The sequence below is a fragment of the Lagopus leucura genome, unplaced genomic scaffold, assembly GCF_019238085.1.
Source record: "Lagopus leucura isolate 7727_CA_CO unplaced genomic scaffold, USGS_WTPT01 Super-Scaffold_100001, whole genome shotgun sequence".
Taxonomy (NCBI): domain Eukaryota; kingdom Metazoa; phylum Chordata; class Aves; order Galliformes; family Phasianidae; genus Lagopus; species Lagopus leucura.
In genome coordinates this window covers 86,522,118-86,664,094 of record NW_024962262.1, presented here as the reverse complement: position 1 = coordinate 86,664,094, position 141,977 = coordinate 86,522,118, and the positions used below count along the sequence as shown (strand labels likewise).

Here is a 141,977-nt window from a genome sequence, read left to right as displayed (position 1 = left end):
GAAGGAGATCAAAACGCTTGGAAGTCCTCAGGCCTAGTCATGACAGGGAGTCGGGATCCCTGATGGTTATGGCTTATGGACTGAGAGAATCGAAGGAGAGCTCTGGCTGTGCTGCTTGCATGACTAGAAGGGCTGTCTAGCTGGGTGTGTGCTAACTGTTTTCAAGAGTCATCTGTGTTTACACCTGTTATTTTTTGAACAATAATATATATGTGTGTGTGTGTATATTGCTGCATTTCTGCACTTATTTTTAGCCCTTTCTAAAAAACCCCGACAGGTTTGAAAGATGTTGTGGATTCTAAGTGGTGCCTGGCGGCATTGCTTGCATTGACGGTTGTCAGAATTTTCCATGATAAATCTCTGCTTTGAAAGGCTTATAACTCATCCTTCTATTCTTGGTCCTGCAGCAATCATATCCTGGGAAAATAATCCTTTTTTTAAACTGTGTTTTTTCCCACAGGTTTGTGAAAATCATTCTTGTTAGCTTAAAATGGACCTCTGTCACTTGCTTTTTCAGTGTCTCAATTGCAAATGTATGGTAGGCCTCTTAAATACATTTCGTAAGATCAAATGGAAAAACTATTTTGCGTATCAGACTGACACTTGGTATAAATCAGTAGTAAGCCAGCAGCAGTTGGCTCCCCATTCCAGCTCCAAGGAAAAGATAAAACCTGCTGAATTAGGAAGAGGATGGGCAGTCCCTAAATCTGGTGTAATGCCAGTTGCAGAACTATAGGGTGAATGCTCCTGGTATCAAGAACTAGCAGAGAGATGAGAGATACCGTGGTTTTTACGTTCATAAATAAAGGAGATGCATACTGCTTATTCTTGGAAGAGAAATCCATTACAAATCCGCAACTGATGACTTTAATGAAGAAATACAGTTGTCCATTATTACCTTTATGGTTCACATGTCCACAGTGTCTTCCACCCACACAATGCAAAGCAGCTCACAGTTGTTAGTCTGCACCATTCCCCAGTGGAGACCTATAGCCATAAATATGATTTCTGGTGCAAACATAGGAAATACAGTGTTGTGAGGCATTTTAATGATTTGCTCTGGTGATGCAGTGAATGCATGGCAGAACAGAGAATAGTACACAAGAACCTGAGTCGTGCAACAGTGCTGGAAGGAATTAACTGCATTTCTTCTAAGAGTTTTCATTGTTTTTCAAAGCTGTTGAAGCGTTGATGCAAGTTGTGCAGTTGCATGCAGGTGGTAGGTGATAATTCAAAACGTGAAGGTAATGAACATAAAATGGTGCTGACACGCCAGGAGAACTGGTGAGGGAGCACTGGGAACTTTAGCTGAGTAGAAGTTGGTGCAATTTCACATGGAGTGTTCAGTAGGCCACTGAAAAATTGATCTTTTCACAAATAGGAGCAATGCTTATTCCCTGCCTCACCAGGAAGGCTCTGAGGTAGCAAAGAACACGCAGAAGGGCTTGTACATGTGAGAGCTCATTTGTTTTTCCACCTATGTTAGTAGCTATTTGAATTAAGGATCTGATCTTTCTCTGAGTCTTGCCTTACATCCCTTGCCTATCATGGCTGCAAAAACATTGCTGTTACAAAAAGGAAATAGCCCTGCGTTGCTTTTGTGCATGGTACACGTGTACGTGCACAGTGCCATAGCTGTGTTTCACTGCAGTTCCAGACATGGAGCTTTAACTTTTTGTTTTGATTTTTTCTTCCAACTGATTTTGCTTCGGATATACTTTTATTTGTTCTGGTTCCCATGTCCATCTCTTGCCCTTCTCAGGACATTTGATTCCTGTAAGATCTCAGCAATAGCCAAGGACAACTGTAGTCATTTTTCAGACGGATTTCAGGTGAAGAAAGGACTTTCCCACTGTCACACACACAGCTTCCTGCAGGAGGGACCTGAGGGTGCTCTCCGAAGTTTTAGATGGGTATTGGAGCCTCTCCTCTGGGCTCAGTGTTATCTTTTGTTGCCATCCTGGTGCCATGTGGCTGTCAGCTGTACCAGTCACTGCTTCATGGGTATTTGCGCCGCTACCAGTTCTCATGTCTCAGTTAGGAGTCATTTAATGCGAGTGACTGAGATTCCCTGAGAAGAAGAATTTGAAGTATCCCAGACAATGGTATGGCTAACAGCAGCTTTGTCGTAAGACTGCTTTTTAGTATTTATTTTAAGGATTGTTGACAGGCATGAGTTTTTCTAGGGCTTTGGTATCCGTGGTTTCGGCCATGAGATTGGGTCAGAGGCAAAACCATCTCAGCATTGGAGTTTAATGTCTTTTTCTGTGTAAGACGGTAGAATAAATGTGAGAAGAAGCTTACAGCTTAAAACCGTCGGTGATAATGAGATGGTAAGAAAGGGTTGTTGTGATTTTTCTCAAGTATCATTTGGCAAATCTGAAGAAAGATAGCTGGGAAAGCTTGACTGCAAGTTGATAGAGTCAACAAATGAGTCAGTGAAGGGAATGTGGCAGGTCTCCCTTAGTAAAAGACTTTATTACACGATCTCTTACTCTCAATTACCCTAATTTGAAGTAGGGAGCTAATGAATATTGCTAAATGGATTGAAACAAACAGCAGCGCCGTGGACAGAAAATAATCATTATGAACTGCGGCGCATCGACTGCGGCAAATTTCTCACAGATGTGTAGATTTTAATGCCGGGGTGCCTAACCTAACTCCTGATAGTGCAGGGCAGAAGACCATGACCAGCAATTTCTGGTGGCAGCAGTAACTTCTATCAGTAGCAGCGCGTACCTTTTAGATCACATTGCAGTAGTTACAAATTATCCCATCCCCAGGCTGTTCTTTCTCTTTGTTAATTACACTCACTGTTCTGATAGGCCTGCCTGCACTGCAGAGGGACAGGGAGGTATCACAGAATCAGAGAATACCCAGAGCTTAAAGGCACCACCAAGCCTAGCTGCCGGTTCCACACGTGACCACCCAAAAATCAGACCCTATGTCTGAGAGCGATGTCCTGAACTCTGGCACTCCTGGCCGTGCCCACTGCCCTGGGCAGGCTGTTCCATGCCCACCCTGTCCCTAACCCCCAGCTGCCCTCCCCTGACGCAGCTCCAAGCCGTTCCCTCGGGCCCTGTCTCTGTCACACAGAGCAGAGCTCAGCGCTGCCCCTCCGCTCCCTTTGAGGGGCTGCAGCTGCCATCAGGCCTCCCCTCAGCTCCTCTGCTCTGCGCTGAACCAACCAGGGGACTTCAGCTGCTCCTCATACACCTTGCCCTCCAGACTGTCCCATCTTTGTGGCCTTCCTTTGGATGCCCTGTTAATGTCCTTCTTACACTGTGACACCCAAACCCACACCCAATGCAGGAGGTGAGGCTGCACAGGGCAGAGCAGAGCAGGACAAGCCCTCCCCCTGCCCGGTGGCTGATGTTCCCCAGGGTATAGTTGTCTCTTGGGGCTGCCAGGGCATGCTGCTGGCTATGTGAATGTGTGGTGCTGCTTGCTCAGAATTACACACAGGGGCAGTGGCAGCCCTCATTTGACTTGTGGGGAGGATGCTTTGGACTTTCTATGTGCTGTAGACTTTCTATGCATGATGGTAAGCGTGCTGTTCTTGCTCCATGTATGCTCAGGGAGAGGAAAAGGGTTGAAGAGTGCGTGAGCTTTTGAGGTCCTTATCACTCTGCCAGGTACCTCCCTGTGCTGGGAACCTGTGATGTGCTTGTTTGGTCAGAGAGAGCAGTCAGGGACCAGTGAGGATTATTCTGAGCCTCTTTAATGAAGTGAATGTCTTTATCGATGACTTAGAACTGGGGATGTTGATGAGCTTTTCAGAAAATCCTTGAATTTGATGCATTGGAATTGCCAGAGTCAAAAGGAAATTTGGAAAAGCTAGAAATATGGAAAGGAATATGAAGCTGTATCCTAACAAAGTGGAAGACTAGGGAGGAAGAAAGAATAATCCAATGTCTCATTTCAGAGGGGAAAAAAAGGATGAGAAAAGAGCTCCAGTGATCTGAATGGGAAAATGCGTTGGAAAAAAAGCCCAGTTTTCAGTGGAGTATCAGTTACAAAGCACATGTGTCTTGGGTCGTTATTTCATGTGATGCAGGGAAGGTGATAGTAATTTCTGCTCTACGTGCGTGCCTAACGCTTTCCTGGATGTTGGATGAAGTGGAAGAAAAGCTAGCTGGAAACTGAGCATTTTGTAATGATGGCTAAATTTAAATAGTTGCTTCCAAGACTTCTTGCTTGTAGCCCAGCACCGATCAAACCAGTTCTGTTAAGAGCCCTTTTCAACCTCAAACTTTGTTCCCAGGCTGAACAGCTGGCATGACATTCACTTCAAAACACACCCAAACAAATAGCAAGTTTCTGACCCCAAGCTTGCCTCTCCCTGCTAATCTGATTCCTTTTAAGGGTAGGAGCTGGTGGGTAATGTAAGTTTTTTGTGAAAGCCTGTGTGTAGCTGAGTATGAGAGTGTCGGGTTTTACTGGGGGCGGGCTGTTAAAAATGGCATGTCCTAGCAGCCTGTATCCAGTTTCTGGAAAAATTGCTGGAGATGACTTTTGCTCTCTTAATATTGTATAGCTGACCATTGCTGACATGCCTTTTTAAGGTTAGGCTCACGTCCAACATGAACAAGAAAATTTAACTCTCTCATGGGTCCTTCACAGTTCATTTCAATGTTTGGCATGGCCATATCTGCCTTACACTTGCATCTAAATTAATCTTACGGTGAAGAGAAGCTACTACGTGTGAACAGTCACAGAACTCCATTCAGAGTAATCCAAGAGTGCTTTCTCGTTGTGGTCCAGCCCTGCCAGATGTTGATGTCCTCATAAAATCCAGCAGTGGTCCACAGAGAACTCATCAAAGAGCATGTCGGTCACCAACAAACACATCAGAGGAGGGGGACAATGAAGGCATTGATACAAGGGATGTCACCTCCGGCAGCAGGAAGTGGCAGCTTGTCATCCAAGTCCACTGTTGCCCCTAGCCTGCTCCTGCAGACGTCAAAGTGGGGCCATGGCCTCGTGGCAACTCATCACGTGCCAGCTGAGCAGGGGTTGAGGTTGGAGCAATATGGAAATGGAAAAAAGGAAAGGATTTCCTAATCCATTAGTAAAATGTAGCCACCTTGAGTGAGAAACACGACTTAATGTAGCCATCTTACAGGCGTTGGTTCAGAAATCAGTTTACAGGAATAAGTAAATATTGCAGGTTTTCAGAGCTTTGCTTCCCAACTTGCTCTGGGGGAATACTTTTTTGCCGAGAAACACAACATGATGGACTACTTTTATTCATCCAGAGCCCGGTGCCTTTGTGCAAATAGGTAGGATATGAAGCCCTGTGTTAGCGTGGCAAATTGTGTTAGAGTTTGGGGAGGGTGGTTTATGCCTGAGTGGCTGTGCTTTTACAACACTTCTGCTATGTAGTGTGCTTGTGAAGTGTAGGGGCTTGCCGGGGTGTTTTGAAGCCCTGTGTGAAGGAGCACAAAATAATGAAAAGTGCTTGCCTTAAGCAGCTGATGGAAGATCAGACTTTTCCCATGGAGAGTTTGAGAGCTGCCAAGAAAGTGAGGTCATCTACACCCCTTATCCACACATCTCCTTTTGTAGGTGCAGGGGACTCCCAGCAGCATCTCAGGTAGTGCCTAGAGATGTGTGAAAGGCAACTAAATGTGTAATCACTACTTCTTCCCACAGAATGCTAGTGGATCACAGTTCTCTGTGATGTTTAACTCTGATAGATCTATTCCATGTCTGTCCTTAAAACATGTTTTGGTGTAGGTTTGTGGCATGCACAGTGAAGGTGTGTTGTTAGGCTTCTGGTTGGGAGGATCAGCTACACAATATTGTTCGTGGTTCCTGATGGCTCAGGGGATGCACAACTGTCTCTGGGGTGAATATTTGTACATATGAACTTAAAACACGGTTTCCATGACTGTCATTCACTTTCTCAGAGCTCTATTGCCCATCAAACTCAATTGCTGAAGTATCTGTGGGAAGCCAGTGATGTTATGTGAATGTAGTCTCAAAAAATTCATTTAAAAAATTGTAAAACAATGCTCACTGGAGGAAAAATGAAGTATTTCTGAATTACTTGACTACAGTGGGCATTATAAACTCATTTGATCCTCTTCCTGTCATCATATTTTCATGACTATGTTTTATATATGTATGTATGTGATATTACCATTCCTGTGATCCCCAGAAAGAGTCTTAATCATCCAGACCGTAAAAGCAACAAACTCTTAGGGCAAAAGCAGAGCTATTAATTTTGCACTTTGAAGTCACATTTTTTTCCTCCAGAGGGTGATCAGGCCATGGAACAGGCTTTCCGGGGCAGTGGGCTTGGCCTCAAGCTGCCAGAGTTCAAGATTCGGACAATGCCCTCAGACATAGGGTTTGAAATTTGGGTACTCTTGTGTGGAGCCAGGAGTTGGACTCAGTGATGTAGGTTGGACAGGGCTCTGAGCAGCCTTATCTAGTAGGTGGCAATCATTTCCACTGTAGGGTGTTTGAACCAGCTGGTCTTTAGGTTCTCTTCCAACCCAAGCCATTCTATCCCACTCTATGGTTCTATGATTTTATCCTTGTGAGTCCCTTCTGATGTGAGATATTCAGTAACTATGAAAAATATGTAAGGAGAGATTATGTAGTCTGGCATCTTTTCATCAGTTGCATTTTAGCAATCTGAAAGATCAGCTTTGAGTTTCCATGAGTATTGCCTCACTCACATATTCTGAAAGAGGAAATGACTTGCTTATCCTTCAAGCTCCAGATCAGCCATTAATTTTCAGTACTGCCCTCACTATCTCCCACATCTGTCTCTTACCCCATTCAGCTGTCCCACTGTGCTTTTGGGAGAAAGGGAAGGACTACAGGCATGACTTTGCCTTGATTTGTTACTTTGTTAGTCTTGGCATTCTTTATATTTTTAAATATAACTTTTCCTTTTATAGGATTAAGTACTTCTCTTTTAAAAGCTTGGTGAAACACATTTTCTGCTGCAGATTAGCAAGCAACCACAATACAGAATTGACTTCTGACACCATTAAGACACCATTAAGAGAAGAAAGTGCTGGAATGATTTGAGGTGTGAATTTGATGGAGGTGAAGACGAGAGTGAGTATTTCTGTTAAATGGCAGTTCCATCTCTCACTGGAAAATACAGTTTTCAGAGATTGTGCTAGACCCAGCAGGTGAGGCTCTTGAGAGGGAAAAATGCAGAATAAAAAGTTCTCAGCTGTTTTCTTTTTCCCCTCAGAGCACTTTGGAGTGCTGCCATTTAAATACTGAGTGCCTATCGAAGGGTTGAATGTAATATGTAATGTTGATTTAGGCCACAGCTGTAAGATAGTCCATCCATGCATCCATCTGCTGCAAAGCAATGAACACAAACTCTAGAATGACAGGCCAGCCTCTCTGCTTACTGGCTGAAGTAAATATCCTCCCGTTGTGATATGATAGCTTGTCTGCCCTTGACTATGGATTCTACGAGTTATAAGTTTATAGTCTGTCAGCCAGTGCAAACATCCATCCATCGACTATTCCCTGCTTGTTCTACCTAGAAGAACTAGGAACGCAGTAAGGTAAGAGTGGCACAGAGAGCTTGTTGGCTTTGATGCATGTGTTTATGCAGCAGAGAGCTGGAATGGAATGGTCATGGTCTCAAAGATCATCAAAACCCAATCCATGAATGTGTTTAGATTGTAGAGAAGTAGCATAAAGAAAATCCTTATTCTCATTTTTTTGACTGTGTCTTGCTCTCCAGACACTACCTCTCTTAAGTGCCTGCAACACAGTTTTTCAAGTTTGGACCACCACTTGTCAGCAATATCACTTAACAGCCAAATTATTTGAAGGAAGTGATTTGTGAATATGCTTTCCATGAGCTCCTGGCTTTCTCACTGCATACCTCTTTGGCCAAGGTGGCACCTTAAGAGATGGGCATGCTCAAGTCTGTACAAACGTCAGTAAAAGTTTGTACCAAGACTTAATACTTTCCCCTTGCTGCATTGTGTTGGCAGTGGGTTGGCCCACGTGACATCCTCATATCTGTGCTGAAAATCCCCAAACCGAAACTCTTTTGATCCCTGCAGATTCTAACAGCTGAAGGTCCTTGCTCCAGTGCCCTCATCAAATTCCACTTTCATTCTCTATGCCTCCTTTCAGGCTCCTCGCTGGAGTGCAGTACCTTACTAGTCTCCAGCTTCCCAGCATAAAGAATCCCTGGGGATGGGAGATTGTGTGGAGAAAGGAAGGAAGGGCACTTCCTTTGGGTGGACAGAGATTTGAGGTCAGCAGAAGGGAGCCTGTGAAAGCCAGCAAGTGGGAACAAGGGATGAAGTTCGGATTGGGTATTGCAAGGGGAGGTATGGGCAGGGAGATAGGCTGGAAAACCACATCTTATGAGAGCTGAGTAGTGATGGGAAAACTCTGCAGGGATTGTTAGCCATGGATTCTCACGGTCTCTTAGGACCTTGCGTCTTAAAAAGCCTTTCAAGGCCGTGGACAAGAAATCAGGTGCTCACGGGACCTTTTTCCTGCTGGATTGGCCTTAGATAGCAAGTGGTCTCTGTGTGTAAAAGTGTGCTTGATAGAGGATGGAACCATACCGGACAGCTGCTCTCTAGACAGCTCCTTCTGTTCTTGGTAGTGCAGGGGAGCTGGAGGGTTTTCTGCTAGCTAGTCAATCAATCATTTCCCAATGTTTACTATTTATCCCCCTGGCCAAGCTGTCCCTTCATCCTTGCCACTCTGGGCAATGGGAATTTGGGTGATCTCTGAGCAGCAGAGGCTGGCAGGCAGCCTGATAGATGCTAGCAGCTCATTCTCCAGCCATGTGAAAGGCAGAACACCAACAAGAAGAGATGGAGTTAGAACTTTATTAGGAGAAACCTAGGCACAATTGACTAAAATCACATGTTAAGAAGAACACACAAGTCTTTCCAAGATTAAAAAATACATGTTTATAAGACACCTTACCAACAAAAAACATGGTTTTGCCCTTTCTGTATATGGGTACGTATGCACATGTACAGGGTACTGAACTATGCAGGAGCAAGGTTCACAAACCTGTAGCAGCTCCTGGGAGAGGGAATGGCTCAGTCCCTGACGATCTGGTCCCAGGCCATTCGCTCACACAGTCCAACACTGGGAAGCTGCAGCCCATGTCTGAAAGGGCAGTGCAGGGTAAACAACAGGCAGCAGCGTGGCTTTGGTTGGTCTCAGTATGTCAGCTCTGCAGTGAGAAAACATGTCCAGGGTGGAAGCTGCCTGCAGACCTCACCCACCAGGCTCACTGCGCAGTGTTGGGCTTCAGTGGCTGCTCTGGGAGGTTACAGTGGTGAAAAGAGGTGGTCTGTGGGTGTTTCTTGTATGCACTAGCAGTACAGATGAAGATGACCTGTTTGCAGAACAGAGATTTGCTGAGAGGACAAATATCACTGCTTGCAGTGGCTGACAGGTTTGAGAGAGCAGCCAGGAGCTCAGTGATGTGCAGGACCTGGGCAGGACTCTTGCTCCTTGCAAAATCTGCTGAAGTATTTTGGTAGGGTGGTGGCAAGAAAATACAGGCTGTGCCTGTTCTGCAGATAAACAGAAGATGTTTTTCTCCCAGGTCGGCAGCTGGTAGCACCCTTTCGGCAGCATTCAGGTTGCTTGGAAGATGAGTTTAAAAGGTGGAAAAATCACTTTGTTTCCATGTGATAATTCCTCTCTCTTAAGCAGTTGGATATCTGTTCTCACAGGACAATCTCTATTTCTGTTAGTGGGTGTCTTGCTTATAATTGATGACAAGTATGTTGGGAACATTCCCTAGTCTTCATCAACCAGTCATCTGAGCGATATCCCAGGGCCATGAGGCCAGCTGCTCTGCTGACTTAGGAATGAGGAAGGGATTCCAAAGTTAGACATGAGGCAGCTGTGCTTGGGGGACCGTGGGCATCCGTATCCACGGGGAAGAGTTTAATGCACAGTGTCAAAAATTCAAGTAGGATTTATTGAATAAGTAAACTGGATTAAAATATCTGGACTTAAGTGGAGAAGGGGAGGGGGTTAAAAAGAGAAAGAGTAAAGAAAAAGAGGAAGTCTTTCTGAAAGTGTGTTTCTGATCCCTGCAGGTGAGAGGAACTATAGCTCAGTGTAACTGCCCACCTGTTTTAGCCCATGTTGAACAGACATCAAAGAAGATACAAGAGGGTTGAGGTCCAGTCAATCTGCTGAACAGAGTGTTGCAGTGACGATTGCCTCACATTTGAAGCATCCAGGCAGCCTCAGGAGTGTGCCAGTCTGTGGCTGAGGTCGGTGAGCCCCCAGTCCCATTGAGTCCCACAGGCTGAGAACTTCACATCTGGAGACTGGTGCCTCTCTTCAACCTCCAGGTATGCGTTGTCCAGGGGCTGCCCCTGCCTTAAGCCGGGGAAGTGCTGTCTGAATTACAACAATGACGTTCGCTGAAAAGGAACAGGAGGACATTGAAATGGAGAGAGGTTTGTGGCAAGAGTCTGCAGTTTACTTTGCAGAAGTTTTCCTAAGTGCCGGGAGACCACTCCTCCTCCCTTCTGGGGAGACAGGTCACACAGACAAATCGTCTGACCTCGCCTTGCTGCTGGCACGGCTGGCCTTGCTGAAGCGGCGTTTCTCATTGAAGTAGCTCTCAGGAAGGGCAGGTGCCGCACATTCATTGGCAACCTCTGGGCTTTCCATGTAGCTGGACTTCATGAAGGGCCCTTCCCCAGCAGCATCCTCCTGGCTGTGGACCCTCTCAGTGGCGAAGTTGGCTGTATTCTGCTGGGAGGCCATCTTGTTGCTGAAGGGGCTGATGAACTTCCCATTGGGACTTGCCAAACACTGATTAAAATCTGGTGGGGGAGTGTACATCTGGGCCCTTTCTACCTGTGGGGCAGACTCCAGCTTTCGAGGAGCTGTGCTAGGGCTGGGCTTGTAGGCACGGGAGCACCTCTCTTTGGCTTTTTTCCAGCCCAAGTGGTATAACTCAGCCAGGCTGAGGAACAGGGAGAGCACGGCCACAGCGAGCATGAAGATGATGAACACATTCTTCTCTGTGGGACGGGAAACGTAGCAGTTGACAGGGTGGGGGCAAGGTGCCCGCTGGCAGATATACAGGGTCTCCAGGAAGATCCCATACAAGATGTATTGTCCCACAATGAAGGCAACTTCCATGGCAGTGCGAATCAAAATACTGTAAACGTAGGTGTTCAGCAGACTGCCTCTGAGTATAATTTTGCCTCCTGATTCATCCCAGCAAGACAACTCAGTCTTCTCTGCCACGGGGCACTTCTGCTGATAGTACGTGTCACCATTGTTTTTCATCTCCTGGGCCTCTCTTTCTGCCTCCTTCATCTTCCTCTTCTCCTCCATCCGCACCGTGTGCATCGCATGGCCCATATACACCAGGGATGGGGTGGACACAAAGATGATCTGAAGGACCCAAAAGCGGACGTGGGAAATGGGGAAGGCCTTGTCGTAGCAGACGTTCTCGCAGCCAGGCTGCTGGGTGTCACACATGAAATCGGACTGCTCATCCCCCCAAGAGGACTCAGCTGCTGTACCAAGTACCAGCATCCGGAAGATGAACAGCACAGTCAACCAGACCTTCCCCACCACTGTGGAGTGCTTGTGGACCTCCTCAAGGAACTCTCCCAGGAAACTCCAGTCTCCCATTTTTGCTCACCAGGAGTGGGTAGAAGTCCTGAAGGCAGAATTGGAGACAGCCTCTGAGGGAGAAAATAGAAGAGAGTGATTCTAAGGTTAGCAAATGTCCAGCTAGGGATGCATGGAGTAAATTGATTTATCTTGTATCAAAAGAAATGTTTTTATTTGACCTGATGTGATGAACAAAGTGTTTATGTTGGCTGTAGACTTTGTTTCACATTCACTGAAGACAATGTGTGTTGGCTGGGTTGTTTTTTTTTTTAAATTCAGTTACTGAAACAGAAAGGGACTTTCTTAGCGTGATCCATCTGCAATCTGTAAATGAGCTACTAAAATTTTGAGGGTGAGCCAGATTTTTTCTTGTTTCAGAAAGTCCTTTCACCACAGACTGCATACTGTGTCCCCTGTGGATTGTGTAGTTAAAGCAGTATTCATCCGTCTGCAAACAGTACTCTGGAGAATCCCTAAATGGATTGATCCTCTGGGATATAAGACTTGAGCATACAGCTTGGTCTCAGCACTGCTTGGGCTCATTCATGTGTCACTTTTACATAATATCTGCACTGACACTTGGAACGTGAAGGCCTCGCAGATCTGGGCTTCGTTTCTGAGCTTGGTGTCACTACTGAAAGAAACGCATAGAAAGTCTTCCTGTTGCCCACCTGCCTTTTGCCCATAGGTTTTGCTTTGGTTTGTCTTGGCAGTATGACTAGTTTCGACTGTTTCATTACAAGTTTGAACTGTTTTGGGATGTGTAGAGACTTCGGATTGCTGTGATAGTGTTGTTATCCTATCCTGCAGCCACACTGCCATACCTGCCCAGGAGGGGATCTGCTGCCTAGTCATAATGGTGGATCTCGTTCCTTCTCCTTAAGCCCTGAGACAGCGTTCACTATTCAAGTTATATAGACAAAGAAAAAAAAGTCTTCCTGTATTGCTTCCCAGCAGACCAGCTGTTCCTGGGAACTAGGATTTAGAATGTGGTTGCTGAGAGGAGGAAAGGTTAGTTGGGCTGGTAGTATGATGGCAGAGTCAGGATGGAGGAGAGCCTACTTCAGTTTTGTTTCTGACTCTGGCAGATTGTTTCTGGCCAAGTGACTTAACTGCCTGGATAAAAGGAGAATGATAGGTTTAATCTGTCTTTTGTGGGGCTCTTATGTAATAATTTGGTCCAGTTAGGCTGACCATATGTATCTTCCGAGGGCACCGAGAAGCTTTTCGTTGTGCATGATTAGGGGCAAGGCTCTAAACAGTGGGCAGAATTACCTTGAAGATAATGCTCTCCCACAGTTCCTCTTTTTGAAAATAAGAGGAACTTATTTCATGTTTTGAATTAAATAGAAAAAGCTTTTTAATTAATATATGCGAACATATATATGCGAATAGTCATGGTAATGAAATACTAAAAACTAGACAAGGTAAACCTCAAAGTTATAGGGACCAAAAGAGTTAATGCTCCTTTGTTTTCCCTTTTCTCATATTTGAGAACCAGTTATTTTTGCCATGCAAAGGCTGTGGAGAGTAGACACTTAAATGCTGAAAATTTACTGCAGTAATATTGTGTAGATTTCCTGTGAGCAAAAGCTGGAGAGGATGGAGATATGATTGCTGAGAGAATGATACCCCTCCTCCAGCTATGTAACTGGTATAATTTAATGTAGCAATGCACACCATGATTTACACCATTACATGTCTGTGCACAGCGTCAGTCTGCAAGAATGGATGGGACGAAGATCAAAAGCTGAATCCTTAACCTGCTGATGCTACTGAGGACTGCCCTGAGGATTTCCCAGCTAAGGAGATGGGAGAGGATCTCCTGCTGCCCCTCTGCCTGTTGGAAGCTGTGGGAGGAGGGAGAAAGTAGGGGCATATAGAGAAGCCAAGGATGGGCTGTGGCTCTTTGCTGGCAGACATACCGCAGTCATATGAATGTAGATCCTGGAGACTTCTGGGGTGTGCTGAAGCTGTTTCATCTGCTGCCAGTCAAGAACCAGAGGAGCAGCAACACAGAAAATCATTGTATCTTGCTAACTCTCTCCCTGCTGGCACTGGTAAACTGAAAAATCTGAGGGCCTGTCTTCTGAGATGACTTTGCACCAAATGACTTTGGTACAGTTACTGCATTGGGGAAATTATCGTATGGCTTTGTTCTGTTAGCCCCATGGAATTCAATACAGACAGATAAATCAGGGATGGGAGATATTTACAGAGAGTTGCATTGAATCCCAGGATTTTTTTTTTCTTTTTTTTTTTTTCAGATTGATGACAAGGCATCCCCTATTGAAGGCTTCTACACCTAGACACTGGCAGATATTAAAATCAATGTGTACAGAACATGAACTTGGCAAACACGAGAGCAAGAGGAATCCAGAGATTAAAAATGACACTGGACATGTGAGTGACAGTCAACTGTTTGCGCAATATGTTTCAAAAGGAGGTCAATCTAGATGACCAATGTTGGCAGCTATGAGGCTTGGACTGGGCAGTAGGACCATTCCTTCTGTCCTTCCCTTCTGCCTGCTCCCCTGCAGGGTGCAGGGGCTGCCCAAAGAGCAGAATGCCTCCTGTTGTTCCTGCTGCAGCCCCAGAGAGCCAGGGGGCTGCTACAAGGGGATAGGTGGACAGGAAGGAATGAGTGTTGGATACCAAGAGAAAGTGATTCCTTCTTAGTGTGGTGCTTTTGGCTTAGCAGTTTTTAGGTATTAGTGAGCTATTCTTGTGGTGCCAGTCAAAGAACCTCTGACAACAACAGACGAAAGCATCTAGTTCTGTGCTGCCAGCAAGCAAAGAATTATTGTCACCTCCTGACAGCCTTACCAGGCTATGCAGGACAGACTCTGACCTAGCCATTTTCCTCAGGGCTTTACTATTCTTGGGAATTTTCCATATAGTTCCCTCTCCTCATTCCCAGACTTTTATCCCCTCATGCTTCGACCTCTCAGCATGTGAGCATCTGTAGATTTTATATTCCTACTTTGGACTTAATTGGTCAAATCTCATCTCTCTCTGGTGTGACTCAGTGAAAAATACCTTTGGGTATCTCTGTGAGGTCTCAGCACCTGATAGCAGAGGCTGCCTGACAGCAGTCATGCATATTCATGCAGTGTCTTGGGCTGTGCCACCGTGCTGTCGTGCACTTGGCTGGCAGCTTTCTGCTGGATCAACAAAGGAGTTGTGTGCAGCCGGGAGATCTTGGCAGCACCAAACGTGTATGTGACAAAGACCAGCATAGCCCAGCATAAACCCAGCGATGTGGCTGTCCTGCCTTAATCATCACCTGGAATGCAATTAAAGCTGGGAAAAAAATAACAAGTATCAAAACTGCAGACCAAGCATGGCATCCACCCAGCTCTGAGCCTTGTGACTGCCAAATTCCAAGATAAAAATACCCCAGCAGGACGGCACCTGCTACTGTGCCAGGCTGGCTTGCCACCAAACTATGGCTCTCCACTATCCTTTCCTTGTGTTACCTTCCTCTGTGAGAGGAGAAGTGTTCGTAGCTCTCAGGGCAGTTTTCCCTCTCGTGTTCCTGATGCCACGTGCTGTGAATGGCAGGCAGGCATTTTGCATCTCTGCTTCTTGCTCTGGCAAGTGAGCTGGGCTGGGCAGACTGAATGGAGCTGTGGAGAACTGCTAAGAAGGCTGTACCAAAGAGGCAAGAAGGGTATTCCTGCGCAGCGTTCTTCTTTATAAGAGTCTGATTCCCCAGGAGTTGTTAGGAATCCACTGTTTCCCCCTCTTTAGAAGACAGGCGAGACTATCAGCAGTGATATAAATAGCTGGGCTCAACACTTCACACTAACTTTTCCCACAAGGAAGGTGGCAGGAGGTCGACATCTCTGCGGGCTGTTTCTAAAATAAAGTGGAGAGCCTGATTATAGTACCATTCTGCTCTCCCTCTCTCAGCCCACCTCTTTCCCTTGGCAAATCCCAGGCAGGCTCAGAGAGGCTGTATAGAAAAGGGCTCCTTTGTGTGAGGGAGGTATGATTCCCAGAAAGGTGAGAAAGTAATGGATTCAAAGTCAGTGCATTTTGTTCAAGGCCGTGCAGCAGGTCCCCCACACTGAGCTAATGAAAGCCTCAGTCCTGTTTAGTGGAGCATCCCGGCCAGCTGTGGCAAGGCCAATGCCTAGGAGTTGCTTGTGGCCTGCCTTCCTCCAGCTGTGCCACTTCCTATCAGGTCCAGGCAATCTGTGGCACAGCAGATAGCTACTGTAGAGGCACGTGGCAGAGGTCTTTTCCCCTGCATTAATAACTGTCAGGTTGCAGCCAGACCTGAGCGCTCCCAGCACTGTAAATTTGGCTGTTCACACCTGTAGACACTTAGAAAGAGGCTTCCAGCTCTACGCTGCCAGGTAGTTAACCCAGATTTGCTTTACAGCTGTACATTTCAGTTAGCAATCTCCAGTCCTCCATTAGCAGCAGTATAGTCTCTCAGCATCCCACTTAGGTGCAGAAATGCTCAAACTACTTGTTCAAGGTCACTGTGTCACTGGAAGCATGGGGATACGGGCTGTGACTTGCAAACCTATGGCCTTTTTTTCTGTATAGCTCTGCTTCTTAGACTTTTTGATAGTGACACAGCACTGCTTCTACAGCACTAGGACATGTGCTTCTGCAGACCAAAGCCACAGGGCAAGTTGATGCCTTTCTTGCTTGTATCTCGAGACAATACTTTCTTGAACACTAGGTTAGTTGGGGCCCTGGACAGCGTAATCTACTGGAGAGCAACTCTGCCCCCAGCAGGGGGGTTGGAACTAGATGATGTTTGAAGTTCCTCCCAACCCAAGCCATTCTATCATTCTGCAATCTGAAATAAATTCCCATCATGCTACTCTTCTGTAGCAGGGACACTTGGCAGAACCAGAGTTGTGGTTTTCCAAGAAGTGACCATCTTGTTATTGCAGCAGAGCCCACAGCCCTGGGTCAGCGTCCCAAAGGAAGCTGACTTTTCAGTGTACAAATACAGTGCTCCTTTGTTGTCAGGACCTGGTCAGGGAGCCTTCTAGGGGCACATGACTTACAACATTAAAAGATGAATAAATTTAGAAATGCTGTCTCCAGTGTGAGAGCGATGCTTTGAATTCCAGAGGCTTTTTAGAGCCATGGGACATAAACAATGCAACGGGATGTAAATCAATGCAGTGCTGAAGCCCATGTCAGTATGCACCTTTTTGTTCAGTTAGCTGGCATTGGCTTTTTCATATGCATATACAAGAGATGAGCAACGCCACATCAGGTATCATCATCCAAAGCTTACCAAAATTTCTTCTCAGGAAGAATGGTGATGCATTGGCACAGGCTGCCCAGGGAGGTGGTGGTGGAGTCACCGTCCCTGGGAGTGTTCCAGATACACACAGATGTGGCACTTGGGGACATTGTTAGTGGACATGGGGGTGGTGGGTTGGTGATCTGACTAGATGAATTTAGTGATCGTTTCCAACCTTTCTGATTCTGTGATTCTATGAAACCCTATCCCTATGGCTTCATATATATGTACATGTGCTTATGACAAATTTCTGCCTGAAATAGGCCAGTTTTTTAGCCTAAGTGGTTACTCTGATCTATGCATGGATCTGAACTGATATGTTCATGTTTCTTTCTGCTTACAAAAATAAAAGGAAGTCTGACATACTTGCTTGGCTTCCTTTCTAGTTCCTTGGGTTTTGAGTCCTGTCCTGAATAAGCAGCAAGGACAGTGACTTTGACTCCTGTGCTCATATCTCACAGGAGAGGCCCTTTGTTTGCACTCCTGTCCCAACAGACAGCCATCCTGTGCTTCTCATTTCTCTGTTCATCCTGAGTTCGCTGCAGATTCTGGAGGGGTCATGCTGATACCCAGACCATTGCCCAACTTGCAGTTGCAGACAGCTTGTTATTCCAAATGAGGTGTGCCTTCCCCCTCCTCTCCACATGTGGAAAATCTCAGAGTTCACAAAAAAGAGAGTGGGTGAGGAGATAAGGGAGCCGAATGACCTGTCACCTCCTGACGCACATGGGCACAAAGGGAGCTCACTCAACACTTCCAAGTGCATACATCAGGGATGCGTTACACACACAGATGATGGTATTATGTGGAATATTTACATCTGAAGTGATGGTGGAAACTGCAGACTCGCCGTTTGCTGAACTGTAATTGCTTGTCTATACAGGATATGTAATGTTTTTGGTTTTGTTTTCTTTTTCCTGTCTGTAGTCAAATTGTGCTCATATGTAACCTAGGCATTAGAGCCCTCTGCCCTATGCACACACAGGAAACTAAAATCAGAGAAGACCTTAAACTCATCTGGGTCCAGCTGAGGAATGAATTTGTCCCTCTGTGTTTGAATGCCTGCTTGAAATAGTTACGTGATAGTGGCATCCAGGCATATACTTAGCATGCAGGGAGCACCCTCTCATTCTCTTGGGATTCTCTCTGTGCCTTGCAAATGTCGGCCCTTAGCCAAACAAATGTAATAGAACGGGACTTGGGATAAGCTAAATAAAGGTGCAGATATGCTTTTTGCCAGAAAACAAACACAGAATTCTCTCTCTGATGTAAACGCTACAAACAGGCTGATGGATATGATTCCTTATTCCTTAACCAATATGTTGAAGAGCATCCATTTTGGAATTACAGAGCTTGGTGTTCTTGACAGTTTATTTATCTCAGTAGGGAGAAGCTAACCTAGATGTATTTGCAACTGATACTAAATTGGGCAGTGCTGTGTACCAGAGAGGGGACTGCCAAACAAGGCAGAGGGAGCTGTGGGAGGCAGAAACATGTTGACAAATGTGGGGATTGCCGTAGTAAAGAAGTTCCTGAGCTCTGCTGACAGAAACTGTTTATGTGCGTTGCATTGTCCGTGGAGGAGGTTGGTGTAAGGAGACATTGAGGTGATGGTAAGCATCACACTGGACCTGATATAGTGGTAAAAAATCAGTCCTGGTGAGCTTAGGCTGTTTCACAGACTGCACAAGGTACAACTCAGAGCAGTGTTGGAGTAAAACAGACTGTAGAGGTAATGGGAAAAGGAAAGGGCTCATGTTCAGACTTAGCGCATCCCTTCTCTTCCTTCTGCCTACCCCTTCCCTCCTCTGGACCCTTGCCTCAGCTGTTTGGCTCTTTTGATTACTTAACTCTCTATGGTACTCGGGTTGCTAATGCTTTCTGCTTCAGAATGAGGAATTTTCCAGCAGTCGTCTTCTGCCCGCTTAGTATTACCTCATCAAATCACATTTCTTCTTTCTGTCCAAAGAACCATAGGATTCTTTTCACACCCCAGCATCATTGCCGTAGCTTTGCCTCCGAGGATTTTGTTTCTCATTCAGAGCAGAGTATGGCTGTAGCTTGCGAGTGGGTTATTTTATATACTCAGGATATGTGCATATATCTACATATATATATCCCTTTAACAAAAACTAATATTAAATTTTCAAAACCAAGCAGCAGAGAGTAATCAAGTAGTTACTTTTCTAAGTAATCTTAATTCAATCTTTTTGTGCCTGTGCCTCATAGCTATGAGCCTTTAACCACATCCTCACATTGTCACCTCATTCTTTGTACAGGATGCCTGCCTCATTCTGTGCCAGCCTGGCTGGGGCTTTCTTGCACAGCAGCTATTCAGTGTTTTGTTTTCTCCTTATTGTTCAGTGGGTGGCCTGTGCCTCATTTACTGTACATTATTCAAGTCCGATTCAAAAGACAGAATTATTCATTTCATCATGGGTTTTCCTACAACTTTCATCCCAACAGTACCTGATTGCTTCACAGTTATTTCTTTACTTATTTTCATTACTACTTGGAGATATGGAGATGGTATTGTATCAATTTTACAGCGGTCAGAGATTAAGATAAAAAATGTTCATTATGTTCAGAAGCTGGTTGGAGATGTTGCTAGTCTGTTTTTTTTTCCCCCTCCATATTCTCAGACCTTTATATCGTATGTTTGACACAGAGCTCTCTTTGGTTAGCAGTGGAGCAGGAGCATTTATCAGTTCCACCTGTTAGACCACATCTAAAAGGCACCACTGGGGGACCATTTGTGAACAAACCCAGATTGAGTGATTTTCCTCATCATGGCATAGGACACTGGAGTAAATAGCAAGAATAAAACCCAGTCTTCTTGGATAGCTTTATGTGTTTTTAAACTGGAGACAGTTTTTCTCCCATGCCACTATTCTCTCCCTTTTCCACCAGACCTTGGGGCTCTGGAACACCCTGGCTGGACTGCTGTTTCTGTGGTCACTCTGTGTCCAGACAAAGGCATCTGCTGGCTTTTCCACTTCTAAGCGAGAAGAGCTTCATACAGAAATTCTCAACTGATCTCAAGATATGTCCATCATGACAAAGGTAATGAAGAAAGAAGGAAATGTAAGTGTAAAACTCTTAGTTCTTAACATTAAAAAACCACTGAGACTTCTTGGAAAATACACTGAAGAGACTTAAGGGGCACCATCTCTGTGTTTGCTTCGTGCTGCATGGCATGAATGTTTCTTTGTTTCAGGAAAGAGCTGGCCTGTTAGTGCACTGCTTAGAGAGATCTCTCTGTTGCTTATCAATAGCCATAAAATTGATTTATTTTTCTCTTTACGAATTCTTAGCTTGAAGATTGAAGTTTCTCTGGTGCCCCCTGGGAGCTATTTCTAATTTTAAGTCTCTGTCCTCGTGCTTCATACAGAAGCACCCGAGGTGCGGAGCAGTCTCTGAAATCTGCTCCCTAATGACCTGGAATAGAGCTGAATTACTCATTCCTTCAATGCTTTGAGATAAGTCAGAAAACAAGGACAAACGTGCAGAACGAGTGAAATCTGTCTGAAGGTCAAAAAGAGAAGAGAGGCTGAGCGGGAAGTTCTGTATCTTCTGGCAAGATTTAAATTTTTCATGTGGAAATCCAAAATACTAAAGAATTGTGATAATATATTCTGTTGAGTGGAAAAACAAAAACAAATCCCAAATACTTACAGTAGCAGGAATACTTAACATAGTTCCCAAGCAACCAGATTCTGATGAGTATTTTAAACCCTGAACCCTCAGGAATTCTCCTAAACTATTGTTTTGCTCTCAAGGAAGGAGGAAAGAAAGTCAGAAAGAATCTGTTTTCTTCTCAGAGTAGATTTTTAAAAGACTAGCTGATGCAGAAATGTTTGGCTTCTAGCACAAACACAGCAAGGATGTGAGAATTCTGAATAACAGTTTAACCCACTCCTAGCTGCACACAGATACACAGACACATATCCCACGTGTTAAGTTCTTTAGCCTTAAGGAGAGGATCATATAAGCAGCAGGAAAAACTTTTCACGTATATTGCTTCACCGAGATTTTAGCATGGAGAAAGACTTCAACAATTAAGGCTGATTTAGCCAGTTAGTTTTGCTTTTTTTTGTGTGTGTGTGTGTCTAAAGTTTATCTGGAGATGCTATTTACATCATCCTCTGATGGGGTTGTGTAGTACTTCTGGGACAGAGGTATTGCCTCAATTTACTCAACCTGTTAAAACCAGAATGGCAAAAAACTCATTCATTAGATGCTACAAATGATGAGTGGCATGATCCTTTGGGAAATGAAAGGGGTTATCGAAGAAATTGTGCTGGATTAGAGGTGGCAATTATCAGATAACCTTTGCATTCAGTCACTGCTTCTTTCCAGATGGATCTATAAAGGTACTGTATTTTCAAGCTGGGCTGTTTGAAACATGCAGCGGATGTTAAATTATAGAAGTGTAATAGGATAATTATTCAAAATGCAAGGGGAAAAAAGTTTGGGAGGCAAACAAAAAGAGAAATCTGCTAGTGGGAGTGTTTGTCCCCTAGGTCTGTGTGCCTCTTTGCTGAGACTGCTCTCAGCAGTGTTGGGATGGAGAAGAAAAGCATTCCACCCGTGGTGTGTGCTGTATATATGACTGGGGGGCACGAGCAAGACACTTTCCTACACTTGACATGCATTCCCAGAGTCCATGTCACAAACTGGCCAGAATAGAATATTCTCAAGGAAAAGAAGCTGCAACATTTCAAACAATTCTGTGTGCTCTGGAACACAGGCAGCTCAAGCAGACGCTTGATAAAGCACTTATGCCCTGGTAGCTTCTCACAGGTAAGATTTCCCTTCATCACGCTCCCATAAGCAGCCTCACCGTGTGCTGAAACAGTATCTAGGATAAACTGCAGTTTGCACATTACAGTGTCTGAGGGTACCTGGAGCTTTTATCCTGCCTTCCTGTACACTGAAATCTGCTGGGATCCACATTCACTGTAAGGAGCTCTTCTGTGAGTGCCTGTGGCAAAAGCAGCATAAGTTTTTAAATGCTCCAAGCCCACCTTGTTACTAGGGAATGTTTTGGAGAGAAATGGGAAGAAAATGCAGAATTTTGAAGTTATTTTTGGCTGTCCTTTTCTGCCTCACCAAGTTCATCTCTCCCCTCTTGCTATTTTACCCTGTAGTCTAACAGCCTGCTCTCCCTATTGATGCTTCTTCAGTTATTTACCCCTCATGATTACTTACCTGATTTCCAGTGTCTTTTCTTCTGCCTCCTTTCCTTGCTTTAGCACTTTTCCTTCCTGTAATTGAGTTGAATCCTTCGTTCTTCTCAGTCGCTTGGTTTTATTCCTTTGGTATGGTTCTCTCTCTCTCTTCCCCTCTTTTTTCTCCACCCCCTTTCCATGTCACTTTCTGTCTTCCCCACCACCTCTCTGCCTTTCCCCTTCTTTCTTCGCCTACTTTTCTTGCCTCTCCCACAACCTCCAACTTAATCTTTCTATTTTCAAACCTAGTTTCCTGTTGTTTTTCCTTTAAAGACCAAGGGTTTTATTCCTCCCTCTCCATTCTCAGCCTCTCCCTGTGCCACCCTCCCCATACTGACTGGATGCACTCACTGCTGCACTCCCTGTCCCTTCCAGTTGCTGCTGCCACTGCTCCTTACACCTCCTCCCCCAGATAACACGCCATGGTCTAAGTCTTCCTTAAATAAAAAGAGACGAGGTTGCCCCACAGCTACCCCAGCTAGAGCCTGAGAAGGCTCTTCTGTGCAGGACATCAATGAAGGATTTTTATTTTTTTTTTGACTCATTCAGGATTAAGCAAAGCAGAATTTATGAGGAGTGGGGTCCTGCACCTTTCCAAGTAAGGAGCTGGAGCATAGCTGCTGCCTTGTCCCACAGGGCACTTAGTGCTTCCCAGGAAGGTGTCCCAAGTCCCCTTACAGATGCGTACAGATCAACCTGCCTGTCAGGTGCGGTGGTTTTTGACAACCTCCCACATTCCTGTACACACACACACACACTCTGACGCATGAGCATTTGGGCCTTCCTTAGAAATGCTTTTGGCACACTGAGGTCTTACATTTTATGTACATGTCAAATTGAGCTTCTGAATCCTGTACATTGGGCCAAGAGATGAGGGTGAATTAGAAATACCTTTTGGGTTTGATAAAGGCTGATCTGAAAGAATCAGTGTCAGGAGAATGTGATTTGCTTAGAAGGCTTTTGCTACACGTAGGCTTTGGCTGGTGTTCCTCTAGCAGCCCTTCCTGAGCTAGGTATCTCTCATCCACACCATAACTCCCCAGTTGTCTCTGTACAGCAGATACTGTAGATCATGAAGCAAAGGTAGCTCTGAGAGTAAGCCACAGGACTGACAACTCTTGTAATCTAATCACTGTTCTCCTGCTAGTTTAGTACCCCTTAATTCAGAAGATTGGAGGCCAGGCTATGCAGGGATAGAGCTGTGCAGAAGTTACTCTGGATTTATGCTCTACATGGGCACTTTCACCCTGAAGCTAGAAATGCACCTCCTTTTCAGAAGGGCAAATCTCCCTCCTGCTATATCCTCACTGATGACTATTGCAGGACGTGCAGTATGTTTCCATAACAGTTCAGTAAACTGATAATGAGAAACCAATAATTGTTTGCCACTGCATTTCTAACTTTATTGAAGGGTCTCCTGTAACTTCAAAGAAAATAAGAATACTTCTGGAGTTCATTTTCTCTCTCCTGCATAACAGTATTATGCCTGTGATTATCCCATTGATTTTATGCCAGTGAAATTGTCAGACATTTCATCATAGAAATGTCCAAAACAGGTATTAGTAATACAGCTCTACTTGTAGGTGGCTTTGGGCTTGTCAGGTATTTCTCACATGCAGTTCCTGTGAGCAAGCTGTCTGAAATGCAGCATATGCTCCCTTCCATGGTGAACCTTTGTTGTGCACTCAGGATAGTCAGATCTGATTTTTCTTCATCATTCCTTTGTATTTCTTACCTGAGCATTGTTCCAGTGTGGAATGCTGTTTCCCCTACAATCAAACAGTTATGCTGTAGTTCTGTTGATGAATACAGGGAGAAGGTCTCTGTCAAATACACACATTGTGCACATGAAGTGACTGCTACAAGCTCTTCTTTTTTCTTTTCTCTCCTTTTTTTTTTTTTGATGATGGTGGGATCTGTTTGAATTTTGATGCACAGAAGGGAAATGAAGGCCATGTAGGATACAAAAGACAGGAGAGTGGAGGTGTTGTATGGATGCCTCTGCCAGACCCTCAGTGTGCCCTTCCTCTTCTATTTCCACCTCTTTTCAGGAAAACACAGGCAGCTTCTCCAGCTCCATCGGTGAGCTGGGAAGAAGGATTTTCCTCCCTCCCCCAAGCAACTGCAATGCAAAACTGTTATGGCTTGAATGAGGAGATCAAGTGGAAGAGAATATTCCCCTAGATAGTGAGAATGAGTTGAACAGGTGACAGTTGCCTTGTGCAGCTTGCGAATCTCAGCAGTTTGTAGTGCTGTAGAACACATTTTGCAGGAAAGGGAAATATAGGAGGTAAGGGAAAAACAGAACAACATGTGCCATCTTTTGATCAAAGGTAAACAGCTTTCTGGGGGTAAGATTTCTGATCTTCTTGGTAAAAGAAACATAGCAGACTGTATCTACCCAGTCTTTAGTGAGGCACAAGATATGCTGTGCCAGAAAAAAACGAATGCAAAAGATTCAGCTGAAGAAGGCAGGGGTTACTAGAGAAATCCTCAAGTGAGTCAGAGACTGATGGGATTGAGACACCAGTTCCCTAACAGTCTGAAGGATGTTACCTGAGAGGCTGATCAAAGGTGGTATTTAGGACTGATCTTTCGAACTGTTTGTGTTAATTACCTTGGCACCAAAAGTAGAAATGCTACTGAAATCTGCTGATGCAGGAAAGCTGGGAGGTATTGTCGGGGCAAAGGTGGATTCCTGCACCAGGAGAACTGAAGGCTCTTTACGACTGGAGTGACTGAGGTGAGGTTTAAATTGGAAAATACAAAGTCACACACACTCCAGGACCTTGCTGCTGAGAGATTAAGGAAAATCAGCATTTGAAGTTCCTAGCTGGCATGACAGAGAAGGGGAAAGTCCTGGGTGAAGGTCGCCAGGGGAGGAACCAGTGACGGGATGTGCAGGTGAAAATGGCAAGTGAGCTCCCAGGACACAGCATTATTTCCACTTGCAGCAGTTAAGATTAATGTCATCCAAGAGGATGTGAGACCCCCCACCAGAGCAGTGTGTGCAGTGCTTGCCCATGTTCAAGAAAGACTTTCAGCTTGGAACAGGTGCAAAGAAATGCATCAGGGTGATCAGAGGAACGGAAAAGTGTCTCTCAGCCAACAGTGTGTTTACTTATCAGTCACAGAAGTGACTGCAAACAGATATTTGAGCTGATTTGAAAATAGATGAGATACAAGTACAAGCTTTACTACATTCATTATTTTGCACCGAACTTCATACTACTGCAGCTACCTGAAGTAATTAAAACACAGCATGACGTGCCTGCAGGGCAAATACTACAAGGGAGCTTAGTTACATAGTCTGGCAGAACAAACGTTAAGAGAGGAGAGATTTGCTGCCTATAAATACTTCTCAGAGATGGGGGTTGGGCGAGTAAGTGCTGGGGAGAGAGCTACATACACTAAAGGACAATGTGGCATAAGAATAAATAGATATAAATTGGCCATGAATGAATTTAGGTTGGAAATCAGAAGGTTTCTAAGCAACAGGGCAGAGAAGGAGGTGCTGGAACAGCATTCTAGTAACAGAAGTGAGGGTGGAAACCTAATGAGATTTAGGATAGAGCTTAGTAAGTTTAGAAAAGGCCATTTGTTTTGTACTTGCCTGTTACTCAAAGGGATTGAAGCTGATAAGCCAAGAGGTCCCTTTTTCATTCTATTTCCCACACTTCCCTTATTGCCTTATCAGAGCTGCTCCTTTTCATGCAGAAGCCAGGTAAATCCTGCACAGAGTTTCAGCGTGATGAGTTTTTCAGCATTGATCCCATGGCTATTTAATGGAGTATTCATTCAGTGTCAGGGATTTAAACAAACAACCAGAGCAAGCCGATACAATGCAGAGAGAAGGTCTGCAAACATGCAGTAATATAGATGAGAGCTCAGATAGAAAACAGCTTCTTCACATAAAGCAGATGCTCTTGCAGCATCTGGCTTTGCTGGGAAGCTGTTTCAAATGTGGGTAAATGTTCTCCTGAGATTTGAGAACTTCAAGAGACTGCCTGAAAGTAAAATATCTTGTTCTGTCCTGCTGTTACGGAGCACTTTGTGCCTGGGGAAATATCAGATTTACTGCCCTGGGAAATTTCGGACACCTCTCTGTCACCACCAATGGTTGAGAGAGAAAATTCTTGTAGGTATGTTATCTCCCATGCCTGGCCAGCATTGCAGTTACTCTGCTTCTTTATATTGTCACATGCTGGACGGACACAGCTAAGTACCCTCTCTCAAGTGCCTGTGGATGCCACCTTCCTGGTGAAGCTTTTTATCCAAAATCCCCTGGCATGGGTATGATTGAAAGAGAAGGAGAGAGAAGGAAGTTCTCGGTTATCGATTAGACCTCTGGAGACATCTTGAAGGCATCTTCCAGCAAAAGGCAAATTCCCAAAGATGGGCCTGCCCCAAGGGAGCAGAAGCAGCATGTAATGATAGGTCTCCAAATGACAGGGGATAGTTTTATAGTCGCTATTCCTCCCTTAGTAAAAAAAATCCCCATTTATGTTATTATATATGGACGTTTTCCCCTCGATTTCTTTCCAGCCTGTATTGGGCTCGTGCGGCAAGCTTTTTGTAGTGAAGAGGCTGCAGAGGTGGCCTCTGTGAGCACAGCACAGTGCTGCCCCACATCAGAGCAAAGCAGCTCCAGCTGCTCCAACAGAGACACGCTGCTGCCAGAGCTGAGCCGTGAGCGATGCTGGGTGTGCTCTGGGGAGAGAGGAGTTAAGGAAGGGAAAATCTGCTGTGCAACAGCAGCTGGGAAACAGGGGTGAGAGATGTGAGAGGAACAGCCCTGCAGGCAACTAAGTCAGTGCAGGAGGAGGGTAGGAAGTACTCCAGGTGCACAGCAGCAGTTCCCTACATCCCAGGGGAGGTCCATGGTGGAGCAGGAGGTCTGGGGAAGCATGAGTGGTGACCACGGAGGAAAAGCAGAGATGAAGGACTATGAACTGACTGCAGCCCCTATTCCCCTATACTGCTCACAAGGAGGAAGTAGACAAGGGTGAATGGGGTCGAAGTGTGATTACAGTTTGCTATTATCTTCTCACTACTCTAGTTTATTATTATTAAGCAATAAATTATATTAATCTCCCTACACTCAGTCTGTTTTGCCCATGATGGCAACTAATGTGCAGTCCCCTTTTTCATTGTATTTTCTTCTGTTTATCTTTTGAGGAAGGGGAAGGAGAGAGAAGTTTGGTGGAGTTGAGCTGCCCATCATCATGAAACCACCACACAGCTCAGAGTACCAGAATGAGAAAAGAGGAAACAAGAACCAACAAGGTGTGAAATGTCACTGTGTGCCAGCATCACCTGCCAATAACACTTTCAGCAGGAAAAATTGGAAAAAGACTTCATCTCCCTGAGTAGAAATGACCATTTATCCCAAAGTAAATGCTTACTTGTCCTCTTTGTGTTACTGGAAATCAAACACTGTTTCCATCTCCTAACTCTGCAGCATATCTCCTAGTTGAGAAGTGCTTTGCAAATAATAATGCAATAATAAACACTCTCCTTGCTCTACAGGTGGAGGAACCAAACCATGGGGATCCTGAAAGATTTGTCCAAGGAATGAACAAGCCATTTTCAAGCAAGAAATCCTCACCTACCCAGCCACCAGACATTCACCTTGTCTTGTAAATTTCCACCTAGATGAACTGCTGCTTCACACAAGTACATACGTGCATATGTCCATAAATATGTTTCACAAAGTGAGAAGAAAAGAAAGAACAGAGAGTTACCTCTTTTTGCAGAGCCTGCACAGGTGGAGGGAGGAGCAGGTGGCTGACTGAAGTGTTTGCTTCAGCACAGCCCCTCTATCTCACTGGAGCCCACCTCTCTGTCCCCGCTTGGCTCCCAGAAGAGATCCGTGTCTGACGGAGGACACTTTGGGCAGGTGAGCACACCCCAGTCAACTCCGTGGAACTCAGCCTCCTGCTGTGGTCTGACACAGGCTTACTGGCCAGATATTCCCTCCAGCCTGAAAGACCAATGCTGGAGGAGACTGGCTCCCGAGCTGTTCCTGACATGCACTGGCAGCTGTCTGCCTGTCGTTCTTTTAAAGAGTCTTCGTGGATCAGGATAAAAATGTGATCTTACGCAGGCGGCATTGTAAGCACAACTTGGCTCAAGTTCAGCTCTTCCTCTGGCTCCCAGCTACTCTATTTTTAATGAAGGAATTTGAGGCTATCAGAAAGGAAGTCAAATTGTTTTAGGAAAACAATAGAAAAGCAACTTAAAGTTTATTAGCTTCCTGCCCAGGGCCTGGGACCAACTTGTCAAACTTATTAGAGTGATGGCAGAGCTATTTGTTTAAAAGGGCCAGCAACAAGACTCACAATTTCATTCCTGTTTAGACCTTGGTGAAAACAAAGGAAAGCCATAAAATAATATCTGAAGGGAGCAGATGGCTAACTGGTAAGTGGTGCAAGCGAGGCTGGCCTCTGGGCCATTCATGGTGTTGACCAGTGCAGTGGCTTTAGTTGGATTTTGTTATCAGGTGAGTGCTTAGGCCTGCATTCACATTTCAGCCCCATCACCCCAAGTTCCTTGTTGTGGTCCAGTTTTCAAATCAAAATCTCTCACCTAAGGTTATTGATATGGCAGGAAAGGATCTTCAGTTAGAGCTACCAAAAAGAGCAAAACAATAGAAGGTCTATAAAAGAGCCAGGAATAGAACCCAGGTGTCTTTGATCATGTTGGACTTGCTCAGCCCCCCAACTATAAGAATATTTATATCCTTCAGAAGCAGCTGCAGTCTGCTTCTCTGTTTAGCTGCTCCAAAGTAGCAGCGCCATTAAGTCATTGAACACATGCAGGCACGTGGCTACAGAGAAGAATAGACAACCAAACTATTAGACTTGCAAGCCAAAAATGTCCATGCTGTCTGACCCTTTTTAAGGAGTTTCATTATTGGCAAAGAAACGAGAATAGAATGAATTACTGAGAAGCACTTACAAGCTCTTCTTAATGAAAAACCATACACCCCTTTTTCAGGGGGCTCTGCGCTGATTGAGATTTTAGCCTGCTTCCCAGAGTCATATAGGAAGAACTCACCTTTCCTTTCAGTGCTGCAGCAGTAGTCTCTAGAAAGTCACACGCTGAGAGGCACTGAGCACACAGAGCTATGCATGCAAGCTTTGAACAACTCAGTAATTGCTTTTCAGATGAAAGGAAGAAGATCCCACCTCAAAAATTCTCTTCCTACTCCTCCTCATTAGCTTAAATAAGACTGGGAATGCGCAACTACAGTGATCTCTGGGGCCTGGGGCAATAGTGCATCTTGCATTGGCAAATGGTAGAAGATTTGGTTTATGTTTTCTTTTAATTTAGCCAGGTTAGATGCTTATTTGAAGGTCAAAGAGAGTGCATCATCTCTGGAAAGGCCTAGAAAGCTGCATCTTAAACTTAGTCATTTTAATGTAAATACAACTGCCTTGCATTTGCATTCAATTTATACTTATCTTGCTTGTAAGGTATTCTTACAGCCTTCAGAAAGTTTCTCTAATTCCTGTCCCTTAGAGATACTTCCTTAGTAAACAAAGCAGCCGAAAATGCTTAGAAAATGCTGTATCCTAGTTTATTTCAGTCCATAGACATTTTCTTGTTTTTCAGTACATTCTTGAGTTGCACTGACTTAAGCAAGACTTTATAGCCTTAATAGCAAAAGTCGACCGCCCTGCAATGCTAACCAGGCCAGCTTTGCTGGGGGAATTCTGAGCAAACATCAGCTAGCCAATATACTTCTCAATTGCCTCTGTTGTAAGGGATGCCACATGTAACTCATGTGATGGTGGTCTGACAAAGGGAAATATTTCATTTGCACTTATTTGGAATCTGTGTCATCTGAACTGGTACCATATAATTCATACTTTGTTCTAATAATCCGGAACTCCATGTGTATGCTGTGAGAATCTTTATGTCACTCGCTCACACTGTTGGACTCAGTAATCCCTGGGGCTGGGATCCTGCAAAGGCTTGGTCATGTAAGTGATTCAGTTACATCTTGTGGCCATTCATGTGCGTAAAAGGCCATCTGTGTACAAATGTCATTGAATGGACAACGCTGTGGATTGTTGAAGCTCCTGTTTTTCCTATCTGGAGCTTCATTCTGGTTTCTCAGAAGGTTCTGGGATGACAAAGGTTACCAGCCAGCTGGAAGTGTGGATGCTGAGGTACATTTCATGTTGGTCAGCTGCTCATGCTGCCATGTGGGGCCAGTGCCAGCAGTTTCAGGTTCCTGGACTGTGCTCTCTCATAGAGGGGTTAGGTAGCTGTGGCACTGCCACATGTCCCAGCTGTAAAGCCTGAGCTTAGAAAAAGGCTGCTGAAGTAGCTTCACCAGTGTAGAAAGAATTGCAGACATGTGTCTTGTTATAAAGAAGCCTAGCTTTGTAGTGCAGTAGAAGGACTTTGGTGTGCACTAGGCGTTGCTGGGGGCCAGAGAAATCAGGACTCAAGCTATCCCTGGAAGTCAGTTTCTAAGGAAGAAGCAGTAAAAGGATATGAGGGAAAAGAGAAGTGCTTGAATGGGGGGTGGGTGAAGCTGAATAGTAGACAGTCTGAGTTACGGAAGAAATCTCAGATGGTGCTTACTGCTCCCAGACAGCTTGTTCTCTTCTGTGATGGTATGAAAGCATTTCAAGACATGATATCCTGTGTAAAATTAAGAGCTTAATTAGTGCACACATTTCTGACTAATAGTTCTCAATAATTCTATGATGTGTGTTGGCTGGATTCTGAAGCCTTCTGTGAACAATGAAAATTACAGCAAATGGAGGAGGCAGGAGTGCACTGCTGGCCCAAGGAGAACAGAAAGATACATTTTACACCAGAAGACCAGATATTTATGTGCTATATGCACACACATGTATACACACACGGAACAAAAGTATATTTCAAAAGAAATATACTTGACAAGAGCTCACAAATGAGCCCAATTCCCAGCAATGCCATGGTGTACAGTGAACTTCTGTTTCCAGAATGTGTCATGAGGTTAATTAGAGCCACGCAAGGGATTCAGGCCACTCTGGTGCTCATGCTGCACCTTCAGTGTGGCTGCGTAAAGGCAAATAAACACAGAGATGGCATTCAGCACCTATGCATTAAGATGGTGTCCTGAATATTTTCTAGAGGAAAGCTTGAAAGAGATTTTGTGTTCAGTTTTCTATTCTGGGAGGGCGAAGGATTTAGTCCATTGAAGTCTCCTTAATTGTATTTCTGGACACCTGGTTTTCCTGGTAAAATGCACAGCCCAGCTGCCCAGGAGAGGTGACAGTGTGCAGAGGAAGCAGGTGTGCATGTTAGTCACCGACAGCCACAAAGGCAAGGAAGTGGCTGCCATCGCCTCTCCGCCATGCTGGAACTGCAGGGCACTACAGATGGCCATGGCAGCACCCATATGTGAAGCTGTGAGGACTGGCTTGGTGCTAGGGAATCCTCTGAACATTGGAGTACTGCTGATGGTCTCAAGTAGGCCGTTCTCCCCTTAGATTCCAACATAATTTCATTGAAATTCTCTCACCTTACTCTTCATGAGCAACCTGATGCAGCCTGCTGTAACCCTCACTACTGACTGAGGTCTATAAATCCAGGCACTGCTTTCTCACCAGACTTTTGCATGCTGTATGTTCTTGCTTTTATTGCTGGTGAAGGTTAAAATGAACAGTGACCAAGGGGCATATAGCAGAAAACCGTATGCAAAATTGCTAGCCTGAACTGAGATGTTTCTTTTGTGGGTTTCATCTCTCTGATTTTGTGAGCTGCTGGTGCATAAATCTGGTGACAACACCTGACAAGTAGGTGGTGTCAGCCAGGAGAGTGCTATATTGCTGGTGTTTGTTATTTTTCATAAAATGATAGAAAAACAAGGGATATTTAAACTTGACTGAAACAAGTGTAGGTAGCTATAAGTTAATTGTTTTTGAGTGAAATCTTGCAGTTTCATAGAGTAGAATCATAGAATCACCATGGTTGGAAATGGCTTCCAAGATCATCTAGTCCAACCATCTACCTACCACCATTATTTCCCCACTAAACCATGTCCCTTAGTATCATATCTAAATGTTTCTTGAACATGTTTGGTACGTTTGGTACTCAAAATACAGATTTGATAAGAAAACACATTTATTTTTCTTGAAAAAAAAAAGCAAAACAAAACGGAGACATGATAAAAATTGTGATAAAAACTGTTACAGTCATGAGTAAAGTTCTTTCTGGTCAGGGATGGTTTCTGTGGCTTTCTGTGCGTGTAAAGAAATGAGATGGCTAAGCAGCACATGCTGGTATGATAGATGGCTTTTGCATGTGATACCCATATGGATGGCATGACACTTTCTGTAATTATCCTATGCCTATCTGAAGGGGAAAAAAATAAATTGGCTCTTTCAGATCAAAAGGAACCCAAGTCTGGTTTTTGGCAATGCTTTCAGTATTTTGGAATGTTGTCACCAAACCGGGGGCACTGCAGGATGTGCCTGCTGAAAGAGCATTTCAGAATGGTAGTGACTAAACCAGGCAGTATTGCTCACAAGAAGCAGAGTAGGAAAATGGGAAGCCTTGAGGTTGTCTGCTGTTCCCGCGCTCTTCCCACTCTCTGACCAACTTTTTGAAGAAACAAGTCTCCATCTCGGGGGGAGAGCAAGCAACAATTTAACACAGCGGGGAAGAAAGAGGTTTTGCGATGTGCTGCATGAAGTGATGCAGTATCGCTCCCCTGACATCTGGTAAAACACTCTTAAATAGCCTTATCTTCTTGAGTCAGCATTTCTAACATCAATAATTTTATTGGTGATAATCGGTAAGGTCTGAGATTTGTTGGAGGACGATGGGTGGCTGCACTGGCACAGGAAATCTAAAGAGCTCTGAAGAATGCTGACAGAAAAATGCTGAGGCAACATTTTAGTTACTGAGTTGAGAAATGTGAATGTCTTTGCAGATTGTTGGGAAGACATGAGGACTGCTGCCTTGAGAGGAGATGCTGGTGTTGTAATGCCGTCAGGCTTTTAAAAGCTGGAGATGTCTACAAATGCCACAATCCAGTGTAAATCTAATACCAGACTTCAGTGTTTCTCTTGAAGCTACTGTGGCTGGCCCGTACTGCTCACATGAGCTGCTTTTTCTGCTTTTTCTTGCACTGCCTACAATCCTGTCCCAAAAACCTTTGAGAGGAGGTCTACTTCCATTGCTGTCTTACAGGTCTGGGCAAACCCAAGCCAGCCTTCCATTCATATCCTTTCTAATCCAGGCCACACAAGTTTCCTTCCACCCAACCATTCCTTCTCATTTTTCCTCCTCTGTTCTGATTCTTGTGATCATCCTTCCACTAAAAATACCATGCAAAATCTCTTCATATGATTAAAAAGTATTATTTTCCACTTTGAAAAGTGGAACCATGTGGACATTCCAGCCCAGGACTGACGCAAGACTGTCTTTCAGCTACTGATGTGATGTGAAATCATAGCCTGCAGCTGTGTAAGCAAATTGACCAGCATTACAGGAATCCACAAAGAGGTTGATGGTGATCTGTGGATTGGTATTGGGCCTGCGTGTGCAGGTGCTGACCTAGATGGGAACTCACATTTTGTTTCCAAGTGCAACAGAGCTGTGAGACAGTTCATCTGAAAGATTATGCTATGGTTGGAACTCCTGTACTTTGTCCCCGAGTTTTTCATAGACTATCCTTACCTCTGGGCTCTGGTTCAAGTTAAGGAATGTTTGCTGGAGTGGTTCACAGACTGGTGTTTTTCATGTAAAGTGTTGAGGGATTTTTCAGGTCAGTTCTGCAGAGCCATCTCTTCTGCACTGTGAGATACCATGTCCCAGGTCCTGGGGGAGTGGTAGCCTGGATTTGTGTGATGGAAATAGATGATCTTTAAAGTCCCCTCCAACCTAAGCCATTCTGTGATTCTGTGAATAAGCTGAAATGATCGGGAGACAAAGCAGCATGGTATGAGGTGAAACTCACAGGAGGAAAACAAGCCTCTGCATTAGCAGAGGAAGCACATCCATCTCTTAGTACTCGAGGCTCCTGAATAAACTTAACCCTTAGTGGAAAAGCTAAAGGAAACATTCTTGTGACCAGCTGCTTGATAAGAGAGCCACAACTGTCCAAACGTGAGGCTTTTCACTGCAGCAAGAGATTGTTGGGTTTGACCAATATGGGATGAAAAAGCAATATCTTAATATTGATGAGAGGCTGTTTCGCTCATTGGCTCTGAGGGCAAATGACACAGAACAGTGTATGTCTTTCCACCCCTCCTCAGACCCCAAATTGCTTTTGTCCACACTGCCTTCTGGGAGCTGCTATTAGTGATGCTAGCACCTGATCCATCCTGGGAGAGCATCATTGGCCTGGAGAAAAAGTGCCACAGAGTGTGCGGATAGTTAAACAGCACTGATGACCATATTGGATCATCATGATCATGATCATATTGGAGCCTGTGCCTTGGTCCTGTTGGCTTGTGAGTCACAGACACACCTACATTGAGGTCAAGCTAGGTTTAGAATGGAAGGAAGGTTGGAAATACGATCATACTACTGAGCTCAAGGAGAGAGAAGCTGTTTCTTAAATTGCAACCTGCTGCATTTATTGGATTGCTTTTTGGACTGTGGAATAATGGGTAAGAAGACGGATTGTTTAACTCACAACTACCAGAGTATGTGGATGAGGACATGACAGACATCTTTGCTAAGCTTACGACCTGATGCAGTAGCTGCTCTGCTGATCTGTGGATTGAGTGTGGGTTAGTGCTGGAGCAGAGTTTGTTTTCAGCTGAGTGGCTCCAGTCTGCAGTGTCTGTGGCGCTGTGTGGGCAGAGTGAGCCAGCCTCCAGGCTTCAGCTTCCCCGTCTGGCACATGGCTTGCTCTGTGCTGAGTACAAGCTGGCATGGAGGTAGGATAAACAACCAATATAATAAAGAACAGTATAAATAGTTCTGAGATAACAGCAGAGGGTGTTCATCGATGAAAAGCAACATTTCTGCTAATGTGGTTCTTGTGGAAGGTGGGCTATGTTCTAAATGTCTAGCTTAGTTGTCCATTTGTTACAGACTGAAGGCGAGTATCTTGCCTGAGTCTCATCTGCCTTTAAACTTTGGAAAGGTTAAAAATGATTGGAAAGAATGAAACTGAAGCACGAGAGCCTGCAAAGAAAGTTGGTATACTCACACTATAACCAAATTGTGCATGCTTACACAGACACATGAGGTAGTGTTGTAGAGTGTTTCTAGAAGCTGGCATACGTGTTTAGTGTCTACAGAGAGCATGTCCTATGTCAGAAGGTCCACTCTGCAGTGCACTGTGTGCTTTCATTTTGAGTGTCTTTGGAGTGAATCCAATGAGGATGTTTGTTCTATCAGTGCCTGAAGGAGTTTCATTTTTTATTTTGTCTTAAGCATAGATGAAAACAAGACTCCTATTTATATATATATAATGTGGTCACATCTGAGACACTTTGTGTTGCAAACGAAGAACAAACCTACAGAGAATATAAAATCAGCAGCCTGCTTTACAGCCCCAAGGGGAACCAGAAATATTTTAGCTGAAAATCTGCTTAATGGTCACTGTTTGCCTCCTACTCAATCAAATCAAATGTGTTTAAGTACTGAAGTGTGTTGCTTTTTAGTGCATGTAGAATTCCCAGAGAGACAAAAATTTTGCATGATTCCTGCCTGGAGCTATCAGGAAACTGTATAATTGTCCATCGGTTCACTTAGTAGAGACCTGTGTTTTTCAGGGTGATGGGTTGCCAGCACATGGCTAGTTTAAATGGAAATGATATATGCTACCATACATTTGGTTCTGCTGATTTCCTGTGATGGCCGTTGCAGGCTGGAGCCCAACCTGGCTTGCAAAACCTGCTCAAGCATGGTGAAGATATAGGTGGTGACCCTCTTCTCTGTGCTGTGCCACACCGCATACAGAACTCAATGGCTTGTTAAAACTTGGGTGAGTATGTATACAGGATCTGCCATCACAGCAGCTACTGGGGCTCAAGGAGAAACCCAAGGATTTTTAGCAGACTGGAATGTTTTCTTTCTGCATCTCTCCAAACTCACTGAAGCCTGAATATCACTGAGAAGAAATGTTTGATCGGCCTTATAGATCTCATTCGTGCATTCAAGGCCAGGCTGGATGTGGCTCTGGGCAGCCTGGTCTGGTGGTTGGTGACCCTGCACATAGCAGGGGGGTTGAAACTAGATGGTCATTGTGGTCCTTTTCAACCCAGGCCATTCTACGATTCTGTGATCTCAGAATAAGGCTCTCGGTTCGAATGCCTTTCCTTTGCTATCAAACACACCATCTCTGGTTCCCAGAGACCTCTCTACTCAGCGCAGTGATAAAAGCACTTTTTAACACCATAGCTGCTGTGTTCCCACGCCTGTTGCTGTCATGAGCGAGGCCAGTCTTAAACAATAGCAGAGGAATAAAGAATAGCCTTGCTAATCAATATCCTGCCTAGACGCTGAGTCAGGTGGCAGCTTGGGCCTCTTTAAAATTCCTGCATTGTTCCTGATTTTTCATTTGACCGGTGTAAGTTTTTATCTTTAAAGAAAGAAAACACATGGGACCAACTGTCTCTGCCTGCTGTGCTATTCCCTTCCCATCCACCCCCACTCAGTTCTGGCATCTTTGTCCTGTGGTAGCAATGAGTGGGGGGTGGAGGCAGCAGTTGTTGGTCTGGACCTTTTGCTGAGCGTGATGTCCTGTGGTAAGAAGAAGGTAGCAGTGGTCTGAGTAGGATTCCTGAGGTCATGTACGTCTACAAGGCTTTGGAGAGCTACACCTTTGACACCTATATATCCACGTGGGCTCATATTTGTGTGATTGGTCTTTAAATGGTCACAAGGACAGGCATGAATGCAGGCAATTTCCTAGAAATTTTTTTCACAGATGAATGTTTGGAGCTCTGGCAGGGTGCTGGGACAGTCTGTGTGTGAACAGACATTTGGAAAACTGACAACGACAGTATTTGCTAAAACAAACTGTAGCTCAAGCTCTTGAATCCATGTCGGTTGCACTACAAGCGTTTCGCAGAAGGAAAAGGAGTTCAGGGTGGATTTATATAATCTCTCAATCTCACAGGGCCTGCAGGCCAGTTGAGGGCTTTATTCAGTTCCTGTCACAGCCCAGTGTCACCCCCAGGCTGCTCTGGCTGGCCTAGAACAGGAGCCAGTGGCTGTGCTTTCTGCTTGCCACAAGCCCTGCATCAAAGACTGCCTAAGAGGAAGGTCAAGATGCCCCCGAGATTTTCCTTAAACCTGGGGAGTCTCTCAGAACTTGTTGTGGCTCTTTGGCTCTGCTTGATTCTGGCTGAAAGGCCAGCAAAGAGGGAAAGCTTGGTCCTTGCTGTGCCGCCAGGCAGGAACTCTTGGAGCTGGAAAGGGAACTGGTAAGGGTTACAGTTGTGCATGCAGATCCGAGATAAGAGCTGACCTATCCTTCACCCCAAACTGAACTCCCTGAAGCTCAAAGAAGGTAGGGAGACCTTGTGAAAATGCTGGGGGAAACCCACCAGGCAGGCAGACTTGCAGGTCTTGCCCAGGGCTGGGAGCATACATGCTGCGAGCAACCCTACTTTAGATGCTACTGCTGCAGACAAAACCAGGAAGGCGTGGGATTTCTGCAAAACCATGTGCTTTCAAGGGCTTGCTTGGTCCCAGACTAAAACACTTGAAGGCCAGAAGCAAAGACAAAGGAGGGAGCTGAGGGTGCCTGCTGGAAGCCTTGATCCAGAGCAAGGGTGCAAAGCCTGGCTCTTTGGGACCAGAATTGTCAGGCTGCTGCCAGGGCCCAAACACCTGGTGTGGGACGCATTTGACAGGGAGCACAGTTATCCCCATTCCTGGAGACATTCAAGGCCAGGTTGGTTGGGCCCTGGGCAGCCTGAGCTGGTGGGGGGTAGCCCTGCCCACAGCAGGGACTTGGAAGTGCATAGGCTTTGAGGTCCCTTCCAACCCAAATGGTTCTGTGATTCTGTGATTCTATGATTCTATGATTCTATGAATCTATGCCTGTGCAGGTCAGCATCCTCTCTACATCTCCACAGCAGGCAGTCTCCCAGCACACACTGCCCTGCCTGCACAAGCCATGCCCTACCTGCAAAGATGAAAATGGCTGCCAGGCATAAGATGGCAGGGAGGTGTGAGCAGGGAGAAGGCAGGCCGCTATGCACTGCCACCACCTTGCGCTGCCAGTGGAGAAGGAAACTGTGCTCAATAAATTCTTTTTTCTTTAGTGCAGATAGTCTGTGACATAGCGATATGTGTTACAGACGCTGTCACGATCTCTTCCCTCGACCCAAGCAAATATAAGCAGAGCAACAACCACAGCATGGCCAGTCTTCCTCTCTAGTAATTGCTCAGCATGCCCCAGCCTTGCACAAGGCAGAACCTCTGGAGGTGAGCTGAGGATTTCTTTCAGTCTGGGCCTCTACACAGAGGCTGCTGGTAAGGATTGCATTGGTATCAGCTGAGAAAGGGGATGGTTGTTGCAACCACACCTGTCCCACAGGAATATAATGGAGTTCTTTAGCTCATTATAGTGGTGGTTGGTGCTTGCTGTCTGCTAGAGCTTGTTTGTAGTGCAGTCTGCAAGTTTGCTGCTTCCCTAGAGCTGTGTTGCTTGGGCAGTTGGATGTTAGCTGTGGCAGTTCTGGTGGAGATGCCCTTAATATGTGGGTGAATCCTTATTACAGAGGTTTGTGAAAGAGCCTGTTGAGTTTCAAGCTGTTTTGAAATACTGTGACCACTCTGTGCCCACTTAAGCTGCCTCTGCTATTGCTCTGCAGAGTTACCGGTACCATGACAAGGATGGACCAGGTGCTTTGACTGTGATGTTGTGTATTGCTCTGTTGCATGGTTAATATTCAGGCTTGCCGGCTGCTTACATGATTTCCAGCTTGGGGGTTGTGCCAACAGTTGCACAGCAGGAATGAGTTTCTTATGAGCCTGTTCATCTGCCCCTCAAAACCCAAAGGAGACACTCTCAGGTACTAATCAAGCCATTGTTCAGGGAAGGATTACTAAGCCCTGGAGCTCCCTTGTTCCTGGGGTTAGTCTCTGTGGTTGAATGCCAGGCGTTCTGCTGGAGGCTTTGCTCAGCTCCAGGTAGAGGGATGTTTGCCTGGGAAAGCAATCTTCTGGGGGAGTGTATCTCTCAAAGGGAGTCCTCTGTTCTGGGAGGGAGTGGTGGGAAGGAATTAAAGCAACTGGGCTAACCTGCTATCAGAATATCTGAATGATAAAAAAATCTCTTTAATGCTCACCCAGGGAACCTCTGTGGGTTTCATAAGATTGAATTTGTTCCATACAGGCCTGATGCTTCCAGAGGAGATGAGCTGGCTGTCTTGACTCTCAGCTGTGTACCAAAAAGGGAGGGCAATATGTGCAGCCTGCCAAAGCAGCCCTTGGTAAGAAGGCGACTGGGCTGCACAACATCAGCGCACACGTGGTCGGTGGGGAAGCGCGAGTACAGCTTCAATCCTTGTCAATGGCACCTCGTTGACTTTTAACACTTCTTTATCATGTCTGCACTCACCTCGTAGCAGCACTGATAAAATGCCATCGCTGGTGTAATCTCCTGAGCAGCTCTGCAGAAAGCGCTGCAGAGCATGAGAGCCTGAATCGCTGGCAGCCGGCAACTGGTGTGGGACTCCAATCCAGACCACGGTAATAAAGCAAGGGCTCTAACCTGAAACAAGTCTGAGGCAGAATAACTTCCAAGATGTATCGAACACCAGAGGTGCTGATCTACTGGTATGATAGGCATGGCAGCATAGGAATGTTGTGTTAGAACAGGGGTTTGCTGAATTTGGAGTAACTATTGCTTTTCAGAACCTGTTGGAGTTGGAAATGTAAGCTGTCTGATGTGCTTGCAGGGTATTAGTACTTAGGGTTATGAGCACCGTGGCGGTGGAAATGACTGCACAGGTTTTTTTGTGTTCTCCTTATTTCACAAGTCTCTTATTTCTCTCTGCTGGGGTATGTTGGGGTATGTACTAATCTGAGTTATCACTAGAAGTGGGTATCGTTTCTGAATATTTAACTTCTACCTGTAGGCCCACGGCAATTAAAAGAACATGTATTGTTATTACAAACAAGCAGCTCGCAGTGATACTCCTGAGACTGTCCTCCTTTCAGGTTTGAACTAGGGAACCCTGAATATAAAAACTCAGCTACTACTGAGCAGATACATCATTCTGGAACCTGTAAGTGATGTCAGACTGATGTACAGCTCCTCATCACTAGAGGAAAGCAATGAAAGTTGTAGTGGAACTGGCTGGAAAGAGGCTCTTTCCTTTGGAGTGGGAAATGTGTATGTTTAAAATGTTTTAAAAAAATAATCCTAGACTTATTGCTTTTGTTCCCGAATTGGAGACAAAAGTCATGAAGTTAAAATTCCTTGCTGAAGAAAAACTTCCGAAAATAAAATGAAATTGTGCTGAAGACTTTTTGTCAAAGAACTTGGAGATGAAGATCTCTATGTCTTGGTGGTTGAAGATGCAATTACATTTTTGCTGGCCCAGCTATTTTAAACACTGAAAGTTGAAATAAGGGGCTTCTCCTTTAGAGTAGGGATCGTCATTATGAACAGACGTTTCAATGAAAAATTTCAGTTTGACTTATTTCTTTAGCCTTCTGTCCTTATTAAGAGAATAATCTTGCGTATATTCTTTTCTTGGGATAGTTTTGGGTCTCATAGTCTTGGGACTATGGCTCTACTCCATGTTGTTATCTACTGACTTTTACAGTTGTGCATCTTTTCTATGGCACTAGTCCTGCAGTTATCCCTGCAATCATTTTCACGTGCTGCAATCTCTGCAGGATGGAACAAACTTTCTGCATTCTCTCTACTCACATCATCTTTGGCAAGTTCTTCTGCTCCACTACTTGCTTGGATACCCTGAAGTCTACTCAGTACTATAATCCCAAGGCTGTTCTCACAGGAATATCTAGTGTTGCCCCAGCCATCTCTAGAAGTCTCTATCTTTTGATCCTTCCTGTTTCTTTTTTTTTTCTTTCTTTCTTCCTTTTTTTTTTTTTTTTTTTTTTTTTTTTTTTAACCGTTCTCCCCCTCTGTTTTTTCTGCTGTTTCTGTCCCACATCTTGTACTTCTATCTCTTTGTTCTGGCGTCTTTCCGCTTCTTCAGTCTTCCATCATTCCCGACCAACATGTAGAACTTGATATGTGGAAAAGCGGGGTCTTTTCCCAAGGCCGCTTCTCTTCATTACCTCCAGTATTTCTGCTGTTCTCCCTGAGAATGGCATCCAGATTACCACATTTTACTCTATCCAAGCTCTGTTTTGCACGTGGATCTGTCAAATCTCGCAGTTCTTTCTTAAATGCCTGACTTTTTGCCTACATCCTCAAAGTGAAATGCTCCATTTTCCTCAGTTACTGCTGTGCTACTTGCAGTCCCCAGCCTCCTGCCACACATTCCTGCACTACCCCTGAGTTCTGCTGCCTTACCCTGCTCACTCTTCAGCTTCGTGTTCCTTCTGTGGCTCCTCTGTCAGGTTTCATCCTCTCCATGTGGACTCTATGTCCATGTTTTGTGGCTGGTGCTATCTCCTCATACCATCTTCCAGAGCAGTGTTTTACTGCTCACTGATGACTCTTTCTGTATCTATTCACTCACTAATATGCCTTTTTCCAAGGCTTCAGAATTTCTTTTCCTGCGCTTCAATGTTTTTTCTTTAATGCTGTTTATAACAAGGCAGGATCATGAGCACAATATATTGGAGATAATAAGCATACAATTCCCCTTGAAATGAATACTGTTAGCTACCCATCTAGGAGTTAGGCATTTGTGTATCAGTGGGCCATTTGGCACCCTGTTAGCTCTTGAGACCAGTAGTAAACTACTGAAACCACCTCACCAGTATTGTGCCTGACGTCTCTAACAGCCTGAAGAACCCAATGTTCAAGGCTTATTTCAGTCTGCTAGAATACAGGTTTTCAGGTCAACTGGTGCACAGTGCAGGACTTATTGTGTTGTGGCCAGTGTCTAAAACACAGGAGGTACATTTAATTTCCTTCTTTTCCTGGTGGATGAGGATAGGTGGATAGAGCATCTAGCCCCTTCACCTCTGAAATGTGCTGTTCTATGAGATGGAGGTAGCTATGACATTGATATCTGCTCACTGAATCAGAATAGCACATGGAAGGAAATGTACTTAATGCTAGGCGAAGCTGCTATGGTAATAAATAGTGGGACTGCGCTTTCTTCATATCGCTCTAGTAACCTGCTCACATAAGGCCAAGACTGATGTTTGCACTTCATCTAGCTGCTTGGTTAATTATTCTCTGAAAGTTTTAAGGAGCTTCCTTGTCAGATTTGGGTGGATTTCATCTTAGGAAGTCCTCCAGCCTTGAAGGGTGGAGCAGTTTACCTGAGAAATTTGAGATCACAGGGAAAAAAACATTAAGCTTCATTTGTTCTTTTTCTTTCCACACACCCCTCATCTTGCAAAATATATTAATTGCTGGACTGTTGGATGATGCCACCACCCACATGGCTCTTTTTACTTTCTCTCTGGAGTGCTTCTTGCCAGAAACATCCTTTGTTGTCTTAGACCAAGAATGACAGCAAGGTGGTGTCCTGCTTTCAAAGGGATGTCCATGCTAGAACTAAATGCAAGATGTCTGTGTCCTGCAGAAGCCATGTCACTGTCTTCCCACAGGCAGCCTATGTGTCTTCTCTTCAAGGTGCTGTTATCTCCTGGAGTTGCTGTGCAGCACACAACACCAGGTGCCTCTGCTCTGGCCAACCTGTGGCAGTGAGGAGATACAAATCACTAGCTGAGCTGTTGCTTTACTCAGCAGAAACTGGCTCTCATTTGCAATGGTCCCAGTGTAACTGTTTCATGCCAGAAAAAATAAAAGGAGGAGAAGGAAAAGGGAATAGAGCAAATAGAATGCGGGAAGTAGAGATAATGGGAGTGGGGAAGTACTCCTGATGTTATAATGCCACCAGACTTAGCGATTTCTCTAGCTCCTGCTGTGCTTTGTTATAAATGAGGCTAGTTAGCAGTGGATCTGAATGTAAAACCAGACAGGAGAATGAGAGGAGCCGTGAAAAATGCATGAAATAAGTGGATTTTTAAGGGATTTTAGGAGCGGCGGTTTTCTGGTTGTGGCCTAGTGCCTGCACATGTCATGTGATTGGGATGCTGCAGAAGGTATGCAGTGTGTGCAGCAAGCAAAGCACGCGGCCATGTCATCAAACACAGAAAGCAGAGCACTTGGGCAATGAGTTTCTGGAACTGCTGAGGGATGATGGTGCAGCTGAGTGAAAGATGTAACTTAGCAGTAGGTGCTAATGCTGCAGAAATGGGGATGAGGATTCACGTTCTTAAGGATAAATGGATTTATGGGAGGGATAGTGGTGGTTATCTGGTAACCAGAAACTTAAATGATCAAAGAGTTTACTAAGCCCTTCTGACTTTGCCTTGCTCTTCCAAAAATATATCATGGCTGTGTGGAAGGTCACCTCCCATCCATTCTTAGATGTTAATCACCCTCTTCAGTATAGGTGGCCTATCAGATTGCATAGGCTGGGCGAACACTGGGATATATGATAGCTCATTTGCTGAACTGGGGGATCTAAAGGTAAGATTGCTGTCTGGAAGGCAAAGATATCTGTGAGGGGAGGCAAGATTCCTAGTCTCTTCAGCTGTTTGCCCTGAAAATGGAAGAAGAAAGGATTTTCAAATTCCAGAAGCCCTTGCAGGCTCGAGGCTATAAACAGGCTCTTCCTGTACGAATCATAAAGGATCTAACAGTAACTACGAGATGCTTGTTTTTCCATACAGTCCAAATACTACTGGAGTACGCTTTGTGAGGGGATGAAGCCCATCAGTTAGGGGGAATAAGGGTCCCCAAGGCTCTGAGAAGATGGATATTGAAGAAAGAAACATGGATTAAAGAAGAAGAAATGAAAGGCTTGGTCAAGCTGATGCAGAGGGAGACAGGCTCAGGAGTCAAAATATAAAAAGAGAAAGATGGAAATAGGGAGAAAAATAATTAGGAAGGTATGGAAGAAGAATTAACAGTGTATTTTACATGGGGAAAAATGTCCAAGGTATGGAATACATGCCATATATGCCATGTTATTGGTTTTTTTTTTAGCTAACTATTCTAGAGGCTTCTATGGGGGCAAATACATGAAATTATGGGACCCCAAAGATGTGATCCTGCCCCTCTTCTCTCAGCTGGTGAGGCCTCCCTTGGAGTACTGTGTCCAGATGTGGAGTCCTCAGTACAGGAGAGACGTAGACCTGTTGGAGTGTGTCCAGAGGAGTGCCACAAAAATAATCCAAGAGATGGAACACCCCTGCTATGAGGACAGGCTGAGAGAGCTATGGCTGTTCAGCCTGGAGAGGAGAAGGCTCTGGGGAGACCTGAGAGTGGCCTTTCTGTATCTAAAATGAGGGATCTAAGAACGAAGGGGATATACTGTTCAGCAGGGTCTGTTGTGATAAGACGAGGGGAAATGATTTCAAACTGAAACAGGGGAGTTTTAGATTGGGTATAAGAAGTTTTTTACAATGAGGGTGGTGAGGCGCTGGCAGAGGTTGACCATAGAGGTAGTGAATGCCCCACTCATTCCTGGAGACAAGGTCAGTCTGGACAGAGCTTTGAGTACATGATGGAGCTGTAGGTGCCCCTGTTTATTGGGGAGTTGGAATGGGTGGCCTTCAAGGGTCCTTTCCATCTCAAACAATTCTGTGATTCTGTGAAGTCTATGCTTCTAAAAGTAATGTGAGGGAATGACCAAAAGAATGTACTTGATATTTTGCTATGTGGATTATAGAGTAAGTGTTGCATTTGGTAGCCATGAATGCTGTTTATCCTCAGTCTTCTTGCTAGTTTGAATGCAGTGATACTGCAGCTTGGGTCTCTGAAACTGTTCTTGGTATATAAGCTCTTTAATTAGAAATATTCATGGGCCTGTTGCCATAGGCCACAACTTTACCTTGCAGTGCATAGTGTGCAGGATATTGATGCTTGGAAGCACTTGTATTTCATTGCTGAAGCTTGTGTTGCTCTGTATTTCCTAGTCCTAATCACAAAACTAAAGTGAACGTCACTCAAGATTTAATATCTAAGAACATGCTGCAGGGTTTGGTGTTTCCTGACACCAATGGCTATTGTTTTACCTTCTAACCACACCTGTCTTCCCAAGCAGAAACACTTGAGCAGCCTGCAGTGTTCTAGCCTCCCCTCTGGCATGTGGCCTGACACAGAAATGGACAAACTGCCTGGATGACATGGGAAACCAAAGTGTTACTCTCAACTAAAACATTATCTTTTAGGAGGTAAGTTGTTCTTGGATCAGCCAGCTCAGACAATTGGGTAAAGCATCCTTCCAGGAAGGTTTTGTGTCACTTGGGCCTTTTGCTTACAATGAACAAAGACACTGGATTTCATTCCTCCTTATACAGTGATCCACTATAAAATGGGAAAGAACAGACACTCCTACAGACACAGGCTACTGAGACTCCATTGCGGATGGAAGAGCTGCACGGTGTGATGTCAGATCCATGAGCTCTTCTTCACAGGAAGGCACAACTCACCTTTTTCCTCATGGATCTCATCAGTCAAGGGTGTTGCCTCACCTCATTCATTACCCAACAAACACAGATACAGTTAGGGGTTAGTAGCTGATCTTCAAAAATCTCTTGGGAGTAAGGGAATCTGTGTTTTTACTTATTTGTAATTTGTGTAATGCACCTGAAGCAATCAGGCAGTGGGAATGCAGTCAGCTGTTTATTTACTCAGCAACTGAAAAGATGTGAGTTCTGTATAACAGTGTAAAGGAAAGTTTCCAACTGTCTAACCTCCTGTTTCGACTTCCCTTTGGCATCCTCCTGGGCCCCAGTTCCTTTAAGAAGTGAAAACATGTATTTTACTGTACACTGTCACCAGCTCCTGTGATGCAGTGAAGTTAATAATGTGCATAAGCTTTGCCAGATGAAGGACTAGTGCTGCAGACACTTTGAGAACAAGTTATTCATGCTCCTGTGTTCTGGTGAGAAATTTTATGCCTCTGACAGACAAGATCCCAGCAGCAGTTCAAGCATCATAAATCATTTGCTTTTATCTCAGCCAGAGAGGGAAAGCTGCTATTTAAGTAGAGGTCCGCTTATGGAAACATGGATTAGATGGTAACTTTTACTTTAAAACATCAAATTAAACAAGATAGACTGAATTAGGAATAGGTAGTGCTGGCATATTGCTTCTAGAAATTTGTGGTGGTGGCGGTTCTTGCAATGCCAGCATTAGAACTTTACAGGAAATGTGTCACTTCCCAGATGGATGGGGTTGTGCAATTGTAAGGGGAAATAAGTGTTTCAAAGTTGGTCTCTTGTTGCTGTATATTATTGAACTCTATGATCAATCACCTGAAAGATAGTGAAATAGTCATTGAATGGTAGTGAGGAGTGAAAAATCAGTAAGGCAGTAAAAAAAAAAAAGACGTTGCAATAGCCTGGATCACTCGGAAAGATGCATCCAAGCATAACATTAGTTGTTGCAAGTCACATGTCAAAGGATAAGGAGCACAGGCTATGCTTACCAGTTAGTGAGTTTGTCTTGGGCAGCAGTGACAAGGAATGATGGGAACTGGAGTGGCTCACTGGCTGACAACAGAATTCCAGGATGGTGCTGTAGCTGGGGAAACGCATGCAACTTTTGGTAAATAACTTCAGGATGAATAGCTCTAGGAGAGAGTGGGTGTGCGTGTCATTGAGTACTAACATTGTCACTTCCCATGTACTCTATTTAGTGCTTTTGTTGGTGGTTCCTGGATGGGAGAGGTTTCAGGGAATATGCCTGAGTTGTTAGAGTTGGAAATGTGCCTTCCAGTGAAAGAGGTCAAAGAACTGAAGGGAAAATAAAGCTGAAGGCTAGCTTTTGTAGTGTGTGTATATATATACCTATATGTGGAACAAACTTCTTGTTCTATCAGACTGAAGTGAAAAAAGAATTAATGACTGATTCAATTTGAAACTTTTTTTTTTAAAGCATCAAAAGAGGACTAATTTTTTAACATTGCATGCAATTAATCACTGGAAAAGCTTGCTGAGGATTGTGAAGGATTCTTCACAGGGGGCTTTTAATTTGTTTGGATTCTTGTCAGAAAGTAGACGCTTGTGGAGATGGAAAGGATTTCTGCCAAAATTTCTGGCCCAGGTTTTCTAAGGCGTGAGTCTTGATGATCATAGTAGTTCTTTCTGCAATTGGTGTCTGAGTTTGTCTCCCTTGTTGGCAGGCAAGTGGTTGAGAGTTGCCTCAGAGCAAGTGACGGAGGCATCCCCTCTCAATCCAAGCTGTTACTCTTTTTCACCTTGCTCTGTACAAACAACCTGCAAACAACCAAGCCATATCACTCTTGCTCTCTAATCTTCAAATCTTATTGCTCCAGTAAGTAGCTCTCCTTGACCCCACTCTGTTCCTGTTTCCCATGTAAGCATCTACCCCAGTCGTTCTCTGGGATTGGCAGCTACCTCCACCACTGATGATGGTGGAAGTAAGTACCACTGTTTCCAAGAGCAGCTTCCATCACTTTCAACCTGTCACCAGCCTCTCATCTCCAGAATCCCATTCCACTATCTATGCTACTCTCAAGGGTTTGACTCTGTTGTACAGGATGGGAGAAGACAGAGGCCTCATTGGGAGACCCCCACCTTTGCTGGGAGAAGGGTGCAAGGGCTAAATGCGTTCCTCTCACCTAACGTGTTTTTTTTTTCCTCTCACCAATGGACATTTTTGTTTGGTTGTGTAAAAACCATAGAATCATCTAGGCTGGAAAAGGTCTTTAAGATGAAGTCTAACCTCACTCTTCAAGTCCATCATGAAACCACATCCTTAAGTGTCTCATCCACACATCCCTTAAATACGTGCAGAGATGGCATATATTTTCTCACTTGAGGAAATAGACTGACAGCCTCCTTTCAAGAGAGTGATGAGTTGTCTCCTCAGTCTCCTTTTCTCCAGACTAAATCCCAGTTCTGTTTTCAGTCCCTCCATCAGCTTCACTGCTCTTCTCTGAATGCTTTCTAGTAACTCAATATTCTTGCAGTGAGGAATCCAAGCTGAATGCAGCACTCTAGCTGTGGTCTTACCAGTGCTGAGTAGGTAGAAAATCACTTTCTTGGTCCTGCAGGGCATGTTATTTCTGATGTAAGCCAGGATGCCATTGGCCTTCTTGGTCACCTGGGTGCACTGTGGGCCTATGTTCAGCTGGCCACCAATCAGTATCCCCAGGTCCTTTTCTGCTGAGCAACTTTCTAGCCACTCCTCCCCAAGCCTAAACTGCTGCACTGAGTTGTTATGTGCAAGTGAAGTACCTGGCATTTAGCTTTGTTGAATGTCATGTGGTTGGATCCCTGTTGATATTCCTGTGATATCAGAGTTTTGCTTTGTTTCTTATTTTCTTCCCCGCAGTGTTAAACTGGAGCAAAGCTGTGCATGTGGATAAATTGTTGGGGGTAACACACAGCTGTTAGAAATTTGTGAGGAAAATGCTGGGAAGATGAGCGGTGCCATAGATGAAGCTCAGGGCAAGAACGTGTGCCAGCAGAGGCTCAGGCCTTTGTGTGCAGGCAGTAGGTACTGGATGTAGCAGTATTTCCTAAAAAAATACAATGGCTACTACCCAACTTTGTGGAAGAAAGCCCGGAAGGGCAAAGTGTCCCTGTGGGTGCAGGAGGGTGCTGGGTGGAGCCTGATGAGGAGTGGTAGGCGGGTGAGGAGCTGTGAACGTGACTGCTGAGGCCACACAGGGTTGGGAAGCTTTTCTGCTTGTGATTTCACCTGGACTGCATGCCAACCTCGGCACACAATGTTATCGCTGTGAGCCAGCACATGGTCAGGACGGCTGTGTTAGCAAAGTTGGGGCCCCAAGAGACCTCCTCCAGTCCTCAGCTTTTTGCTTTGAAGGCTTTGGCCAGAAACACATCACGGCTTCGTTCCCTGGATTTGTTTCCAGTGGCACTGGATTGCCTCTGGTCATTGATAACCTGTGTCACCACGGCTGCTATCTTGTGGTAGGGAATAAAAATGAACAGCTTTGTCAGGAGCTGAAGCGGGGATCTCTGCTCTACCCCACCCCTCTCTGGCAATCTGTTGTTCTTGGCTGTTTCCTTATCTAGGCTTTATTACTGTGCAAAATAGCTGAGTTAATGACTCAAAAGGAACACTTGGTCCCTACTGTGCAGAGACTATGCTGTTCAGATACAGAACCTTCCCTAGGAGATCTTTCTCCTTCCTGTAGCCTATGCAGCAGTTGAGAACTGAAGAGCTCTTGGATAAACATGGTCCTTTTATCTTGCTGGGCCAGTTCCATGACAGTGGGTTCCATGGGTGGGAGACGTGGTCTCCGTATGACCATCTTTACTTTTGTCAGTGGTAAATATCTTGCCTAAAAGGGGCATCATTAGAAGCACTTGGCATTTTCACAGCTCTCCTTACATGGCAGTCCATGGAAATTTAATCTTCTCTCTGTGGGGCTGTTCTCTGCGAGGTCAGTGCTGCCTTTAGAAGTTGCAGTCTGAGCCTCCTCCTGCACTAGGAGAAAAGTCTATGGTATTTTTTGAGTCTGTTATTTTGTGAATAAGATTCTCCTTGTTTAATTTTTTTTTTTTTTTTTCCCTCCTATTCAGGGTTGTGCTTTCTGCATCCTTTCTTGAAAAGATCAGAAATCAACCCCCTTAATTCCATGGCAACCTTTACTTTTCCCAGGACAGATGTTTCTAGGATAATTCCAGGTTTTCCATGCTTTGACTTAATAGGCAATACACTCAGAGTGTAACAGTGCTGAACTAGTTTGCAAGAAATGAAGTGGTTCCAACCTCTGTCGCCTGAGATTTGTCAGTGACTAAAGTCTTGGGCATTGAGGAGACCTGTTAACTCCAGTGTTAATTCCCGCTATAAGTTAAAATCTACTTGCAGGAGAGTCATGTGGCTCTCAACAGGCATGACAATGGATACAGCAAATTGTATTCAAGATGATTTGCAAGAGTGGTTTTTGTGTGTGTGTGTGTGTGTCTGCTTTAGGATTGTGATCTGTGACTCGTCATAAGTCTCTGTAGGGCCATCAGGTTTACTGAAAGCTCGCTGATATCAGAGTTTGTACTCCAATAGAGCTGAAACAGTACAGTAACAATTAGGAGATCACTGGCATCTTTGTGCTGGACAGATGCAAGGCTGCTATGGGCAGCTCAAGTGCTGATACCTTATATACTTTGACGCAAATGAACCCAGGTGTTTTGTGGGAATCTTCTTTTTCAAGCTTGAAGGAGATATGGAAGGAGACAACATTCAAGTTGTCTCTCTACTCTCCTTTGATATGTGTATTATGCTTGGGCAGCATGTTTATGGTGTTTTTTTGTTTTTTTTTTTTGTGTGTGTGTGTTTTTTTTTTTGTTTTTTGTTTTTTTTTTTTCCTGTGGCTGTTCTCATTCTTCTTGTCAGTAGTTCTGGTCTTCTCACTTTTCATTTGCTTCTCACATCATCCTGCGTTCTTCAAACTGCTTGCCTTGTATGGTTAGTAAAGACAAAGATAGGTGCCATCTTTCCAGAACTGAAAGATGAGACATTGCTCACCAATGAGATCAGCTTTTGAAATGCGTGAGCAAAAATCTACATGATGATGTTGTATGTCACCACTTGTGACACTGCTTCCTGAGCTTCCTCATAGACAGTGCATTATTTCTGGCAGAAAGATGCGTAGACCTCAGATAGAAAACAGTATCAGTAGAAAACAAATCAGTAGAAAACAGTCATGAAAATTGGAGAATATACCTGAGGACTGAGGCAGTATACGTACGTACCTTGCCTCTGGGTGAACATGCAGGGATCACATTCGCCCCTTTAAGCAGTGTTGCACTGCAAGCTCATATGCAGTTCCTCAGCTACCCTGAGTTCAGGGTCCTCTGCAGAGTTGCTCCTTCCCTAGACAAAGCTCCCTGCAGCAGTGCAAGAGATGGCTGCCTTTGTGCTAAAGCAGAGCCGTGTTCCCATCTCACTGTGCCATGCAGAGTGCACTACATCAGCTGCTCCCTTTTTCATGTTTCAGAGGTCTCCTGGTCTTATTAAACATTTTGCAAATGCAACTGTTTTCTTCCAGATTGTGGACTAAATTTATCGTGAGGCCAAAAACTCTCCAGGATCTTGGTACGAACATAGTTAAACTTAGTTACTTCTCATTCTTAATTGTATTTTGGGACCAGTCTGATAGGCCATTTATAGTCTACTTAATGACTATTATCTTATGTCAAGTTGTTAAATCAAATTGCCATGTGATAGAAGGGAAACTGCCTTCCAGGACCTTAAGTATACTGCACCAGTTTTGCTATATTTAACAATGATGTAAGCAGTTTCCTTGGAGAAAAATATCAGCACAGTCAAATGGGTTGAATTTTCGGTACAGTCAGGGGTGAGTGTCCCTACATATATTTTCTTCCTTTTTATCTTTATTCCTCATGTTCTACGTTGGCCACTTCATTTTTCAGTTCAGAACTGAGATCGTATCGCAGGTTTGTAGTTATCTGTGAGTAAATACAGATATGACACAATTATACCACGGTTACCCCTTTCTACAGAGTCTTAACAAAATGCCACATTGCAGGTTCTTCCTCCTCCAGTGCACCGAGAGGTACAAAATCGACACAAATAGTGCAGAGAACTCCTGTTCAATGGTTGGTTGGTTGTTGTTTTTTGTTTTTGTTTTTAAATAAAGAGAGTTCCAGTGCAAAGTATCCCATCCTGCTGACTGATTTCAGTAGATGGTATCGAATTCTTCTGAGATGATATTGGAATAGACATGTCATCAACCATGTCATCTCCATTGACTCTTTTCCTGGCAGTAGGACAGAAGTTTTTATTGATTTCATCTGTCTTGTCTGCATTATTATTGAGCAATCTAACATTTCCATCTGATAAAGAATCAATACCACGATTAGGACTCATTTTATTCTTAATTTACTTTCAAAGAAAAAAAAAGCTTTGTCAGTGTTTTTTCCCCCATTTTACCTCCGTCATCAGTTTTTTCTAATTCCCATTTTCTAGTTTATATTCAGCTTCTCCTCTGTTTATTTGTTGTGTGTTCTACTTTTTTTAAAGCCAGCCCCACTTCTCTTTTAAATCTGGCTGTGTTATTTTCTTCAATCATTACACTGTTCTTTCTTTACTGTGGAGTGTGTATTTTTGGGGACTAGTAAAATGTTTTTAATCAGTTCTCAATCATTATTCATTATTCATATTCTTCTTTAAATACTGGGAATTCCCATCATGGCTAGGAAATGGGCCTCTTAAAAAGCATAGTGCCTTCTAAAGCATTGCCTTAACTTTTTGGACATTTTTTTCTTTCCTTTAACAATGCTGTTGATCAGTAAACCTATTACCAGTCTCTCATCTCTACCAGTACTTTACCCCCTGGATGAAGTGAAATACAAGTTTTCATTGGTCATTTTGGATTTAAGATTTTTTTTGAATGGTGGAACTTAGAACATTTAAAAATCTCTGAGGCTGTTTTTGGGTCAGCAACATCAGCATGTGTCAAACTAAGTGATAACTTAGGTTTGTTTTTTCTCTAGGTAGTGCTCGACTAACCAGTGGTCCCATATTCCAGTGTTGCTGAGTTGTGTGTCACAGACCTAAGTCATTGCTCCAATTACCGGGATACCAATTCACAAATATTTGTTAATTAGGAAATCAGAATTCAAAGGCACAAGCATCAGAGCAGGTAATACCTTTCTTTTTTCTAGCCCACTTCTGCCCACTCAGTCTTTGTTAAGGCTATAGGCATCGATTGTAACACTGAGTCATACGAGCTATCCCAACATCTTTTCCAATTTCATATAGCTGCAGTCTTTTGGGCAGGCAAAGCCTCGCTGAATATAAAATGGAAAGGGATGTGACAAGTGTATGCAACTAAAGAGGATGTATTAGAATGGACTCGACTTCCATACTGTGTTTCTGTAAAGGTGGACACGCTTTTGAAAGGAAGAGGAGGGGCTGCAACCCAATACACCCAGCACTGCACAGCAGAGCTGATATGCAGCAGGGGGATTGAAGCCAGACCTGCTGCTCCCTGGACTGGAGCAGGGTGGCCAACATATAACAGTTGATGCCCTCTTCAGAGCTCTGGGGACTGGAGAGACACGAACTGTGAAAATACAACCCTTCATTTTGCTGAAAAACTATCTGTAGTAATTGCTGCATTCATTGCAGTGGTATTTATCAGTTAAACAAAAATAGGTCCTCCTAGTGCTGGGCACATGGGAGAGTTGGTGGCAGTTCCAAAGTGGGACTCACCACAGCAGTAGCCGGATGCGGCCCAGGAAGGAGGACACCCAGTAAGTCTTAATGCTTCTGGTAGAAGGATCCTGTTCATGCTTAGGCCTTATTTCTGATAATATTTTTGCTGGAACGTAACAGGACCCTAAGCGATTGCATTTTACTGGTAATTATGAAAAAAGAGGTCTTTGCAAATGGGAAGCTTTTCAGCCCCAGCATCTAGATTTTCTGGCAGGTCTGTACACAAAGAGTCCCTGGCTCCCTCCACCTCCCTGTTTGATAGTTTGAGGCCAAATTGTCTCAGGGATGCCCAAGACCTTCGGATGGATAATTTGTCTGGATGAGCAGGTTACCTTGATCAGGAAAAGGGAATGGCTGGCTTGACAGCTTCCAAGTTCAATAACCTCCTTTTCTTATTAATAAATTTCTGAGGCATGAGAGGCTTCCGTTCCTTGCTGGCATCTTTACACTGTGCCCAAAGAAACAATCATATCAGGTTCAGGAAGGCAAGTGACTGAAAGGGCAGGGAAACAGGAACCGTCCCCACGGATGTCCTCCCCAGAGAGGCTGGGAACACGCTCTGCTGTGGGAAATGGGGAGCTGAGGTCAGCCAGAGTGCATGGCAGGTATGTGCATCTCTAAGGACTGGGAGCACAGGAATAGTGGTCTGTTCTGCCATTCCCAATGCTGCCCCATCCCAAATCACCTCCACACCTTGTATGCTCCACCACCTTGTTCTGTGGTGTGGAAATGAAGGCAGGGAGATAAAGGCAGAAAGTGGGTGGTGACAACGCTCCCGAGAGCCCTGAGCCAACCACTTAGTGAGGCAGGCCTTGGTGTTAGAAGAGCTCAGATGGGATAAAGGAACAGGGAACAAGCTCCCTATGGAAGCTGGAGGGCCACAAATCTTGTGGACGGGACGGAACACAGGATGTTTCTGGTCATGCCCACTTGTTCAGGTCCTTCAGAAGCTTGGTCGCTTCCAGCATCTTGTGCCTGAGAATGTGAAGAGGTTGTCTCATCAAAGCTTTTTAGACAAACACATGAAGTTCTTCTCAAGAGGTTAGGAAATATTATTAGCTCCTCTTTTACTGGCAGGCCTTCTGCAATTAATTATTACCAGAAGTATTATCAAGTGTGTGTCACACCATTCCTTGGAACCGCTTTACATAGTTCAGATTGGTTGTAAGCAACATATTCCCTGATTGGCCTGGTACCTCACAATTCCTGACAGCCATTAGTCCATCTCTCTGAGGAGGATCTCAACTGTGGTGGAAAGGACATAACCTAGAATATATACATAGATATGGAAATGGAGAAAATTGAGTCTGGGGACCACCTAAATATGCAACTTGCTTGTATTCTCAGCTCTTCTCAGGAGTGTCTTCTAGCTGATTGCCATCTCCATGTCAGAAGGCAGGTTGTAGGAAGGGGCCAGGAAAGGGGACGGGTAAGAGGGTATGTGGAGACCCAGGAAAGGCATTTTCATAGTCACAGAATCATCAATACTGGAAAAGACCACTAAGATCATCTAGTCCAACCATTTTCATACGATGGCTCTGTAATGTATGTTCTATACCTTGCTTACAAGGTTGTCTCAGTACACCTATTCAGAAATAACACCTACTTCAGGGTGAGAACTTAGAATTCCTAAGGAAAGCACCATTGTAAAGGTCTGTAAAGCTCCCTCTGGTTTTAAATGAAGTCATGCTGAGCTGTGAAATCATGCATCTATGGTTCCTTTTCTCTTCTTAGCCATTTTTGTGCTGCTGCTGTGATACTCTTACCTGTGACAAGTGACAGCTTATCTCTTTTGTCTTGCAGGCTTTTGTAAGCTTAGTTCAGATCTTATTACTGACTGTGCTGTTATTAAAGGGGAAGTCATGCAGGTCAGCTGGTATACATGACAAGTGTTTGCTGGATGAGGAATACAAATTCAACACAAAATACAGATGGTGTTGGCAAATACAGACTATGCTCTTGCCTTTTCAACTAAAATGACAGTGTTTCCATAGGTAAAATTGATATTGCTAGACTCATCTTCACATCAGCTTGACTTCCATCTATTTAACATTAAAAAAGTAGCATAAAATCGGTATTTGGGACAGATATTACTGCATCATCGCACTTTCCCTTTGTTTGCTTTGTGTTAGTTTTGCGTGTGCAGAGAGAGTCTAAGAAATGAGGAAAGAGGGCAGGGTGCAGGCACAGCGAAACGGGCAGTTTTTGCCTTCTCTCTCTTCTCACTCTTGCTCATCACGTCCCCCGGTCTCCCCTGGTGCCTTACAGTGCCTGAGTGAGAACACAGTGCCCGCTAGTGGCTGCAGCAGCCCGAGAGGCTGCCTGGCAAAGGATGCTGGCTATTTTTGCTTTGCTGATGCCACTCCACCAATTGTACCGGGACGAGGTAGGTGGCTCCTATTGCTCCTGCCCTCAGATACAATCAGCGTCTCTGGAAAAGGTCAGCGCTAAACTGTGTGGAAAAAAAGAGGTCCTTGCTGGGAGTGCCACGGGTCATACACACCGTGTTTTTCATGTTTAGCATCAATGTCCAGATGAAACACCCTAAATAAGGCATGGCGTTTAATCTTACAGTTGCTACAGCAGGAGAACAAATTGGTTGAAATGGGGTTACAGGGAGCACACAGCTCTAAATCCACAGCACGTTCAGAGCCATTCCTGGTTTCTGAAGTGAAAGAACAAAGCAAACACCATCTCAAAGCTTCCTCGAGCTCAGCCCTCCTTGCAGGACAAGCAGTGCAACGTGGAGATGCCTCTGCTGCTTGGTGTGAGCTACCGCCAGCGTGGGAAGTGGTGTGGCACCAGTGTGCTTCATGCTGCCCCTGCTAATTAGCCCCACTCCAGAGAGAAGGTAATTAGCTGTAGCGGAACGTACTGCTGACACAGCACACCTGCTTCCAGATCTGAGCTGCTATCTGTCCAGCTCAGCATTGCACTGGCTGATGTGGGAAACCCAGGATGTCCAGGCTGAGTTTTCAGGGTTGATGGCAGGATACTTTTTATTTACTGAGCTTACTTTTCTGAGACAAGTGCCAAGAAATCATAAAACTGTAGGGCCAAAGACCTCAGAAAGCCTCCCGATTGTTTTTCTGCTTATGAGATAAGATCATCCTTAACAGATGTTTGTTTACCTCTTCATAAAAACCTCCTGTGATTCTACAGCCTCCCCAAGCAGTGTGCTGCAGTGCTTTGCTATTCTTACCATTGCAAAGTGTTTTTCTAATGTTTAGCTATATCATCTTTATTGCAAATTAAGCTGATTATTTCTTCTTCTGCTTCTGATGAATGTGGAGGACAACTGCTCCGTCTCTCCACCCGTTATAATAAATGTTTATGTGCTGGAAGACTGTTATCATGCTTCCCCTCCTGTTGTTCCTTTCCTAGAGAAAATGAACCAAATTCTTCCTTCCATTCCTTATAAGGTGCTTTTTTTTTTTTTTTTTTTTTTTTTGGTAACATCTCTTCTTATTTTGTTGTTTTTTTTTTTTTTAAATATTATTTTTTTATTTTTTAACTCTCTCTGGTTTGTTTACATCTTTTGTAAAATGTAGTGCTTGGAACTGGACTCACTGTACCTGCTGAGAGCTCAGCAGTATTGAATAATTGCTTTCTTTGTCTTTTACACAAAACTCCCCTTATGTTTGCGATTTGTTTTTATTTTGTTTTGTTTTGTTTTGTTTTGTTTTTTTTCCTGTGGGAATCTTGCTTAACAGCTTCATATTCAGTCCCACTCCAGCTCTTTCTAGGCTGCACTGCTGTTAAAATGCTTACCGATCATAGAAGCATTTGAGTTGGAAGGGACCCTTAGAGGTCATCTAGGCCGATTCCTTCGGACCAGTGCAGTTGGTGCCTATGCCCTCACCATTTCTGAATTATATCTTGATACACCACGTCTCTAGAAGGTAGGCCAGCTCTGTAGTGCCTCATGTTCATGTCAAATTCTGACACTCCAGTCACCCAACTTCATGGAGATGGCAACCCCTCAGCCCAGCTACCATCCTTTCGGGTTTTGTCCTTTGTTCTGTTGTCCAAATCTTTCATGGAAGTGCTGAGCAGCCCTGAAGCCCAAACTTCAGGGACATGGTCCTCCTAGCTAGAAAAGTGAAGCCCACGTAATTACCCTTGATTATGGTACTTGTGCACTTTTGCGTCGTCACTTCAACTGCTTGCTTCTCTGGGAGTTTGTGGTCTAGATATTTCCAAAATGCTCACTAAAAGCGGTGTACCTAATATTTACCATTTCCTTCCCATCTACCAGGCCTACTAATCAAAGAAGGAAATCAGCCTGGTTGGTGTTTATTCTTTAAAATTCCCTGCTGACTGGTTCTTATCACATTATCATCCTTTAGCTACTTACAAATCGATTGTTTCATAAATGGCTCCAGTATCTTTCTAAGTATCACAGTTAAGCTGACTGGACTGTAACTCCCCAGTTCCTCTTATAACAGTAATTTTCAGAGCAGAACTGCAGTTAGGTTAGCAAGATACTGAAAGACATTCCACTTTTGCTCTGCTTATCTTTATTCATTGTCTACTTTCGTTCCATCCCTTAAATTAAAAACACATTTCCCTGAAGTATTTATCTTCCACTTGAGTTTCAGCATAATCCAACACTGCCTTCACCTCTTCTCCTGTTACTTGCATACTTCTCAAATTTCCCTGCTTCTTCATGCTTTATATTTTTCTCCCTCTCCTTTCTTTCTGTTTTGCCTGTAATTTCCCAGCAAAATGCATTCCCCAATTTTCTGAGGGCTCTGAAGAGAAGGTGAAATTTGGGCAAGTCTTGAAAAAATCTCAGAAAAATAGGGAGACTGACATTTAACAGCGTTACAGGGGCATGGCGAGTTCTGCCCAAAGGTTAGTCCAGGGCTACCTACATTTAAACAATTTCTGATTTCAGTAGGTGGTACAGAGAAGATAGGAGCTGATGAGACTCTCACTCCTAGTGATCAGATTGATAAATGGCTTTGGCTCAATGACAGACAAAGAAGCATGTTACTAGAAAGCAAGTCTCCTTTAAGTTGGGCGATATCTAGCAAATAAGAGTTGTGTAGAGCGTCCATCTTCTTGCAGGGAAGCTTAATATGTTTAGTGTTCAGCTTCAGCCAGAAGTGAAAGGTTTGTGTGTTCAGCAGAAGAACAGGAAGCATGTGCCACTTTCTAGCTAAGCAGATCAGGAGAAGATAACTTTGTTTGAGGGAGAGGTATCATTATCTAGGGTTGTGCACTATATAATTGCACAATCTGCTATCATGCATGAAAAGAGCTGTTCAATAGCATGGCCCTGCCTTGTCCTGACATCATGTCTGTGTTGGAAATCCATTTGGAATGAAAAATCCCACATTCCCCAAGTGATCTCGTAGTTTGTGAGCAAATGGCTGAGTTGCAGTGGAGACTTTACAGTCACAGTGGTGCTAGGAGTTGGGAGCTTTGTGACAAATATCAAAACGGCTCAATGATAAGAAAGCATAGGATTACAGGATGATTTGGGTTGGAAGGGACCTCAAAGCCCACCTAGCCCCAACCCCCTGCCATGGGCAGGGCTGCCTCCCACCAGCTGAGGCTGCCTGGGGCCCATCCAACCTGGCACTAAACACCTCCAGGGATGGGGCATCCACTGCTTCTCTGGGCAGCTGTGCCACTGCCTCACCACTCTCTGAATAATAATTTCCTCCTAATATCTAACAAAAATCTCCAGTTTAGAGATAAGGATGACATGTGACTGTGTAAAATGCTTTGTACAAGTCCAGGTAGATTACATTAGTTGCTCTTCCTACACCTGCTAACACTGTAGCCCTGATGTAGAAGACCACCAAATTTCAAGCACTACTTGTACTTAGTGAAGCTAAGTGGGCTGTCACCTGCCACCTCTCTGTCCTCCATTTCCCTTTGCATAGTTTCCAGGAGGATATGTTCCATGATCTTGCCAGGCAGATATATGAGACTGACTGGCCTCTAGCTCCTTGTTTTCCATTTTTTCCCTTTTTATTGAATGACATTATACTTTCCCTTTTCTAATGGGAGCTTTGCCACACTGACATGATTTCTCAGATACGATAGATAGTGGATCAGCAACTTCATCTGCCAGTTCTCTCAGGACGGAGATGGATTCATCTCATCTGGTCTCTTGGACTTGTGTAACTTCAAGTTCCTTAGATGGTCTCAAATCTGTTCTTCTCCTATAGCGGTCAGTTCTTCATTTTCCCAGTCCCTTGGCTTTGCCTTCTGTGACATGGACAGTGTGGTGAGGGCACTTGCTGATGAAGATTGAGGCAAGAAGTTGATGAATACCTCAGCCTTCTCCATATCTCAGATAACCAGATCTCCTGTTTCCTTCTGAGGAAGGCCCACATTTTCTCTTGTCTTCCTTTTTAACGCTGATGTGCTTACAGAAGCCCTTCCATTGTCTTTGATGTCCTGGCCAGATTTAATCCCATCAGTGCTTCAGTTTTCCCAACCTGATCTCTGGCTGCTCAGAGAATTTCTCCATATTCCTCCCAGGCTACCTGTCCTTGGTTCTAACCTTTGTAGGCTTTATTTTTATATTTGGGCCTTTTTTACTCCCAGGGCTTTATCTCATGGAAAACTATCAAACAGATCCCTGAAGAGGCCAAGGTTTGCTCTCCTGAAGTCTAAGGTAGTGAGTTTGCTGTGCACTGCCTCTATGAAACAAACTTCTTTCTGAAGAAAATACAGTCTGTTGCAGATCTAGTTCAGATGTCCCATGCTCTCTGAGGCCAGCCTTCTTTGTAGACCTATGCTTTAATGGTCTTTACCCCTTTCTTTCAGACACTACTTTTGTGTTACAAAAGCAGTCCTGATTTCCAGCACTTCCCTGGTGGCTGAGAGGATCAAGTGCTCTTCTTGTTCTCTCATGCTCTATCTTTTCCTCTCTGTCACCATCTCAACTGCTTCCTTCTGGAGTACCAACACAACAGGAATTCTCATTTGCCATCATTACTTAGACTACTTTCTGTACTTGTGCATGGGGAGGAGGCCCTAGTTAGCTGGAGAACGTGATGCAGAGCTCAGCATTGCCTTTTTTCAGGAAGCCAGTTGAAGGCATCATGTGTTTTTATCCAAACCACCAATGTCCAGCAAGCTCACAGTTCCCATATTAAAGGTTCTGCACCATAATGACAGCAAAAAATACACTCAGATAATTCAAAAAGAAGTTACGTGTATCCAAAGATGAGTGACTTGAATATCACTGCACTGGAGCAGGCTGCCCAGTGAGGTGATGGAGTCTCCTACAATCATCTGCATGCTTTTCTATATTTCTATATCCCTACTTACTGTAGGGAACTGCTTTAGTAGGGGGTAGGACTCAACGATCTCTAGAGATTCTACCCAACACCTAGAATTTTGTGAGTTTGTGATTTCTGCATCAGCTACATCTTGCAAAGTATTCCGCAACTTGCCAGAAAGTGTTTGCTATTTGGATTGTGTTTGCAAATGGAGTATAGGAGGTTAATGGGGAATGTATCTGCCAGTAGCTGGATGTAATTTAAAGATGGACTGTAGCCATGTAGTTACATACCAGATTTGGGTTTTGGCTCATTTTATGAGGGATAGAGCCCAGGGAAGGGATTCAGCCAGAGTTGTTTTTCAAAAGGACAGTTTCAGTCTAAAAAGAGACAGGCAGTTAAACATCAGAACCATTTGGTCGCTGTGATGCAGCAGTTTGCAGGCACTCTTTAGAGATGTTAACCACAGGTTGTATTAGTTAGTCCTCTGTCTTTAACTGCTCCCCAAAGAGAGGATAAGGGTGGCAGTGATGACCATTCACTCGCATATCTATCCTAGTTTATCTCAGCAGTATATAGCAAAACAAAGCAAGAAAGGAATTCCTTACTCTTCCTTACCATCTTTTTTCCTCTTGTTGAACAAATGGAGCCTGTTCTTAATCACCGCATGTTCTTGGGCCCTGTATCATCTTCTCTGTGTGTCCTCTTGCCAGGAAGCTTCTTCCAATGCTTTATATAGCACAAGCTGAAAAACGTCATGCACCAGATCTCTAATAGTTCTCTATTAAGAGAGTGATTTATTAAGGTGTTCAGAATATGACCTTCATTCCAACTTTATGCATAGAGATTGATTTTCTTTTGTCTCTCTAAAGTGGTCCCTCTTGCCACATTTTCTTATTTTCCATCCCTCATTTATCCTCTAGCTCACTGAAATCAAGTCTGAGAAGCATTCTTTCTGCCTCAAGTTGCGCTTTGGATAGAGCTGCTGCACAACTCATTTTAAAGCAGTTTGGGAAGACTACTGTTGAAGTAAGGCTCTGCATTTCCTTGGGCACAAATGCCCAGAAATGCTGAAGAGAGACCTCAAACGACTAGTTTGAAGATACAGAATTTTGTGGCCCTCAAATAACAGTATCTCTTTCAAATGACAGCTCTTCTAGAAACAGAGATCTCCCAGAGCTGTTCTGGGGCATTAATTTCAGTAATGTTTTTGTGCAAAGAAGGAGGAGAGCCACTTCTCATTTGTCACTTCATAAGCCTGGTACTGGTATCATTGTTTAGCGTATCTTGCTTCCCATAATCATCTTTTTCTTCAGAGTTGGGCATCAAGAGCATGTTCTGAGCAGTTAATACAGAAAAACTACCAAAACAGCACATCAGAATAAAGCAATATGCTTTGCCTCACAATCAAATCTTTTTGCAGTTCGTTGTATTGTAGATGCATTAGTGAACATGAGATTTTCCTCTTCTGTGGGCTCTCCAACATTTTTGCAGATGGCTTTGCCTGAGGTAACATTCCTGTTTGCTGGGCTGCTGGAATTTGGCTACACTCCTTAACAAAACAGTTTGTTTTGGACATTTTTGATGTATGTACAAAGTGCATTTAGAGGATAAATTAAGCAGAACAAGGACACTGGAAGTCTAGGTCATAAAACAAGTCTTTCTCAGCTTTGGTTAATACTGAGTGATGATCTAGTTTTCCCATACCGCTTCTTTTTCCTGCTGAAAGATGTCAAAGACCAGACCAAAGTACCTAACAATGTCAAATACAGATGTGATGCCCCAGTGATCGCCAGTGCTGGAAATCAGCAGCGAGACTCAATTGTTGGATCTGGGTGTAAGTAGCAAATTAGTTTAATTAGTTCTGCCACCATCAGTGATGCGGATGCTCCCTTTTCACCTCTCACAGCATGACACCTAAAGACTGGCAAGTGGAGGCATGCAGAGCTGTGCTGAATGACAGCAGATCAGCAGAGATGCTCCAGTCCCCGCTTAACCATGCAAACTCCCCTTTATGCATGTATTAGGTTTTCACTGCCTGTTGCCTGCCCTTCTCCCCCCTCTGCTTTTTCATGTTCAGTGGATTCTCCTCTCTGTGTCTCTGCCTCTTTTTCTCTATTTTTTTCTCTCTATTGTTCCCCACGTCACCAACTGTCACTCACTTCATAAAGCCGTCTGGCTCGGAGCTTAAATATTGCACGGCAACTAAAACCTGCCATCAGAGCCAATTCAGTCATATCTGTTCAGTCGTGCGACAAGATTGGGACTTTTAGGGTAGGGAAGGAGAGAGACAAAAGTTCACTCTTCACTGCAGAGTGCCAAGAGAGGAGGGGGACACAATTCTTCGGTGGAACCTTTCCCAGTGGCAAGTTACTTGCTCAACGTCCTTAATCTTTAGAGCCTTTCTTGCTGGTAGCGTGCTCAGATTGCAGCATCTGGAACTGCTGGGTGGGGGTTTGCAGTAAGCCCGTGCAAGTTAGGGACATAATTAGTCTGTCAACTCTGAGTGAGCTTAGGCAGTCTTTTCTTTTCCTCATGACAGGCAATTTAAGGGAAGAGGGGAATGCCTAAATTTATTGCTTTCCTCCTCCTTTCTTTTTTTTTTTTCTTTTCTGTGCGACTGGAAGAGCTGTGATTGCAGGTGGAGTTTGAATTGGCTATACTACTCTTCTCCAGTCCACCCTAAATTTTTCCTTGCAGCTGAAGAACCCAGTGAGCAACCCTGGGCCACCTCTCTTGTAGAAAATAGATTGGCCGTGACAGAGTTTTGAAAAATGTGACTAGTTCAGAAGTGATCATAGAAAGAGTTTTGTCAGAGGTAGAAAGCTGCAAGTGAAGCATCTGGTGGAGTTAGGAAACACGTTTCTCTTTTACAGTGAGTTTTCTGTGTGATAAGGTTTATCATGTCTAGAATGGCATTCTTCCATGCAATGGAAATGATGAACTGATGGCTGTGGATGTCGTGTGATTCACAAAGAAAGAAAGGCATGTAGTAAACTGTGGTGTTTGGGGGACAATGGAGCTAATATTGTATATAGTGATGTTTTCTATGGAGTTGCACATGATTGGTTAATGGCTGATATATTCCGTTCTGTGAATTTGCAGAAAGAGAATGTTTAAATCAGTTTAGATGTATGTAAACAGCATAATCTCCTGCTAGACTTGTTAATGTAAGTGCTGACATTAACACACTTCTTTACACAACTTTAATGACTGACAAAGTAGCAATTTTCTTTGGTGATTAAATTATATGTCTGCCACTTCTGCATGCAAGGAGTTTGTGCAAACTGAAGAGCTGCATTCTGCTCTTTATTTTTTAACATAGATGTCTGGGCTTAACATTTTACAGCGCTTGAAGATGAGAATAATGAGTCCAACTTGTTTTAGAAAAATCACATCACAAAGATTTTTTGGTTGAAAATTTGTAAAATCCCCAGACTCAGAACTCTCGATATTTTGTGTGTTCATCTATGTGTGAATATGTACGCATGGTATTTGAAACAGACTGGTACACATCGGTGTGTCGTAACATATGGCATTACAAATATATCCCAGTGCTATCTGAAGGAAGGAGGGAAGTTGAGATACTCAGATTTCCATGCTGATGGCTGTACATTCTCCCAGCAACTGTGTATGTGTGTCCGCATCTAGAAAACTAAAGCTGGAGGTAGCATCTAAGAGATGAACTCTTAGATCCCTGTGAACAGCTGTTTTATGATTAATGTTACCTGTTTCTCTTGATATTGTCCACAAGTTAATCTTTTTGGATCACTGTAATATTTCACATTCCTCAGAGTCTTTGTACTGCTGCAGTACGTTACATCAGCCAGTCCCAAACAAGTTTCCTCTTCTCTTGTTTTCCTGTACCTGACATTATACACTGGGAAGTTTTGGATATGCAGGATGAAGTTGAAAATTAACTGCTTCATTAGCTTTCCAGCAGGATATCTACAGCTGGCTTACAGCTTTGTGTTAGCCTGAGATAGTAGCACTGATGTTTTACAGAGAGAAACCAGTGTCTGGGGTCCCAATGACAGACGCTCATGTTTCTCCCCAGGTTGGTTCCAATGGCAGTGAGGCAGCTGACTTCAGAATTGGATACAATAACTCCTATAACACAAAATAATTTTATTGTATAGAAAAACTAGTATATGTGGTAGTTATTAATCTTACGAAGTATTACTAACGTAGTAATGGTGTTACTATTGCTAGTATTACCTAACATGGTGATTCCTAGTTAGACTTACTATATGCAACTATAGAAAGCCCGTATTTGTTATACGTGCAAGATGGGCACCAATTCAAGATCTGTTTGACCCCTGCACAGTTCTGCTGAAGTTTCACTCATTATAACCACTGCAGCTCTGCATGCTGATAAATATGTTCTACTGTACTGCTGGCAAGTGTTTGTACGTGTATAAAATCTAAGCAGGCACACACAACAGAGCTTAGAAGAGACCACAGAAGACTGCTATCTGGAAAAGGAGTTAAATACACTCCTTGGCTCAAAAGTAATTGCTCATTTAGAGCCAGGGAAGAATGATTTTGGCAAGCGGTTTGCTCTGGCTTTCCAACCTATCTCCTGCTAATAAATCATTGCAATCAGAGCAAAGAAGCAAGCAATCTTCTTTCTGTTCTCAAAGCGTATTAGAGAAATACTAGTTGAAAGTAACAAGCATCAGTGGGAAAATGTGAAGTCTTTTAAATTTAGCATAATTTGTCGTCATTCTCTCTTTCTTTTTTCTTTCCTTAGACAGTAAGAAATGGGTGACTGGAGTTTCTTGGGGAACATTTTAGAGCAGGTGAACGAGCAGTCCACTGTCATCGGGAGAGTTTGGCTCACAGTGCTCTTCATTTTCCGCATCCTGATCCTGGGAACAGCTGCTGAACTAGTATGGGGAGATGAACAGTCAGACTTTGTGTGCAACACCCAGCAACCTGGTTGTGAGAACGTCTGCTATGATGAGGCCTTCCCCATCTCCCACATCCGGCTCTGGGTCCTACAGATCATTTTTGTATCCACGCCTTCACTAGTGTACTTTGGGCATGCGGTGCACCACGTCCGCATGGAGGAGAAGAGAAAAGAGAGGGAGGAAGCTGAGAGGCGTCAGCAAGCCGAGGTGGATGAAGAGAAGCTGCCCCTAGCTCCAAATCAAAACAAGGGCAACAACCCAGATGGGACCAAGAAGTTTCGCCTGGAGGGGACTCTCCTGAGAACATACATCTTCCACATCATTTTCAAAACTCTCTTTGAAGTGGGATTCATAGTTGGCCAGTATTTCCTGTATGGCTTCCGCATTCTGCCCCTTTACCGCTGTGGGCGGTGGCCCTGTCCCAATCTAGTGGACTGTTTTGTCTCCAGGCCTACAGAGAAGACTATCTTTATTATGTTCATGCTCGTGGTGGCTTCTGTGTCCCTCTTCCTCAACCTGGTGGAGATCAGTCACTTGATCCTGAAAAGGATCCGGAGGGCTCTGAGAAGACCAGCAGAAGAGCAAATGAGGGAGGTGCCAGAGAAGCCCCTGCATGCTATTGCAGTGTCCTCCATCCCGAAGGCCAAAGGCTACAAGCTGCTAGAAGAAGAAAAGCCAGTGTCCCACTATTTCCCTCTCACGGAAGTAGGGGTTGAGCCCAGTCCCCTTCCATCGGCCTTCAATGAGTTTGAGGAGAAGATCGGAATGGGGCCATTGGAAGATCTCTCCAGGGCATTCGACGAGAGGTTGCCATCGTATGCACAAGCAAAGGAACCGGAAGAGGAGAAGGTAAGAGCAGAGGAGGAAGAGGAACAAGAGGAGCAGCCAGCACCTCAGGAAGAACCAGGGGTGAAGAAAGCAGAGGAGGAGGTGGTGAGCGATGAAGTGGAAGGGCCTTCAGCACCTGCTGAACTTGCCTCTGATGTGAGATCCCTCAGCAGGCTAAGCAAAGCCAGCAGCCGGGCCAGGTCAGACGATTTGACTGTATGAGGATGCAGGATATGAGGAGCATAAGAAAAGAAGAAAAAGAAAAGGAGAGAGAAAGAAGCAGAAGAATTTTAAGCAAAGTGCTAAAATGATCGTTTAAATATTATTTCATCTTGAGATTCTCAACTGGAAAGGTACTATTGTGGTAACTGTGCCTTATTTGCCCTATATGTCCATTTGAAAAGGAACATTTTCCGTTTCCACATGCCAGCTCATTTCTTACAGTAATATCTACATTGTCCACATAACTGATGTGTTTTAAAACCTAATGTGGCAGTGAAACCCAGATGTCACCACTGTGAATGTACTTACTGGAAGCTTCGTGTTCCACATTTCCTTAGGAATGTGGGGAGGATCTGTCTCATGAGCCATCTAAGGGGGAGGCTAATAAACAACCGTACCTACTATTTCTTTTTCTGTTTTCACCTATGGCATGCTGAGCAGATCTCCCCTTCGCTGTTGGCATGGATTTGCGATTATTTAATTCACAAAGTGAATTCTGTGTTTGGCATTGACACCAAAACAGTAAGCACTATTTTCCCTCTTTATTGAGAAAGCAAAGACCAGAAATATCTATAATTTCTCTGTGAATGTAAATTTGAGTTAGGTAAAAGTATTTTATTTTCCCTTTGTCAAAAATATTTTTGCTCTTTTAGTGACATTGACAGTGGGCAAGGTTAACTCTAGCTGTCTTCTAGGACTTAGCAGATGCTCACAGATGGATTATTTGTTCCCAAGAGAGTTATCCAGCTCCAAGCTGAGCACTTTAGAGCACTAGAAAGAAAAAAATCAAGTTATATTTTTACTTATAATCCAGTGATGTAAAGATCTGAAACTCAATTTAGCGAAGCAAGTGTGGAAGGGTTTCTGTGAAAGAAAGAACAGCTACAGTTCCCAGAGCATGAAAGCAAATACAAGCCTTCACAGCATGATCCTGACATGTGCTCAGTTCCTGGAGCCCCAAGACTTACAGGCACTCAGCAAATCTCAGGTACAGCACCCTGAAGGCACCTGTGAATCTAAACCACAGGTAACTATGTGACTCTGAAACAAAACTGGTTGTTCAAGTTTGAAAAGTCTGAAATGATAATTCTGACATGTTTTGTTTTTAATTTGACAGACGGGAGCCATCCAGTGGCCTACTTTGCTATTAAATGCCAAAGTCTCAAATAAAACAAGGCCTTTCAAGAGATCTTTTAGAGTAGGAGAGAAAGGTATCGTCATAGCCTTTATCTTTTAGATCTTTTGTGCCAACAGGTCTGTGCAGAACTCTCATAGCCTCAGTAAATCTTTTTAGTTACAAAAGGAAGAAAAAGATGTGCTTGTTAAAATGTCTGTGGATTTCTACCTTCAGGACTGCAGCAGAGCCTTTGGGCTGGGACAGTGCAGCTATGCATTTATAGCTTCGGGTTAACTGCTATGTCCCCTCTAAAACTGAGCCTCGTGTCAGAAAAGTGCAGGTATGCACTCTCATCTGCTCTGCTCTGCAAACCTCAGACTCCACCAGCTCAGCGAATTCTTTCTGCTGGGCTGCAGCCCGTTCCATTGTTCCCAGGGCAGGCTTTAATCCAGATCAGGAAAAAAAGCAGTCTTTGGCATAATGCATATAACTCATCCTGCCATTAGTTAGAAAAGACCCCCTGCCATCTTCCATTGTAGCAGGGCTGACCCAAAGCCCATTGAAGTTAGCTGGGTGTCTGAGATAGATGTCCTAGGCTTGGGCTCATACCCTCAGTCCTGTCGTCCCACACCCCAGCCCAGGCAACCACAGGTACACTCAGCTCTGTCACTGATTAACCTGCTTGGTGGACTTCATGTGCCTTGTTTTGCAGCCTTCGTGGTCTAGCACAAAGTTGGCTGGACTTCACTGATGCGTGAAGTAAGCTGTACATATGTATAAAGTTTGTAGGGTGTGTTGGGATTCTTCAGCACCACAGCGGTGCCACGTGTTTGTTTTTTTTTTTACACTATTAATCCTTTTGCTCCTCTCGGGCCTGTGTATTTTCCCATGGTTTGCAGCCTGTTGACATAATCTTTGCTCCCTTGACAAAGGCTGTTAGTTTTTTTAAGGAACAATTCCTTGTGAAGGAAGACTGGAAGGTACCTCCTCAGTTCTGAGAAAGAATACGAGAAAGCAAGATATGTGAAGGAAAATGTGGAGGGAGAATTTGGAGGCTACCATCTATCCATTCTCTCAGTACAGAAACAGGAGAAGAGTTAGCACCAACGAAAGGCTGGTGGAAAAAGATAAACGAGGAAAGAAGTCTTCAACTGGAAAAGATTCCATTGTGCCCAATACGCTACTAGAATCCAAGAAAGAGCAAAGATTTAGATGAATAACAAAGCCAGCACATTTATAATATATGGGATGTATTACTTTTTTCCTTCACAGAGAAGATATAATGGAGTTTTAATAGTTTGAAACATAGCAGAGTTCACTTGAACTGGAAAAACCCTTCCCTGCAGGTGAAAAAAAAGAATCGGTAACTGTTCAGTGTGAGGTATCTTCCACCTTATTGAGAGCATCTGACCCTTCCACATACCAATGTACTGGACTAAATGAACCACCTCCCATCCTTGTTTACTACTAATTACTTGACAAGTCCTTTTACAAAGCATTTTGATGACCATCCCCATTCCTGACCTCTGACATGCACACCTTCTTTAGATCACTGGACTACTTAAAGATGACTACTCATTAATTAGAGGTATGTGGTTCATAATATGGATGTCAGACAATCCAGTCTTCAACTGTAAGATGTTGAGTACGTCATTCTTTTTCACTGGAGTGCCTCCGTAGAGTGCAGTACATGCAACACCCTGAACAGACACTCTGCTGTTCTTTCAGTGCTGCTGCAGGAAAGCTCATTTCTTCCTCCAAGTTGTGACAGTGCAATGAATGAAGTTAATGTTTTCCTCCTGCATCCTGTCAAGCGCTAGTTGATTTTTTTTCGAGCCGGTTTTCAAGTACCCTGCCAAGCTGCTAAAGCCTCCGAGTATGAGCCAGGGCATCAAAGCAGTGCTGTTCAGCTAACTGGGCAGGGAACTAACAGTCAGGTTCTATGGTATTCAGCCTCATCTCTGCAGTAATGTCACTGCTGGGACTGTCAGCAAGTCATTCTTCCCTCTTGTACAATTGGGAATCATTTTCTACCTCACGAAGACAATGTGAGGCTCAATATATTTTGTTAGTAATAGGATGGGAGGTACTGGGAAGGAAAGCCCTACAGATGAGCAAAGGATTATTTCTGGATGCAATAGCCTTTAAATGTGTTTTATTCCCCCCTCAATGAGACAAATTTAATCTCTTTTCAGGAAATTCCTAGTGAAGTTGAATAACAGCCTCAGAGCTGTGGATTCGGTGTATTAAAAAAAAAAAAAAAGTAAAACATATATATTAATAAATGTAAAGAACGAGGAAAGTTATCTTGGGAAGTGAACACTGGACAATTAGAGTCATGCTTGTATCATTTAGGGGTGTGTGGTATTCCCTTGGCTCCCTGTGCAAATAAATCATTAACTGATCACATGGCTCTCTGCAAGGAGCTTAGGATGCAAGTGTCAAATTCACCAAAAGAGGTTAAAATAGAAGAGGAAGGTAGTATCTTAGCTGATATTAGCATGTGGGAGTTGGTGTTCTCTAGTGTCTAGAGCAGTGGACCTAGGATAATGATCTTAGATTTATTTCCAGCTCTGCTACTGACTTGCTGTGATAATCACTTTACCTCTTGGTACCTGTTTTTTCCACCTGTAAAATGGGTGTAAGAATTTCCACCTACCTCACAGGGATGTTGTGAGGCTTCCTTAATTCTGTTTGTAAAGTAAGTAGGAATGATCTGATGAAAAGCACTGCTGAAATGCATTGTATCCTTGTTATTTCCTGCCAGAACATCGAACTTGGTTAACATGTGACTCTTTGACCAAAAGGGCAGTAGTGTGAAAATCTGAACACTGCATTGCACTGACACCATTAACACAGATGTGGGTTTGCCACAAATGGAGGAGACTTTATTGACTCCTCACCCCTTTCTCCCATCTTAACATTGGTTTGGCCATTTGAAGCTGTGGTCACAGTGGGGTTACGTGGACCACTCTTGTCCATCCCAGCACCTGTTCTGTGGTAACATTTATGCTTAAATAAGCAAGTTCTTGGAGGGAGGTGCAGGTTGTTGGAGCTTTTTTAAAGGTGGAGCAATTGGCTTTGCAAGTCATCTGGGGGAGGGCTGTATAATGCACAATATTGCTGGGCTTCTGTTTTAAATCCCTCAGTGCAAACTCCAAGTGAATTTTTCAGAATTTCTGTGGAAAAAGACCTCTATAGAAAAGTTGACAATTGCTTATGGCACATACAAAAAAAAAAAAAAACAAAAAAACAAACAACAACAACAACAAAAAACACAAAACAACAAAAACAAAATAAGAAGTAACCATGTAGATGTAAAAACATAAATTTTTATGCTACACTGATTATTTCCAGTAAGTGAGACAGATCTAACAGTCCCTTTGTGATGAAAATCAGTGATGTATAGATTCCTTCTCCTGTAGGATAGGAGAGATTTGAGGGGACCTCTGCTCTCCAGGTCAGTGTGGACATGGAATCTACTTGCTAAGGGAAGAAAGTCCAGCTTCTCCTGCTACTCAGTAACTCACTGACTGTGCATTTTTTCATTTAAACAGCAGCCCTGGTACTCGATGAAAAAAAGTGGCAGCTTGCTGTTTTGTATAGAAAATGGCTTTTCAAGTTGACAACTGAAAGTAATCCCAGCCTAGGCATACTTTTGTTTAGTAGACAAGAGCATCCATGAGAACTAGACTAAAGCTTTCCTATAAGCCTAAAGCTGTTGTGATAAAATGGCATATGGTGCCAGACTGCCTGAGGGCCAGGGCTGGAGAAACATCAAAATCAGTGGAGTTGTCCAACTATTGGAATTTCATTTTTTTCCCCAAAAAGAAACTAAAAAATTCTGACAAGGTAAAAAATTGTTCAGAGAGAGATTGAGCAGTGAAAGAAGTGCCCAGAGTCATGGTAGGTGCTCCATCCTTGGAGTGTGAAGCCTGACTGGGAAAAGCTTTGAGCATCTTGGCCTGACTTAGAAACTGTTCTTGCACTGAGCATGAGGTTAGAGCAGCTGGTTCTTTTCAGCCTCAACTGTGTATCCCATGGGAGGCTGAAAGCAAAGTGAAGCCACTGTGAGGTGAAACAGTTGATGTGGGGCATTTCCTGCCTCTGTGGGTGCTCTGTTAGAGCTTACTTAGATTGTCTTAGCTGGCAACACCAACTGAACAGGCACTGAAGTGAGTCTGATGCATAAAACACTATCAACCAATGTCTCGTAGATAGAAAAGCTGCTTGGGGCCAGGAACGTGTTGTGTAACTGGTTTGGAAAGAACACTATAAATTAAAATTTATGAGTAAGCTTGTCAGCTGAGAAAATCACAGAAATAAAAGGGGTTTGGGTATTTCCAGCTCCCTCAGTCTCAGCTGTGACTTTAAATCCATCTGAAAATGTAGAGGACTGCATTTTAAAGTTCTGTCAACAACAATAAAAAAACCCAAACAACTGCGCTTTAAAGCTTGCTGATCTGGGATGAAGCAGAATTGAATAGAAATGGTGATTACAGAGCTATTGACAACATTTCAAAAAAACAAAAACAAAAACCCCCCAAAACGCACAAAGGCTGTTGGCCTTTGCCTTGCTGGATCCAGCCTAGCACAGTAAAAGCAAAACAAACCATTTATTATTTTTTTTCTAAGAGTTAAGGCTAGAGTGCTTAGAGAAATCATGGAGTAGCCTACCAAAAAATTTATATGTCAGTGCAGAAAGAATTTGTAGAGAAACATTAAACAGAAAAGTTGGCTCCTATTGAATTTCTCTGATGTTCAGTGGCCTACAGGCAGCTACTGAGTAGAGTTCCTGCAGGATGGCAGCTTGGTGCTCCAACTAAGGGGCAGCTGCAGACAAAGGCCAACACTGAGAAGCCTGTGAGCCTGTAATCTGGATGCCTCGTGACAAGGGTAAGGCAAGCCAGTGTGACCAGCAAATTAAACCTTGCCTATTACCAAATCTGATATTGATGGATTTTTAAGAAGATCATCAATTTTAAAGTAATTTAGCTTTTATGCACTGGATTCTGGATTTTTCTGACAGAACCAAAACCCAGAGATATTGTGTATTGTTTTTTTTTTCTTTTCATTTTCAAATTATTCAACCGTGATGTATCAAAAACTACTGGGACAAAAATGCTCAGGCACATTTCTCAATACATACATGTTAGTCCAAAGAAAAGCCATAAGACAACCCTGCAAAAGAGTAAATTTCTGTCAGTGAGAATCAAGACCCAGAACTCACCACACATAAATTAAAAATAAATTCAGAAATCAGAATGATGTCAGATTGCTCCCAAGCTTCAGAGCTCCTGCTTATGAAAAACTCTGGAGAGAAAAGAAATGAAAATGGATGGCCAGCTACCAGCTAAGCCTATTATTCATAAATATGCCCTGTAGCACCTTTTGGAAGCCTATGCTATCTCTGTATATTCCACCACAACAAACTGCTTTAAATCAGTATGTTCCACCTTTCCACTTTACTTTAAAGGCTTTAATCTAGTTCTCACTATGAACTGAACATACAGTACCCACATTCACACTTTAAGATGTGCAAGAATAGAAGATGGAGCTAAGCAGAAACCTGCAATGCACTGACCAGCCTCCTTTCCTCGTGTGCTGCCTCCCTGCTCCAGCCACTATCATCTACACTGTGTCTGGTGAAACCACCCACCTGCCACATCTGGGAAGCTGCCATGGGCCCTTCTCCTCAGACGTGCTTACCAGTGTCTGCTTAAGGAGGAACAACATGGAATATTTTTCCATTTTATAATTAAACTTTTTGTTTTCCCTGAATGAGAAGCCTGGTGGGGATGGAGGGGTTGATCTGAAGTTTTCTGACAGGAATCATCTTCTTCCCTTCTTACAAGAATCAGAGATCAATAATTTATAGCTTAGCACAGGCATGTTTCAAGTCTATTTGTAAACACACACAGTGAAGAAAGTTTAAAAAGCTATGACCAAACTCTGTCTTGTTGTTTTTCTTTTCCCCTTGTTTTTGAAATCAGCCAAGTTGTCAGGGTTAAACAAGACCAGAATTTGGCTTCCAACAATTCAATCGTGACAGGATTCCTATCTACTGTCTCTGAAAATTAACCAGTCAACCAACCTACCTTGCCCCAAGAGCTACTGCTGCAGAACAGAGCAACCACAGGTACCCCAAACTCAGCAGGCTCATCACTTTAGGAAAGATCAGTTTCTAGCAGTAGGCACAGAAAGAATGAGCAGGGAGGGAAGCTCTGATCTCAGCTCGATATTAATTGGCAGCAATACCAGAAGCTGTAAAAGAGGGCCTCAGATCAGAAACTGTAAATTGCTCCCTCAGTTCATTTGCCCATGAAAATTGAATGTTTTTTTGTCTTTGCAATGCTGTAGACAAGGAGACAGATTTCAAAACATGATGACTGACAGCAAGATAGAAAGCCAAACTATCAAAGAGACTGTGGGACTAATCCGATGACTCAACACAACCACACATGGAATCGTTTTTCTAGTGAAATGAGTTGTAATGAATAAAGGATACTGATTTTCACTCAGCAAGAGGTTTGTGCTTTGTTGAAGTCCTGCCTAGTTCCGCTTTATTCTCTCACTTCCCATGTGATTTATTATTCCAAATACAGTCAGTTTTCTGTGGCAAAGGTTAGGTGTATTTTTAATGGCGAAAAAAAGATACAGACACCACTAAGTTCAAATGAGGGCAGGGCTGTGACATGAAGGATTGAGTCTCACTCTGATAGCTATCAGGAAATTCCCCATTTGAACTTTCATTTCCCTTTTGGCCCCATTCCTCGATACATGACAGTCGCAAGGCCTGAAAGCTGCCCCTGACTGGCTGCCTTTGCAGAGGGCAGGAAGGGCCCAAGGTGCGAGATGGCGCCTAGCAGCCTCCCTACATGGTGCTGGCACACATCCTGCTCTGCTCTTATAAAGTGGTCATGGCAGGTTAAGAACAGGCAAACACCACAGCTTCAGCCAGTCATCACACTGCCAGCAGGTCCCTGCTCCTTGGCTCCCCAGTTGCTTGAGCCTCCGCTAGGGCTGCCTCCAGCCTGGCCCTTTATCCACAGCCACTTCCCAAAAGCAGCCATTTTCACAGAATCATAGGAATCACAGAATGGCTTGGGTTGGAAGGGACCTCAAGGATCACGAATCTCCAACCCCCTGCCTCATGCAGGGCCACCAACCTCCCCATTTAATGCTAGACCAGGCTGCCCAGGGCCCCATCCAATCTGGCCTTGAACTCCTCCAGGGACAGGGCATCCACAGCCTCTCTGGGCAGCCTGTTCCAGCACCTCACCACTCTCTTTGTAAATAACTTCCCTGACATCCAACCTAAATCTCCCTCCCTCAATTTAAAACCATTTCCCCTTGTCCTGCTGTTATCTACCCTTTCAAAGAGTTGATTCCCCTCCTGTTTGTAGGCTCCCTTTAGGTACTGAAAGGCTGCAATGAGGTCACCCCACAGCCTTCTTTTCTCCAAAGTGAACAAGCCCAGCTCCCTCAGCCTGTCTTCATAGGGGAGGTGCTCCAGTCCCCTGATCACCGTTGTGACCCTCCTCTGGACCCTCTCCAGCAGACATGTTCAAACAGAACATTTTCGTGGGACACTGACGAAAAACGCGAGGAAAACCTGTTTGTTTTCATTATTTTTATTACCATTATTACAACCGCACTCAGCGTGTCGCCTTCCCAACGCAGCACACTGAGGTGACGTCGGCGCGGGGCGGGGAGCACCCGTCAGGAACCGCCCAGTGCACGGGAAGAACGGCACTCCTCGTCCCAGCCCCGCCACAGGGAGGGCGTTGCGCCGGGCCCTGCGCCTGCGCACTGCAACCAGCGGCGCTAGCGCGGGCTGGCCGTTCGCTGCGGCACGGGGCCCGCCATGAGCTTCCTCATCGATTCCAGCATCATGGTCACCTCCCAGGTAGCGCGGTGTTACGCGGCGAGAGCCCGGCCACAGAGGGAGTGAGGGAGAAGGAGGCGAGGTGGGACCGGCCGCTCGGGCCTGCCGGGCTACCCACTCACCGCGCTTCCGGAAGCGGCTGTTGAGGCTGAGGGGCGTGTGGGCGGGGTCTGAGGGCGCGCATGCGCTCCGCGAAGGCGCGATGCCTTTGCGTCGGTGCCTCTGCGTTTTGGCGGGATTGCCAGGTCCGAGGAGGGGGAATGGCTTTGTGTCTGGATAGCTTCGCCTGCTGCTTTAGAAAGAAATAAATAGAAATCATACCAACTAACCTGCAGTTCAGGAGTGTTAGGCAGCACGTTTTCTATTGCTTAAGGCTGTATCGCCTCTTTGGTCTGTTGTGTTGGGTGTCACTGCAACCCTTGGCCTTGCCTAGTTGTCATATCAGAATATTACGCACAGCAAAAGATCAATGAATAAGGCAGTAGGGAATGGAGTTTTCTAGTAACGCTGCCAAATTTCTATAAACTTAGGTCTTGCTGGAAGGCTCATTTTGTGGCTCTCTAGGTGTCACTGACTTGGTCTTTGTTGTTTCCTAAGTAGACTAATAATTTGTGGCCTCTGCGATGTTGTGCCATTGAGGCGCTTGCTTGCTTACAGCCCTGCAAAGTTTGTCGTGACTTGCTTTAAGGAATCTCAGAAAGGCACCGCTATTTTATCTGAAATGCTTCTTTCTGTGCTGACACATGTGATTTAGAACTTCCCTCAACTTTTCCTTCCTGCTGCCTTCGGAGTCATCTTTCAACCAGCCTGCTTTTTACTCCAGCTTAATTCATCCAGGAGCCTGTTAAACCCTGTTTCATATCATCCTGTCTTTACCGCTCCAAGCTGGGTGGTAATCTTAACATATTTGAGATCGTCTTATTGTTTTGTGGGAGGAAACGCTCCATCTTTCTTTGTTAACTCCCAGTAATTTGTCTTGTCATTATGTTGTCTCTGACCTTCCTCTCCACCTTGCTGTCCCACTCCCTCCTCAGTAAGCATCCAAATTTCTTCCTCTCTGCTCCTCTGGTTGCAGAGGTGGTCCAATTGTTTGCTTCTGCCCTCTCTTCCCTTCCACTTGGCCGCACAGTCATATTTTCATTTGTGCTTTCTCCAATATTGGTTTTCTGTCATATAAATGAGTTTGTCTGGGTCACAGAGGAATCTGATCAGCTTCAGAGCTGATTTAAAATCTGTGCTCTGTAATGAGGAGGGATGAGTAGAGGAAATGGCACCTTTCCCCTCTCAACAGCAGCTGGTTATCTTATACAGTGTTTCATGTATGACTGCAGTTCCTCTGAGAATTTTCAGGATAGATTTCAGTGTTTCTTAAAGGTAAAATCTCCTCCTGCTTGGTATAGATTTGACTTGTTTCTGACATGTCTTTTCACTGTCAGGGTTTGAGTGCAGCTTTGATACTGTTATTAGTTCCCTTAGAACAAAAGCTTTCCCATCATTTGCTTTGATTTTTAAGATCTAACTTCTCTAATCGCTTTTCTTTCATTTGTGATGGCAGCATTGCATCTTCCAGCCGTCTTCAGAAATATGAAGTTGGATGTTTAAATTGCTGCATGTAATTGTCAAATGCTCAAACTCATGCTCACCTGAGGCATCTTAGAGTGTGAACATAAGATAGCGTCTTTCTGTGCTTTTGTATAGTCCCTAATACAAAGGAAATCTAATCTTCATATATAATTTTCTCTGTTATTATGGTCCCTGAATATCTCCTCTTCGTTTTCTTCTACTTCATTTATTTATTCCTTTTGAAAAGTCTGTCTGCCTTCTCCTTCTTCCCCACTGTTAATGGAATCATACTTTGACTTATAGACTGGCCTGTAAATAGGAGGCTTATGGAATATCTTACCTTTCTCTTATATTTTTGCTAGCAACTACTTTAAAGTCCAGAGTTGTATGGGAACTGCTGTGTCACGGCCTGAACCTCTGATTGATCACCTGAGGTGAGCCATGAGTCAGCCAGAGGAGCACAGCTGAAGGCAATTCTCCTGTGCTGCCGGAAGGGGTGGAACCTGGCTGCACCTCTCCTAGACCTATTTAAGAGCTGGCTACCAGTGGGGAAGGATCTTTTCTGGAGATCTGCTCTGCTGGAGTTTTGTAAGTGAGTCCAGGATAGGGGTAAATTTTCTATGTATTCTCTTTTTGTTATCGTTATCTGTGTTGCTAAACTCTCTTGTTTATTTTGTAATTATACCATCTTAATATTCATTGATTATGCTGAGGTCCTCCTCAAACCAGTTTTGCCACCTGCTGTCAATCACTAGACCTTATTCCTATGCCAGTTTTGCATTCAAGGCAATTGAATTTGACCTTTTTCACCCAGCTTTCCGGGTATTCCTTGTTTGTAAATAATGTTCGGTTACTTGTATTGCTGCTGGAATCCATTGACTTCTAATGCACGATGAAATCACCCACAGATGGCTTGTGTTGGAAGAGACTTTAACCCTGGGGTTAAGGATGGACCGCTGGGAGGCACCACTTGTGACTGGTCTCCACATGGAAGAGTCTGTCATGGAGTTATCTCTAGATCTGTCTGTGTCTGTGATAGGAGGACATCAGGCCCACCAGCTTGAAAAAGGTGCTGGTGGGGGAACCAAGAGGGAAAGGAATGAGGAAAAAGGAGGAAAGTTATTTTACTAGTTATAACAGTAGAAATACAAGTTAATTGGGATTGAAGCTAATAAGCCAAATAAATGAGAGAGTGTTCAAAACTAAAGGCCTTACTCTAAAGCTGAAGGTGAGATGGCTAGGGAGCATGCACTGCCGAGACGAGCAGTAGAAGAGAGGGCTGTCTTATGACTTGTGAGCAGTTTTATGTTTCCCTCTGAATGGAAAATGGAAATGAATGGTCCTCTGAAGTGTGTAGTTCTCTTCTGAAAACTAGGTATGTGGAAAATTGGCAGTCCACGGAACTGGAGCATTAACTCTTTAACTCCCAGTGCTCTACGTGATGTTATGATGTGGAATACCTATAACAAAAATTATAAAAGCTTGGCAGAGGCATTAACAACCACTCTCTGGCTACAACAATCCAGCCAAGTCTTTATCCACTGAATAGAGCTGCCTTCAAATCTGTATCTCTCCAGTTTAAAGATGTGGTATGGGACCATGTCAAAGGTCTCTTTGGACCTTGCGCAAGTCCAAAGAGACAACATCAGTTGCTCTTCCTTTGTCCACTGTTGCTGTCACTCCATTATAAAAGGCCACCACATTGGTCAGTCATGATCTGCCCTTGGTGAAGTCGTGCTGGCTGTCTTGTATCACCTCCACAGCTCACGTGTGCCTTGACATCTCTTCCAGGATGATCTGCTCCATGATCTTCCCAGACACAGATGTGATATTCAACAGCCAGTAGTTCCCTTGGTATTCCTTTCTTGAAAATGGGAGTGATGTTTTCCTTTTTGCAGTCGGTGGGAACTTTGCCTGGCAGCCATGACTTTTCAGATATGATAGAGTGGCCTTACAACCACATCAGCCACTTCCTTCAGAACTCTGGGATGCATGGCATCTGGCTCCATATTGTACCTTTTAGCTTCCTGAGGCATTCTCAGACTTGCTCTGCTCTAACCGGGGAGGCATTTTGCTCACTTGACCACTGCCTTGAGGTTCAGGTAAATAGTTGTTTGTGTCTTTAATGTGTTTACTGTGAAAAAAGGGTAAGCTTTAATTTTGTATACTTGAAGAGTGAAAGAAGAAGCAACAGTGTAAAAGATTCTGGCAGGCCAGGAACTGAGGTATTCTGAGAAGTTGGGAATACAGGAAAAAGCTCTCTTTCCTCTATCGTCTGTGAGATTCTAGGCTTCTTTGTCTGTTACTCTTGAATATTTAAAATGTTATACTTTCCATGATGCCTTGACAAGTTTAATATCTTGGGTATGTTGGCCTTGTTCTGTTGCTTCCATTTCTTTCACCTACAGCCAATAGTGAAGCAGCTTCATATTTTGCAAATTGGTGGGCACAAATACTAGATACTTGATCTCTTTTGTAGGTGCTCTTCTTTGGATTTGGATGGCTGTTTTTCATGCGCAAGCTCTTCAAGGATTATGAGGTAAGAAGGGGATTTTCATCACAACTCTTTATCTTAAAATTACTCTCAGTTATTGCAGTGTTCTTAAAACTGTTTCTGACCTTTTTCCACTCTTTAAGCTCTTTTATCTTGTTTTTAGTTTTTGTACACGTACTTTCTTTTTCATTTCCTCTCTACTTTAAATAAAAGACTGGTAGATATCTGGGGAAATGGATTCTTCTGGAACCACTAAGTTTCTGTACTGGCAACAACAACAACAAAAAAAAAAGTTGGAGGAGGAGCAGGGGTAACAGAAGCCTTGTTCCTTAAGTAAGCTTGACTTATATATTTGCAGAATTTTGGAGACAAAATCAAATTAATGTTTAAATTTGGTGAGGAGTAAATTGTTTGTGAGGATTGGTTGGGATAAAGGTTGGGACATGACATTCCCTTATCCCAAGAAGACTGTAAGAAAATATAGTCTAGGTAAGAGATGACTTAAGTGCAAGCCAACCTGAAAAGTTTATTCTTAAATTGCTCTTAAATCTAAGATGAAGAGCGTGGAACACTGTTAGCAATTGCCTATCATTAGTCAAGTTGCCATCAGGTGTTACATGCCTTCTTTGTAGGACTTCTCTCTCAAATAGGATTGATTCAGTCAGTATGATACAGGCTGTTTCTTCCCTTTGGGATTAAATGCAGTGTACCTGGTAGCAAAAGCTGTGTGCAGTTGTACCGTTTGTTCTTTTTTTTTTTTCTTTCTTCACCTGAGGGGTATCAGGGTGCCATTCTACAAACAGAAATGCCTGATAGCTCTGGCTTATTTTCTCCATTGCAGGTGCGACAGTATGTTGTCCAAGTCATCTTCTCTGTGACTTTTGCCTTCTCTTGTACTATGTTTGAACTCATCATCTTTGAGATTTTGGGAGTGCTGAACAGCAGGTGAGTTTGGGAGCTTTCTGAAGGGCTAGTGTGCAGAAGCTTAATGTGTAGATCAGACTTGTATTGGGGAATTATGTGAGGAAGTGGTAAATAGCTCAACAGAGGTGTTTGAGCAGCAGGATTTATTTGAGAAAACATGAAACTAGAAGCCTTAATTTCCTGACTCTCCCACAGTTGTCATTATTGTGGCCTAAAAACAAAGCTTCAGTCTTAGAGTTTTTTCATTTGTGAAATAGAAGAGCGGTTTTATGGGTGAGCTGTGAAGCTTCAGATCATGCTGAAGAGCTCTTTTCAGGTGCTAAGAACTATAAAAACTATAAGCCCTTGTTTTCCAGTAGTGGTCAAAGCAGGGAATAAGATGTGAAGCTAATTGTGAAGTTAGAACTGTACTTTGTAGTAGAACAGTATTTGTGAATCAAAGGCACATTTTTCCTTGACATAGGTGAGGGTTTCTACATAAAGAAGATGTAAAAAGGTGGTTACTTCAGAAAGCAGCAGGAAAGAGAAGATAGAGCAGTAACAGGGAAAGGTTATGGGTTTCCCATTTGTTGTCTTTCATATGAGTCTAAGAGTGCAATTAAAGGAATTGAAAGGCAAGAAGTTCAAGATGGATATAAGATACTGGTAGTTTAGACTGTGTGTTATTAATCTTATTATTGAACTTACAGTCAGAGAGATCACTGAGGAGGATGCATTTATAAGCTTTAATAAAGGGCTGGAAATCATTATAGATGAGAATGTCTGCCTCTGAATTAGCTAGGAAAAAGTGACAAGGATCCTCAGGAGATCTTCTGCAAGACACGAATAGGACGTGGGTCAGTCTTGGGAATAAGGCACTTTAGGAATAAGGTGTTTTTCTTGGAAAGCTGAATGGAAGGTCAGTTCAACCAAGATGAATCTCATCTGAATTTGGCTGATCTCTTCTGTCGGAGGAGTGTTGATTGCTTTGTAATATCTTGCATGTGAGACAATCGCTTTTAATTGAATTATGTTGAGTTACGAACATAAAATATTTTTTATCTTTTCAATTTGTGTTAGCCTTTCCTTGACTCAGCCATACATTACAAAATTAATTATTATCAAAGCGTCATAGAATCACAGAATGGCTTAGGTTAGAAGGGACCTTAAAACCCACCCAGTTCCAACTCCTGCCATGGGCAGGGCTGCCAGTGTTATCCAATGCTTGATGTAACTGAAAGGACTGCGTTGAGATGTGATTGTCTTTTTGAAATTTGTTGTGATGGAGCGTGCTTACCTGTATTTTGGCTTTCTTTTAGCTCTCGATATTTTCACTGGAAGCTGAACCTGTGTGTCATTTTACTCATCCTAGTCTTCATGGTCCCCTTTTACATCGGTTACTTTGTTGTGAGCAATATCAGATTATGTGAGTACTTGGCTTATGGCATTGGATCTACTAATTTGGGACTGCACATACAAATGAGAACTCTTTTTTTGAGAGGGAGATGTCTTGGTCACTCTCCCTGCATCTTCTTCCTTCCCCTGGCTTTGTCCTGGCTAGATAAGTTCTGGGCTTAATGCTTGAGCAATAACTGTTTATTGAAAAGTTAGGATGTGTTTCACCTGGCTCCCCAAACGTAGCATTTCTCTCTGGGTTTCAACGAAGATGGGTGCTTTGGAATACTGTAACTGGAATTTGTTCCTTTAGAGTTTTAAGTTTCAACCAAGCCCTCGGCCCACCTGTATTGTTCTACTAAGGGGTGAAAGAAACAAAGCAGAAAAATTCAATAAATTATCCTTGTGTTTTTTTTTTTTTTTTTTTGCTTACTACTATTTGGTGGAAGCCTCTTCCATGTGCTAAGGCACATCTACCCTTGAGTTATCAATATTCATCACTCTTATGTGTTAAGCTGAGATATATGCCACTGGCAGTATAGTGTAATGCCAAAATGTGTAGCTTTGGCATTAAGATGAATTTTCCAGGTGTCATTTTCAGGATCACATAAGAAAGATGTGACTAAGTACTTCCCTACTCACAGTGCTGCCCTTAGGGAAAAGCCAAAATGCTGTGTTGCTGGGGAAGCTCTTGCAAAAGGTGATGTCTCAAGCAGTGAGTTTGGTAGGAAGTGAAGGGGTGCATACTGCTACTCCAGCACTGTCAGAATACACCTGTTTTGGCCATCTATGCTTTAAGCAGCCTTTGGGCTATGGTAGTGGTTCTGTAAGACTGAAAATGCCTTAAAGGAAGAACTTCAATACTATTTTTTTTCTTTCCATCAGTGCACAGACAGAAACTGCTTTTTGCATGTGTTCTGTGGTTGACGTTTATGTATTTCTTTTGGAAGCTGGGAGATCCATTTCCCATCCTCAGCCCAAAACATGGTGAGTTTCCTATTCTTGTTTATTTCTTCCCTCCTAGAAGAAGTCTTTGCTCTCTTACCTTTATCTTTTATTGTGTTATGTTTATTCCACATAAGGGGCTACAGAAAGTATTTCTTGTAACTCAGTCTGCTTTGAAACATGGAATCTGGAGTTTGCCAGCCAGCTGGAAATGGTTAGCTTGGGTATCTCTGCTCTGCACTCACAGAACCAAGAACATTTATACTGTGAAGTTGCTGTGTAGACTTAGTTGTTATGCAGCAGACACTGTCAGTGTGGGTGTAACTGTTCTGAATCCTTTAGGCACCTGGGTATGTCTTACAACATTTCAGGAAGGATTAGCTGTCACTTGGGTTTCCTATATAACTTATCCTGCCATTATCCCCTGCACTGGAGAATTGTTTGTGTTTTTCTCAACGGGAGAGATTGCAGTCAGTTTCCTTCCAGTTGGTGAATGTGTCTGTCTGGATAGATAACCATCAACGTAATCTTTCTGTTCTCTGAGAGACTACTTTATTTTGGACTCAGAAGATAAAAAATTGAAGGATACCAATTGCTGCAGGGTCTGCTCACCCTTCCATCTGTGATTCTAAAACTTTCCTAAGAGAAAGTGTGTGTCCTTGTTTTATAATTGTGTCATTTGCCCATGAAATACAGTAGCTTGTAAGTTGCACAGATCACTACACAGTGTTTCATTGCCAAGAAAGAAGTGAATCTGCTTACATCCACTTGAGTTGGCAGAATATATTAATCCAAAGGGAGTTTAGCCACAGGGTTCAGACGGTCCTCTTCAGACTACTCTAAAAGTCTTGCACAGCTGAGTAACAACTGCAGATATCCAGAATTGGTATTCTTTTTTTTTTTTTTTTTTTTTTTTTCCTTCTTCCCTCCTGCTTTTGAATGGTACCTTAACCTAACGTTTGTACAATATCTTATCCTAGCAGATTTAGGCAAAAAGTTAGAGCCAAGGATTTGGCTGGGATGCTGCTGTCTTGCATGTACTAATAAGGCTATTGCAGGGCTTTGTTGTGGAGGTGGTGTTGTAATTCATATGTAGGATCTTGTGGAAAGAGGTATGGCAGGAAGCCCTTCTAGGTACATGCACTGACATCCTGTGTTGGGATTGCCTTACCCTTGGGTGGTGCTGGCACTGTGCAGCAGCTGTGAAATGTATCACTGACCAGAACTTTTTGTCAGGAGTCCTGGATGATCTCCAATTTGTTAAGCATGACTCTGGACAGATTTATTCTGTACTGATTACCTAGTAGTATTCTATTAAGACTCTAATCTTCATCTGAATTCATAAAGCATGTGTTTTATGTGACCTGATCACAAGAGTAAAGATGCTGAGAGTGTTATGGGGGAATGTTATTTTAGACAGTGGAATGTCATGTCATTTTGAAGGCACCTCTGTTTTAACTGGTAGTGTGTAGGGCAAAAGGCCAGGATATAGTAGCACATTCTGTAGCTGGTGTAAATCTCTATGCAGCTGCACATGACTGGGTTATCTCAGTTTCCCTTTGTGAAGTCCTTTTGCTGTGTTTTCATCATTTATTCTCCTTCTCTGAAGCATGAAATGTGGCTTGGCACTTGGCCATCTCAGCTTTGCAATCATGTAAGCTCCAAATGTGCTGTGTGTAGCAGCTATTCTATAAGTATCTCCCTAAAAAGCAAGTTAATGTTTGATAGTACCTGGCACTGTATCCTGAGAAGATGGGTTGAGATCTGTTCTTCATGGCTGGGAAGAATAAATGCAGTCTCATTGCTCGATATTGGATACAGCACAGGCTTGATGTTCATGCTGTGTCATGTGAATGTATGTATGTATGTTTTGGAGTTCACCTGGTGCTCAAAATGCTTGCTTGGAGGTCATATGTGTATATCCACAAAATGAATACTGAACAGCTAGCAGGAGCATGAACTTCCCATGCTGTCATAACTGCTGTCTTAATGCACAAATTGCACCTGGTATGGAGGGGTTGCTTCTAATGATTGATGGGATAGGGCCTTCCCCTCTATGATCCAGAGAGTTTTGGTCCAGATTGCTGGGAGCAACTGGTTTGGTAACTCTAGTCCTGGTTATTGCTGGAGTATCTTGCTGAACGTGTCTGTTTTATGGAACCTGGTGGATGTATGTTCCCACCTCAGCGAAGTCCAGCTGCTAGTGTTTTATTAATGTAGAACCAAAGAGTTGTCTGTTAAGCCCCTTCAGATTTCTTAATGTTCTTCACAGTATGAGTATCCTACCCCTGTTTTTAAGCATGATAACGTGCTTTCTGAGGGAGACTTTCTTCTCTCTGTTCGTAGTCCCTGTCCATACTTCATATTACCTCTGATCATTGCACTGTGATGGTAGCTGGTTTCATTAGGCAGCTCTGTATGTGTACTGGTTTGCAAAGGCACCAGCTGTGGAAAGGATGAAGAGCGCAGCCCGTTGCTGATGCTGTGTTCTTTGTCTTACAGGAATCCTGTCTATAGAGCAGCTCATCAGCCGTGTGGGTGTGATTGGGGTGACACTCATGGCTTTGCTGTCAGGATTTGGTGCTGTCAACTGTCCGTATACCTACATGTCCTACTTTCTCAGGTAATTGCAGCCTTGTGAAATATTTTGTCTGCCTTTGAGGTTATTATTCTGCTTTTCTCATTGAATTGATAGAATTTTTTTCTTTAAAGTTGCTTTTTTCTCATCATGATGGCGTTAGTGATGGCTTTTGTTTTCCATGTTCTAAGTGTACTGTAGCTATTGCTGTTCTACACGCCAGAACCATTTTCATCCCTGAAGGATCTCTTCGTACAAGCTTCTCTCTCTGTTTTATGAGCATGTGCATAATCCTTCTGAAATGGGTTAGCAGGCCTAATTGTTGGGAGTCTTCGTTCTGCAGGAATGTGACAGATGCAGATATTCTCGCTTTGGAGCGACGACTCCTCCAGACTATGGACATGATTATTAGCAAGAAAAAAAGGTGAGAAAGGAACAGTTGCATTAAATGAATTATGTCAAGGATTTGCAGTCAGTATGGTATAAGATGGTCTTGAAATTACCCAACTTTTCTTTCCAGGGCTAGATGTTCCAGTGAAACAGATGGCTGAGTGGGGTAGTAGCTTTATGGGGTTTCATTCTGGCCTGATACGCAACTCAGGCTTCTTCCCAGGCCTCTGCCTTGAATGGCAATGTTTTTTCCTGCAGTAGTACAGATTAGGCTTCCAGGAGAAGTTCTAACTCTCTGATGGCAACTTGACTAATCTGAGATAAACATTTTTCTCTCTCAATGAATAAATGTCCCTTGAACCACCTCAGTTAACTCTCTTATTGGCAGTTTTGGTACAGCAGTTGAATTCATACGTACTGAGGTCTTTCCTGCTCTGTGGATCTGGTGTTTCCTGGTCAAAACTGAAGCAAGCTAGTGAGCTGATGTGAATACAGCTGTGTAAACTTTGCCATTTGCAAGAATATTGATAAAGGTATAGTGGAGTTGTGGAACACTGCTAATATGATGGTAGCGTAGTGTGATACCAGAGGGTAGCATAAACATGACATCCAAATTCTGCTTTTGTTGATTTAGCTTATTTCATGTCCCCCAGGTGAAAAAGTGACTTTCAGGAAACAGTGTCATTGCATTTACACTGAAAGGATTTTTGTGTGCTCTTACAAATTGCATATTTCATGCCTTGCCAGTTATAAAGAGTAAATGCAATCACCATGTCAGAGGTCTGTCTGGTGTAGAACCCTTGCAGAAACCCTGAAAACTTTACTTCAGGTGCACTAATGTTTTAATGGAACCTCTTAATGTATTACAATGTAGGATAGTCTTGCTGAATGAAGCACCAGCATGCATATCTGCTGTTCAGTGAACTGATCTGCTGAGCGTGTGAAAGTGTAGTTGAAGCACGTCTTCTTTCTTCCCCTTTAAAAATGTTAAGTGGTGGACAAATGTTAACTCAGTATTTGTGATTTAGTGAGAAATGGTGTTTTTGTGGTAGTTTAGTGAGAAGGTGTATTTAATCAGAGAGGTTTAGTTGGCTGTATGATTGACAGAGAGGATATTAACATGCTGGCATTGAGTTGAAAGGTTACTGTGGAGTACAGCTTTTGAGTCTGCCCTTTAGTGCAGTGTGTTCAGATCTCTCATCTCAGGGAAGGTAACGTTGGGTTAAAAGTATGGATGTCTGGGACTTGTAACTGACTAGCATTTCTTGGAGACAGCTGTTGGAAGTTGGTTTTGCTAATGCTTTTTGCACAGGAATTATTCTATCTTTTCTGAGCGTGCTCAATGCGTTAAGGAAATTTGCCACTTAAGGTTGACAGGTTCTTCATAGTCATCCTTGCAGATATTTTGGGCCCCTCACAGTAAGAAGGACTTGGAAGCCTGGAGCATGCCCAGAGAAAGGCAACTAAGCTGGTGAGGGGTCTGGAGCACACGCCTTATGAGGAGTGACTGAGGGAACTGGGGTTGCTCAGTCTGGAGAAGAGGAGGCTCAGGGGAGACCTGAGCCCCAAGGGTATTACTTCTATTGTGTGATTTATTATATTATTATGTTGTTATTATTTTTTATTACACTGCTTATCAGCAACTTTGAAGAGGGCTCAGTGCCAAATGTAGCAGTGCTGGCTGCAGCTACAAAAAAGGACCTGAACTCTGTCAAATCATGGATTGCCTTGACGATACTATGAATAGTTTTCAGCTTAGAGTGGATAACTGGCTCACAAATTTCAATGGAGAGACATGTGAGGTAATGAGGCCAGAAGCCAGCAGTGCTTGCAGGGATTATGCTGCAGTGCACGTGGGGGTGTGAGGGACAGTATGCAGCTGCTGCTGTAGTATTGGGTGAGTTTTAGGAGTCATGTTTAGATCGCCGGATGTGTCCAGTGGTTCAGTCCAATAATGGATTTATGTGTTTCTGCTTCATAAGAGCTTGTCATGCAGCCTAGAAGTGAGTGACAGCGTGTGAGAGAGCTGCTGCATACCACACAGCGCTCACACTTCTGTGCAGGAAGCGGAATGTGCAGTGATAAAGAGGTGTCCAAGGAGAGAAAGGGGCATGAAAAGTTTTTCCAGTTCCTGAATCGGAGATAGCACAGTCTTGTGTGTGTGTGATGAAAGTAGCTAATCATGTGACTGAGAAAGCCATTTGAATATTTATTTTTAATTGGATTTAAATCCCTCTAAGGATTGAAGCAGAATTCCAATAGAAGTCTTAGGAAGTGTCTCATTGAATCTTGCTTGATTAGATCTGGGCTCTATTCCAGGGCTAATCAAGATAATGTTATGAAGCAGGATTAGTGCTTAGGGAAATAAAAAGGGGGCATCTGTTGGCAGTGAATTTAGTTTAATCGTCTTTTCTGAGGAACTGTTTTTTGGTTATTGGGTTTGAGTTTGTTTTTGTTTTTTGTTTTGCTTTATTCTAAAAAGACTTTACTCCTGAAAACTTGTGTTTTCTGCTTTTTCAGAATAGCAGTGGCTCACAGGATGATGTTCCAGAGAGGGGAAGTGCACAACAAACCCACTGGCTTCTGGGGAATGATAAAAAGTGTTACGACGTCTGTTGCAGGCAGTGAAAGTATCCTTCATCTGCATGCTGGCAGCTGGAGGTGACACCAGCTTTCTTTTGAAAGGAAGAGTGTTAGGTGTGCCAGTTGTGAAGCACCTGTGTTGTAATACATTCCAGAAGCCTGGGCAAAAGACTTCATGTCTTCTGGGAGGTTTGCTGTCTAGCGCTGTACTGTGTTAACTTTTACCTAGGGATTGGACTCATGGTTTTATGTAGACACTCAGGAGTCATATGTTGCAGCCATGCTATGTACATGTGCTGTTACTTCATCACAGTTGAGGTATACAGCAGGTTGCAGGACAGATGTATGCACTTTGTGTTACATTGCAGATGTCTGCCCTGTCACAACACTGAAGCTGGAGGCAGCTTTCTATTCTGATGTATCCTTGGCTCACTGACTTACCTGCATACATGTTTTATTTCATTACTTGAAATACACTTTTCCAGAGTGGAGAAGTTGTGACATGCTTGAGCAAAACAACAGCTCTGTTTGAGGTGCTGGAACAGTTGTCCTCCCTTATAGCTGCCTTTTTGGCTGAGTTGGAAAGTGAGAAGAAAGGCAGGAATCACAGAGTCACAGAATTGTAGGGGCTGAAAGGGATCACTAGAGACTATCTAGTCCAACCCACTTACCAAAGAAGGCTCCCTACACCAGGTTGCACAGGTAGGTGTTCAGGTGGGTCTTGAACATCTCCAGAAAAGGAGACTTCACAACATCTGGGCAGGCTGTTCCACTGCTCTGTCACCCTTACTGTGAAGAAGTTCTTGAGCACATTTGTGTGGAACTTCCTATGCTTCAGTTTGTGGCCATTTCCCCTTGTCCTGTCGCCATTCACTGCCGAAAAGAGTCTGGCCTCATCCCTTTGCCTCCCACACCTTGGGTGTTTATAGATATTGATCAGATCCCTTCTGAGTCTTCTTTTCTCAAGGCTGAACAGACCCAGGTCACTCAGCCTTTCTTCATAAGAGAGATGCTCCAGGCTCTTGGTCATCTTCATGGCCCTCTGCTGGACTCTTTCCAGGAGATCCCTGCCTTTTTTCTGTATTGGGGAGCCCAGAACCGAACACAGTACTCCGGGGGAGGCCTCACCAGGACAGAATAGATGGGGAGGACCTCCTCCCTTGACCTGCTGACTGTGCTTTTTTTAATGCCTCTCAGGATGCCGTTTCTCTTTTTGCCCACCAGTGCACACTGCTAGCTCATGGCCAGCCTGTCATCCACCAGGACCCCCAGGTCCCTCTCTGCAGAGGAAGAAGCAACCTGTGGAACAATTGAATTATTCTCATGGTGTAGGTTCACTGCTGTTGCTCTAGCATTGTGACAAAAAGTGGATAGGAACATGTGAATAAATGTTGTTGTGCATATGCAGTAAGGATGGAAGGAATATGTGGACAGTTATAAGGCTCTGTATTTCCCTACCTTGCCATTGCCTTCCAAGAATTTGTCAGAGCACCTAAAATGTGCAGTTTGCTTAAGGCCAAGGAGTCTTCTTCCTATCCTTTTCCAATGGCTGTTAAAATGAGAATTAGGCTATTTGATGAGACTCTTTATAATAATCACTAATCTCCTGGGGCGGTTACTCAGTGGTTTTGTTTGTGAAGGTGATGGGAGTGTGAAATGCTATGCACTCTGATGATAAGTGATGCTTATTGAAGTGGAGAAGCAGTCTTTGAGAGCTCTGGTTCTGCAATGTGTTACCTAGGCAGAAGAGTACTACCTGCCTTCTTAAAATGGAGTACTGTGCAACACAGGTACCCTTGAGATGTCTTTGGGTGCATTATTTACAAGAGCACTACGACAGTATCAGAAAACTGATCTGGATTAAAAGAAGCGGCCAAACAATTAGACGTGACCCTTGAGGTGAAGCTGGGGAATATTTTCTTTTAATTAAAAGTACAGTTGTGGTGTACTCTAGCCTTGACTATGCTGGTTTGCCAGATCTGTCTCTTATCCAGCAAGAAGTGGATGCCCTAGAAGAACTGAGCCGGCAGCTTTTTCTTGAAACTGCTGACCTGCATGCAACAAAGGTATGAAACAAAATAACTGCCCAGATATGTGCTGGGGGCTAAAGTAGATTGAATGAGAGCGTATGTTACCAGAAATTGAAAGCTGTTTAGCAGGTAAATGTTGAAATGTAGTGATGTGGTGGAGTGAGAATCTGTTGTGGCCTTCCAGAACTTAAGACAGCTTATAAACAAGAGGAAAATCAACTTTTTACGTGGGTAGACAGTGAAAGGACAAGGGCCTGGTCTTAAACTAAAAGAGGGAAGATTTAGATTAGATGTCAGGAGAAAATTTTTCACTGAGAGAAGTGAGGTGCTGGAGCAAGTTGCTCAGAGATGCTGTGGATGCTTCATCCCTGGAGGCATTCAAGGCCAGATTGGTTGGGGCATTGGGCAGCCTGATCTAGTGCTTATGGTTGGCAACCTTGCCCGTGGCAGGGAGGAACTAGATGGTCTTTGAGGTCTCTTCCAACCTGAGCCATTCTGTGGTTCTGCGATGATTCTATGGTTCTTTCATTTGGGCAGGTTACTTCCTGTTTAGGTATGTGCTGTTTAGGTATACTACAGGTTCCTAGAGCTGTTCAGAAGCCTTTGAATTAGAAGAGTTGTAGGATAAAGCTGTGGTTTCTGCTCTTGGTGCACCATTAAAATGTATGGCTTGTGTTGTTATCATGGCAATGAATCTTTTGTATGTATTCTCCTCCCCCCTCTTGAATTTTTTTTTTTTTTTTTTTTTTCTCCAGGAAAGAATAGAGTACTCCAAAACTTTCCAGGGAAAATACTTCAATTTTTTGGGTTACTTTTTCTCCATCTATTGTGTCTGGAAAATCTTCATGGTATGTAAATACTTTGTTCTGTTTTATGTGCACATATGCAAATGTCACTCCCTGCACAGATTATGCTGTAGGTGCAGTGTATTAAGTAAGGCCCTAGTCTCCTTATAATCTTGCTTCTGCAAATTCTGAATGAAAATGGTATTTGTCTGGAATAAAGCTCTGCATCTCTCTTTTTACAGAACTTTAGGCAAGCATTTCTAATATTTGTGTTTTTACACCTTCTTAGGCAATCCAGCTGCTCCCCCAGCCTTGGATATGCAAACAAGAATCTCATATGTAGCAGTGAGGTGTTCTTTTTATTTTCTTTGATTGTAAATCCATCTCTGCCTTGCAGGCGACCATCAATATTGTGTTTGACCGCGTGGGGAAGACGGATCCAGTCACAAGAGGAATTGAGATCACTGTGAATTATTTGGGAATCCAGTTTGATGTGAGATTTATTAATTCTTACAGCATTTTCAGTAATTCTTACCCCACAAAAGCAATCGCATACTACTAATAATGTGGAAGTGATAGAACCCTGAGAATGCATCTGTGACTTCTGACTTACTAAAGAGAAAAGGAAATAGAGCTTTGAAACAAGTATTCTGTTATTTGCACTTCTATAATTTTTCATCTCCAAAGAGATGATTGATGTAAGTTGTATCTTTTTTACTTGTATGTGTAATGAAATGAATTAACAGATATTTTCACAATTATCTTCATAATGTAAACCTGCTTACAGTGGATATTGTGCAGCTAGGAAGTACAAAGATCCTAAAGAATTAGCAGCTATACGATGTAGCGAAAAAGGAGTTAGAGAATTAACTGTATTCCTCTTGTTGATACAGGTGAAATTCTGGTCTCAGCACATTTCCTTTATTCTTGTTGGAATAATTATTGTCACCTCTATCAGAGGCCTGTTAATTACACTTACAAAGGTATGTTTGGCCAGTAGTGTCTTACAGCTTTCCTCATAAAATATCATGTTACTAGATCTTTAAATTCAAACAGAACATATACTGTATAAACTATCAGTACACATTCGTGTTTTTACTCTCTGAATTTAAATCCTTGTAGAGGAGGAGGAGAGGGAAAATATATTCTCCCCACTCAGTTTCTATTACTGTTATTCTCAGGAAGAGGTGTGGATGCTCAATGAGATGTTAAGTGTAAGCATGGCTTCAGAATGATGCTGTAGCCAGCATATTAGTAAGGGTTCATGAGATGATGATTAAAAGAATTTAGATTGCCTCATTTGAACTGCTAGTTCTTTTTGTAGAGCTGGAAAGGTATTAACTTGAGAGACATGTGACTCCTTGTGTTGACCTGGGTTTTAGTACCTACTCTTAAATATTAATACATGACTTTTACCAGTTGGTGCCTGCCACTGTCTTAAGAGATTCATGTTTCTAAAAGTAGGGTTCATGTACCTCTCTGAAAAAACATGCTTTTTATGAAAGAGAATTGAATGGCATGTTCCTTTCTTGATGTCCTAAGGCATCGTTGTCCAGCTTATTTCCAGTGTGTTTTTTCTTTCTAGTTCTTCTATGCCATTTCCAGCAGCAAGTCCTCCAATGTTATTGTTCTGCTTCTAGCACAGATCATGGTGAGTATGCAGAACCATGGGCATACCTGTATGCATTTGTGCATACATACATATTTGTTTTTGCATACAAAGGAAGATAACAAAGTCCTTGCGTGCTGGCCTATGATAGCCACAAAACCAATTTTAAAACAACTGCTACTTTCTCTTTTTACAGGGTATGTACTTTGTGTCGTCGGTGCTCCTGATTCGAATGAGCATGCCTCTAGAGTACCGCACTATTATAACAGAAGTCCTGGGGGAGCTTCAGTTCAACTTCTATCATCGTTGGTTTGATGTGATATTTCTAGTTAGTGCACTATCCAGCATCCTCTTTCTCTACTTAGCACATAAGCAAGCTCCAGAAAAGCATATGGCCCTCTAAGTAAGGACTGCAGACACACACGCTCCCGTCTCCTTTCTGCTGGACTGTTGCAACTCCTGTGGACTGCAAAACTTGGAGAGCCAGGACAGTTCTGTGTGTTCAAGCAATGTCACTGGCTCTTTGAACTTCCATGTCTTCAGTCAAGCTCTGTGGCTCATTTTAAGGTGCTACAGCTTGAGGGAAAGGGAATGCACACATTGCCAAGGAATAAAGGGAATTTATGGTACATCAGTATCTAAGGGTCTGTAGGCTGTCTGAGGTAAGGTATCTTGTGTTTGGAAGAATGTCTTCAGAGAAGGCATCAAGCAAATGTGATTTTTCTTTTAAAAAGCAACTCATAATTGAGGTTCAGAGAATGGTAATTTTGGAGCTGAATGTGGAAGTCTGTGGAATTAAATAAGCTTTTGTAATACCTCATGCAAGCATCACAGTTGTTTTTTTTGTCAGCTCAAAATATTTCTTTGCAAGTGAGCTGGAATTTACTACCTGGCAGAAGTGAAATGGAGTGAAGTTGAGAGGATATCACTAGTACGTGCTGTTCTTTTGAGCTGGAGCTTAGCTCTCTTGCTGAACCTCAACTTTGTTTCGTAAACAGAACTGAGGTTTTGGATTCCTGTTTGCCAGAGTTCAGCATGAAGTCAAAGATAACAGTTATGCCTTGTTTACCTTACGTGTTATAAATGTATTGACCTTATATGCTATAAATCTGGTGTTCCCCTCAACCTGTATATTCTTCTACAGTAGCCTGTTTCCCCTTTCTGATGTCATTCAAGGCATAAAAGTAAATTTTATTCATGTGACTTGAACTTGTAGCTTCCCATAGACACACTCCCAGGCTTTGTTTGTTACAAAATTGTTCTGGAACATAAATCATAGGTGGTAAGGCTAGGACCTGGGGAAAAAATAACCACTGAAAACAATTTAATTCTGTATTGTCTTTGGTGTACAGGAAGGAGACAAAAAGCATACAATAGCAATATTGCAGAGCCATTTATATAACATCCAAGACATTGTGGTGTTGACTTGGAATTAGACATACCGGCACGACTGAATTGCACTTTTAACCACTATGATCTGCAAATTCAGGCAGAGGAGAGAGAACAGTGCTTAAAGGTTTTAGGTTTTGAGTTATGAATTATGGGGTTAACTTAATGTTTGAAAGAAATTTCTGCAGTGTTAGTGGAAGAAAGGAGTGTATTGCACAGAGTATATTAATTCATGACATACCATAGCGATTGCACTGCCATAAATACAGCACAGATCGTCACCTCCAGGATTGTGTTAATGGGATTGGATTAGGAGAACTGTCTCTCCTGGGAGATGGTGAGAAATCAGTTGGTCTTTATTAAATGCTCATTCTTAAAAGGCTCAGATACTTAGGAATTTATGAACTGTTTCCTCCCTGTGCTGCAGTATACTTAACTGTGTACTTCTAATTATTAAAGCCTTTACAGTAGTAAGTGGCTTACTCCCCATTTTACAAGACAGAAAGACTTGTGCAGTGAATGAAGTACAATTGCAGCGTGTTAAGGGACTGCAGGATACACTAAAGTGCTTATTTCAGGCAGTGGCATTTTAGCAAGGCAGCATGGTCCCTTACAGGTCTGGTACTCGTATGGATAGTCAAACCCTGAAGTTGCAGTAGCAAAGTGTGATTGAAGAAAGAATTTGGAAGATTTCTTTTTTGTTCTCAGCATAGTCAGTCTCCTCAGAGCCTTGTGTCATCGCTGCTGTTGCTGTCTGCTCCTGCTGAGGCAGCTGATTGTGAAGAGGAAGATGAGCTTGCCTGTGGAGGAGTAACAAATACGTTCCGGTTATTTTTAGTTTGTAAACATGCTGGTTTGCAGTGTTATGAAGGACTCCTTTTTTAATCTGCACTAATGATATACTTGTTTGGATGGCATAATGAGCCAGTAAATGTGACTTTTGTCACTGAAGTGCTTTCTCGTTAGCTATGTTTTAGAGACAAATATGTTTAACAGAAGTTTCCTGTTGTTTAATTCCTGTATCTGGTGAACTTGCACACCGAAGTAGTGCTAATCTTCTGACAGAACTTATGAAAAACCTGGCAGCTGGATATTTGCAGTCAAGGGTCATGAAAAATAGATAGGAAGATAGGAGGCAGTATTGGTCTTATCCTTGTCTCTCTTGCATGATCAAAAGGAAGCATTTCAGTACTTAAGGCTGACCACAAAGAAGGTTCAAAATGACTGTTTCAAGAAGTATTTTGCTGCTCTTCTAAGTTCTGTCGTACTTCAGATTCTTTTTTGCCAGTGAGCAAAATTACTTTAAATCTGCGCATTTCTTTGAAAATGTCATCATAATCTGTTGATTGCTCTTTCTTCTAAAAAAAAATAATCTATTTTCAAATATTTCACCTAATTTCTCCAAAAGCAGGTTATGCATTTTTGTGCATTTAAGGACTTTTTTTGCACTTAAAGGACAGTATTGCCTCCTTGAGGGTTGCAGTGTGTAGATTGTCTTGTTCCATAAAGTCTCTTGTGTGTGCATTCTTTCTGTAATTTAATTGTGCATTAGAGATATTCACCTGCATTATGCCTGGGGAAGGAAAGAGTTGTTTACAGTAATCATATCACAGCTTCCCTCTTGATAACTTGGACTGACTTGTTAAAATTGAGGATCCTAGCTCAGTTATACACAGCAGTCATAGGAAGTTCTTTCAGCATCTCCTCAGTGATCCCTTGGCATTTGTTTAATACAGTAATACTTACCCTTTCTCTTGGTTCAGGTGAGGTTCTCTCTGACTCTGCTGCTGAGGTTTCTGTATAAGCAGGAGGTTCAGAAGTGTCTTGGGCTGGATCTGCCATAGCGACTGTGATGGGAATGTTCTGGTCCTGGAAGTATTTGTAAGCATCTTTACTGCACACCAGTAGCGTTACTTTATCACCACTCTCTTTGATTCTTGCCACAACGTTGTCATAAGGCTCATTCATCACATTCACCCCATTCACTTCCACCAAAACATCATTATTTTCTACGCCTGCTACATCAGCTGGTCCGTGTCTTTGTACCTGCAAAGGTAAGTTCAAAGGGTGAAGTTAGCATAACGTTGAAAAGATGCATTAGCAACTGATGGTTCACTAAGCTGTCAAAATAGGTGTGGCAGGGAGATTTTGGGGGCAGAACTGAATTGAAAGAGACAATAGGCCTAGAATGGTGTAACTTAAATGTAACTTGACTACATTAACATATTCTTTAGTGATGTGTGAAACTCCTCCCTTCCAGAAAACAAAAGGCACAGATGTAATTTGTGATAACAGAAGATTCACTCTTGCCAGCAGCAGAAATTCTGAGAAGTGGAAGGGAAAGTTCTCTTACATTTCCAGGATATTCTGTAGTTCAAAAATCTGTATTTTAAATGCTATTTTTTTTGCATTCCAGCCTTGTAAATAAAAGCAAGAAATGAAACAAGATTTGGATTTCCTTTCCTTTTATATATCTAGTGGAATAAAAGCAATGAGGTTTTCTGGTGTTTATTTTAATATTGGTCCTATAATATCAGTCTGACTTTTAACAATTATAACTTATCTAAGAGAGCTGGAGAAGAGTTTTGTCTTGTGCTTTTTCTTGAGTGCATTTACAGGGTGGAAGGGAGAGGGCTGCCCAACATACTACGCAAGCTTTTCATTGTTGATTATCTTACATTAGTACCTCATTAATAAATAGTCCAGGTTTGTTCTTGACCATGTTTAAATTGAAGCCAAATCCACTTGGCCCTTTTACCATCTTGCAGACTCTTGGCTTGTGGTTCATTTTCTGTTCAGTGTGCAGCTCCACTCTTTCCTCTGCTTTTGCTGGAGCTGGGTTTTGTAATTTGTAGTAATATGAATAGGGGGAAATTTGAGCCTGAAAAAACAGTGACAAAGAAAACTTTGATATAAAACCTGTTGTGAAATCTGTAGGTTTCTAGCTAAATATGTTTTGCTTGAAACCTTCTAATGGTTCAGGTACGAGTTGCAATGAGCTACTCTTTGCTGTTAATGTCTGGTTAAGTGGAAAGCTACAATGTTGATCCACGTGACAAGGTTTGTATTGCTCACAGAAGATTACACAATAATTCTGATTTTGCTGTCTTATTCTAGCCTTTCTTACGGTGCTTTCAAATATGGAATGGTTCCAACAGTGCCTCTAAAAACATGGAAGAGGCCAAAAATGTGGATGTTTAGTGATTTGGTACTCAAGTGCAAGGAGTGTTGCTGAAGTCTGGATGCATCTTAGACCCTTGCTGTAAGATAAACTGCTCTGACAGACTAATTTGTTGCTGCTTCTGTGTCTTATTCTGTGTCTTATCTTTAGTTGTAGCTTGCATTTACTTACCAGTTTATACATGGCGTCAGTTTCCTTATCCACTACCACCAATGTGGTTTTTTCTTCAGACTGCTTAATCTTTCCTACTACACTTTCATGATCCAGTGCATCCACTCGCTCACCATTGACAGCTACCAGGATATCATCATCTTTGAGACCTGCCTTGGCTGCTGGGCTCTTGGGATCAACATCTCTGATTACATGATCTAAGATCAAAAGGGGAAAAGAAGATGGATGTGAAGGACTGTTTGGTAAGTGTAATCATGTTCTGCTGTAAAAGCTGTTGTTGAAATTGCACTTGAGGTTGAGGCAGTTTCCCTGATACAGACTTGTTAAGAAGCCAGATGAGGAGAATGAGTCTGCAGACTGTAGGAATAGTGGAATAAACTATCGCAAATGTCATGTGTGTTGGCTTGGTTCTTACCACCAGTGTTTTGTTCCATCCGTAGGTAAAAGCCATAACCGTCTTTTCCTTTCTGAAGCTCGATAAGTTTTGGTTTAAGAGGAAGGAGTTTTAGGTTGGCATTCTCTTTGCTCAGCACCATCTTCTGGCTTGTATAATAGCGGTCTGTTTCTTCATTTGAAAGTAGAAGCATAATGTGATTTCCAGACTTCTTTACCTGCATTAGTACATGTACAGTCACAGATATGACCCCTTCAAAAACAATTGTAGTTACGTCAGTAACTGGCTTACTGATACACCAGTGGTGGTGAGTGCTGCTGCATCAGCTGGAAGGTCTGGGTGACACTATTTTAGGGTTTTTTTCCTTTTTTTTCTTAATAATTTGGACCATGTCAAGATTTCAGAGACACAAAATCTTGCATAAACATGAGGAAATGTTCTGTATTTCTTACTGTTTTCCTGGTCTCTGAATAACTAGCTGTAGAATTGAGCTACCTAACAGCTATAAGGGGTTGGCATGCAGTGGCAGTGAAATCCAGTAAGCCTCAGTAGATGGTGCCTGACTCTCATCTAAACCTGAAACTCTGTAAGGCAGACATATCATGCCATCTCTATCACTATTTTGGATTATAGCAGCAACAAGCAGATAACTTATCTTTGCCCTAGTGTTAAATTTCTGTCACGCTCTTGGCCCGCTTCAATGTCCCTGCATGACTGACTGAAGATTTTTGGTCTGTTCAAACTTTCCATTTAATTCTGTCTTTCTCCAACTGCTTTCTAGTTCAATGGGTGCCCTCTTCACTCATAACGAACATCACTGCAGCTGATGGTTTGCAGCCCCGAAAAGCATAGGTGTTGCATAGCTCTGTAGCTAGAAGCCTGCACTCAATGTGTTGCTGGAATGCCAGAGCATGACCAGCCCTCTGAAATCTCTTCAGCTCCGGCTGTGGTTTAGCAGTGCCGTTAGTGGAGAACTGGAAGTCTCATTAGCAATGTTCTAGGCAACAAAATTACTTGCAGTTTAATTTTCATTAATCTTGGGCTTCTTAGCAGAAAAAAGGAACTGCTGTCTAAAATCATGAATTCACCCTGTTCCGTGCTGTCTACATCATCAGAGAGTTATTCCTCTTCCTTTCCTAAAACTTGTATTTAGTTACTTGTCCTCTCTCTTACTATTAGGAGTATTTCCAGGATTTCTAGGAACAGAGCATGTTTTATTTACTATGGTTTCTGGCACTCCTATAATTCTCATATTTAGAATTCTTTGGCCTGTTTTGATGGCAGTGTTCATTCAGAGTCAGGTCAAGAGAGCATATGGCAACAAAGCCAAAGCAGAAGGGTGCTCTACTGAGTTGGTAAAGTATAAACAGTAGCTTCCAAGATTTGCTGTGAAGCATTCAAACTAGCCAGACTTGCCTCTTCAGTAAGCCTGAGAAGTTGCTGTGAAAATGGGCCAGAACAGAAGATGAATCAGTACACAAACAAATACCTTTTCCACCACCTCCTCATGTGTGTCATTTTCCACATTTTTTCCATTGATTTCAATCAGGCGATCTTTATTTTGGACACCCGCCTTTGCAGCTGCTCCTTGTGGTGCCAGATCTACTATGAACAACCCCTTCTGACCTGAAATAGATGGTAACCCATTACACAGAGTAATTCACTGAAACATGCTTGCGTTTGATGGCTAAGAAGATTCAGCACTGATGTCCTTAGACGCACTTAGTCTCTTCTTATGTGCATATTATAGTGGCACCACAAATCTTCAATGTAGACGCGCCTCTGTCTCTTACTTCTCTTATTCTGCCCAGGAAATATCAGTACTGTGGGGAAGGGAGGTTTTTTTTTTTTTTTTTTTTTTCCACTGCAACTCAAACTCTTATTTCTCTACCAAGAGTGACAAAGGAGCTGATGAAGATGGCTGAAAGGGACTCTTTTTTTTTTGACATTTTAAGAGATGAGCTGTTTTTAGTGCTGTTTTACACGCTTCAGAATTTCCTGTGTTTGAAAGATACTTGATCTTTTGGTTATTCTGCATTCTGAAATATCCTGTTTGTGGTTGATGATTTCCGGAAGGTTTGCCTATTCTGTTGACTAGCCTTGTAAGAAAGACAGGTGTGAAAGAGACTGAAAATTACTTACTTTCTAAATGAAATGAATCAGGAGAAGCATTTGGTCGTCGTCTTATTACTGACTAGCTGGCTAGAACTTTGTATTCTAGTTTTTAAGTGATTTGGAGGAATAAAATGGACTTCAAGCAGCAGTTGAGGATATATTTGGTATTCAAGCACCAGCTGTGGAAGTGGCTTTGGTAAATGAGAACCACTGCTATGGTGGCTGTTTCTTTTTTTCTTTTTTTGGCTTTTATTTTTTCTGCCCCATTAGAAATATGGTCCTCAGGAAACCATATGTTGTACAGAAATTGACTGGAGATGGGTCTGAATCCATCTTGCTGCTTCTTACTTCCCCTCTGTTAGCAAGAGCACCCTTCCCCCACCCCCCAGCTGTGGCTGTCATATGTATACCATTTGTCCTCCCCAGGCTCTCACCTTCTGTGGTTTTCAGGGAGAAGCCATATCCTTTTTCCTCCTTCACTAAGTAGCAGAGCCGTGGTTGTGGAACTGCAGTGATTGCTCCATTGGCCATGGGCTGTGTGGACTGCTGCTTCTTCTTTCCTTTTGATACCTTTTGACCCAGCTCTTCCAGATTTGCTCCCTCCTTTTCTGCATTTTTATAAGATGCTTCATCCAGAACAAGAAATACAACAGAATTCCCACTGTTCTTTACAATCTCCACCACCTGTAATGGACAAGGTGAAAAGGCAAACAGAGTGATTGACCTAAAAGCTTTCCCCAGGAAGGGTTACACTCTTCACTGGTTTTGTTGTCACATCCCTCTGCTTATGATGGATAATAAATGATGCAGAGAGATATGCAGAGCAGCTGACTCAGCTCTTGGAAGATGCCATAAAAATGGAACAGAAAGCTTCCAATAGTGACAGTGGGTCTCAATCATGGGAGGTGATGTGGACCCCAGACTAAACAGGTTTGTACCTTTGTATGTTCCTCCTTGTCTACAAACACACCATTAACCCTGAGGACTCTGTCTCCATCCTTCAAGCCAGCCTTTTCAGCGGGGCTGTTCTTTTCCACGTTCCGGATGAGATGTCCTGCTGTGTCCTTCTCCACACGTAGGAAAAATCCATAGCTCTTCTTGGGTTTTTTGGTCACTTTGCATTCTCGGGGCTGGAGAGCAGAAGTCATCTCTACAAAACAGGATGGAAAAGGTAATTGTGAGTTTAAAAAAAAAAAAAAAAAAAAAAAAAAAAAAAAAAAGGTAAGCTGACCTATGTATGTTTGCTGTAAGTACTTACTGAGACAGTTTGCTTCAGAATCCTTAGGGTTTGGTTTCCTGGGAAATCCAACTGTGCAAAGGGAGATGAAATGAATCCTTTTTACCTGCTAACTCCAAGATGAATGCCTGTGACAGGCATAGAACAATGAATGATGTTCTCCTTAAGTATTGCAATACCTTTGAGGGGGTCTCTTGTACAGTAAGTGTAGATGACTTGTTGACATAGGGACTGGATAAGCAGACTCTTTAGGTAGTCAGAAGAGTGGCTGAGCCGTTAGGTTCACAGGGTTTTTATCAGTGGTACTTAATCCAGCCGTTGGCTGCTTATTAGTGACAATGGTTAGGGCTGGTACCGGCACTGATGGGTACTGTTCAAAGTCTTTATTTATGTCATGGACAGTGAGGCAGAATACATCCTCAACAAACTGATGGATAATACCAAACATAGGGGAGCAGTCAATAGGCTGGCAGATAGTGATATTATTTAAAGGGACATTGACAGGCTGGAGAAAGGAGCTGTCAGAAACATCAAAACATTTAATAGAGAAAAGTAGAAAAAATCTGTATCTAGGCCATGCATGACAGCACAGGCCAGCTGCTGCCTGGTCAACAGACAGTTTTGCAGGACAACACACAAGTGCACAAACTGAACGTGAGTTGGTGTAGCTTTGCAATGAAAATCAACTGTATTGTGGGCAATATCAGAAGGTATCTAGCAAGTCGATGAAGGGATTGTTCCCTGCTGTTTGGCACTTGAAAGGCTATGCGTGAGTTCTGTTTTGAGCTTTCCATGTCACTGACATGCTGAAGCTAGTCCACTGGGGTGGGTTAGGTTTTTGGAGAGCAACATGTTCGAAGAGAGGCTGAGAGAGCTGGGTTTGTTCAATCTTGGGAAATGAAAGATCTTATTTGTGTTTTCAAGTGCTTAACTGGATGGTGTAGAAAACACAGGTCCATATTATTCTTGGATGTTAATACTGATGAGAGGCAACAGATACGGATTACAGCAAGGGGAATTCTAATTAGGGAGATGTAAGGACAGCTTTTTAATCTCTGGTGCTTTCAACAAGAGCCTAGAGTGGCTGCAGAATCTCCATCCTTGGAGGTGCTTACCTGGATGAAGCCCTGAGAAACTTGATCTAAGCTGGCCTGGTTTAACATGAGCTGTTGGACCAGATGTCCTCCAGAAGTTCATTCCAACCTAAAATATTCTATATTTTTATGATACAATGGAATTGGGTGGCTCATTATCAGTAAGAGAGGCACTGTGTTCAGAAAGTAAGCAGTAGTTGTGATAAAGAAACAATTCCAAAGTTCACTATCTTGTTATCTTAGGGGATCCTGCCCAAGATCCATGATGACATAAGAACAAGATTAACTTTCTCCATCCAGCTAATTAGCACATTTGATGTGTGTCTTCCTGGATAGATTTTTTTTTTTTCTCACTCCCAATAGAAGTTTGTGAAAAGACCAAATACCTGTTTCGGAGGTTAGCCATTAATCTCAGCCTAATAAATGCTAAGAAATTTCATCTGTTTGCATGAACGCCTTACGGTTCTTTCTTTTTTCCATTTCTATGTATCGCTCACGTAACTAATGCATGTGAAAACTGGCCTTTTCATTTATTTTACTTGTTTTTAGAAGTAGCTAGCAGTGAAACCTCTCTGTGATCTTGATAGCAGCCTACTGCTGAAGTACATCTGGCTACCCATGCAAATATAGAGTATTTGTTATGGAAGCTGAAATTGCGTTGTTAGGGTTAGTTGGTCAGCGTATAGAAAAGTATGGGTGAGGAGAGAGGAGCTGACAGGGATGCCGCTGAAGCTGGAGAATATGGAGCATTTCAGCATGCGTGGATAGGCAGGCTGTGGACTGTGATTTTCTTCCTCCCTTTGGTGAGGTACTTAGTAGTTTGTGGAGTTTGTGCATAGTGGCATGAAGAATAACTTCACGTAGGGATGTCCTGCACTACTGTTTGGACATTGTACTCATCTCAACCACAACTCAGAGTAGCTGTTCTTGACAAACACTGGGAAATCTGGTTAATTCCTGAAGTTTACACAAAGCTGAAGGAACAGAAAGCTTTTACAGAAGAGGTTACCTCTTCTTATGTAGAAGAGGAGGGAAGATTATATTGGGCTGCAAACAACTTTTCACTTCACGAAAGCTTTACATGCAAGATGATCAGGCTCATAAAACAGAGTTTTATATAGCAAAAAAAAATAAAGGAGCAACTTACCTGTATATCTTTGTGAAGCAGCCTTTGCAGGAATCCTCTCTTGCTGTCCCTCCTGTAGCTGTACCTATAGGTACGACTGGACTTTGATTGGGCAAAGGTTGATTTAAAAGATGATTTATTTAACCAAGTTTCACTTGAATATGCTCAATGCCTTGATAAGCTGCCTTGTCCTTGCCTGCAGAAGTGCAAATCACATGTATTTCTCAGCAGCTTTGAATTCTGTTCTGCTGATAATGATACTCAAAAACTCAGTGAAGGAGGTGATCTGAGGCAAGCCTGATCTTTACTCTGTGCAAGAATCTTCTCCAGCTATAAGAAGTGTCTTAAAGGAGCACGTTAGGATTGTCATGTATTGACCATGGCTAGCTAGTGTTTGATTGCAGATTGAGAAGTTCCCAATTCAAAGCTGTGCTCTCCATGTAGTGTGCCAAACATAGGGGCTGTGATGGATTAATCTTGACAAGCAGTCAAATGCCCACCTGTCTACTCTCTTGTTCCCCTCCTAAGCTGGACAAAGGAAGAAAACGGCATGTAAAAGTGTGAGGAATCTGAAATGATGACAGTAATTCTGAGAGATGCAACGTACAGGGTGGTTGTGATTGAGGGGTAGACCTGACTATTGAGAACATCCCACAGGCCACCTGTGGATGTGAAACATTACAATCAGTGAGAGCAAACAAAGTCCCTGCAGCATATGTAGGAAAGTGGTTGGGAAAGACAGTTTGGATTACTCTCCTTTTGGAAAGGAACAACCCACTTGTGGAATTGTCTGTGCTTAAGGATCAAAGTATAATTGGTGGTCATTGTGGAATGATGAGCAGATTTGTTGTGTACTTCTCTGAGGTTAGCACACCTGTGCACAATTGTGCACAGTGCACAATTTGACTTGTATTACTTACTGTATTATACAACAGAAACCACCTGAGCTAAAAGGGAGTGAGTTTCATATGGAAGTGTGTGAATATAGCAATGACCTAGTCCAAGCTGGTGTTGGTGCCCAGCGATCTGACATTCTGCTTCTCCTGTCCTGAGTGATGGCCTTGATAAATGGGACAAAAGTCCAGAGGACATGTAGATGCATTAGATAACGTGGAACCTAAGAATGGTGCAAATGACGTGGAATGAGGAGATAAGGCTATACTAAGTCTGCCTGGGACAGAGCTAACTTTCTTCACGACAGCCTGTGCAGTGCTGTTCTTTGCATTAGTGTTTGAAACAAATCACACCAGTGATTTGGCTGTCATTGAGCAGTGTGCAAATTACCAGAACTTTCTCTCTTCATCCCTCTTCCTCTGCACCCAGGTGAGTAAGCTGGATGTGAACAAGATGCTGGAGAGGAACAGAGCAGAGACAGCTGACCCAGGCTGACCAAAGGGATATTCTGTGTCTTTTGACATCATGCTCAGCATTAAATCATGCAGAAAGGAGGAATGCAGGGACACTTGGTTATGGTATTTGTCTTCCCAAACCACTGTTAAGCTTGTTGTTTCCCAGTAAGTAGCCTGCTGATGGGAGGTAGTGAATGAATTAATCCCTCTTTCTGTGTTGTATGCATGCATAACATTTTCTGTACATCAAACTCATTATCTCAGCCCCCAAGTCTTCCCTTCTGTTTTCTCCCGATCCCATGGGGAAGAGACAGGATGGCTGTTTGGCTGCTGAGTGAGGTCAACCCACTGAACACTTCTTATGCAGCAGATATAAGCATCTGCAGAATGTACTGATGGCATTTCTGAAATGGGGGAAGCCTCCAAATTGGAGATCTTGGTATGCCAAGATACTTAGTGAAACAAGAATATGAAGTTCTTGCTACAAAGTCTCATTCAGTTTTGGAAAGCTTTAAAGTGACTGATCTCCCTCATTAGCTTGCTGTGGAATTGGATTATTAGAAATAATACCTGCCTTTTTCATGGCTGTCTGCTCCAACTGTTTAATTCAAAGGAAAGGTAATAAAAATAAGCATAACCTATATGGGCTATAATGGAACAGGCATCAGTGTTATAAAAGCCTTAATGTAATCCACTTACTCTAAGTGGATTTGCAAGCCTGTTGTGACTATGAGATGTTTTTCTTTCTGTAACAATCTAGAAAGCTGTATAAGTGAGCCCCAATGTTGTAAGCACCAGACAAACGTAGTCAGGCCCTGCTTAGGGTCATGTGCAGTCTTTCAGATAAGTGAGACAAAGATTGGGTGAGGAGGGACACAGAGAAGGGGAATCCCAGCAACTCACAGTTTGCAGCTTGCAGCACAGGCAGTATGGGAACCCACGCAAGGATTTTGGGTGAGCATAGAAAGAAATAACACGGCATTTGAAACAAGATATTAGGTGGTATTTTTTGATGTCAGTGCCACTGCGATAACTGCCTAAGGTCATTTTGGATCCAGATAAGATTTTTTTTTCCCCTGTAGAATGAACGAGGTGCTGCACAAATCTAAAATGTTGGTGAAACAGAAATACTCAGGGACTCTGGAAGGGAAAATATGGTCATGTTCCAAGAAGAAAGAAGATAGACACTGTGCACCTGTTTCAAAAGATTTGGAAGAGAGATTTGAGGAAAGAAGACCTAGCAATCAGCAGAATACTCGAGAGCTTCTGGCATGGTGAAATACAAAGGCTGGTAAATGAGGTTGGAGAGGGGAAGATTCTTCACGTTGAGGCAGGTGGTTAGTGATAGACAGGAGGTTGGATGGGATTTTGATGGTAAGGTGTAAGGAGAGTGCATCTCCACGTGTGCTAAGGACCATGCAGATATTAGAACATATCTTCACATCTGAGGTGTGAGTTGCCTGGAAGGTATGCTAGTGTGTCCAGTGCTAGCAAGCCCTTGTGGCCAAAAATTCAAAACCTCCTGTCTTTCCACCAGTAAAATGAAAGTTATTGAAAAGTGGAGCAGAATAAAGGTGGCTTACAATATACCCTCACCTTAAGGCCATCTTCTTGAGCATCTTCCTGAGGCTCTTCTTAAGCCTCTTGAGGCTTTTGGACGTACATTCTCAAGCATATTCATACAGCTACAGAAATGAGGAATTTATCTCTTTTTTTTTTTTTTTTTTAATCTTATTTTTTAACACTTCAAATCTTGTGGAACTCTGGGCAAAACTCTGAATTTTCAGGACAGTTACTATTGCAGGAGTTGGCTGCAGAGACTTACGTGGTATGGCACTGTTAGCATGGGGATTGAACTTTAGGGGGTTGCTTTCTCTAAGGTTTGTTCTTTCTCATCTGTAGCCCTGCTGAGGTAATACAAGGACCTTTTATAAGGACTTTCATTTCTATCCTCACTAGGGATAAAATTTACAAAATACTTCCAACTATTCTTTTTACAAGACCTTTATGATATTCAATGAGAATCACAGAATATTAGGAGTTGGGAGGGACCTCGGGAGATCATCTAGTCCAAACCCCTGATAAAACAGTTCCCTAGAAGTTCTGTTACCAAAGGACTCAAGTTGTGCCGGGGGAGGTTCAGGTTGATATATTAGGAAAAATTTATTCTCTGAAAGAGTGGTGAGGCACTGGAACAGGCTGCCCAGGGAGATGGTGAAGTCACCGTCCCTGGAGGTGTTCAAGAAATGTTAGATGCTGTACTAAGGGACATGGTTTAGTATTAGGGAAATACTGGTGATAACTGGATGGTTGGACTTGGATGATCTTGCAGATCTTTTCCTATTTTTGGTGATTCTATGACTGATCTATTTATCAGATAAATTTTAGATTTATATCAGAAATAAGAATTTTGTAGTAATTTTTATTTTGTAATTGGCTTCCTTAGCCACTCTGTAAATGGAGAGAAGCACCTGTGTTTTTAATTTTGATGCTTGCTACAATTTCTGACTTCAAGTTTATAGGATTTGAAGAGTCCTAGCCTCTTCCTCTCAAAGAAAACCCCCAAAGCAAAAACTTACAACTTTATAGAACTCCCAGCAGGCCAATATGGAATAAAGTCCTATGGCTGTTTTGGTATCATCTGTATGAGGCGCCTTATTTTGATTCTCTGACGTCTTTCAGAGGATTTGATTTGAGCACACAGCAATTACAGAAGTTATCCTGTATCCACAATATCCTTTTCCACTCATTCTTTGTAAGAGACAAAAGTGCTGCCTAATTTCAAAGAAGAGTAAATGTGTCCTCTGCTGGCAAATGGGCAATGATGACAATAAAGGTTGTGGTAGTTTTCCTACTTAGCATCTGAAATAAGAAGAGAGCGGTGCTGCACATGTTCTACTAGCATGAAATAGGGGGCACATGTGGCATGTTCCAGGGTCTTTCAGTGAAGTCAGACTACGAAACAGAGAAAACCAACCCTTGTGGAGTGGTATTGTTCCAAAGCATAAGAGGGCTGCTCTGAAAGCATTGCCTCGCATGTTATTATGTTGGCCCACAAGGTCAGAGGAAGATGTTGGTATAGAAGTAAAGGCTGAACCTTCACACCAATATTCTGTCACTTTTTGTTCCTGTGTGATATATGGCAGCAGAGGGGCAGTCTGACAGTCAAATAACTGGTGCAATGATCATGGCCTATATGTAATTGCTTTTAATGTGTAGTTTTCTGTAGATATATGTTTGAGTTGAAAAAAAAAAATAATAATGTGGCTAGTCTCTGGACCACTTAAAATGTCTTGATATGTCTTTTATTTTATCACTATTTTAGAATCATGGCTGACAGAAGTATTCTTTTAGGAGATGGGAGAGAAAGAGCATCCGTGACCATTTCATTGGATAAGAGGAGTAGAAAACGGAGCTAGTAATGAATGATAGCTTGGTGAAATACGTCTTTGAAGTTTATAACACAAGCATAAAGTCGCAAAACTTTGACTGAAAGGTAAAGTTTTTTTACAACAGTATGGTTCATGTGTTTTGTTCTGAAAATAAGATTGTTATCAAATGACGCACATCGCTGCCAGCACTGTTCTATTGACAAAATGTTTATGTGGATACTTTGCTGTGGAAATATTTCCTCTCTTATCCTGATGATGCTGATGATACCAATCAGAGCAGAACCCTCCTTCTGGGTGCATGTGCACCTCTTAAAAATCCATCTAGTGATGCAGTTCTGAATAATGGTTGCTTATACTGCTTACTGTACACTTGCTAAACACAATCTCACTCATCTCTGTGCAGGGCCGTTCTTCTCTTTGGTTCTACAGACAGAAACTAGTTAATATAAATTTATTTTTCAAATGTAGCACGTTGGGAGAATAAGGGCTCTTATATCCTCTATTTGTGAAGTATATTTTGCAGAATATTTTGCCCTTGTAGTTGAGAAAAAGGAAAATGAGATGCCAAGTCTAAGCCATCACAACACAATATATTAAGAGGAGGCAGTATTTCTCCCAGTTTACGTTAATATGCAAGGCTGTGAACAGTGATGGTGGAAGGCTGTGCTATTTCACACAGAGGTATGGCATATGAAGAAGTTTCTTCCTGTGCAAGAGAGCAGTGGCCTCTTCAGCTAAGTCTGTCTTTCCACAGATAAGTCTGACAGAGCCTGTGAATCAGAACCTCGGAATGTTCTAAGGTCTCCTTCACAGATAATACAAAGATGTTTTGTATTTGTTCTCATATCTAAACTATTCAGAATCAGTACAGCCCTCGTCCCTTTGTTCCTTGCTTTTGCAATGATGTTCTTCCACTCCGATTGGGCAAGTGTTATATAAAACACCATGTGACTTGATGATAGGAATATTTCGTTCACTGAAGTCCTCAGTAATCATGAGGCAAAGTTCATTTGATCCACCAAATGAATATTCATTAGTCGTCATGCACATAGCTATGTGGTAATTAAATGCTTCTTTTCTAGTGACCACATCCTCCTGATCAAGGAAAAAGAGGCAGGGAAAAAAAAGGGGAAGCAAATAGGAATTACATTGCTATCGTGCTGGTGTTGGGAGAGGAAGGGGAGAATAAGCTTCCTGATGTTTTAAGCTTCTCTCTTCCCAAACAGATAAATAAATCAACGGCTGTGTCTGCATTTACAGTAAAAAAAGGAATTCTGTTATCCATGAGACCTACCTGTATAGGAGGTACAATAGCACTCCTCTTCCTCCTGGCTTTGTTTTCAGTGTTTTATATTTTGAAATGTCTTCTGCAATGTCTTTTCTGCATAAGAACATAAAAACTAGGAAGTATACTTGTGCAGCTTCTTTTGCTGCTTTGTCAGTCTGAAATCAATGTTTGCACGCAGCAATTTCTGTTAAGACAAGAATTCAGTGCTCTTAAAAATGAGGAATTGTGTGAGTTGAGTAGGCTTTTTGGTGAAGGCATGCATCCACACTAACTGGATGTGTGTATGTATGTATTTACATGCACGCACAGAAATCAGGCCATCTGCAGGACTGTTCAAATAAAAGCAACTGAAGTTAATTCAATTAATGCTGTTCAAAGCACGATGCCTTTAGCAATCTCTTCTTCCCTTATTCTTAGTATGTGGGAAGGATTTTCTTTCTAGCTCTGTACGTTGGGCATTTTTTTGACAAGTCATTCCTCAGTTCAGATTTTTCTTAGCTACAGCATTTGCCAAGACCTTATTTCTTATGTAGTTCTACCAATCTAGTTCAACGTTTTCCATTCAGAACATGCATCTTTCTCTTTCCTAGGGTAGGCACCCTCATAAAACTATGGTGTTCTTTTTTTTTTTTCCCCTTCCCCTCTCCCCTCTGATCTAAAGAACATAAGTTATTTAGATCTTGGTTGCATTGTGTTTGTCACTCTCCAGAGATAGATTTCTGATGTTGGTGGTAGCTTGTATTCCTTTTCATTTGAGCTTTATAAATAGTAAGTTTATCTACTTCGCTATTTTGTGCTTATGTAACCACACAGAAACAACAACCTGATCCAGTGGTTGGCAACACTACCCACAGCAGGGAGCTGGAAAAAGGTGATTATTAAGGTCACTTCCAACCCAACCCACTCTGTGATCCTATGAATCTATACCTTCTTCCTCCAAAAATACAGTTCTGTGGGACAGAGAGTATCTACACCTAAGACTCTGACAGCAACAAATGCGAATCTTTCCCTTTCAATCTTCTATTCCTTTTTCTGCTGTCCTAATACGGTCACCAGCCCCCAGAGTGTATAATCCATCCAGGAAATATTCTTAATTTCTGAAATATACCTATACTATTGATATTTTATTTTATTTTTTTTCATTAAAGATACATTTTGTTGCTGTAAGCTGAGACTGCAATGACATGTGGAGGGGTGATGTGCATTGATCTCAGCAAATATAAATGATTTTGCTTCACTGAAGTTAGGAGAATCACTTTGACTCTTTTCTGCATGTGAGGATTTAACTTTTGCTTCAGCTTTCCTGCTGAGTGCAACCACCCTTTCTTCAAGATGGATTTAAACTGGAACAGCATTCACTGACCCCTCTTTGCTATCAGTGATCACAATGTGATGTCTGAATGGTTGCAAATGGAGTTGAATCCAACTGGTGACTGGTCATGAGAGGTGCCCACCAGGGGTCAGTATAGGTGCCTGTCCTGTTCAATATCTTTATTGATGACTTGGATGAGGGCATTGACTGCACCCTCAGTAAGTTTGCAGGTGACACCTCATCGTTCTCTACAGCTACCTGAAGGGAGGTTGTGGTGAGATGGGTGTTGGCCTCTTCTCCTGTGTAACTAGCAATAGGGCTAGAGGGAATGGCTCAAGTTGTACCGGGGAGAGTCAGATTGGATATTAAGAAAAAATTCTCTGAGTGAGTGGTGAGGCACTGGAACAGCCTGCTCAAGGAGGTGGTGAAGTCACCATTTCTGAAGGTGTTTGAGAAACGTTTAGATATTGTGCTGAGGGACATGGTTTAGTCAGAAACAGTGGTGGACTGGATGATCTTAGAGGTCTTTTCCAACAATGGTGATTCTATGAGTGCAAAGAAAAATACAAACTTCCTGTAGAAAATTCTATCTTGGTCACTTCATGTTTGCTTTTCTATTGGACAGTTTAATGCCCTCTAATCTGGTGTAGTTTATATAGAATCATTAAAGTTGGAAAAGAGCACTAAGATCACCCAGTCTGATTGTCAACCCATCCCCACCATATGTCTACTATGTCCCTCAGTGCCACATCCACACAATTCTTGAAACCATCCAGGGATGGTGACTCTGCCATCTCCCTGGGCACTTTGTTACAGTGCCTCACTACTCTTTCTGGGAAGAAACGTTTAATAATATTCAACCTGAGCCTCCTTGGCACAAAATGAGGTCATTCCCTCTCACCCTATCACTGTTACCTGGGAGAAGAGGCTGACCCCCACCTCACCACGGCCTCCCTTCAGGCAATTGCAGAGAGATACAAGATCTCCTCTGAGCCAGTAGAATGCAGCCCTTTCCCTCGATAACTTCAGAAAACATGGTAAGCTTTGTGAGGAATACAAGTCTAGATATGATCTGAACCCAACATTACTTTCATTTGAGAAAGAAATATTTTAGTATGAAAATTATTTTTATATGGTATAAAAGCTAGTAGAGTTGATTGTGAAGTGATCTTTATTTGCTTAAAATTGCCTCCAGACAAGGAACAAATCCTACCAGAAACCTATGCCAAAATGTTAAGGGCAGAATACATTTCCTTAAAAGACATACCGAAATGGAAATAATGTTAAGTTGCTTGTTAGAATGGTCACCCACTGGTTCTGGGGACAGCAGAACTTATGTCCTTGATTTCAGCTATAAAATGACAGTCTTCTTAGGAAATACTTACCTGCACATCAGCTAATTGCCTGTCCTGAAGATCATTCTGGGTGGCTTGACAGTATCTGAGCCTACATGACTGTCTGATTGGGAAATGTTGAGCTGACCTCTGAGCTGAAGCAAGTAGAACCTTCTCAAGAACTGAAGACTGAAAAAGAAAAGTTAATATCCTCAGATATAGCTGTAATTAGTCTGTCGTCATGGGCAGAGCATCCATAGAAAGAAAAATTTAAATATTTATGTTATGGGGAAGCCAGAAAATACCTGAACAAAACTCTTATGTGTGGCTGTAAGTTCCACATTATTTGACTCCATGGCAAGATCCCAAGAGGTTGAGCAAAAGTAGCTTTAACTCTACTATCTTGTGCTTCTGTTTATTTGGGATGTTCACTTATGTTATTCTAGTCTCTCTTGGTTTTCATTTGTCTGTGCACAAGAGATTTCTAAACAAGTTCTGTAATGATTTCCGAAGCTAAGTAGCAACTTGTCACTCACTGAGTCAGATTCCACTGTTGGTAATGGTTGGATTTAAAACTTCTGCTATGTGATTTCACTGTCATACTTTCTTTTAAAACCAGTGCGTCATTTTGAAGGGGATGATGGAATAAGAACCTTCCATAATTGTGTTTAGTTACAGAGAGGTGAAAGGAAAAAGTGTGCTTAAGTCACATAGGCGTGTACAAATACAAAAGTAAGGGGCTATTCATTAGCCATGTACTTCTGAAGCTCGATCACTGTGTAGGGAGTCCAAGCTGAAGGGTGTTGTCATTGTTTTTAAGTCTCCTAGGGGAACACTTAGAGAAATTCCTCCTTGTATTAACTTTGTGAGTGGTGCTAATCTGTGCTATTAGTTTGGCATTATGATCCATTGGCTGTGCTGGCCTGTTGATTCACTGTAATACTGTCAAGCTCTGTATTTATTCAGCTTAAGTAACTGTGGAGTGTAACTTCTAAAGGTTTCCTGCTTTTATGTTATTTAATTGACATTCTTCGTATTATTTTGATTTGGAAAAAGGAAAAAAAGAAGGTGCATCTTTTCAGTAATTAGCACATGCACTTATTCTCTTTAGTTATAGAATACTTGCATCTTGAGGTATAAAACGTGCAAGCTCTTTGTGTTCTCATCAAATTAGTTCCGTACCGCTTCATAGCATATAGCTTTATGCGTTAATTGAGTATGTAACTGTTATTTGTTGTTCTACATTGAAGAAAGAAGTAATGACAGCCATTTGTCATTTATAAAAGACTGTGTTAAGATATATCATGTTGAAATGGATAAACAAAAACAACTCCATCAAACAAGGGCTTAAAGGAGGAGGATGGATACGTGCCTTTTGGTACTGTCTGGTTTGTAAACCAGCAGATCCAAAATTGAGTCATGCCATGTCATCATGGTGAAGACAAGCACCTAGCACAGATTACAAACAAGGCCATTAGAAATCCAGGACTGATGTATAGCTGTGCCATGCCTGTTCCCAATGCAATTCTGACCCAAAGTAGTAAAAGACAGATTTCACGAGGGCCATTCTTCCTCCCATGTTATCTACAGAGCTGAAAGCTAAAGCTATCTGGGTTTGTTTCTTAAAAAAAAAAAAAAAAAAAAAAAAAAAAAAAAAGGTTTGAAATGCTTTGTTGGAGTCTCCGTTTTAAAAACAGAATGTGGTGTTACCCAGTTACAGATCAATCTGCTTAATCTCATCTGCATATCTTTCATATATGTTTTTCCTCATGACTATACTGTTCTCCCCCTGTAACAGATGATTTAAGTCAACCCTGCTTTTTCTTTTGCTATTTTAACGTTATTTGCACATTGCTAAGAGAAATCCTAGAATCTACTTTATTTGAATATTTTATTGATGCAGATATGTACGGATACATGAAAGGAACAGTCTGAAGAAGCCTCTGGACATGGTTTTTTTTTTTTTTTTTTTCCTTAGGGCATATGCTTCTTCGGTGTTGTCTTTTAATGTTTTTGAACAAAATAGAGTGAAAATAGAATTTCAGTATTTAAAATCTACCTCTGAATTTTAATTTTGGTATAAGATAAACATGCACAAGGGTTGGAAGCTTTTTTTTTTCTCTCTTTCCTTAGGTTTGTAAGGCAGGGAATACTTACGATAGATCAGGACACTGGAGAACAGATTCTTTCATCTTGCATCTGAATTTTTTCCAGCTCTGATATATGCTTGCCATGCAAACTTATAATGAGAAATTGTTAGCTGTTGTAGTGAATCTGACAGATTTACTAACCCTGAGACATTTGAGGAGATTTCACTTACTCTGAAACAAATGCCTATCTATTCTGATGTATTCAGCAAGTAAATTTTTGTTTGTCTCTACAGCTGTTAAAGAAACAACTGAACTTGTGGTTTTTCCCTTGGCTCTAAATCTGATTCTGAAGGTTTTAAGTGTCCAAAGATTACTAGTTCATCTAAGATAGGAAATGCTACTGAAAATTGAATTTGGATTGATAAAACCAATAGAATTTCATGATGCTGAGTAGGTGACCCATAAATGAGGGCTTGACACCAAAAATCATATGGAGACCTTTCTGAAAGGATCCACAATAAAGCCAGTAGAGAATGGAAAGATAAGAACCAATGAAAAACAGATTTTGTAGTTAGGATAACACAAACAGCAATGAGACAGTCAACTTTTTGCAGGTGTAACTGGAATGAGAATTTCCCTGTGGTGCAGAAAATGTAGATAAGTACTTGTTTGTCATTGTCATGACCACAGTTTTTCTGCCCTTCACTACAAATAAGAAGACCAGAGCATAAAAAAAAAGAACTGATTTAAGTCACACAAATACACAGATTACAAGTACTGGACAATACGGAACAACCAAATTCCTGTCATGGCTTTCTTCCATGTCTTGGTCTAAGGTGGTAGTAAACAGTGAGTGTGTGTGTGGGGGGGGAAATGAAATGAAATGAAAATGAGCTTCTTGATTTTGATTACTTCTCCTACTCAGAGTGCAAACAAGAATTTAAATGTGTTCCCAGGCTGTTTACTGGGATCTTGGCTCTTTACGTTATCTAAAATAAAAATGATGCAGGTGTTCTCTTGGGGAGAAGGTATAAATTCAAATGGTAGTTTTAAGAATTTGTTGACTTGTTTAATTCACTGTAGGCTTCAGAAATAATTACAAGATTGTGCTTCAAGTCCTAACTTTCCTAGAATCACAGAATCACTAAGGTTGGAAAAGACCTCTAAGATCACTCAGTCTGTCAACCTATACCCACCATGCACACTAACCACGTCCCTCCATGCCACATCCACACGGCTCTTGAATATCTCCAGGGATGGTGACTCCACCACCTCCCTGAGCAGCCTGTGCCACTGCATTGCCTCTCTTTCTGAGAGGACATCTGTCATCATTTTTTGACATCTGTCAAAAAATACCTGAGAGAAGGTGAGAACCTGTCTGAACAACACCAAGAAGTATCAACAGGATCTGCCTTCCCAAATGGAGACCTACTGATTAAAAAAAAAACCAACAAACCCGAATAATGCAGTGAGATTGGGTTTAGAAAAGAGATGGAGCACTTGTATCTCTGGCAAAGAGCAGATCCCAGTGCAAATGTCATGTTCCTTCTGCTGCTGAGAATTCAGGCAGTCAACCAGTCGGACAGTGGTCGGACATTGGCAGTGCAGGACCAAAAGGACTCATACTTCATTGGGGTGATTGTAACTTGTAAGCTTTGAGTATCTACGGGCTTTCTTGCAGAGAGAGTTGGGAGATCATGTGGCTGTCTCTTACGTGAAATCTTCCTTGATAAAAACTGTGTCGGTGAGGTTATGTCTTCTTCTTCTCCAAGGGTGTAAAACTAAAATTGATTGCTGCCACACTCGTGACATGTGGAATAAGTTTCATGCTCTACTGTCTCTCAGTCTGTGCATGATTTATGTGAGACTGATGTGCACTATGTTTGGTTTTTTTTCTGATTGGTTGCAAATTTCTCTGAATTAATGTGAATAGTTTCCCACATGATTTCTGCTCCTAGCACCCTTGCTGGAGCTGAAGAGAATTGGGTAGAAAAGGCAGTGTGGGGGAATGTGCATTAGTCTTGGGGAAGACACCAGTCTGTCTCAGCTTGCCAGGCATCTGTTGCAGGCTTATAGCCATAGCAAAATTCACGGGTGGTAAAGTTATTTTATTTAAAACAGATCTGTGCTTTTTCTTAAATGGAGATGTCTGTGTATGCAAACGTTTTTGTCTTATTGCCCCTTGAATATCTTGTAACGTGTAGGCTCTGGGGGGGACTGGTGTTTATGGAAAGCGAGGCTGAAAGTACAACAGTAACCACAGTGGATTATTTTTTCGTATTGAGGCAATTTTTTTTTTGTCTCTTGCTTCATTGCGCAAAAGGGGAAAAAAATATTGTGCAGAATAGCTGGAGGACTGAAATATATAGTGCCTGTATCCCTGTGCAATCATTTTTGCAAAGTTGTGAACTGATTGCATGGTATGGTGTCCTCTGCTCACATTCATTGAGCTCTGAAGGTGGATTCTGAATTGGAGAAGATCTGTGCTGGGGTCATCCCACCCTAACCTGGATGATTGCGTATGTCAGAGAAGAGTAGATCTTCTCTGAAGAAAAAGATTATGAATTGCTTTATAAAATCACAAGTCTCACCCAGAGGGGTTTCCGTTATGGTTCTTGTATTTGCATATCCCTCTTTTCCCATTATAATAATTCCCTAGGAATTAGGAGGCTAAAGCTTTCCAGGCAGGAAAGCAAAACAATTCCAACTAACTTGCATGAGTCTTGGTTTGAGAGATTTTGCAGAAGATGAAATTGAGCTGGGTTCAGGCCAACATGAAAAGAAACCACCTGTCTCATTACCTGATTCCTGGCTGTGTGAAGGCAGAGTACACTGAGTTAGCACACGATCATTGCGTTATTGACTTCATATGCAGCTGGCATGGTCTTTTGGGAATGTGTAGATGACTGCTAATGTGACGTGAGGTGTGCCTTGCAGATTCGATACTGAGCCTAAACTCAGGCAATTGATTTAGATGTGTGAGTGTCTCTCTTAGCTAGATGATCCTTCAAAATCACCTCTGAGATGTGGTCTTGCATCTGTCACTTTTTTGGATAGGTGTGCATTCTATTAATTTGTGTTAGTATATTTTGCTCCTGAACACCAATAGATTTTATTTTTTTGTTTGTTTGTTTTGTGTGTTTTTCTTCTTTGCACTTTGACTCATTTTCCTTTTGTCTACAATCTTTTAACAACATTGTGCCCCATTATCCTTTTCCTTTTTGCCTTTTGTATCACATGAGAAAGCTGTGTTGCCATTCAGTGAATGGATTGCGGAGCTGGGCAGAGAGAAACCTGATGAGGTTCAACAGGGTGAAGTGCAGAGTCCTACACCTAGGCAGGAATAACTGCATGCATCAGTACAGGTTATGGGCTGACCTGCTGGAGAGCTCTGCAGGTAAGGACCTGAGTGTCCTGGTAGATAACAGGTTGGTCATGAGCCAGCAGTGTGCCCTTGTGGCCAAGAAGGCCAATGGTGTCCTAGGGTGCATTAAAAAGAGTGGCCAGCAAGTTAAGGGAGGTGATACTCCCCCTGTACTCTGCCCTGGGGAGGCCACATCTGGAGGATTGTGTCTATTTTCTGGGCTTCCCAGATCAAGAAAGATAGGGAACTGCTGGAGAGAGTCCAGTGGAGGGCCACAAAGATGAGGAGGGGCCTGGAGCACCTCTTGTACAAGGAAAGGCTGAGAGACCTGGGACTGTTCTGCTTGGAGAAGAGAAGGCTAAGGGGGGATGTTATTACTGTTCATAAATACCTAAAGTAGACAGTCAAGTGGATGGAGTCAGACTGTTTCCAGTGGTACCTGATGACTGGACAAGGGACAATGGGCTCAAACTGGTGCACAGGAAGGTCTGTAACAAACACGAGGAAGAACTCTTTTACTGAGACTGACAGAGCAGGCTGCCCAGAGAAGTGATAGAGTCTCCTTCTCTGCAAGTATTCACAACTCACCTGGATGCTTTCCTGTGTGACCTGCTGTAGGAAACCACTTTAGCAGGAGGTTGGACTGGGTGATTTCCAGAGGTCCCTTCCAGCCCCTATGGTTCTGTTATACTGTGTGATTTTGTTAGGGGTTTCATCTGAAGTTTTGAATTTCCTTCCAGGTATCAGTGGGAATATGGTTATATCTGTGTCTGTTAATATGTTTGGGAATTATTTCTGCTACTAAAGCTTATCTGATGAGTGCTTCTGACCTCTTTTTCATATTTGAGCGTGTGTGTAATATGTTTGAAAGTAAAAGCAGACAAGTATCTTCTAAGTAAATAAGTCAAGCGGTCATTTATCTCCTTATCCCTTTGCCAGCTATCTGGTTGTTTATCAGCTGTGAAGGGCTGCAGTTGCTGTTGCTTTGTGAGCCTATCCATCAAAGGCAGCCTGATTTGGGATTCTTGTTGAAATAAATGTATGTCACATCTGACAGAACCAGCTGCTTAAAGGGCATCCTTGATGTTGAGAAGCAGTAATAAGCAGTATGGATGTCTCACAAGCTGGTGGAAAGGGAGAAGCAGGGGGTGCCAGGAAGAGCATTGTAGGATCCTGCATTTTGGGCTCCACTGAGCCAATTCAAACTGCAGATATTTTTAGTGCTATAATTCAGCAGGCAGCATGCTGTACAATTATACACCAACATGGTGCTTCTCCTGCAGGTTGGTGTAGCTATGTTTCCACCTCCTGGCAAATATGAGGAACAACTGAGAGCTATGCATGATTTTTTTTTTGTAAAGCACTAGAAGATGAAGTAGGAATTTTAAAGAGGATCTTCTCTTGAGCTCAAAGAGTTTAATGTTCAGCCTTTTATGCTGTATAAAAACAGCATATAGAAACAGTTTCCGAGTAGTTCTCCTTGTAACTAAACGAGTAACGAGTGCTTGAGCAGAAAGGAGTCATAAATACAAGGTGCTTGCAACAGGACTGTAGGCAGTGAGACAGAAGACAGACATTTTGTACTGAGGGAGAGAAAATGAATGTATTTCCATGGTATCTGAGAAGGGGAAGGAACACACTTGATACACTTCAGTCAGTATGACTTCTCAGTCTGAAATAGCAATGCATTCTGTCTATTAAGAAAACAGTTGTGGAGGATGCTTAGTGAATACTGCAGCAATTCTGCAAGGTAAATGCTCTTCAGTAATAAGAAAATGGTATTTTTTACAGAGCAGAATAACCTTTTCTCAGTGACAGTGTAGTCAAGGTGAAGCTGGTGAGGAGTTGATCGGGTATTTATAGTGTCTTTTTCCTTTCTCAGAACTGCCCTGTGTGAGGCAGAAAGAGACAAGTTCGAGTAGATAGTGAAGAACATGTTTCTAGAACCTGTAAAGAAATGCTGGCTTCTTGTCTAAAGCTCCCGGTTGAAAATGTCTTTTTTTTCAGTGAAAAACTGATTTTCAAGCTGGTAGTCCAAGTATGCATTCAGCCAGGAATGCTTATGGGCATAATGAGATCACCGTTGCTTTTGCCCCCATTAACTGCATTAATGCTAGCTTGGAGAAATCCACACGTGCCACAGCCATACCAGCCTTGCAGCACAAGTGTGTAGGTCTGGTTGAGCAGCAGTGCTAAATTCCGAGGTATTGAATAAGGACTTTGAATTTGCTTTCCTACTTTGTTTTACTTGATAGGTTCAGGAAAATCATCCTCTGACAGCGGCTTGCTGGAAGTCTATGCAGTTCAAAGGCACACACCGTAAATCCCCATGGATGCATTTTGAAATTCCTTTAGCTAGAGGGTATTTGTCATAACTGGAGTCATAAACTCGCTCTGACAATAAACCGTGCAGAAACAACGTGCAACCCAGATTTCTGAGGATGGAGACTCAGCAAATAGCCCAAGGACCTTTTGCTGCTGAGTAGGAGGGCTGTGAGGTATGCATCTATATGTTGTCCAAGCAGGGGTTGAGAAGGAAAAGTGGTGACAAAAAAGGTTGGGGAAGCACTGCCAGCACCATTTTGCATTCCTGCCTTCATTTTGGTGCTAACCCCTGTCCTCCCAGCACCTTTGTGATGCCAAGCATCCCTAAATACTATGCCACTTGAATACAATAGCTCTAGTAACTTGTGCATGTATTTCTCCATATGTGGTTTTTTTTTATTTTTTTATTTTTATTTTTTTAATATCAACACGTGCATAGGCACAACCACAGCACAGATATCGATAACATCAACATTTATGGGGGCTGACCTAACTTCATGTCACATTTTCTACTTGCAAAACACTGGGCTGTGAAAGGGTCGAGAAGTTCCAGCAACACAAACCTGAACGAGGATGTGCTGTAGGATGCACCACCCACCTGTATGCTGAGAATAATGCTGCCAAAAGTACTGCTGAAGGCATGGACAAGCATTGGGATCTGAAGTTGGACTGGAAGCCACCAGAGTGAATTGTTCTGAAGCCCTAAGTGACACAGAGCTATGAGCGCTAGGCTAGTTCATGAGAGGGGGAGTTTATGACAGCAGAGAAGCCTGTGTAGTGAAGAATGAAACAAATAAAAGCAGAAGCATCCTCTTTGGCTTATGTGGTGGCACCAGAAGATTGCAGGCAGTGATAAACATTGCTGCGACACTGGTGTGATGACTTTGTACGCTTTGTTTTACCATTTATTTGTTACACTCCAGTAATAAACCACAGGAGAAAAAAAAAAAAAAAAAAAAAAAGAAACTATTGAGATAAATATTTTTAACCTTCTCCTTTGCTGTGTGATAATAGTATGAACTTCATTTTTGACAGTGCTGGCCTAAGTGCCCTACAAACACAGGAGAGGCAGCAAAGTTTTCCCTTCCTGTAAATCAAGGGCATAAAAGTCTGCTGAGTGAAGAGCCTAAGGACTCACTACGCAACTCCTTGTGGAGCAGTGGACTCCCAGATGGGTTTGGGACAGTTCTTGCAGGATGCTCATAGCTCTCCATGGAGAACAAAGCTGTAGCTTTGAAGGATATCATCCTTTCCAAACTGAGGTGAAGGAGGAGCGAACAATTGAAGCAGAGAGTCTTGATAATCCTGTGGCTCTACCCATGCTCAGAACTGCCTAAACCATGATCAGTGAAGCTAGACCAAAGATCTACTAATAGGTGAGGAGGGTCTACCTGGGATTTTGTTTCTTCTACATGTCAGATTCTGCTGCTATTTGTATTCTTTTTAAAGTGGGGATTATTTGAAGTTTGCAGCTTTATAAGAAGCTCAGGATATATGGTACATTGGGTCACATTTGGCTGTGTAGGGGAAGGCCAATTCCTGAGGCTGGGATGGGAGAGAAACTTTCGTCCAAGGAATCTGAGATATGTGCCTACCCTTATTTGGAGAGTTTGAGGAGCTGTGTCCACCTATGAATCATCTATTTTCCATTCACTACTGAATTTTTAGGAGTCTGTTTCTTGGATTATCCCCCAGTTCTGAAAGTGGTAACTGTACTTGGGTTGTTGGTTACTTGGTTCTTCATGGGAAATGTGTGAAGTGGTGCAGTAAGTCCACAAGAGGCAGAAATTAAAGTAGCCAAAGTAATGGACACCTTTCTTAAAGGTAAATTTTGTTGCTGAAGCATTAGGATCAAATGAGAAGCCTCTGAACATTGGGTTAATGACCCAAAATTGGTAAGGGGGATTTAATAGGGCCAAGAACAGAAATTGCTGGGCTTAACTGTGTTGGTCCAGGGAGTGTAGATTAGCTGTAGTTAAAATATAAATTAATTTTCATAGTCTCTGGAAATGGCAATGTAATTGCCTCTGGACATTTATCTTGGAAGTTTTGGGTTTTAAAGGTTTTATTATCAGCAGCGTTTGTCCCACTGTATGTTTGCTGACATCAGTGGGAACCACAGGTGGTTTGTACCTTGGAAAATCAAGATGTTACATTCACGGGCTGTTTCTATATTTTCCTCTTCAAGGCAAACATCTGTTTTCCTGCAAGGAAGAGAACAGGCTTACCAGAGGCTATTCTTACTGCTATTCATCCTTTGGTCCTACTCCTGCTATGGGGGTTACGTGCTTTCTGAACAGGTTGGCTGCAAGGCAGCTGTGGATGTGAGGTGTACAATTTAGCTCAGGTAATAACTTCACAGGCTATTTTCTAGATTGGCCAGTGTTAAGAAAGTAAATATTTCTGAAAGGAGAGGCAATTCACACCTGTTTTGTTGAATTACAGCTACTAAAAACAAATAAGAAAGCAAACAAACAGGCAATACACTCATCTGCTGTTTTGCTTGTTTTTCACCCTGCTAGGGAAAAAAACATGTTGCGGTAATGTTAGTATTAGCATTATTCTAATCATTAATATTTTGACAAATTGAACACACAGACACAGCAAACATCTACTCTGCTGAGGAGGAATGTTTAAGCCTATTTACCTTCAGATATAAGTTGCCAGAAAACAGTAATTTTTTATTTCAGTAGAAACACTTCATAACTCTTTTGACAGCTCCTTCTATTAAGCAATTCTCTCCCTTTCAGGAAACCATCTACCCTCTATTCCCCAGTTTATAGAGAAAGTTTATACAGTTTTGCTTATTTGGAACTGAATGAGGCTGGCTCATGAACTGGGTGGGCTGAATTTTGTAGCTGGTAACCATCTATGACTTTCACTTGCCAGCAAGCATGAGACAAATGAGTTTGAGCAGAAGGTGGAGTTCCTCCATTCTCTAACCATACTAACAAACTTTTGCTGTGCTAGGAGAGGGCTTCATATGGGTGCATTTTCAGTGTTAGGTAATCCTTCAGAGAATAAAAACACTAGAAGGCCATGAGGTCAAACCAGAGGTTCATCTACCTGGTGCCACTTGCAGTGGCCAGCAGCAGGTAGCTATGGAGTGTAGCTAAGGACAGAGAAAGGATGCAACCTCCCCTAACCTTTAAATACATCTCAGTTTCTGAGAATGAAGAGCTCTTTCCACTCCTCTTCACATACCCCCCACTATCAGCAGAAGCTGAGGGATGAAAGGGTTGAGCACAGCCCTGCCTAAAAGTACCTGGGGATGCAGGTGGATGGGAAGCTGGATGTGAGCCAGTAATGGCCCTTGCAGCCCAGAAAGCCAACTGCGCTGTACCAGAAGTGTGGCCAGCAGGTCAGTGGAGGTGGACTTGTCCCTGCCCTTCTACCCTGCTCAGGTGAGACCTCACCTGGAGTGATGCATCCAGATGTGGAGTCTTCAACACAGGAGCGACATAGACCTGTTGGAGTATGTCCAGAGGAGGGCCACAAAAAGGATCCAAGGAACACCTCCCCTGTAAGGACAGGCTGAGAGAGCTGGGACTGTTCAGCTTGGAGAAGAAAAGGTTCTGGGGAGACCTGAGAGCAACTTTTCAGTATCTGAAGGGGTTCTGTAAGAAGGAAGAGTACAGACTCTTTAGCAAGGTCTGTGGTGATAGAACAAGATAAGATGGTTTCAAATTAAAAGAAAGGAGGTTTAGACTGGACATAAGGAAGAAGTTTTTTACGTTAAGAGTGATGAGGCACTGTAACAGGCTGCCCAGAGAGGTGGTGGATGCCTCGTCCCAAGGTCAGGCTGGATGGGCACTTGATGTTGCTGTATGTAATCATTGCAGAGATGCTGCACTAGATGACTTTTAGAGGTCCCATCCAACTCAAACAATTCTAAAATTCTATGGGATTTGTCTTCTTTCCAGAGCATTCAAAGGTTTCCTGTATTTTATGACTTCATTTTAATCTGAGGAATTTGAAGGATGTGTCATAGCCTGGGAGCAGCTGGAGACACCAGCTGAACGGAGTCCATCCCCTGAGGGGGCTGCAGACCACTCTTAGACTTTCTGCAAAACTTCCTATGCAGAAAATAGGCTGCATGAAAATAGCCTGTGGCTAAGATACGTAGAAAATGCAGACATACGGACACCACTGCTGCTTCCTCTCCCCAGGTAACTGCTACAGCTGCAATGTCTGAGGGCTGCTGTGAAAACTTGGAGGAGAAAAGGGAGACTTTGAGACTGCTATTTGAACTGCTCTGCTTTTATTGCAGTGTGTTATCAGGAGATATGTCATCTGACAGAGGTACTGAGGCCACACAGGACAGCTAAGTGTGGAGGCTGACCTGGGGCTCTGTGTACCTCCCACGTCAGACAGCGTTCACTGGCTTCTGCCTTTTGACTCATTGTGGTGCACCTCATAGCTACATGCAACTGGTTCCTCTTTGTACCATCCCTTCCTCCCCTTCCTTGCCCAGAGGAAGTAACAGGCTTCTGAAGATCTTCACTACACTTTAAAATGTGATTCCACTGCAAAGCAGCGTCATATTTTCCTGTTAATCATGGCAATGGCCATATGATATTTACAGAGGTTTGTGGTGACGACTGACGCATTGCTTGCATCGATTCTTTGTGAGCAGCACCTTTTCTTTCTTCGCTTTGTGTTAAATATATTTTCCTTATGTTGGACTTGGTTTTTGTTAACCCACTTTAACTGTCATTTTACATAGCTCAGGGCTTGCATCCTGTATTTGATGCACAGTATAATGCAATCAGAGGCTGCGTTTTGTTCCTCATGTCTGAATGTGGTATTTCCCTTAGCTCTAACTGTGTCACATCCTCTTCTGGGGGAATGTACCACCAGATGGTTTCTTTTCACTGAGCTGTCACAGGAGGGCAAGGAGCTCTGTCTGCAAGACAAATCAGCTGTATGCTATAATCTTGGGAGCATCAACAGAAAGAGATCTGTGAGCAGTGCAAAGAAAACAGTGACTATCTGGGACAAATTGTCCTGAGCTGAGCCACTTCTGAATTCTCTGTTCTCGTGAAGACAGCCAGAAGGGAGTTACAGATGTTCCAGTGCTGTTCCCTGGTGCGTGGGAGCTGGGACCAGGATCCCAACTGGGCCAAACCTCTGTGCTAACATCTCGTTTCTCCCCCCCAGGACTAAGATTATCCAAGGACCAGAGTGTGCTGCCATGGCTGCCTTTTACCTTCTGTGTTCCTGGAGCTGGATGTCCCTTCTCCAGGCTGATACTGAGCGACTTCCTTCCCCTCAGCATTCATGAGAGGCAATCGAGTGTGAGCAGTACCATTCCCAGCTGCAGTGTGGAGGGTAATGGGAGAGTGATGCATGCATTGCGGGGTCTCATTTCAGACACCACCATCGAGGCTGAGCTAAAACTTTAATTTATTTTAATGCAGTTGTTGGGGCATTTTAATTCCATCAAAGGAAATGACACAAGACAATCTACAGACATTCATTTGCTGCTTTTATAAATGAACTGAATTCAGCTGTGCTGGGTTTCTCCTTCTGGGGCTCCACTTTGAGATTTACTTCTTGCTCAGAGGCGTAAGCAGTGTTGAGGACTGTGAACCTTAAAAATTGCAATCTAAATTCAGTGTTTCATACATGAATATTTAAGCGAAGTGATATTCTCTATTCTTTCCGTAAGGCCCCATTTTTAATCATTGATGTCTGTTCTTTTGAGCAAATAAGCTCCGTGTATACATGACTTGTATGCGTTTTAAAAAATGATAGCTCTCTGGGACAAGTTCCAGTATCACAATATGCTGTATATGAATATTTATGGATCCATCAACATCGGTGAACATCGAATTTGCTGATAAACATTGCAGAGAACTTTTTTTTTTTTTTAAAGAGGCAGAAAAACAATTTCCATATTGGGTCTAATTCAGTGTGTATTTTTGGCCAAAAATAATCTTTTGCTGTTGTTTTTAAGAAAAAAAAACAACAACCTTTTTCACTGAAAGCTACTTTTGCATGCACAATTTATCTAAATTATAGAAAAAAGCAACTTTTTCATTGATACTGAATGACAGAAAACACAAAAATTATGTCATTTGGGGCAAAGATTTAAAGTGAGCAAAAATGAAATTTGAGAGTTTGGGAATATAAGACTTACATTACCCATTACCTGCATGTTGGTTGTAGAATACTGATCAATGTGCTAGCATCAGCATTTTCAGGCTGCAATAAAAGTTTTCATCCAGATACATTGGTGTTTTGTTAGAACTGTGCAGAAAACCTATCAAGCTGCTGTGAGAACGTGCATACATCTTGCATCGTGTATAAGTTGCACTGAGTATTGTTGCCTCTTGCACTCAGATCACAAATGTAGCACTATTGCTTCTTTTTCAGTTCCGTAAGTGTGGCAGTATTCTATTGGTTTTTTTTTTTCCTTACTTGATATATTTTTACATACATAGAAGGACATATATATGTGTCCTTCCTCCCCTCGGTATCTTCAATGAAACATCCTTGTATTAATATGGGCAAAACGAGTGTGAACAGAGCATGACCATAAATAACCCAAAAGGAAGGTCCTGTTGCAACACGTATGACGTTTTTAAATCAACTGTGTTAGAAAGATACTTGCTAGCTTGGTGTGTATTGGTGTTTGATTTAGGAATGAGAACAGCATATTAGTACTTCCCATAGGATGGCAACAGCATTTTCCAGTTATCTCTAGCTGCGTGTGGGAGATAAAAGCGATGCAGATGGTGGTATGAAGGAGAGAACAATGAAAGGACCAAGAAGAGCTGGAGAAAATGCAGAGGTGAGTGCTGGAAAATTGGGTAACTTCATGGGAATGTGGGAAGGAGCCTTGAGACAAAACTGTGGCTGCAGATTTTGACAGTAACCCCAGCTAGGGTATGGCTACTGCGGCGTTATAAAAACAGGCACACACTGAGACCTCTGCTTTGTCACTCCGTGATGGGGTTACAGCAATGCAGTGGCTGGGAATCCTTTGCTGTGACTGAGCCAGCGGGAGCTGTAGTAGGGCTGTAGGTGTTGAGATCTGAGTAGAAAAGGATGATATTTTGACTGTGGGAATACATAGCCACATTTTTCAGTACAAGTATGCCAGAAAAATTTGGGTTTATTTATGTATGATTAACTGACTGTAGGAAAGTACCAGCAATGTTTCTCATCAGGCCTGTGCTCAAGCAACAGCCCTTTTGCCACAAAGAAGCTAGCAATTCGTAAGATATGGTTTGTTGAAAAGTATACATAATTATGGAGTCATGTTAGTTAATAAAATGCTTCCTCAGTTCTCTGTCTCTAAAAGCAGGAAACAAGCTCATGTTTGTGATCTCTCACAAAAGGACAGTAGAGCTTTCACTTCTACTGCAGAAATGGAGTTACCCTTTGAGAAACTAAAAGCAGGGCAAAGATTTAAATCATTTATCTGGGTTACTTCCTTCAAATAGCCAAGTCTAGGTCCTGAGTTTTCCCATAAATGCTGTTACCTTGATTTTTTCAAAAAGAGTTTGATGCACGCATCTTTGCTCTTGCAAAGTCTTTTCTTCATCTTCCGCAGGTAAATCTGTGAAGCAGCAGTAAGAGGTCTGTAGCGATCTGTGTGCTAGCTGCTCGTGAGTAGTGGGTGACTGGAGATGATGGGAAAATGAGATCTTGGGTTTTTAAAACTGGTTTGTAAACAGAAATCCTTTTTGTTTCCAAAGCGTTTTTTGCTTTCTTCCTTTTAGAGTAAGAATGACACTTGACATGGGTCCTTCTTACAACTTCTGTTTTCAAAGAAAAAAAAGGCTTTTCTTCCCGTTTTCTTTGAAGGGACTTGCATTACAACTTGTGACTACCCACCATTTCCTTTGCCTTCTTTTACTGCAGTGCTGATTCCTTTTGCTGAAGATGATTCAGACATGGGCAGTTCAGGCTGCAATCCTTTTCTTGATGATCCAACTGATTGGAGGGTCAGGTAAGGAAGATTCAAGCTGTACTCATCACTGTTTGATACTCTGTATTGCTGACTCACGGGTACACTGAAATTTTACTGTTCACCAGTATGAAGTATGATATCACATCAGCTGACAAAATAATCCTGTGCTTTGCAGAATGGCATAGAATATTATTTCTGATAAGGATTCAACACAAATAATCTGAAGATTCATCTCTTGTTCAGATGAGAAAACACCAGCAGAGCTATGGTTTCTGGCAGAAAAAAAACAGATATATACCCATATCACATATGCTCCATCAACTACTATGCCAGATGATCTTGGATCTTATCCTTCTTATTGGTATATGTTCATAGAGTATCCTGAATTGGAAGGGACCTATAAGGATTATTGAGTCCAGCTCCTGTTCCCCTGCTATCCCATGATTTTCTTACACTGTAATTGGTGCACCTTATCTCAGAGAAGGACCTGGTGGTCCTGGTGGATGAAGAAGTTAAAATGAGCCAGAAGTGTTCTCTTGCAGCTTAGAAAGCAAATGGAATCCTGGGCTCCATCAGAAGAGGGGTGGCCAGCAGGGACAGGGAGGTGATTGTTCCTCTCTACTCTGCTCTTGTGAGGCCCCATCTGGAGTACTGCAGCCAGGTCTGGGGCCTCCAATAAAGAAAGACATGGAGCTGTTGGAGAGGGTCCAGATGACAGCCACAAAGATTATCAGAGGGCTGGAGCACCTCCCCCATGAAGACAGGCTGAGGGGTGACCTCATTGCAGCCTATCAGTACCTAAAGGGAGCCTACAAAGGAGGGGAGTCAACTCTTTACAAGGGTAAGTAATGGCAGGACAAGGGAAACTGGTTTCAAGTTGAAGGAGGGAAGATTTAGGTTGGATATCAGGCGGATGTTCTTTAAAGAGAGAGTGGTGAGGTGCTGGAACAGGCTGCCCGGAAAGGTTGTGGATGCCCCATCCCTGGAGGTGTTCAAGGTCAGGTTGGATGGGGCCCTGGGCAGCCTGGTTTAGCATTAAATGGGGAAGTTGGCAGCCCCACATGTGGCAAACTGGTTGGAACTTGATGGTCCTTGAGGTCCCTTTCCACCCGAGCTGTTCTATGATTCTTTTTTTTTTCTTTTTCCTTAGAAAAGGTAGTTTCCTTTACTTTAAGGGTGAATCTTGGGCTCCCCATCAGTTTTTCAATGTCTGTATTAAAGTGGTAGGAATCTATTGCCAAAAGAAATGGAGAACTGTAGCTCACCAACGCACATTGCATACAGTGGAAAGGCACCATTTCCACTGCATTTTGAGATCTCAAAGACAGTGATAGAAGGAAGCAGGACCTGGAAACTGAATACTACCTATGAGTTTCTGTGAGAGCAATGCATTCCCAAGGCTGCCAGTACAGTAAGAAAGTAGAAATTTTTAAGTATGATGAAGCCAAGAGCTGGATATTGATGAAAGCTTAAGGATCGTATTTAATATTTAATTTTTTCTTTCTCTGTTTCTTTTTTTCCCATGTAGCTTATAGAAGCGTGAATGTGGAGGCTGGTCATGAGGCTGTGTTGAATTGCCCATCAATCTCCGAGCTGTCTTTGCTAATGGTGACATGGAAGATGAAATCCAGCACTTCTTGCTTTTTAGCTTATAGAAGGGATCTCAATGAGTCAAGAATGTTAAACTGCAGTGAGAGGATGATGTGGATATACTCACCCAATCACGACCTAGCTCTACGTATTTACCCTGTGAACCTGAATGACGAGGGAAATTACACCTGTGAAATTGTCAGCAGTGAGGGGAATTTTCTTTTTTTCTTTTCTCTGACTGTCATAGGTAAGACGCACCTGCACTTTTTCATTGTTGTGCGGACATAAAACAGATTTGAGATGTTGTTAAAGGACCAAATTGATTTTTGATTGAAGATAAAGATGTGACTTGATTTAGTATGACTGGAGAGGGCAAGGAGCCATATGAAGACATAGGGCTGTTTTAATGAGAAATAATCAGTTGTTATTTGTGGTGTTTTTTTTGTTTCTGCCTCATGATCAGGGACTGTTTTCAGATGCTCCAGATGAACAGTCTGGATAGATTCTAATATAGTACTTTGGATGTAACATGGAATTTGAATGCTGTGTGAATGTTCACGTGAACAGGAGTGCACACTGTTGGTTAAGTTAGTGCAAATAGATGATATTAAATAAATATTGCTACTTAAAGCTGAACCAAATTTCACAGTGCACACATTGTGTACTTTGTTTGGATAAGGACCGAGTAGGAAGGAAGCATGAGTTTCAGGACATTATCTGGAAATATTTAACTCTTCCAGAAGCACTGAAAGTTGTAGAACTGCATCACTAAAATAAAAATGATTTTAGGCTATTTTCAACCAAGGCAGGAAGAGAAAGTATTAGGAAACAAAAGCAATGCATCAGGCAATCTTTCTGAGATGCGTAGATCATCTCTAGCTTTCCTTAAATTGCAAGAAACATTTTATTTATGACAGGATTTTTTGTTCTGACCATCTTAGTTGATTTTTAGTAATACTTGGAAGGCTTATGGGAAAGTTATTCTGCAAATCAGTAATTTGCTACTGTTAATATTTGTCCCTTGATACTAGTTTTTTTTTTTTTTTTCTTTCTTGCAGAATCTGTTTTGTCAAATGCAGAACATAAATTGTTAGGCTTCAGGCAGAATAGTATTTCTCCATTTCCTCCTTTCTATTCATACTATGAATTTCTTAGCTTGTAGCTTCAGCAAGCTACAGTGTTTTGTTCAGTATATGCACTGCTATACTTCTAAATCTCCATTTAATCCATCCCTATCCAACATCCCATTTTCTGTTACAGTTATGGTCATCCTTTGGAAAACATGAGGAAACCACAACTCTAAGTGCAGCTACCAATTTTTAGAGATATTTACCTTGGACTTTAATGTGTTTTTCCCTTAAAGATGGTTGCTGTTAATATTCTGAATTATTTTAAAATATCTTAAGTTGGCCACCCAAAAAATAAAAAATAGTACTGTTTTTGTTTCTCAGTTAGAGACCCTCTGGAATAACGACTGTAGTCTATTTACTTCTTCTGCAGTCCCTCCTACATTGTCTTTGACCTCTGACAAGAACGGAGAGGCTGTTTGTCAAGCTATTGCTGGAAAACCAGCTGCCAAAATCTCCTGGATCCCTGCAAGTAATCACAGTGTTGAGAAAGATGTCCACCACCTCAATGGAACAGTGACCAAGGTCAGCTACAAAGCTGGGTCAACAGCACACATCCTAATGTCACCCGCCTGGTTACCCACCCAGCTGTGAACCAGTCTCTCTCCCTAGATCTGTCAGGTAAAGAACATTGATCTGTAATTGTTCTACATCATACTCTTGTGACTGTGGTTTTCTTTGCAGCTGTTTCCACTGAATGCCAGGGCTTGGCAGATTGTTTAGTGGTGAAATGCCAAAGTTCTTGTGCATGTTGATAGAGAAATTAGTAATTCAGAGTTAGTCAACTGAAACCAAATGTTTCACAGCATGGTATGAGGAAGTTTCCAGTGGGAGCTTACTTGGATCTCCATTTTAAGTTACAAGAGCTCCTTATTCTCTTTCAGTGATCCTTGTTTAATTAGTGATGACAGAGAAGTTCTCTCTGCAGTAACTGTGATTTGTTTTTGATGTGAAACTTTAGACCCCTTGAGCTGAATTTTTGGACCCCTTGAGCTGATGAGCTGGATAAAGTGGAGAGTGGCTGTGTGTTACTCTTGAGCAAACTTTCCCAGAGACAAAGGTAGTAAAGGTTAAACTGGCTATGCTGGACTTGATATGTTTCTGCCATCAAAATTTGTAAGAAAATCTAAATAGTGCTTGTATCACCAAAACATCTTAGCAGGGGCATGAAGGATGGAAATTAACACAGACCAGTCACTAATTACAGAATTCTGGAGGGATGTCTGGTCAGTTCTGCTGATGCACTTCTAGTATCATTTGTACAAAGGGAAGCTATGAAGGTGTATGGGTTGAAAATGAAAGTCTGTTTGTACACACTGGACGAGCGAAACAGTTCCTTTTGCGGATTGGCACCTAGACATCCCATCTGTCTCTCATTGAAGTTATGGGGGTAGAGCATGATTTTTCTTTTCTCATTAAGTTAGATACCATCATCAAGTAGTCAGTGGGTACTGACATCTAGCTCTGTAACTGGTTTTCTTTTTCCCCCCCAGATGATTCCTCCAGGCTCCAGTATCTCCAGATTGGACTGCCTGCAAGTCTTGCTGTTGTCTGTGGTGCCGGAGTGACATTATGTTTGATTTTAAGGTGCAGGGGTAAGTCATTTGATGAGCTTGAAATGTTTTACATTCCATTGCAGGCTAAGTGCAGGTACTAAAATATGTATCTTATGGCTGAGAGTGGGTTGGGGGGCAAGAATTGAGGAAATTGTTGATATATGGTGTACTGACCCTTTGGAAATAATAAATGGAGGGATAGAATTTTAAAACAAGCCTGGAGTTTTGTAAGAGTCATTGTTATTATACTATTATTGTATTACATATGAGGCAAAGAGTTATTCAGGGAGAGAAGAATACTTGCTATGAGTAGGGTGGGTTTTGAGTTTTTTTTTTTTAATTATTTTGATCATTCTGAATTTACCAACATAAAATTCTACACATAAGACTGAGGAGTTTAAAGACTAGTTTAAGCATTAGTCCTAATGGCAGGTCACAAGCAATCCTCCCTCTATCCTGGCAATTCTAATTTTTCCCTTGAGCAAGTGTAAGAATAGGTCAAATGTATGTTTCCCTGTGGTACACTGATAGTTTCTCAGTCTGTGTAGATTTCATTGGCATTGTGTCAGCTCATGCTGAATAAGTTGATAACGAGAGCTCATGTGAAGCTTTCCCACTCTTGAGATGGCTGTGGGTTGAGGGTTGAAAGAAAAAACTGAAAGCAAGGATGTTGTTGGGAGAGGAGGGTATGAAGCACTGGGAGGAGGCAACTCAGAAGGGAGTGAACTGTAAATAGAGGGAATCTGTAGAGCACCTGAGTGCCCTGTTCCTCTCCATTGCAATAAATGTTCTGCCTTTACTGCTTTCCTAGGTTTCTTCTTTATGCTCAGTGTTGCTCAGATTTCCTCCCCCCAACATAGAGAATATTAGATTGCAGATGTAATTAGTGAATCAGGTTTAAACAGATGAAGTGATGGTGTTGGCAAGAGAGAGTATGAGTGGAGACAGAAAGAACAGAAAAGGCAGGAGAAGAAAACAGAAGGGCTGCTGCTGTCAGTAGTGGAGGCACTGACAGGTGTTTACAGCACTCTGGCAGAAGCGTGTCACTGTTACACAGCGAAGAGCTCCTTTGGGGCAGCCAAGGAGAGGAGAAAATGCACTCAGGTGGGTTCTTGGCCCAGTATTTCCCTTCAGAAAAGTACACCTAACTGAGTCAATTCATCCATGTTTCCCAGGGAAACCAAATGTTTCAGCAAAGGGGAAAATAAAACGATTCACATTCAGGGGCAGAGCATAAAAGATGAGAACCTAACCAGTGAAAGCATTTAAAAAAAAAGTCCTTCAGCTGCTGAGGGCAGCTAGAGAAGAACTCTGGATATAGCAGCTGTGTACCTTGTTCCAAGAAACCATTTTGATTTCCTGGTATACTTCTTCCAGCTTCCCAGCTACAGAAGAAGGCACGTCAGTCACCAGTACAGACTGTGGTGAGCTTTGTTTTTTTTTTGCTATTTTTTATTTTATTTAATTTATTTTATTTATTTTTTTTTGGGGGGGAGGGGGGGGAGGGGAGTGTATGTTTTGTTGTTGTTGTTGTGTGTGTGTCTTTTTCTTCACCAAAACATGTCATTCCATGACAACATGTGGCTGCTCTGACAAAAATCCAACATATCTCCATGTGTGCTGGTTGGCTGGAATGAGGAGCAGTGCGTCTGGAAGGGTGTCTATTATTTGGGTGGTCATAACTTCATTACTCAGTGTATCTGAGTAATTGCTTATGCACTAGATAGAGAACAGAGTAAAGCATTTTCTGCTTAGGGATACAATAAATCACATTTGCAATGTTCAAGCTGAATTTTAGATCTCTCCAGCATTAAATTGTTCACAACACTGCTTCAAACTCTAATCTTAGCACCAATCTTTTGCTTAAGAGTACATATTGCCCTTGATGACAGAAAACTGTGTGATAAAGATGTGATGGAAACAGACAGGTATTTTATAATGAGGGAAAAGGATGCAGTTCCTTATGCCCTATTAGCAACACAAACAGCAATGAAATATTTATATTTCAAGTTGTAGTTCAGATACGCAGGAGCTAAGAAACAGCAGTGTTAAATTTGCCACTGCAAGTTTTACTTCCTCTCTAATTCTAGGGTGTTCTGATATGTATTTGACAGCATGATAGCACGCTACTCTCTCCTCAGGGCTCCTGCTTCACCTAATTCACCCTAAAGAAACACTTATTTCATATTTAGTTTTCTGCTTACAGTGAAATTAATAGCTGTGTGCTTTGTTTGTTGTAAACTAGACAAATGGTGCTCCGAAGTCAGAATGATTAATTTCCTGATACATTCTTATACGCTATTCTGCACAATTTGACTGGTGGGAGTGGGAGCTGCTGAGATCAAAGTCATAACTTCCAGCAAGTTTAAGTGCCTACACTGGAACGCCTATGGTGGCCTGCATGTTTTTTCTGTCAGAGAAGTTAACATTGATCATTATGACCAATTTTGTTGAAAATACTGACATTTCAATGTTTGTTTTCAATCTCATTAAGAAAAAGAGATTCAACAGGTTGTCTTGTTCAGACTTTTTCTCTCCACAAACTCAGGTTTCAACCTATATGCCCTGCCCCTTTGCCTTTGGAGCTTAGAGAAATACCTTCACAGATCCTTTGCAAAATTAATGTTGACTGCCAGATTTCTTCTGATCCTGTTTTTCTTGGTTTTCTTTTGTTTTGCTTTTGGCCTCTATAGAGGTTCCAAAAAATTCTTCAACATAATTTAGTGGTCTGTGTTTTTTCCTTATTTTGCAGACTGAAAACTTCGGATTCACAACTTTACAGCTATACACACCTGTAATGGGCCCTTATGTCTCACCAGAGGAAATCTATCAGAATTATAAACCACAAACTACACTTATGAGCTAATTAACCATGTAGGCACCAGCAGTCTATACAAGCTCAACTATTAATTATACTCGGTTACTTGAGCCTGTCCTTGATCTAGCAAATCTCTTATGCACAGCAGGACAGCAGAATACTCTAAACTGACCAAGAAAAGCCTTTCTCCTTCCTAACATGAGGGGAGCCAGTGGAGCAGCCTGTTTAAGTCACTGATTCCTCTCTTTCTGTAAATATCAGTACAGTTGTTAAAACATTTGAAACATGTAAAGGCTGAGGTGGAGAAATACACATTTGATTTTGATTAGAGAATAGGTTCTGAGGTATGTGCCGTTTCCCCTCACATCTGTAACTGATACATTTATGTGACAGAGGAAAAGGCTTGCTGAAAATATATCACTTCTTTGTAGACCACCTTAGCATCTAGATTCTCTTTCCATTCTCAAAATGGAAACCAGGAAGTGCCATAAGGAGCCCTAAAAAAAAAAAAAAAGACAAGATGATCTATCTGAAAGAAATACAGGAATAAGAGTTTTTTTATAGGTAGATAGTTACATGTGGCAGATGAAAATCTGGTATTTTTCAACCTTTTTTTTTAAAGTGTTTATTTTCAATTATACTTTCTATTGCTAATGGTAGAAGAAAGCCAATCTGAATTTGTACTTGACGCGGAAATGAGAAATAGCAATGGGAAATTTTCTAAGATTCATTTTGAAATAAATATGTAAATATGCAAATATTTATCTGAAATTATTTTGGGGCCCATTTTCTTAGAAGCCAAGATTGCAGCCTGGTTTGTAAAAAAAAAAAAAAAGGTGATCTCCTTGCTTGAAAAGTCTAACCAAGTCATTTATTTCTTCTCATCTCCCTGCCCCAAGTAGAAGAAAAGTACTGATTGATTGATAATTTCCATATTCATATACTGGGCTTGTGAAACCTTTGTGGAACCCTAATGCAGCACCAAAGTATACTTAAGTGCGTGCTTTGAATGGTCTTTGTCTGCTTGTTGTTGGAGGAGTTCTCAGGTATGAGGATCCCTCTGTGCCTTTTAATTGCACTTCCTTTTACTTCTAAATAAGCATGGGTTGGCACATACTGATGCTATTCCAGTTTTTCCTATCAGTCACAACACAAAGGCATGAAGAACAACTCCTTGGCTCATGGAAAGTTCTTACTTTCTTAATGATTTCCCATCAACAGAACATTTCATTACATATAAATATTATGAAAGACCTTATTAGACAGACAAGTGAGGGAGAAAATGCAATGTTTATGCAGAAATAGTAACTTGAAATGTCTTTTGTGTGTGCATGTGAACTCAAAATTCCAGTCTTTTTCTTCTATTACAATACTGCTTACATATCATTTCCTTCTTTAGGTAAAAGAATGCGAATTGCTGGTACACACATGGAAATCCTATCTCATAGTGATTGTAGAGTGCATCTCAAACTAATGGATTTTTTTTCCTTTCTGTATTTTAATCCCCTCTCCTGTTCTGATGTAAGGCAGAAAAAAATAATAACAGCTGGTAGTCATTACTGGCCATCTATGACCAGCTTCAGCAGTTTGTTGGAGCTATTGATATCATTGTTTTAATTTTGATATAGGAAACAGGTTGGGGTAGGGCACAGATGAGGGAAGAAGAAAACGTAAAGATTATGCTACAGCATGGAAAAAATGATTTTCTAAATGCATAACATTCTTAGTTCTTAGCTACAGCTGTCATCATCCCTCTAGCACATTCTCAGAAAAATCACATATTTCAAATATGGCTTGCCAAATAAGCAAAATGCGACTGGAGTTCCTCTTTCTCTCTCTCTTATTACACGAAGGATACACGTGGAAAATAACAGGGCCGTAATGAGTATGTTCCTCAAAGGCTTCTTTATGTCTTAGAAGAAACATTACAGACTGAATCTTTTGGTAACCTGCTACCTTGGATTTCTCATCCAGAAAACAAAGGAGCCATGACCACGTGTAGGCACTGGTGCCAGCTAAACTGTGTATTTTCTTCAGATAACAAGGAGTATGATGTAGTACAATCTGTACAATTATTTGCAAATGCATGAGTCTCATTTGACTTACTTGATATTTAAAGAAAGTAAACTGGCATAGAATTTCTACTACTATCGCTTGCAGTAACAGCTTGCAGCTAAAAAACCATTGTGCGTAAGTGCAAATTGTGAATTAGCATATCTTCCAAAAAAAAAAAAAAAAAAAAAAAAGAAGCAAAAAGCAATCGCTAGACTGCATCTACTAGCTACAATGACAAGACACTAGTCCCATCTCTGGGAGCTCACACTCAGCAAACGTTTTATTTAGAGGCATTATCAGATAGACAGTGCAAACAATGCAGAACTCAGACCTAGTGGAATGTGACTGAATTTGCTCTGAGCCAATGAGAAGGGGAAGAAATGAGAAATGCTGTTGACAGTTGTAGTCAAGTTGGCAATAGTCAAATTATTTTGTCTTACAGGGAGGGGAACGCGCAGACATGCGTGTGTATTCACACCAGGGAATAGGATCACGGGTGATGTGCCAAGCATGAAACTGAATATGACATTGACTTCATCCAGATGGAGCAGCAGTGATTATTATATGACAAGGAACAATCATGTTGGAAATGTGCTGTGCAGAAATTATAGTAATAGTGATTTAAAGGCAGTGGAGGAGTGGGTTCGTACTAAGAAATTATATAAAAAAAAAAACCAAACAGTGATAATATGAATAAAGTAGATTAGTCATGACCAAAATTGTTTTAGGAAAGGATGCTAAAAGAAGTCCTCCTGGGATAGACTGGAAAGTTGAATTTGGAAATGAACAAATAATTCTTTAATGTTATTAAAGAGAGAAATACTCCTGAGATTTGTGTCACAGGAAATTTTAACTTCTCAGTCACTGAGACTAAAAACCATTAGCAAAAATAGATCATGTCACTGGTATGAAAATGTAAAGGTATATTTAACTGAGCAGTCAGTGAACCAACTGAGAGTGCTGCTACTCAGAAGTTTGTCTCTGTGACTAACACCAACAGTATAGATAAGGTGGTTGTAGGAAATACCCAAGGTGATCACATGAGGTTGATTTAATTTATGTGAGTTGGAATGCAGGTCTGTGACTTATTCTTACTTTAAATAGGGAGAACCATACATGATGAGGGAACTAAATGGTGAAGTCACTAGGAGTAAGACTTCATTTTAACTGAAGCCTGGAATTTTTTTGGTATTAAATGTGTAGACCTGCTGGAGACTTTTCTTTGCAAAAGAAGTGATATGCCCAGCCAGCTCTGGAAATGAAAGCAAATTCTCTTGAAATAGATGCTAGGAATGCACAGAGACTCCCCAAGGATAAAGAAAAATATTAAGCTGACAAAGAGATTGTCTTAGACATCAAGAAGCTCAGAGATAAAATGGAAATTGTCAGCAGGCTGCTTCTTACAAAATACCTTCAAATGCTGAGCAGAAAGCTCTCCTGAGGTGCGCAAGTAAAGCTGTACGTGGACTGTCCCTCATGTGGTGGGAACAGACCTCAACTCTGAATCCCTCATCACATTCCTATAGTTTGGGAGACTCAGGGGACACTGTGGTGTTTGTATTTTGGGTCACACACCATCACTGGCTAGTAAGTAGCAAAACTGTATGTGGAGGGCAAGAACCATTCTAGATAAGTGTTTGGATATTTTTCTTTAACAGTGAGAACATTTTGGTTCAAATTTCCTTTGAACACCTGGTGAGGTTGGCCAGGCTGGGCCAGCTTTTCAGCTCGAGCATCATTTTGGCCTGAAGACAGCTGCCCAGGGCAGGAAGGGTCAGCCAGAGCAGTGAAAAGCTTAGAAAATGACACCAACAAAGTCCTGCAATAGCAAGTGTTAAGAAACTAATTATCAGCCCAGCCTCATTGCTAGCTTGTGTAATGATTTCACATCAGAGCATTCAGCAGGTTCTCAAAGCTCCCTTTTGAGGCAAGGGGAACAAACAAGTAGATTTTCATTGAATTTCTGTCTCCTCCTTACTAATGAGGATAAACATACCAAAGGATCCCACCCATCTCAGGAGGATGTGCCCCTCCTTAAATCCTGTGGCTACTTTATCTAGATCAAACAACACTGGCTCCAAAGGTGTGACAGCAGTTGGCCAGCATGCAGTTGCTCTTGCTTGACCCATATCTGGAGGATCAACCCTATTCCTCAAGATATCAAGGGATAGCTTGGGGAGCTATCTCAGCCTAATTTTGAATGGACAGAGTGGAGATTTGATTCTGGGCTTCTACAGTTGCGCTCATCATTTTTCCTACTGGCTTCATACAAAGTTCCTTTCTCTCAGTCATTTTTCACTTTCCAGTATCTCTGACAACACAAGCTAACTATAGTATTGCTGATTCTCACTGATCATTCATAAAGCATTTGATACTTTTGTTTAGTGTTCTCTTTTTCCTTAAAACCCCAGCTGTCTGAGACCTAGTTTCTGTTATTTGGTCTCCTTTGTGACTATAGAAGAAATGTGATGTCTCTAGTCCTAAAGAAATACTTGAAAACTCAGTGGATGTGGACAGCACAGTAATCAGTGGTAAATTCAAATAAATAATTTACTGTTTTCTGAAGCCTTAGTCACAGTTTTGAACAATAAGGTTTAAAATGATGACTGAAATAATAAATATTTTTGTATTCTTACAGAAAATCTTTACTCTAGACCCCATTTTTATGTTAAAGGAGCATCCCTGCTTGTTTTCTGATTTCAGCATTTTACACATTTTTGGAAACACTGTAGTGAAGCCTAAAGAAGTAATGAGATGATGTCAAAGTAAACGAGAATTTTTGTGTTTAATTCTTTGCTGTTGTTTTGTGGTCTCTGGCTAGAAATTTCTCTCTCTTTCTCTCTGCTTTGATTCTCTTTCTCTGGGAATGATATAACTTTTCTTTCCCTGGAAATGCATTATTTTAATCACTGTAAGATATAAAAAAGAGGCAAGACACTAGGCTAGTGGCATTGTGGTAAGCATCACATCTCAAAAGAAATAGCAAAAAAAAACTACCTCTAAACTCTGGATGTTTGAGGCTGGATCATTCTAAATAATTCTACCAAGTTACAGTGTCCTCTTTGAGCTTGTGAGGTAAGGATACCAATAACATTAGTTATAGTTAACTAATAACATTAGTTAATGGTTGTTTAATGATCTGAGCCTTGCTGCTGCCTCAAGCCTTGTTTTTACTAATATAAAGATATTTTCAGCTCTAATATTGAGAAAGGCTTTAGAAAAGCTACGCATCTGTGAAATGAGTGGGATGAGTTTACTTTACTCTATCTAAATAGGAAATATAGTACTGAATAAACTGTTTCTATGCTGCTTGAGTTTTGTGGCTAGATTACTATGTCCTGGGCCTTGTGATACATTTATCTAACTTAGAGAACAAGATGAGAAGATCAGCAAGGAAATTGCACACTGCATTGATTCTCCACAGTCATAAGTCCTATGCACAGTAGGCACTGACTAATACTGTTGGATTCTGTCTGAATTTCAGACAGAAGCAGCCTGGAAGGAAGGTATTCCCCAGTTACCTCTGGACACAATAGCCACCAGATAGAGAAAACTGCTGACTGACAGTGTTGTCATTCAGATAAATGGCTGGCTTATCACAAGATTCTTCTTATTTTGTTCTCATTTTCTCTGGGAGTACTCCTTAATCTTCTGGGGTCAGTCTAACATCTTTATTCTTGTACTTTACTGATTTATGTTTAGAAAAAAAAAATCCAGATTATTAGCTTTGCTCTTTTGGCACCTCTGCAAAATCACAAACAAAAATGTGGGCAGTGATTGCAAATAGGACCCAGGCTTCAGTCTCAGTCTCTTCCGTGGTTTGTAAAACCTCTCTGAGCAAAGCAGCGGTTCACCTGTGAAGATGCAGATGTTAACAAGTGTAAGGGGACAAAAATACTACGGTAAGGAGAATCCACCACCAATGAGTAGTACCTTTGTGAAAGGAGGAAACAGAAATATGCTCCTAAATGCCTGGATAGGCTAGGAGAGACATAGTATGTGCTGCTTTGTGCAAGATCCAATATGTTTATGCATCATCAGAAGCAGTCAGGCTGCAAGAGCTGAGTAGTTTGCCAGGAACCTCCATAGCTAGCTGGAGTTTCTGAAAGGAAGGAAAATTTTTAAGACTGCAGTCAAACACAGAGGCTTGGCCCACTGTTGTCCACATTGGAGGTTATGGTGAGGACAGTAAAACTTTGTTGTCTCAGGATGATTCTAGGAAAGTTATCTATCACAGCTGTGTTATCCTGTGTTCACCTGCCAGCTGGATTCTACTTGGCAATTAGCCTTGAACTGTTTGATTTCCAGGTTTTATTAAACACAGGCTATCTGCAGAGGAATGAGACGCCAATGATTAATCATAGCAAAATCCATGTCTTCCTGCCACAGAGATGTCAAGGAAAGACACAGAGATTGAGGCAGATTGCTATAATTCTGTTGAATCATGGAAAATAAAAACATAAAAGCCAGGCACCACCCCTTCCAAATGATTCTAGGTGGTCCTCTTCACCCTTCCCTCATACAATTGAGACCTCCTTCTCCTGAAGAGATGGTGCAAATAGCTCTGCCTTAACATCATCTTTCCTTCCATTTCAGCTGTCAGGTAAGGGGTTGAAATCTCTGCCCTTCTGCCTTCAAACTTCATGACTAGATTTTTCCTTCTTGCAGATTAGAAGTTATATTATAGGTATTTCATCAGGAGTGGGCTTAGATGCTTCTCTTTCGAGATCACTGCTGTTCACAAAATGAATGGACTGGCAGATGTTTTCCCTCTTTTTGTTATAGCTGCATTAAACAA

General features: G+C 42.5%; 5 protein-coding genes across 12 annotated transcripts; 3 read left to right on the top strand and 2 right to left on the bottom strand.

Annotated features, from left to right (window-relative positions):
- Positions 1-8,826: 8,826 nt before the first annotated feature.
- GJA5 (gap junction protein alpha 5) lies at positions 8,827-28,181 on the bottom strand. Of its 2 annotated transcripts, none has more exons than XM_042867066.1 (2): positions 27,876-28,181; positions 8,827-11,693 (listed from the first exon to the last, which is right to left on the bottom strand). In XM_042867066.1, exon 2 carries the CDS (start codon positions 11,638-11,640, stop codon positions 10,531-10,533), a length of 1,110 nt encoding a protein of 369 aa, XP_042723000.1. In that variant the 5' UTR covers positions 11,641-11,693; positions 27,876-28,181; the 3' UTR covers positions 8,827-10,530. The 2 variants fall into 2 exon arrangements, with proteins under 2 accessions (XP_042723000.1, XP_042723001.1); XM_042867067.1 differs by lacking the exon at positions 27,876-28,181 and adding an exon at positions 22,112-22,266.
- Positions 28,182-38,692: 10,511 nt separating this feature from the next.
- GJA8 (gap junction protein alpha 8) lies at positions 38,693-74,309 on the top strand. Of its 2 annotated transcripts, XM_042868021.1 has the most exons (6): positions 38,693-38,833; positions 38,925-39,125; positions 39,449-39,891; positions 45,324-45,456; positions 62,438-62,545; positions 65,462-74,309. In XM_042868021.1, exon 6 carries the CDS (start codon positions 65,472-65,474, stop codon positions 66,669-66,671), a length of 1,200 nt encoding a protein of 399 aa, XP_042723955.1. In that variant the 5' UTR covers positions 38,693-38,833; positions 38,925-39,125; positions 39,449-39,891; positions 45,324-45,456; positions 62,438-62,545; positions 65,462-65,471; the 3' UTR covers positions 66,672-74,309. The 2 variants fall into 2 exon arrangements, with proteins under 2 accessions (XP_042723955.1, XP_042723956.1); XM_042868022.1 differs by lacking the exons at positions 38,693-38,833; positions 38,925-39,125; positions 39,449-39,891; positions 45,324-45,456 and adding an exon at positions 45,774-45,793.
- A 1,284-nt stretch (positions 74,310-75,593) lies between these two features.
- Positions 75,594-93,771, top strand: LOC122177643 (Golgi pH regulator). Of its 5 annotated transcripts, none has more exons than XM_042867248.1 (14): positions 75,594-75,697; positions 79,719-79,778; positions 80,575-80,678; positions 81,956-82,062; positions 82,917-83,018; positions 85,479-85,599; positions 85,898-85,978; positions 88,465-88,574; positions 90,505-90,593; positions 91,313-91,405; positions 91,740-91,835; positions 92,236-92,325; positions 92,928-92,993; positions 93,148-93,771. In XM_042867248.1, exons 1-14 carry the CDS (start codon positions 75,656-75,658, stop codon positions 93,352-93,354), a joined length of 1,368 nt encoding a protein of 455 aa, XP_042723182.1. In that variant the 5' UTR covers positions 75,594-75,655; the 3' UTR covers positions 93,355-93,771. The 5 variants fall into 5 exon arrangements, with proteins under 5 accessions (XP_042723182.1, XP_042723181.1, XP_042723183.1 ...); XM_042867247.1 differs by having other exon boundaries at positions 90,496-90,593; XM_042867249.1 differs by lacking the exon at positions 75,594-75,697 and adding an exon at positions 77,802-77,827 and having other exon boundaries at positions 90,496-90,593.
- A 558-nt stretch (positions 93,772-94,329) lies between these two features.
- PDZK1 (PDZ domain containing 1) lies at positions 94,330-103,742 on the bottom strand. 2 transcript variants are annotated; one of them, XM_042867251.1, is made up of 10 exons: positions 103,680-103,730; positions 101,460-101,510; positions 101,140-101,351; positions 100,636-100,885; positions 99,576-99,712; positions 98,108-98,303; positions 97,693-97,889; positions 97,027-97,221; positions 96,087-96,386; positions 94,330-95,140 (listed from the first exon to the last, which is right to left on the bottom strand). In XM_042867251.1, exons 3-10 carry the CDS (start codon positions 101,347-101,349, stop codon positions 95,063-95,065), a joined length of 1,563 nt encoding a protein of 520 aa, XP_042723185.1. In that variant the 5' UTR covers positions 101,350-101,351; positions 101,460-101,510; positions 103,680-103,730; the 3' UTR covers positions 94,330-95,062. The 2 variants fall into 2 exon arrangements, with proteins under 2 accessions (XP_042723185.1, XP_042723184.1); XM_042867250.1 differs by lacking the exon at positions 101,460-101,510 and having other exon boundaries at positions 103,680-103,742.
- A 22,998-nt stretch (positions 103,743-126,740) lies between these two features.
- Positions 126,741-135,747, top strand: LOC122178090 (cell surface glycoprotein CD200 receptor 1-B-like). Its single transcript, XM_042868019.1, has 7 exons — positions 126,741-126,908; positions 127,985-128,072; positions 129,562-129,870; positions 131,124-131,371; positions 132,244-132,345; positions 133,684-133,730; positions 135,059-135,747. The coding sequence occupies exons 2-4, from the start codon at positions 128,006-128,008 to the stop codon at positions 131,342-131,344; spliced, it is 597 nt and encodes a 198-aa protein (XP_042723953.1). The 5' UTR covers positions 126,741-126,908; positions 127,985-128,005; the 3' UTR covers positions 131,345-131,371; positions 132,244-132,345; positions 133,684-133,730; positions 135,059-135,747.
- The last annotated feature ends 6,230 nt before the right edge of the window (positions 135,748-141,977 follow it).

Bases quoted from the DNA above. Each gene is read 5' to 3' on its own strand.
- GJA5 (XM_042867066.1), bottom strand. From the start codon at position 11,640: ATGGGAGACTGGAGTTTCCTGGGAGAGTTCCTTGAGGAGGTCCACAAG.
- GJA8 (XM_042868021.1), top strand. From the start codon at position 65,472: ATGGGTGACTGGAGTTTCTTGGGGAACATTTTAGAGCAGGTGAACGAG.
- LOC122177643 (XM_042867245.1), top strand. From the start codon at position 79,111: ATGGGAGTGATGTTTTCCTTTTTGCAGTCGGTGGGAACTTTGCCTGGC. The intron at 91,836-92,235 runs GTGAGATTTATT...TTGTTGATACAG, and splicing joins ATTTGGGAATCCAGTTTGAT to GTGAAATTCTGGTCTCAGCA. The intron at 92,994-93,147 runs GTGAGTATGCAG...CTCTTTTTACAG, and splicing joins TGCTTCTAGCACAGATCATG to GGTATGTACTTTGTGTCGTC.
- PDZK1 (XM_042867250.1), bottom strand. From the start codon at position 101,349: ATGACTTCTGCTCTCCAGCCCCGAGAATGCAAAGTGACCAAAAAACCC. The intron at 98,304-99,575 runs GTATTTGTTTGT...GTACTAATGCAG, and splicing joins ATGAGGAGGTGGTGGAAAAG to GTAAAGAAGTCTGGAAATCA. The intron at 95,141-96,086 runs GTAAGTATTACT...ACTCCTCCACAG, and splicing joins CACCTGAACCAAGAGAAAGG to GCAAGCTCATCTTCCTCTTC.
- LOC122178090 (XM_042868019.1), top strand. From the start codon at position 128,006: ATGATTCAGACATGGGCAGTTCAGGCTGCAATCCTTTTCTTGATGATC. The intron at 128,073-129,561 runs GTAAGGAAGATT...TTTCCCATGTAG, and splicing joins CCAACTGATTGGAGGGTCAG to CTTATAGAAGCGTGAATGTG. The intron at 129,871-131,123 runs GTAAGACGCACC...CTTCTTCTGCAG, and splicing joins CTTTTCTCTGACTGTCATAG to TCCCTCCTACATTGTCTTTG.